The sequence below is a fragment of the Mytilus californianus genome, unplaced genomic scaffold, assembly GCF_021869535.1.
Source record: "Mytilus californianus isolate M0D057914Y unplaced genomic scaffold, xbMytCali1.0.p SCAF_10, whole genome shotgun sequence".
NCBI lineage: Eukaryota > Metazoa > Mollusca > Bivalvia > Mytilida > Mytilidae > Mytilus > Mytilus californianus.
Window position 1 is genome coordinate 38,493,713 of NW_026262582.1, and position 144,179 is coordinate 38,637,891.

Consider the following 144,179-nt stretch of genomic DNA (forward strand, 5'->3'; position numbering starts at 1 on the left):
CATCTCTTCTGGTGTTCAGCGAAAATGAATTGTTTGATTCATTTTACTATTTTTCTAACAGACATAGATTATTGATGTCTTTTGAAATTTAATATGGATTTGTTATTCTTTTGACTGTACTTCTACCCGCATTTTTTCCTTAACCTTATATCTAGTAGGTTACAGTTGTAGTTGTATTTATACATACATTAACAAATTTTAGAAGTCTGTCAGTATTGTTTTCTTATCTTAAAAATAATTTTGTTGATTTACCTTATATTGTATGGCAATTTGAAAAGAAGTGTTATATATTTTTATTAGGTTGGAGCTTAAAACCTTTCGATTGTGGTATATATCTTTCAGTTTTGAGGTGAAGTAGATAATTGATTTCCAAAAACTATACAGATCCCAATGAGATATTGATACACAATTGAATAAGTTAAAGTTACTACTGCTTTTTCATACAACAGTCCAAAATTATTTGTTAAGGATTAAATTTTGTCACCCTTTTCTATCTAAAATTGGTTAAATATACAACAAAGACATATAATACACATGTAGATGTGCATACGATTTTTTTTTCATACATTGTTTATAACATCTGTATGTGCAAAATTCGTTTCCTTTTTTTAACATTACGATGGTCATCAAAAAGTCCTTCATACCATTCTGTGTTGTCAAATTCATATGATTTGTCATTTATCATATGGATAACTGATTTAGTTGAAAGAGTTAAATTATATGTCGAATCCTTTAAGCCAATCCGATCAACAATCTTAGGCACCTCAAATGTAAAACCTTTTCGTCTTCTAGACGCCTAAGCTGCTTGAATTTTACAAAGTATACTATCTATTGTTTTATCCATTTTTGTAAATTCTTACGTTAATGAGTTCTCTGGCGTTTAATGGTAAATAATGTCGTTGTAGAAATTTTTTTTCCAGATAAACTGCTTCAGATGTCAGTTGAATATACGATTGTATATGCCACAATGTCACCTGAAAAGCAGGAAAAAAAATAATAATATAATATAAGTTTTGTTTAGAAATTTTAAAGTAAAAATGCCGTCAAACGTCAAAACAATCTCGTACTAAACGATAAAGGGCGTAAAATATTCGGAGTTCATACCATTCCTACAGACATATTGTTTACTCTATGCATTCGCAGTGGTATTTAAATTTAAAAAAAAATCAATTGTATAATAAGACCTCTTTCATGTGATTATATAAATGAAAAGATACTCTGATAAACAAATACATATTTTTTTATTCAATAATAGTTAAAAACATACATGTATATGATGTAATCACAGTATATTTAATATTAAACCTGGTTCTTTTTTTTTATTAATATTTCACGTACAACTTACATTCTGAATAGCTGATAAAAATAATATTAACCCTGCTTGTTCCCGTTTCAAACCTTCAGAATGAGACCAATCAAGTAAACCAATTCTATGTGCGTCTCCTTTTATTTTCTCGCTCTAAAAAAAAACCAAACATATATTTGATTTCATTCACACAAACTTGCATCCAATATTCTTTATTTAAAAAAATGTAGAAAAGAAGAATTCGAAAATTCTTTTTAAAGTAATATTACAGAAAAATTCTATATTTATAAAAAAAAATGCTATATAAACGTTTGTTTATACTACAGTGCCATTGAAAAACAAAAAGTAATACTGGACTATATATTAGAATGTGCAGATGTATCTTGTCACTAATTACCAAAATGAGCTTGAAACAGCAGCTTTTATCCAAATTATTTTATAAGTTGTCTTTCATGCTCGAAATGACGTTGAACGGTTCATTCATCTTTAATGGCGGGACACTTTTTTGTAATTTGTAGTAAGTTGAAACATTGATTTAAAACAATCTGTTGCTCCTATTTGTTGAGAAAGTTGTGACAAAAAATCATTTCGCATTCATGAATGTTAATGAAAATAAAAATGCGTACAATTGAATAGTATTTTGCTCTTAACATTTGCTTATTTCATTATTAAACCAACAGTGTTCTGATATTTTACTATCCAAGATAGCGGACGACTCCATAACTACCTTTTTGGATAAAATTAATATATTCATTTTCGTACTTACATAGTTTAGTCGTGTTTGATTTGTCAGTTTAAGAAGCTGAACAGCCTGAAATTTAATATCTCATCTGATACGAGTTGATTTCGACTATCACATGGACAATCAGCCACAGGAAAGACACAGATAACATGGATCTATAAAAACTGCAAAAAAATGTAAAATATTTTTTTAATAAAGTATAGAAAGGTACAGACCGTATAAAATAATTTTGTACTAAAACGTAAGAAGAGAAATGTCAATGAAAATAATTTAACAGTTTGAAATTTATGATATTGTACAGAATGATGAGGCGAACAGTCGTTGCCCACGAATAGCTATTCTGTTAACCCCATATAAATCCTCTTCCAAATCTTCATTGATACCTACTTACTGATTATATGTTATTTGCATTATAAGAAGTTGATGTACATACCTAAGGAAGCAATATATTGGGTTGCTACTTGTTTCATTTTGGCTTATACTTTGATTTTGCTCTTTGTCCAGTATCAACGGTATCTAAAGTGAATTGACAAACACTATTCATTGTGCATAATCTTTTATACATGTCATGAGGAATTCCAATTCCAGGCCGAGATTCTGATAATATGTAAATCGGGAATGAAAGTTGTCAGCGGCTAAGAAATTTGTAAAAATATAAAATCAAATTTATCCAATAATCAAGACACAGGGTAATCTGCGAACACAGGAAGGTTCAGGTCGTCTAAATTGGAAAAAAGACAAACTATTTTAAGGAACTAAGCTGTTCGGGTTGCGGAAGTGAAGAATACTAAGGTCGTTACGGGATAGTGAATATTTGATGAATGGATTTAAACTTGTCTTCAATGTATGTAGTAAAGATACCGTTGAAAGAAAAAAGATAAATATGTTTTGATTTATCTACTTTATATTTGATTCATAAAACATTTTCTCTTTTAATAATGAGGCATGTGAAAAACTATAAATCTTTTAAAAATGTTAATGAATGAGTTCATGAAAGTTAATTTTTCGAAAGCGAACACTTTCTAGGTTATTAACTCCCGAAAACACCTACGTACATACAGAGTATATGAACAACCGTGCAAGACCTTCATGGGTAGTCAAGGTTGTTAAAAACCACCCTCGTCGTCGTATATGAACAATTAAAGACATTTTAATGGTTAAGCAAAATAAAAAATCCTTTTCCTGATAAATACAGTTATATGAATGCTATTTTTTGCACATTGGACGTATCATATCCGGCAGTATATCCAAAGTTAAAGAAGGACGTCAAAATGGCTGTGAAGTATGTAATTTAAACATCATGCAGCCAGTAGTCCGGACAGAATGTGATGTTAAATCCTACATTGTTAAGCCTCGTTTATACATGTATATGGAGAGTGGCAAACTTTCTGTACGTTATGAAACCTTTGTAATAACTATTTTATGGGCCTATATGTAGCCTGTCGCCAGGGAAAAATGAGCTAAACCATACCGTATAGTAATATATGAAAAACAACGACAATTCAAATGAGAAAAAAAGCCTTATTTATGATAAGACAGCATACGAATAATCTATGAAAATCAGCTGGAAAAGGCCTGGCGCATCCAATCGGCACTTAGCACATATACCGATTTTAGAGTATTCGCTGTTATAGAAAGCTAGTTCAAAGCCAATTCTAAATAATAAATTAATAATGTTTTCCCAGTAAAGTCGGACATTTCAACAGTTTATAGTCAGGCAAAATTGGCTCTGCATTTTAAGAAAATACAAAAAAAAAACAAAAACATAAATAAATACATATTTCAGATAATAACCGAAATATATAAAATCTCTACTGGCAAAACCCCTCTTCCTGTTAAATACAGATACATGCATGATTTATGAACTTTAAAGAGACAGTAACCCAACCACTTATATTTAAGCGAAAGTGTCAGATTACCATTTCAAAATCAATAAATAATAAACTTATGATTTCAATTTTCAAGGCTCACTTAATCTCTTACCTCAAATTCATCTCCATGAAAAATGTGTTTATCCTGAATCATACATGTACCAACTTTCTATATTCCAATTTCCCCCAATTTGTTATAAGTCTTTTATTGAAACCTGATTTTTTTTAAAGTTATCTACTACTAAAACAGCCTGTTGGGTTATTGAACTTCGTTATCAGCATACTATTGAGTACATCTATCCTAAAAATGTGTTACTAACTCGTGCACAAGTACATTTGAACTCAAAATGACCAAACGATATTTCTCAGTCAGAAAACAGTTGCATTCATGTAAAACTCATTTGCAAGTGTATGTTACAACATCAAAAGTACTATTTCTTCTAAGAGTAGGGCTACTCTTACATATGTTCTAAATATTAGTGGGTTAATTTGTGGTTTGACACCTGTAATGCTTCATCTCTGATAAAAGGCTGGTTTCCGTTTTCGTACTATAATCATTTATACTTGTGTATAACTTATTGCTATTTTTCTAATTACTTTATGCATATCACACATTGTACAACTATTTGATCTGATGCCCTAATGAATGTAAAAATTCTGAAAAATACTGTCATTTTAAACAAGGTATTTTTTAACAAGTGAAAAGAAAACAACGGTTTAAAAACCCTTGCAACAACTATCTAAGGGTTCCGTAAGTGGCCTGCTGAACATTGAAGTTCCCAACATTCTTTTTTCATTTGGTAGTCATAATTTGCAAACTTTCATTCCGCTCACCTAACCTTGTACAACCTAATATATTGATTGTAAAATTTGACCTAGATTTGAATATGTAAGCATCAATCAATCAATCATTCTTAAAACAACTGTTCTCAAACAAAAGTATGTTGAATGAGTAAACTCTAATTAATGGCTTAAGTACAAAACTGAAAAGTACAACACTTTCCCACCAATATATATAGTTAATTATAATGTCATGCTTTGACACCACTGTCGCTAATATAGAGGCAGAGTTTAGCGTCCACAAACATCTTAAAACCCGAACAGATTTCTAAAACAAAGCTCTTGGAATTCGTATTGAATGTAAAATATATTTAACCTACCGATCATAATCAGGTATTTGTAGATATGCAAATCATATAAGAATAATTGTATCATGCTTTTTTTCCAGGTGCCATTTGTCCTTATAAATATTTTGAAAAGTGAAACTAGGCATTCTGAAATAATGAACAGGAAATGAAATGAATTTGGATTGGACACAAAGGGGGAAGCGAATGCCACGGAAGAAAAATAAAGTTAAGTCAGGTTTGAAAATGTAGCCTCAACATCGGACTCTTAAATGAATCTTAGATTGACAAGTAAATTAAAAAAGAAGCATTTCTCCAACTATGAAAATATACTTGATGTAGACTGTTTCCTGGGTTTTTGTCTGTTTAGCACTAACAGAACAAGGGTGATTCTGTTTAACGTAAGTTGCAAGGGAGAGAATAAGACGTATCATACATAACTATGAAAAAAAACCTACCTCATCTTAAAAACTAACTTAACTGATTACCACAGTGCGAAAACGACGTCAAGATCTCACCATGGACTATATGTTTCTCCATACAAATGTGTGAACCGTAATTCAGATGTTTAGGATGAGGATAGATATGGACGTACGTTCACAATTATGGGTACATTAACAAACTGACTTTGACAAATCTAAAAAGCAAAATTTCCATTGCCGTTAAGTTATTTTCCTTCATTGCAGGTTTGTTTGAATAGAACATGAATAGTTTCATGTCCTCTAGAAATTACGTTCTGTATCCAAAACACGTGGACCCATAGAATTATCGTCACACAATGATTTTTCGCTGAATTAACATTCCTTATATTGGAAACCATAACATTTTCAACAATGTCTTTAGTGACTAACGACATTTGTCACAGAATGCATTTTTCTGAAAATAAATAAGAATTAAAAAAGTAGACGGGTCAAATATAAGAAAAGAAAAATATTGCAGCGTTGATCTGAGCAATTGAGTATACCTGTGTTTTTATCTAAATTATGATTAAATCATGATAATATATTTTGGAGGGGAGAATTTCCTTTTTTATCCAGCATTTGACAAGGTTGTTCGTTTCTAGTTCATACAGGCCGTCAAAATCTTTTCCAAAATCCCTTTACCCCGCTTTTCCTACTCCAGGAAAAGAAAATAGATGGCCCCTTAGTAACCCTCAATATTGTCTATTTTCAATTTACATTCATGTATTTTCAAATACCATAGCTGTACACTTTATTGTATAAAAACATAATATTTCTCGCAGAACGTAACAAAAAGTTAGCGAGTAATGTTCTATGAAACAGCGTCAAATTATCGACGTCATCAATGACAAAAATATCTTTGGAATAGTTTAAGCTTTGTAATATAATTAATGGGTGACTGCATGACTATTTGTTAATGATATCCTTCTTAGAAGATGATTGGGCAAGACACGGTGCTATATTTAAATTAACTTGGGATTAAATTTACCAATATGCATGCAATTATCCTAAATTATCGCGCTAGGTCGATATATAAAAATTAAACCATAAACTATTATCACCAACACCAAACAATGAATGAATCATATAAAAATACACAAATACGTGCGTAGTGTAGAAAAAGTTTAAAATATCAATAAGTTGATATGATTTTAATGGACGAACTGGTGAAACATTTAGAAATTACACCGTTGTAGTTTCTTTGACAATGTCTACTATTCCAATTTAATGACATGTAAATCTTATTATATTAGATAAGTTTTAGAAAAGCGCAGTTTGGAAACCAATTTGCAACGTTGAATCATAAAGTTTAAAATATATAATGATTGTAGACCTGACTTTCATATAATTTACTAAGCTTTACATTATATATATTTTTATGGAATATATGAAACGACTGCAGAGCCTTCACGCTTTTTTTACAGCATTTTATGCATAACATTATGCATTGGTTACGATCACACTGACATCCATCGATATAACCCTTTTTTTTTAGCGGACGCCAATCAATCACCTTGTCATCTTTTGAGTGACTTTTTTTTTGTTAATAAAAGATTTTTGCTCACTGTGTAATAAAGTTTAAAAGATTAAAAAACTTAAACGATTTCATTCGACGAACAGGTGAAACATTTAAAGATTACACCGTTGCGGTTTCGGTTGACAATTTCTGTTATACCAATTCAATGACATGTATATTTTATTATATTAGATAATTCTTAGAAAAGCGCAGTTTGGAAACATCGTTTGAAACGTTGAATCACAAAGTTTAAGGCTGATTTATTAATGATCGTAGACCTCAATTTCACATAATTTACTTTGCGCTTCATCTTAATTTTATGAAATATATGAAACGTTTTTTACTGCATTGTATACAGTGTTTACATTCACGTTGTCATTCATCGATATAGACCTTGTTTGTACTGACGCCAATCAATCAATCACGTTGTCATCTTTTGAACAAATGGAAAGCTTTGATAATAAATGATTATCAGCAATTTTTTGCTATGATATGTTTTTATGATTACTGATGAGAATCCATTATCAAGTATAAAGCTCGTAAGCAGATCTCACATTTTTTTACAATGTATATCAGTCCATTTTTTGCTATCAATGGAAACTATAAAAAAATGCCTACGATAAACGAAATGAGTCTCAAACTGTGCCTTGATAAATATTTAAGATTCTCTCAAGGTTTTTATGAACTTCTAGTCTCTCGTTTAGGAGAAAATCCGGGCTACAAGACTTCATTCTCTTTCTTTGTCGAAAACAATTCTTTGCTATAGGAAACACCAAATATCATTAATTATGTAAATTAAAATAGGAGATGCACAAAGCAATAAGATACCTACAATTCTATAGCTGTCATAAAAATCTAGCCTCTTGTTTTGAAATTATATTTTTGGAGGGAGGGGCGGAGTTGCGAATACGAAGACCTGACAAACAAAAGAAATAAAAGACTCTGAAACTCTGTTACCCTGGGAACAAGTGGAGAAAATATACCAACACGGGTTTGAGGCGCCGTTTTACTATCTATTTCCTATTTTTACATTAAAAAAATAATTTTCTGATATAAAAGATATACAATGATGTATATATGGACAAGAAAAGAAACTATAAAAGGCTGATGCCTTTTGTACTAACAAATCGAACTCTCATCAAATTCGGGAGACATTTGGGAAAAAAACAGCAAACACCACTTAATTCTTTAGGGTGAAAATAGGGAATAAATACTAACCCTTTCTTTTCTGTTTTGAATTGTTTCACATTTTTCATATTTCATGAGTAATGTTTTCATTCCATGAGGGTCTTGATGGGGGTCTTCATTTTTGTATTCTTTAATTTTCTAGCAGTTCCATTTTTCTTTGATTCTTTTTTTTTTGCCCCTTGTTCTCTATTCTTTATATTTTAGCACCCCATTACTCTCTATTCTTTCTTTTTTTAATACATTTTTCTTTATTCTTTATTTATTTTACACTTTATTCTAAACGGTTTGCCCACGAATCGCTATTCTGTTAACCCCATATAAATCCTCTTCCAAATCTTCATTGATACCTACTTACTGATTATATGTTATTTGCTTTATAAGAAGTCGATGTACATACCTAAGGAAGCAATACATTGGGTTGCTACTTGTTTCATTTTGGCTTATACTTTGATTTTGCTCTTTGTCCAATATCAACGGTATCCAAAGTGAATTGACGAACACTATTCATTGTGCATAATCTTTTATACATGTCATGAGGAATTCCAATTCCAGGCCGAGATTTTGATAATATATAAATCGGGAATGAAAGTTGTCAGCGGCTAAGAAACTTGTAAAAATAAAATATCAAATTTATCCAATAATCAAGACACAGGGTAATCTGCGAACACAGGAAGGTTCAGGTCGTCTAAATTGGAAAAAAGACAAACTATTTTTAGAAACTAAGCTGTTCGGTATGCGGAAGTGAAGAATACTAAGGTCGTTACGGGATAGTGAATATTTGATGAATGGATTTAAACTTGTCTTCAATGTATGTAGTAAAGATACCGTTGAAAGAAAAAAGATAAATATGTTTCGATTTATCTACTTTATATTTGATTCATAAAACATTTTCTCTTTTAATAATGAGGCATGTGAAAAACTATAAATCTTTTAAAAATGTTAATGAATGAGTTCATGAAAGTTAATTTTTCGAAAGCGAACACTTTCTAGGTTATTAACTCCCGAAAACACCTACGTACATACAGAGTATATGAACAACCGTGCAAGACCTTCATGAGTAGTCAAGGTTGTTAAAAACCACCCTCGTCGTCGTATATGAACAATTAAAGACATTTTAATGGTTAAGCAAAATAAAAAATCCTTTTCCTGATAAATACAGTTATATGAATGCTATTTTTTGCACATTGGACGTATCATATCCGGCAGTATATCCAAAGTTAAAGAAGGACGTCAAAATGGCTGTGAAGTATGTAATTTAAACATCATGCAGCCAGTAGTCCGGACAGAATGTGATGTTAAATCCTACATTGTTAAGCCTCGTTTATACATGTATATGGAGAGTGGCAAACTTTCTGTACGTTATGAAACCTTTGTAATAACTATTTTATGGGCCTATATGTAGCCTGTCGCCAGGGAAAAATGAGCTAAACCATACCGTATAGTAATATATGAAAAACAACGACAATTCAAATGAGAAAAAATGCCTTATTTATGATAAGACATCATACGAATAATCTATGAAAATCAGCTGGAAAAGGCCTGGCGCATCCAATCGGCACTTAGCACATATACCGATTTTAGAGTATTCGCTGTTATAGAAAGCTAGTTCAAAGCCAATTCTAAATAATAAATTAATAATGTTTTCCCAGTAAAGTCGGACATTTCACCAGTTTATAGTCAGGCAAAATTGGCTCTGCAGTTTAACAAAATAAAAAAAACAAACAAAAAAATAAATAAATACATATTTCAGATAATAACCGAAATATATAAAATCTCTACTGGCAAAACCCCTCTTCCTGTTAAATACAGATACATGCATGATTTATGAACTTTAAAGAGACAGTAACCCAACCACTTATATTTAAGCGAAAGTGATAGATTACCATTTCAAAATCAAGAAATAATAAACTTATGATTTCAATTTTCAAGGCTCACTTAATCTCTTACCTCAAATTCATCTCCATGAAAAATGCGTTTATCCTGAATCATACATGTACCAACTTTCTATATTCCAATTTCCCCCAATTTTTTATAAGTCTTTTATTGAAACCTGATTTTTTTAAAGTTATCTACTACTAAAACAGCCTGTTGGGTTATTGAACTTCGTTATCAGCATACTATTGAGTACATCTATCCTAAAAATGTGTTACAAACTCGTGCACAAGTACATTTGAACTCAAAATGACCAAACGATATTTCTCAGTCAGAAAACAGTTGCATTCATGTAAACTCATTTGCAAGTGTATGTTACAACATCAAAAGTACTATTTCTTGTAAGAGTAGGGCTACTCTTACATATGTTCTAAATATTAGTGGGTTAATTTGTGGTTTGACACCTGTAATGCTTCATCTCTGATAAAAGGCTGGTTTCAGTTTTCGTACTATAATCATTTATACTTGTGTATAACTTTATTGCTATTTTTCTAATTACTTTATGCATATCATACAACTATTTGATCTGATGCCCTAATGAATGTAAAAATTCTGAAAAATACTGTCATTTTAAACAAGTTATTTTTTAACAAGTGAAAAGAAAACAACGGTTTAAAAACCCTTGCAACAACTATCTAAGGGTTCCGTAAGTGGCCTGCTGCGATGCAAACATTGAAGTTCCCAACATTCATTTTTTCATGTGGTAGTCATAATTTGCAAACTTTCATTCCGCTCACCTAACCTTGTACAACCTAATATATTGATTGTAAAATTTGACCTAGATTTGAATATGTAAGCAACAATCAATCAATCATTCTAAAAACAACTGTTCTCAAACAAAAGTATGTTGTATGAGTAAACTCTAATTAACGGCTTTAGTGCAACACTGAAAAAGTACAACACTTTCCCAACGATATATATAGTTAATTATAATGTCATGCTTTGACACCACTGTCGCTAATATAGAGGCAGAGTTTAGCGTCCACAAACATCTTAAAACCCGAACAGATTTCTAAAACAAAGCTCTTGGAATTCTTATTGAATGTAAAATATATTTAACCTACCGATCATATTCAGGTATTTGTAGATATGCAAATCATATAAGAATAATTGTATCATGCTTTTTTTCCAGGTGCCATTTGTCCTTATAAATATTTTGAAAAGTGAAACTAGGCATTCTGAAATAATGAACAGGAAATGAAATGAATTTGGATTGGACACAAAGGGGGAAGCGAATGCCACGGTAGAAAAATAAAGTTAAGTTAGGTTTGAAAATGTAGCCTCAACATCGGACTCTTAAATGAATCTTAGATTGACAAGTAAATTAAGAAAGAAGCATTTCTCCAACTAAGAAAATATACTTGATGTAGACTGTTTCCTGGTTTGTTGTCTGTTTAGCACTAACAGAACAAGGGTGATTCTGTTTCACGTAAGTTGCAAGGGAGAGAATAAGACGTATCATACATAACTATGACAAAAAACCTACCTCATCTTAAAAACTATCTTAACTGATTACCACAGTGCGAAAACGACGTCAAGATCTCACCATGGACTACATGTTTCTCCATACAAATGTGTGTACCGTAATTCAGATGTTTAGGATGAGGATAGATATAGACGTACGTTCACAATTATGGGTACATTAACAAACTCACTTTGACAAATCTAAAAAGCAAAATTTCTATTGCCGATTAGTTATTTTCCTTTATTGCAGGTTTGTTTGAATAGAACATGAATAGTTTCATGTCCTCTAGAAATTACGTTCTGTATCCAAAACACGTGGACCCATAGAATTATCGTCACACAATGATTTTTCGCTGAATTAACATTCCTTATTTTGGAAACCATAACATTTTCAACAATGTCTTTAGTGACTAACGACATTTGTCACAGAATGCATTTTTCTGAAAATAAATAAGAATTAAAAAAAAAGACGGGTCAAATATAAGAAAAGAAAAATATTGCAGCGTTGATCTGAGCAATTGAGTATACCTGTGTTTTTATCTAACTTATGATTAAATCATGATAATATATTTTGGAGGGGAGAATTTCCTTTTTTATCCAGCATTTGACAAGGTTGTTCGTTTCTAGTTCATACAGGCCGTCAAAATCTTTTCCAAAATCCCTTTACCCCGCTTTTCCTACTCCAGGAACAGAAAATAGATGGCCCCTTAATAACCCTCAATATTGTCTATTTTCAATTTACATTCATGTATTTTCAAATACCATAGCTGTACACTTTATTGTATAAAAACATAATATTTCTCGCAGAACGTAACAAAAAGTTAGCGAGTAATGTTCTATGAAACAGCGTCAAATTATCGACGTCATCAGTGACAAAAATATCTTTTGAATAGTTTAAGCTTTGTAATATAATTAATGGGTGACTGCATGACTATTTGTTAATGATATCCTTCTTAGGAGATGATTGGGCAAGACACGGTGCTATATTTAAATTAACTTGGGATTAAATTTACCAATATGCATGCAATTATCCTAAATTATCGCGCTAGGTCGATATATAAAAAATAAACCATAAACTATTATCACCCACACCAAACAATGAATGAATCATATAAAAATACACAAATACGTGCGTAGTGTAGAAAAAGTTTAAAATATCAATAAGTTGATATGATTTTAATCGACGAACTGGTGAAACATTTAGAAATTACACCGTTGCAGTTTCTTTGACAATGTCTACTATTCCAATTTAATGACATGTAAATCTCATTATATTAGATAAGTTTTAGAAAAGCGCAGTTTGGAAACCAATTTGCAACGTTGAATCATAAAGTTTAAAATATATAATGATTGTAGACCTGACATTCATATAATTTACTTAGCTTTACATTATATATATTTTTATGGAATATATGAAACGACTGCAGAGCCTTCACGCTTTTTTTTACAGCATTGTATGCATAACATTATGCATTGGTTACGATCACACGATTTTTTTTTTAGCTGACGCCAATCAATCACCTTGTCATCTTTTGAGTGACCTTTTTTTGTTAATAAAAGATTTTTCCTATAATATGTTTTTGTGGTTACTGATGAGGACTCATTATAAACTATAAAGCTCGTAAGCCGATTTCACATTTTTTACAATGTGTATAAGTCCATTTTTTTTTTATATCAATGGAAACTAGTCTCTTGTTTAGATGGAGATCCGGGACACAAGCATTCATCCCTTTTTTTAATGTCAAAAATATACTTTGCTATCATTCTGATGTTTATGCTCTCTATGGGCTCTGTAATTTGGAAAATAAAATATTATATTCGGTAGTAACGATACCATTGAAATATGTTTATAGATTTTATATGTGTCTCATAAATTCTTTGCTCTTTTATTTGACGAATGCCTGCAATATTCTTTCTGTCTATGAAGAACATATGATATTGCGCTAGTGCAAATACATCTTCAAATTATGGACGTCATCAGTGACAAAAATATGTTTGCAACAGTTTGTCAAGCTTTGCAATATAATTGATAGGTTATTGCATGAATATTTGTGAATAGTATCCCTCGAGGAACATATATTCCTCTCGCAAGTTGGTGCTATATTTAAAATTACTTATTCACCAATATTCATGACATTACCCTTTATATCGCATATATTTATGTTCGAAATCTGATGCATACAGATAGCACTACTATTCACTGGCATGGGCTGCATCAGTTTTTATAATGCTCATATTGGGGACCAAAGAACAATGGGTTTATGCAGTCCACTAATAATAATACCAACACCGGGTCAAAAAGTTGTACTGCCACAAGAAGGTGACAAGGTCTATTTAGCTATGATACAAGATTGGAATCATGATGACGATGAAAATGCATTGTACCAAAACAATGCTATTGGGTGACTTCGACAGCTCAGGTACAATATTGCCGTTTTAAATGTCATTCTGGTCTGATTAATGGTAGAGGACGGTTTTACAGTTCGTCCACGGTCCACAACAATGTTCCATTGGAACGATTCGAAGTAGAGAAAAACGAAGACTATCGATTCAGGGTGATTAGTGCAGCTACTATGTATCCTTTTCGAGTTTTTGTAAAAGGTCAGAGACAAATTTATATACTTGCGTCTGACGGATTTGAAATAGATAAAAAGGGGGTAGAATCATTTACAATTCATCCTGGCGATATAATAGATTTTTTGTTGAACGCTGACCCGAAGATAGGTTCATACTTATAAGTTGCTGAAACATTAGAAGTATTTCCTCGAAACGAATACCGCGCAGCAGAAGCTATTATTCATTATAAAAATACTGCTATCATTCCAAATCCCCCAAAGGTCACCCCACGTACATGCGAAAGCTCTGACATCACTTGCAGAGTATTCAACTGTCTATATTTCTAGAATATCCAAATTAATAAACAAAATCGAATGTGCATAACTTTTAATGATGTAATATCAATTGATCCAAATTCAAACATCGATGAAGTAAATTCAGATGAGGTTGTCGAAATGTTTTTCAATTTTGCATTTCCTGTTGAGAATGATAATACCACTGGATCAGTAAACGGACACCAGTTTTTACCACCTATAGTTGCTGCATAAGCTCAGCCAGACATGGTTGACTACAACTGTGACGCATGTAACGCTTATACGATTTGTGAGTGCACATATGCCGTAACAATAGACAACGACAATAAAGACAAAGTTTATCAGTTTGTTATATCAAGCATAGGAGGAGGTGCCAATTGGTCACATCCAGTTCATGTGCATGGACATTCGTTCTACGTAATGAAAATGGTGTTCGCGACTGATGACAGTGATGGTCAACTAGTTCAAAATGATGGACAGGACACAATAGACATTAGTTGTACAGATAGTAACAATTTTTGTTCTGATGCAAAATGGAAAAATATAAGTTGGGCAAATGGAAAACATCCCGATTTAAACTGGCACAATCCACCCAAGAAAAACACGATTATTATACCCACTGGTGGATATGTTGTTATTCGATTCAAAGCAGATAACCCTGGTGTCTGGTTTTTTCACTGTCACATTGACTTGCATAACACCAATGGTATGGTAATGATAATCAATGAGTCACCAAATAGGCAACCGAAGGTGCCAAACAATTTTCCAAAATGTAATAGTTTTTCAAAAATGACGGTAAGTAGATATTGACACAAAAATAAAGGCAACAGTAGTATACTGGTGTTCATAAATCGATTGAAAGAAAACAAATCCGAGTTATAAACCAAAACCGAGGAAAACACATCAACTCAAAGAGCAAAACAAATAGTGCGGTGAGTGGAGGCAGATTTTTTTTAATTCAATCTTGCCACCGAACACACACCTATATAATATTTCATTCGAAAGAGGAAACCTTGTACTTAAACAATATGCCTGTCGTAAGGACCTTATATGGTCACTTTTTTTTCTAAATTGAGGTCAAATATCATCTTTACAAATCAGTGAAAATTTTGAAGGGTTTTAATTTTGACATTTATTCTATTTTTAATCTCTACCTCAATACAAACGATACTATTTTGCTGTCTGGCAGTTGTTATCTAATAGTTCGTATCTGTGATTGTTGCATTGTTGTTTGTATTTTGTTGCATTTTTGTTTGTATTTTGTTGCATTTCTGTGTTCTGCTATTTTCGTTGTTTTCCTCTTACTGTTGATATGTTTCCCACGGTTTTAGTTTGTAACCCAGATTTGTTTTCTCTCAATCGATTCATGACTTTTGAACAGCGGTATACTACTGTTGCCTTTATTGCCTTTCGTAATGTTTGTTTTTATACATGACCCTTAATCAATAATATTTTTTTTATCAAAAAATTCCCAAAACCACGTTTTATAAAAAAAACTTCCAAAATCGAGTTTTCAACGTATAAAATGTTTAGAACCTTATGATTAGTATCAGTTTCAGGTAAAAATCAAGTGTCATGAAGAACGATACTTCTCTATTTCAAATTTTGCTGCTTCCATATAAATTATCTGTTGTTGTGTATTCTACTCTGGTTAATGTCTATTACATGATCGTTTTTTACATTTAACCCCCTTTTTTACCTTTCAACGTACCATAAGCTTCAAAGGCATTCAATATAAAACATAAGAAGATGTGGTATGATTGCCATTGAGATAACTCTCTACAAGAGACCAACTAACACAGTATATACCAGCTATAGGTCACCATATGGCCTTCAGCAATGAGTAAACCCATACCGCAGAGTCAACTCTACAATTCCCAAAATGACAAATGTAAAAAATTCAAACGAAAGATAGAACGGCCTGATTTATGTACAGAATAATGCCCAAAAACATAATATATAGAAACAAACGACACCCACTGCATTACAGGCTCATGACTTGAGACAGACCCATACAGAATGCGGCTGGGTTAAACTAGTTTGATGGCGAGCCAACCCTCCTCTTACCTGGGACAGTGTGTACAAGTACAAAAAGCTATCAAATCAGGCCTTATCTCCATCATCTTCATTACCATCAACCATCACAAGACGTGTATTAATATTTCTACACTTTTCACTTGCCTGGCATGGACACAGGTCTGTACATAAAAGGTTCTGGTGAAAGTAAACACATTCTTTTGAGCACACATATTTTTCTTCACAAGTACAGACAAGTTATCGTAGGAAGACAACTAACAAGTCACGAAGACCTTCATCACCCCATGATTTAGCAATTGCTAAATAAAGCACGATAAAGTGTGAAATCCGCCCATTCGTAAGAAATGAAAGTCAAAAGTTGTTGGCGAAGCTCACTTCACTTGCTGAGGATGTGCATACAGCTGTTGGTCAAATGTATGAAAAGCATAATCTTGTCCAAGCATTTTCATAGTAGTAAACACTGTTGACATATCACTTGGCTTTAAATCAATTATGGATGGTACGAAACAACTAAATGTTCTGGGCCGACATATGGAAGAGTGCTATTATACTCACTCCAGACATGAAGTTAAGGAGTGTCAGATGATAAAGAAAAGGGTGATTCAAGAAAACCTTTAGAAAAAGATCTCAATTATTATCCAAAACATATCATGTGAATTTTTCTATCTGTAGCACAAAGTGATATTTTTCCATATGCATTAGGAACTCGGGCTGGTTCAGATCAAATTTTTGGTTCATGGAAAAGAACATAATTCATCAAGGACATGCCATCCTCGGTCAGTGTCAACGATCTCTCATTTGTTTTCTTGATTTCTTGATTTCCCAATTTCTCGATTTCCCGATTTCTCCATTTCCTGATATCCAGATTTCTCAATGACTCGATTTCGTATTCTCGATTTCCCAATTTCCCGATTTCTCAATTTCTCGATTTCGTTTTCTCGATTTCTCGATTTCCCGATTTCGCGTTTGCAAAGTGAAAGGAGAAAACGAGAAAACGCGAAAAGGCCGCATCCAGCCACCATATCTTACAATTCCTGAAAAAATAGTTTTGATCAAAGTATATACTAATCTTGATAAAAGAAAACATTGGCTTCTTTTTTCTAGAATGAAACCTCACAATGATTTTTGTTAAGGATTTTTACGCTTTTGTTGTTACGGTCTTTAAGATATACATTCCGAAAGCACATAAATGTACACCATAGGTGTTTTTTTTTATCTGTTTTATATATATTGTTAATCTTTGTATATTGGTAGATTGGTTAGGTCTTATTTATGTAGTTATTATTGTATGTAGAGAGCCTTAGTCTCATAAATATTTTTCGTCGCATTTTTCTCAGGAACTACAATACAAGGATTTTGGAAATTTTGTTTAAGGGTTTAAACCAGTCAGGTATACCGTGTGATGCGTTTTCAGATTCACCACTCAACAAAAGAGGGACGAAAGATATCAGAGGGACAGTCAAACTCATAGATCGAAAACAAACTGACAAAGCCATGGCCAAAAATAAAAAGACAAACAGACAAATAATAGTACAGATGACACAACATAGAAAACTAAAGACTAAGCAACACGAACCCCACCAAAAACTGGGGGTGATCTCAGGTGCTCCGGAAGGGTAAGCAGATCCTGCTCCACATGTGGCACCCGTCGTGTTGCTTATGTTATTACAAATCCGGTAAATAGTCCAATTCGGTAAGTCACATTCGTGAAAAGGTAAGGGTATTGTAGTTACGACATAAGGAACATATCCGATATCATCTGTGAAACGGTTATTCCATAACGGTCAACCAACTCGTGATGGCGTCCGTAAAATTTACGAAGGGATGATTTCAACTTCACCATTTGGAACTCTTGGCTTAATAGCTTCCTTGTGAGCAGCAATCCTCTATCAAGGAAATCATGATAGGAAACACAATCACGGGAATATGGTATAAATTGGGAGATATATACTCCGTATGCAGGCGCTGCTGGAATGTTGCTACATAGAAATGGAAAGTTCACAATTGGGAAGCTGAAATCATCTCTTTTGTCGTAAAGTTTTGTTTTCAACCGACCCTCATTGTCAATTTCTAGATGTAAGTCAAGATATGAGGCAGACTTAACTGTATCTGTAGTATCCTTTATCTGTAGTTCCGTGGGATTGATTCGTTCAACATAATCACCAAATTTTGTATTATTGAGTGAGAGAACATCATCTATATAGCGGAACGTAGAGTTAAAGGATATTGATAACTTCTATATTTCTTCCTAAGAAGTTCCTGTATGAAGTCAGCCTCATAATAATAAAGAAACAAGTCGGCAAGAAGAGGGACACAATTGGTTCCCATTGGAATTCCAACAGTCTGTTGAAAAACACGTCCTCCAAACGTAACAAATATGTTGTCAATCAGGAAAGAAAGCATCTTGATAATGTCAGTTTCAGAGAATGTTTTGTTTGAATCAGAGTGATTCTTTACAAAGTAGGATTTATCCCTCCCCAAGACAAGATACTTGTATCAACGTTCGCCGTTCTTTTTAATGAAACAAAGTAATACCAACACTTTCAATTTGTCTTTTAGTTTGGAATGGGGAATACTTGTGTAAAGTGTAGAAAAGTCAAATGTTTTAATACTACTGCAAGATGAGAGAGTCTTAGATTGTATGTACTCTAAAAGATCTTTGGAGTTTTTTAGTATCCACATCTGATTCACGCCACCTCTAGAATAGGCAGTTTCACAATAACTTTGGAGCCCGGCTTTGATTGCTGAAAAAATAGATGTTAATAATTTAGAAAGAAGTTTCGTGGAGCACTTGGAAGAACCAGCAATATACCGTTGTTTGTAAGGACACTTATGTAGTTTAGGTATCCAATACAGTGATGGAAGACCCAGTTCTTCATCTTTGGTTGAAATTCCAAAGGAACATAGAACAGACCTATGATTATCCAGGATTTCCTCTTTGGTAAAGGTCGTGAGGGTATATGTTGAATTTCCAAGTGAATTGTCAATACTTAATTCATTTATCAAGCAGTGTATGTAATGATATTTACAACTTCCTTCCTGTTTACCAAACACTTTAATCATTTTACACATGATAGCCAAGTTGAAAATTTTTCGTAACATTTTTCTCAGGAACTACAATACAAGGATTTCTGAAATTTGGTTTCAGGGTTTATATAAGTCAGCTTTACCGTGTGATGCGTTTTCAGATTCATCACTCAACAACTTCCTGTTTACTGAACACATTAACCATTTTACACATGATAGGCAAGTTGAAAATTTTCGTCACATTTTTCTCGGGTACTAAATCATAAGGATTTCTAAATTTTGTTGCAGGGTTCATATAAGTCAGCTATACCGTGTGATGCGTTTTCAGATTCATCGCTCAACATCTTCCCGTTTACCGAACACTATAATCATTTTACGCATGATAGCCAAGTTGAAAATATTCCAATGTATATTTAGGCAGGGGTATCATCAGTGAGCAGTAGCTCGCAGAATCACTTGTTATTATTTATAAAAATCGCAAATTGTCTTTTTTTTAAACTTAATTCGTGTTTGAACATAGATTAGATGCTTGAATATCATGAGTATTCATGTTATGAACAAAATATATTGCAGCTAGACTATTTAACATTTCATTTCTTATTTCAGCATGGGGAGTACATAGTTCGTGGTTGAAACTCATCTTACAGCTTCTGTTTACAACTTTGTTCTATTTCCCACAACTGCTGTAGATAACACGCTTTAGGGAATCTACAAACTATGACGGTTTATAGATTTTAACATTTTTTGTTTATACCATACGCTTTTTGCAAGCAAATTGTTTTACTCAGACAAACACAAATAGCATGATCATGATAATGAATTACGTATTTAATTATTTGAGACGGGACATTGTGTCTAGAGTTTTCAGTATAATTACAGACTTATAAATGATAAATTTACGATAGCATTTGGCTCACCTCGAACGATTTCAAAATCTTAAAAAAAGGGAGGAGGCCGACAGTTTTCGAATGAAATCCCATTTTTTGAACATGCTGAAATCAGGTAATGAAAACGTAACATTTATCAAACACATGTTTGCCTTTCGAAATTAAAATCATGTTACTGTGATGTAGCTTTTTTCTCTCACTTATTTAGACATGTTAGTTAATAAAAAGTAGAAAGTAAAAGCACAGATTCAATTGTCATATAATATCACAATGAGCATTACAAATTTAATATTTCTAAAAATGTAGGAATCGAGTGCTTTGCATGATCATATATTCATAAAATCTAGATGTAGAAACCAACAAAAGATTGCGTGAATGTCGTATGAAACAAATAGTGTCACACAGTTGTGAACAAATACAATTTGAGCATACATTTATCCATACCACTTTAACATTCATTTAAAGATCCACCAAAATAAAATACACAAATTTATAAATCCGACACAAATTATGTATGGGATTATTTATAATCTGACCACATATAAAAAACGATAATTCATCCATATTTGTTTTAAACAGTAACGTGTTTTACCAGAACAAAGTTGTAATCTTACACAGCTGCTAAGCTTAAGAAAAATTGCAGCTATGAATACAAAAGTTATATTCAAACAATAACGTAATTGATATACAACAATTGGACAACAACCATATGTCACAAACAGGCATCCACATATAAACCCACGCATATCGATCGGACGGTCTATCTCTCACGTGTCCACACCCACCAACCTGAAGACACCCATCTAACGACCCCCTTTCAAGCAGTACCGAAGAACTGGGTACCACACACATACATGCATAAATACAAAAACACTGAACAATAACTTTGAATTATACAGTGGTAAAAAAGCCGAAGCAACTAGACCGGACATTCAAATACAAGGAAATTTGTAAAGACTCAGAAGGACAATCATGTCATGGTCAACACATAAGAGATGTATTAAAAAGACCAGTGTCTGACAACTGGGTACTGGTTCGCTTTTATCTCAAGATGCAGCAAAACAACATCTGACAACAGTACTGGATACTGGTTTGCTGTTATCATTGGTTTCTTACCAGCAGCACAACTGGGAGGGGGGGGGGGGGGCTGATTTCAACCAAATTTAATTTCCCCATTCAAATGCATTGATCGTCCAACAAAGGGGGATTCCTACTCCCGGAACCACCCTCCGGACCCGCCAATGCATTACGGAAAATCTTGGTACTGGTTCGCTGTTATCATTTGTATCTAACCAACAACACAACGACTCAGTTAAATTACAACTGAGTGCGAACGGAAATAAAACCGTCCCTACTTTTATTGATTTCCGAGCATAGAATTGAGGTGTTTGTTTTTCATAGCTTTTGTGTTGCATTTTTTTATGTGATTCCTTGTTTTTTGAAGGTACTTTTGTTTTCTATTTTGTTGTATATTAAATATAAGGGTTAATATATTGACGTTTACTCCACATCTTTATGCGCATAAACATGTACCATATACACTGATTATTGATTGGTAATATTCAAATTCAGACTTGATGTTCGAGATTTGCATGGTCGTTATACTCAATATTAGCTCAGGAAGCAGCCTGAGCGCTTTTCCAAATATCCTTAGAATGATTATACATAGTTATCAAAGGTACCAGGCTTTTAATTTGTTACGCCAGACGCGTGTTTAGTCTGCATAAGATTCATCAGTGACGCTCAGATCGAAATAGTTATAAAGCCAAACAAGTAGTTCCAAATAACTTGGAGCCAGTTTGCTGCTATCATTGGGTTCTCATCAGCAGCGTAACGACTTCAGACAAGCCATTTTCAAAAGGGAAGTTCCCAACCCAGGATTAAAGGGGGGGGGGGGGGGATTTCAACCACATTTCATTTCCCTATTCAAATGCATTGATCGTCCAACAAAGGGGGATTCCTACACCCTCCGGACCCGCCAATGCATTACGGAAAATCTTGGTAATGGTTCGCTGTTATCATTTGTATCTAACCAACAACACAACGACTCAGTAAAATTACAACTGAGTGCGAACAGAAACAAAACCGTCTCTACTTTTATTGATTTCCGAGCATATAATTGGGGTGTTTGTTTTTCATAGCTTTTGTGTTGCATGTTTTTATGTGGTTCATTGTTTTTGGGTGGTACTTTTGTTTTCTATTTTGTTGTATACTAAATATAAGGGTTAATATATTGACGTTTACTCCACATCTTTATGCGCATAAACATGTACCATATACACTGATTATTGATTGGTAATATTCAAAGTCAGACTTGATGTTCGAGATTTGCATGGTCGTAATACTCAATATTAGCTCAGGAAGCAGCCTGACCGCCTTTCCAAATATCCTTAGAATGATTATACATAGTTATCAAAGGTACCAGGCTTAAAATTTGTTACGCCAGACGCGCGTTTAGTCTGCATAAGATTCATCAGTGACGCTCAGATCGAAATAGTTATTAAGCCAAACAAGTATAAAGTCGAAGAGCATTGACGACCCAACATTCTAAAAAGTTATGCCAAATACGACTAAGGAAATCTATGCCTGAGATAAAAAAATTCTTAGTATTTCGTATAATTCTAATACTTTTGCAAACAGTAAATTCCTAAAAATTTCCATATATGATACTAGATCTCAAATGATGTCTGCATCTAGTGAAAGTTATTAACTACGTGACATTCTAATCATTTACCAGGTCGTTTTGCCTTCATATTGCCTATATAAAATTAAGACGATCTACTGTGTAAGGTCGTTGATATAAGCAACTGTAAACAAAACCCTTACCGTTCAGTCGGATATAAATAGCCACGAAATGAATAAAAATGTAGAACTATTTAAACAAAAACAAAACAAAAACGAATAGATATATTACAAACCAATAAAGAAACACAAATATAAATGACAGAAATAAACGACAATCACTGAATTCCGACACGTGACTTAGAGAGTTCTCGCGATACCTGCAAGCCGCATGAAAGCATGAACTTGTGTAGTCGTTATGATTAGGGCTCACTTGCCGTTGGATGAGTGACTTCGATCGTTAATTTTAAACGATTTAGGATCACACTATTTCAGATGCCTTTTCGATCAATAAACAAATATTGAATTTGGAGTCAAGCTGCCTGTACTATAGATCAACTGCAGGGTTTAAGCGTTTGTCTATGGTCTGTGAATGGTCGAGTAATTGGAATTGTAAAGAGTACCCTACTGGCTAAGTCCGAAATCAGAACCAAATAAAAAACAAAATTGGTAGCTGATTGAACCGAAGATAAAAAAAAAAAACAGCCTAAAGCCACCAATAGGTCTTCAACACAGCGAGATTATCCCAGTGTCGGAACATGTTAAAATATAAGTCGCATATTGATGTTGATTTCAACCACATTTCATTTCCCTATTCAAATGCATTGATCGTCCAACAAAGGGGGATTCCTACACCCTCCGGACCCGCCAATGCATTACGGAAAATCTTGTTAATGGTTCGCTGTTATCATTTGTATCTAACTAACAACACAACGACTCAGTAAAATTACAACTGAGTGCGAACAGAAACAAAACCGTCTCTACTTTTATTGATTTCCGAGCATATAATTGGGGTGTTTGTTTTTCATAGCTTTTGTGTTGCATTTTTTTATGTGGTTCATTGTTTTTGGGTGGTACTTTTTTTTTCTATTTTGTGGTATACTAAATATAAGGGTTAATATATTGACGTTTACTCCACATCTTTATGCGCATAAACATGTACCATATACACTGATTATTGATTGGTAATATTCAAAGTCAGACTTGATGTTCGAGATTTGCATGGTCGTAATACTCAATATTAGCTCAGGAAGCAGCCTAACCGCTTTTCCAAATATCCTTAGAATGATTATACATAGTTATCAAAGGTACCAGGCTTATAATTTGTTACGCCAGACGCGCGTTTAGTCTGCATAAGATTCATCAGTGACGCTCAGATCGAAATAGTTATTAAGCCAAACAAGTATAAAGTCGAAGAGCATTGACGACCCAACATTCTAAAAAGTTATGCCAAATACGACTAAGGAAATCTATGCCTGAGATAAAAAAATTCGTAGTATTTCGTATAATTCTAATACTTTTGCAAACAGTAAATTCCAAAAAATTCCATATATGATACTAGATCTCAAATGATGTCTGCATCTAGTGAAAGTTATTAACTACGTGACATTCTAATTATTTACCAGGTCGTTTTGCCTTCATATTGCCTATATAAAATTAAGACGATCTACTGTGTAAGGTCGTTGATATGAGCAACTGTAAACAAAACCCTTACCGTTCAGTCGGATATAAATAGCCACGAAATGAAAAAAAAATGTAGAACTATTTAAACAAAAACAAAACAAAAACGAATAGATATATTACAAACCAATAAAGAAACACAAATATAAATGACAGAAATAAACGACAATCACTGAATTCCGACACGTGACTTAGAGAGTTCTCGCGATACCTGCAAGCCGCATGAAAGCATGAACTTGTGTAGTCGTTATGATTAGGGCTCACTTGCCGTTGGATGAGTGACTTCGATCGTTAATTTTAAACGATTTAGGATCACACTATTTCAGATGCCTTTTCGTTCAATAAACAAATATTGAATTTGGAGTCAGGCTGCCTGTACTATAGATCAACTGCAGGGTTTAAGCGTTGGTCTATGGTCTGTGAATGATCGAGTAATTGGAATTGTAAAGAGTACCCTACTGGCTAAGTCCGATATCAGAACCAAATAAAAAACAAAATTGGTAGCTGATTGAACCGAAGATGAAAAAAACAGCCTAAAGCCACCAATAGGTCTTCAACACAGCGAGATCATCCCAGTGTCGGAACATGTTAAAATACTTTTAGAACCTTGAGACGTCTTAAAGAACATAAGAGGCTGTAACATTGTTGATTAACGTAAAGGTTTAAGGAGTTTTTGAAAATGGTAATGCTATGAATTAGATTCATTAGCTCTACCTCTTTAAAACTACCACTAAAAATGTGGTGACATTTGATAGGGATAAAATTAAAAACAAGCCATCCATAGACTTTTAAAAGGCTTCACAAACGTGAAAAGCTCATGGCAAATAACCCTACACAGATATCGGATATAACATCCCTTTACTGTACACACTCCAAAAAAAAAAAAAAAAAGAAAAAAAAAAAACCCAAATAAACACTGGATAACTAATGGTACTGATAGCCTAACTTTTTACGGGCACAACAATTGGCAGTTTAACCCCTTTAAGAAGATAGGGGATGGTTTTTACTTCATAAACAGGCAGAAAACGACAGCAGATAGAGCATTTGTGAGTCGAAAGCGTCATGTCAAAAACAATATTTTAAAAAAGGTTTTGATATTAAATTCACACTCACACAGCTCAAAGTATGTTACGCCTCGGATAGACTAAATCCGCAATTTTTAAAGAGTTTGAATTATTTGAGTACTTAATCCTAGACATGTATAAAAAAGGCATTTTAAACCAAATATGTTGGAATTATTTTTTAGCGTTATAATTGTTTTCTTTCAGATACAAAATAATTCATTTCGGTTAAAGACTTTCTACGAAGCCAAAGTTTACAAAACATGTTGAATACACAATTTTCAATATGAAGCCTTCAAACCACAACATAGAAAAAACATAGAAATATTGTAATCATTAAAAATTATTAAAATATTATGATCTTGTATATGTAGTTTAATCATCTATTTCACATTTTTATTACAAGTAATTAAAAATATTAAAAGGTATGTTTGTTTACAATTTTTATCATATTCACACTCGAAAAACCCGATCAAATTACTCGTTTAAACACGATCCCAAACGGACACTTTACTTACTGTGATGTGAGTCGTCATCATTGTTTAGTAAAAATTTTCCAGTTAAAACATATGTATACAAGGGCCCAGTGTAGTACTCCGTTGTCTTTTCATTGTTACATTTATTTATACAGTATTTGTACTTGTACGTTAAGCAAACAGCATTCATTCAATCAATCGAACTGGTAAATAAAATAATATATAAAAAGGTTTCAATTATTTGTTTTTGTTGCGTTTTCATGTAACTGCATTTCGGGCGCACATTTGCTTTGCTATGATTCGTTTAAAAGTAAATACATTTAATCAATTCTTACATTTCAAATCATAAACAATCTTTAAAAAAGGCATTGTGTTTACATCGTGGGGCATACCTTGCCAATTTTGAGACTTTGGAAGAGGCCATGTTGATCATGTTGATGAAATATGAACTTCAACAAATGCATAAAGGTATACTAATCATTAAAGTGTTCATGCTTTTGTTTTATTATTTGTCTGGGTCCCAGTACACTTTCAAAACTTTTTTCATGTGGCTAAACATACAATTTAAAGTATTTTATATCTGGTAACAGATAGGACCATTCAATTGTACTTTCTTTGCATAAACGAGTTAGGCATAATATCTGTTATGCACAATTTCAAGTTAAACTTATGTAAATCAATTAAATCTTCGAATCAAACTCAATTTCCTACTTAGAAAGCATTTCCTTTCTATGCCAAACTACATCAATCGCTCTTTGGTCGCTTTGATCTCTGTACCCTGTAATAATTTCCAATCTCCAACCTTAAAAATAAGCAAAACTTTGAGACTTATCTATTATTCTTTCCATTCCTTTGTCATGTATTTCAATGTGCATTTTTATTTGTTTTCCGTTTGTCTAGACCTTCCCCTCCTCCGGCCAAAAAGGGGGGGGGGGGGGGGGGGGGGGGGGGGGGGTGTCAGGAAATTTAATAAAAGAACGAAATATGTGTGTTCTTTTCTTTTTATCAGTAGCACACTACAATTATGGTTTAACTTAGAAATTTTTTTAAGATGGATAAAAGGGTGATATGAATTGTAAAGAAACAGATAATAAATATGTGCACTCTAAATTTAATTTGGTCGAATTAATTGTAGTATTTCAATCGTAATTTGGTACGAAGCTATTCGTTTCATTCGATATTCTCGCCATTTTGATTATAACTGCTTAATAGATATCGGATCTCATTGGTTGCCTTATCAAGTGGCTAAGATTTTATTGGCTACAACGAGATATAGAATTGATAACATGTCCTAAACAGATGAAAATACTAATCGTGGAAGATAACGAACAAAGTAACAGTGTCGGTAAGCATAATCCAATCAACAATGGTGATGTAATTTATGATCCTGCAATGTACCGCTTTTTAAAAAGATTAATACTTTACATGTGCATCGCAGATTAAGGAGCGAATCACATACAGGAGTGAAACGACTATATCTGTCGTTTTACGTGTATTCGTCACACTTTAAATATCAAGGTGAAGAACGAATTCCAGTATTTTAGCATTCCCTACATTATCATTAGTTCAAACCTCCAAGTCACTGGTGGTTTTCGTTTTTTTTTTTAAATTTCTGTTACTTTTCTAATTCATTGTTTTGCTTGGTCAAAACATCGAAACTACAGAGCAATCTATAGCACACATTGAGTATAGAACACATTGAGTATTAAGTGTCGATTTTAAATGCTGTTCAATGTCGTTTGTTACCAGTAGACCAGAGGTAATACTAGATTGCTATAACACAAGATTTCCCGACCCCCTGTGACAAGATATGAAATGATGTAATGGAAATTCCATTTTTAAAATCGACACCATGAATACATCATAATTTTGTTCATTCTGTTTATCAACAGATAATTAACTTCAGTTGAATTCTAAAACTTTTTTGTAATTATAATTTTAAAGATTCTAAATAGCATAACTGATAATTTAAAAATAAATCTAAATATGCATGTTTATATTTATGTTATTCTACTACAAAGCACAGTAAGAATTTTAAAGTTAGAATTTATATGTTGATTTTGCCTTAAAGAGATAAGCTTCTATATCGGAGGGCGGAACATAAACTGTTACGTCCCTGGCGGAGTTTGGAGATGGATACAAAACGGTAAAATGATCAAGATGAAGTACAAAGCTTTTGCTTCTGGTCAACCGACGTTATTCTAGTGAGCAAGACTGTATGTTGTTTTACGCAGGAGTAGGACACGGCATTATCGACGAAACTTGTAATCATTACCTTCATGGCTACATTTGTGAGAAATGATAGTAATAAACAGATTTTTAAGTATAATCTTGTCTTTTTTTGTTACAGTTATATTTAGTTTGTTCCTTTTCAAACGGTAACATTGTTGTATTAATGGTTTGTTATTACTGTTCAAGATTTTCATTTGTTGTAAAGTGAAAGGTAAAAAAAAATGACTCGTTTGGTTTTGATTCTCCAGTAAAAACAATTTGACACAAATTATCTCCTTTGAAACGCTCAAACTTGGACACAATCATACTTGTGCTGACTAGTTTTCATGATGTGTCCGCCAAAAATCTCTCCTATCAAACTAAAATACTATGGGTTGATTGGTGATTGCTTTTTGCGATATCAGCACACAAGGCTATATCGAAGCGACATATGGTAGCAATAAACAGTTAGGAAAAAATATTAAAATTTACCCTCATAAATTTGACCATCCCATTTTCCTTCCTTTCTTGCAAATTCAGCTTACTGTTTGTGTCATATATGTGCATATGTATGTAATCAGAATCTTCAATAGATTTTATATCCAGTATTTAAAATGGTAAAATATAATTCCTTTTTGGTGTATCCATGGCAACAATCTGCATGTATTTGTTATAAAAAGTAAAATCACAAAAATACTGAACTCCGAGGAAAATTCAAAAAGGAAAGTCCCCAATCAAATGGCAAAATCAAAAGTTCAAACACATCAAACGAATGGATAACAGCTATCATATTCCTGACTTGGTACTGACTTATAAGATATTGCAAAAAGGGGGGAAAAGATGTCACATATTTCTCAAAAATTTTGGACAGAAGTAGAATTTCAATCGCTTGAAGTAATACGTTTTCTGAAACTGTTTACATATATCTATCAAGAAATCCAATAGAAATCATATTTCATCTCATTTTTTTGTAAAATTGCGTCAAAAACTTCGTGTTGAAAAAAAGTGTTTGTAAACATTACATTAATTTCTGGACCTATGACCGGTCTAGCTATGAAAATACGGAGAGTCAAACAGAAAATAGCCCATAAAACATGTAAAAAATAATCTTGATGTTCTTATAAACCATCTTTGAAGGCTAATTTGAAAAACCCACAGGGGCCAAAATGCGTAACCAAATTCCTAACTGCGTATTGCTACCTATGGCCACCACGGCTAAAATAATATTATAGTAAAGTGCAAGTAATTCCTGTTAACTTGCAAACTGTTATACTTATAGAAATTCTGATGCTGCATAAATCTTTGGAATGACTTTTAGCTTTCTATTTTACCAAAATTGCATTACGACCCCGTTTAGGAGTTATAACCCTTAAATGACTATATTTACATTTCTTTTGAGACTTTGGAAATCATATTCAAAGCTATAATAGATAGAAAGAAAGTGTCAATATCAAAATGACCACCAGTTAAACAAGTTATTTATATGGTCAAAATCGACTGTTTACTACTTATATGAATGTACGCCTTTAAAGGACAATGAGTGCCAATATTCGTGTGTTTTTTTAATACTTACAATGTAGGTAGATATAGAGAAAATATAAAAAAGCCAATATGACAGCAGAACACAACCTACTAAATGTAATAAGTCATCGTAGTCGAAATCGTCTGCTGACTCTTCATTGGTGTTATTTTTCTTGAATGATTATTTTTTACCTATATTTGCGAGGTTTTTTTTAGCATAAACTATAGCTTAAATGTAAAATTACACAAGTTACCAAACTCCAAGTAACATTCAAATAGGAAAGTCCCTTATCAAATGGAAAAATCAAAAGCTCAAACACATAAAACGAATCGAAAAAAACTGTCATATTCCTAACTTGGTAAAATCATTAAGAAAATAGTGAGAAAATGTACTAAAAGATATTTTAAAGGACACGATCTACAAATAAATCAGGCATGGCCAAACTCATTAGTCGTCTCGATATATATATTTATTTCCCTTGAACATGTTGAAGGATGATTGTTTTTTAAACAATATACGTGTCAAAATAATGGTTGGAAAGGAGTTAAACAAAGATAACATAGTCACATGCTATATGTAACGAAACTATTGAACAAACAACATTTTTGTTTAGATATGTGTTTGTTACAAACAGTTTTTTCCAAAACAATATAATGAAAATTTGCAATTAAGTCAAAAAAAATTCTTAATATTGTTTTAAAACAAACTTACTTTTACCAACATTTTGCTAAGCATAAAAATCCTTCAAGTATTCGTATAAAACTCAAAACCACGAACAAGATTAAAGACGTGATGCGCATTAAGTTCCAACTGACATGTTTTAAACGGATGTAAAATTCTTCCCGAAGAAATTGTCGAGTTAATTTATGAAGTTGGCCCCCTGAAGTTAAACATTTCTACATTTATCTGAATGTCCAGCATATTCAACCATGTTGCCACATAATCTAATGCAATTTTACTATTAATCGGGATTTCATGCGCGAATTTAGTGTTTTCTAGCTGGTTTGGTCATTAGACATATTCTATTTGATATTTCAATTTGTTTGATTTATGCCAAAATACATATAATGAAATGCATAAAACGGTTTTGAGTATCATGCTCCCTGCAACGATGCTAATTTACTAATATTTACTTCAACAAAGTGTGTACTATATACCGTAGGTACTATCAACGACAAAAACTCTTTAGTTGACTTCATTGTCAAATTTAATATCTACCACAAATTTTATGTTGGCGTCTTTGTTAGATTTATGTGCATGTACGTTTGATTTTCTTTTAATCAGTTGGGTTGCATGTCTTTTATGTGTGTTTCCACAGTTTTGGCCGCTGGATCCCAATTATTAGCACATTAACATTGTATGTCTGTTTGGGTTGCCCACCCAACGTTGTTAATACAACGGAGCTATAAACAACTGTAACAGAAGTAGGGGTTACGTAAGCTATTAAACTAGAATTAATCCACCATTTTCTTCGGAAAATGTCTGTACCAAGTCAGGAATATGGCAGTTATTTTCCACTTGTTTCGATGATCGATAGCGTTTAATTTGTAAATTTTCTTGGGTTTCTTGGGTTTCTTTTTTTCCTAATTTGACTTGGTATTTTTTTTATAAATTTTTTAGCAGTTCTTTAGAAAAATGCAACGGAAATTACAAAGGACGAACGGACAGACAGGAATGAAATAGTATCTCCCTCCTCCAAAATTATTCGGTTAAGAAAATATGCTCTTCGTGACGTGTTCTGAAACGTAAGATTGATAGAAGTTTTATTGTTTGTCATGAAATCATGCTTGTTGCAGCAACTGATAGTTATTAGCGTACAATATAACCAAAATACATTAAAATGGCATAATAAACTGCCCTGTCAGCTAAGTCAATTGTATTTTTAGATGCAACGAAAGAGTAAAAAATATAACACAAGCAAAATTGAACTCAAATTAGGAGTAAATGGGGATTATAATACAGTTAAACCTGTATATAAGGCTCACACAAGAGACAAAAAACTTTCGACTTGAGGTATAAAATTCATATTTATTTTACTACATCGAAACAAGCAAGGAATGACCTGTCAAGACATGTTTTCGCTAAATAGAAATTCCCTTAATAGCTTGTTTTACTGTAACTTACATCGCATATGATACAATGCAATGTAAAATTAGAACCTTATTCTTTAACACCGAAAGTGAAAGACAAAAGGTGTAAAAAGTCATTCTCAATGTAAGCAAATAGTTAACCTTACACTTATATTATGGGCTTTGCTCATTGTTGAAGGCCATACGGTGACCTATAGTTGTTAATTTTTGTTTCATTAGATTTCTTTGTGAAGAGTTGTCTCATTTGCGATCATAATACATCTTCTTATTGTTATATGAACTTTGAACTAGTTAAATATGACAAAAACGGAAATAATCAGTAAATTGCAATTTACACGAAGCCACTTTCTGGGTTATATGATTGTAAAAGCACCACGTATTACATAAATACATGGGTAATCTGTACTTTCTAGCTAGCTATAAAACTAGGTGTAAACCAACAATTCGTCGTAAAATGTATGTACCAAGTCAGAAATTTATCAGTTGTTTTTCCCTTGTTTTGTTGATTTCTAGCGTTTAACTTTGTCAGTTTTTAAAGACTTCCCCTTACTTGTGTTATACTTTTTTCAATTGAATCAAGGGAGATAGTTACCTCTGGTAAATTTAATACCATTTCAAGTTTCATATAACGTTATTCTATCTTGAAAAATATGACTTCAAGTTAGTATTTTGTGACAATTAGCTTCTTTCGATTTATTGTACATGTTGTAGGTCACTTCCTATATCATTCAATAGTTCACTTTACATTACGAAAATATGAAGTAACTTAGCACTTTCTTGAATCAAGTGCAATACAAAATTACTTTCGTTGTATTTAGGTCACTTTCATATGACCTTCCACACCTCCCAACGTTACACAAAAGAACCCAGGGCTTTGTCATGCCTCTTTATAGGGCTATAATCAAAACATCTTTGGATAAAACACTACACGTTAGATAAACCTCAGAAGATTTCGTAGCATCGCTTTGGAAAAAACGTACCAAATTTTATTATCAATTTACAAACCATTTTGCAACAGTCTTTTACATCTATTATTAATGCATTCAACATGTGCAAAAAAACAAGCAAATGTCAAAATTATGATTAAATATTGATGAATAACTTGGAAAATTAACAGATATCTCCAACGACATTTACCAAAGGTGAAATCCTGAAAAATCATAGGTCTGTTTCATGTTCTTTTCAAACAAAGATGAAGACCTGGATCTTTCTTCACTATATTGAATACCTAAATCACATAAGCATCCGTACAAGTTAAGTTATATTGCTGGGTCTTGCAAGTGCTCCACGGAACCTTTTTTCTAAACTATCAATTTTATCAGCTATCAAAGCCGGACCAGATTTATTGTGTAACGACCTGCTCTAGGGGCGGTGTGAGTAATATTAGGATATTTGAAGATTTCAAATTTCTGTTAGAGTACGTACAATTTTTCCTATTGCAATAGTATAAAAACAGTTGACTCATCTACCTCTTACACAAAGTATACTCCTTTCCAAACTTAAGGACAAATCAACAGAATTAGTCTGTTTTTGGCATAGAAAATGGCCAGCGTGGATATACTAATATCTTGTTTTAGTGAGGTACAACGCATTCTTTGTAAACAAAATACTCTTAATCTAGGAAAAAAAAATGCTACAAATATGCTCGATTTCTTGATTGACAGCATAGTTATGTTTGGAGGACGTCCTTTCAACAACCAATCGGCTTAAACATGGGACTAAATGTGCTCCTCTTCTTGCCGATTTGTTCCTTTATTTATATGAGGCAGATTTCATACAGAAGCTTCCAAGGAATGATAAAAAGAATTATTCTTTAACTTTACGTTTCGCAAATTGTCCTCTCATTAAAAATTTCAAAGTTTGGTGCTTATGTTGAACGCATTTATCCCTTTGAATCTTTAATAAAGGAAACAACAGATACAGTCTGCCTTATATCTTGACTTAAATCTAGAAATTAACAATAAGAGGTCGGTTAAGAACAAAACTTTACGACAAAAGAGATTATTTCAGCTTCCCTATTGTGAACTTTCATTTCTATGCAGCAAGATTCTAGTAGCGTCTTCATATGGATTATTATATCACCCAATGATACAATATTTTAGAGCTTGATTTCTTCGATAAAGAGTTGCTGCTTGCAACAAGTACAAGATGGCAATTAAGCCAAGAGTTCCAAGTGGTAAAGTTGAAGTTATCTTTTCGAAAATTTTACGGACATCATTACGAGTTGGTTGACACTTTTGAAATATCTGTTTCACAAATGACGACGGTTATGTTTCAATTGTGGTAACCACAATCTCGTCCTCTTTTTCCTGAATGTCACATAACCGAATTAAACTTATCATTTAGTGTCTACACACATGGGCAACATGACAAATACCACTTGTGGAGCAGGATCTGCTTATCCATCCGGCGCACCTGTGATCCCCCCTGTTGTTGGTGGGCTTCGTGTTGCTCAGTGTTTTGTGGTCTATTTGGTATTTTGAATACTTTTGTATCTTTTGGTCGTTTTTCGTGTTTTTGCCATGGTGTTGTCAGTTTGTCATCGACTTATTAAGTTGGTTTGATATTTGGAATCTTCCGAATCTCCTGAATCAGGAGTTACTAAAATTACGGAGTGCCCAAACAAACCAACAACCTTCGTCTAGAAAACTTGCAATCCTACGCGATTGAGATCTTAGTCGAACGAACCTGCTACGTGGGTTTTCGGTGGTTAAACTTCAGTGTTTACAAGCTGATGCTTCTGTAGATGAAGTACGTAGACCTCTTTGCCAGCGATGCTATTTTTTAAATTAAATGACAAACATGCATTCAACAACAACAGTGTATAGTTTGTAGATATTTTCTTAAGAAAAATGTCTGTTCCAAGTTAGGAATATAACAGTTGTTTTCTATTCATTCCCTTGGTTAATATAGTCGAACGTTTGATTTTGTCAGGTTTTAAATTAATTTTAGGTGTTCGTTGTTATTCTGTGGTTTACATGTTGAAATGTACTATTATATTATTTATTTATGTATTTCTCTGTCCTGAGTGTTCTTGCATTTATTGGTACTGTATTCCTGTCTCGTAATGTTGTCTTTTTAGCGGTATTTTTAACATTGCCATATAAGCGGGAGGTTTGGCTAGGCATAAAACCAAGTTCAACCCACCATTTTTTCTTTAAATGTCCTGTACCAAGTCAGGAATATCGCAGTTGTTATCAAATAGTCCGTTTCTATATATGATGGCGTTTGTTTTTGTAACAGTTCTGTGTTTCTGTTGTTCCGTTTTTCCCCTCTGATCGTTGATGTGTTTCCCTCAGTTTTGGTTTGTGATCCGGATTTGTTTCAGTTAAATTAATTTATGACTATTGAACAGCGGTATACTACTATTGCCTTTATGTATGGACTTCCCTCTTTTTGTATTTACCATGGATTTTGGTATGTTTTGTTGCTACTGTTTTTCTTTTTAAAGTATACCAGAGCTAGTGTGTAACATGTTAAAACAATGCACTAAGTAGGACAAGTAAAGTCCTGTGATCCTGCTGTAAGAAAATTCTTATTTCAAAATAAAAAAGAACTACATTTCTTTCACCAATTCACAAAACATGAGAAAAAAGTACCTCAATCTGTCAATTAAAATCAAGTACCCAAAACCAAAAAATTGTAATATCGAAATGAAGCTTCGTTTATTTATTTAAACAATAGTGTTCAGTTTTGTTGAAAACTATTCCAGTTCACGTAAGTATGTGAACATTGTTCAAAAGTCACGAGAAAGTCCCATAACTCTTGATTGACAAAAGTGACAATCTTACAATTAGAAAGGAGCTTTCTTTGGATAATTCTAGGTTTCTGATAAAATTGCAGGAAAAATGAATCACAGCAAAGAATTATTGTACAACATTTGGGAAATAACCAAATTGTCATTGATGAAGCCCTATAACTCTGGTATTACTAAACTTGAAATCAACATCGAAAGGGACCTTGATGAAGCTATTCAAAATGTTGTGTTACAATTTCATGAGAATTTGAAAAACATTGTAAACTGAAGCTATAATTTTGCTGATCGTGATCAAATTGTTTATTCAACTTTTCTATGTGTATCGACTGAGCGATTGTGGAGAAAAAACGCCAAAATTTCTGTATTACAGAGTACCTTTCTATGCTATATACTAATTCACTAAGAAAAACCGGCACACTAATTTATGAAAATTCCATATCAAATAAAGCTAATAACACTTTATAGAATTATAATTTCGTGCGTCCGAAGGATTTGTGTTGAGCTTCTCTGATAAAGCTCATCATACCGTGACACAATTTTGTAAAAAAATGAACAAAACATGATTTTATACAATTGTTGTGTTATCAGATTAACTGAATGCTATATAGATTTAGCATGAGTTCTCAGAATATATAAAACGAAAAAAAACATATATTGTCAAATTAAGGAACTAAGAGCGGTAAAATATATTGCCCAATTCAGGAACTTGGAGTGGTAAAACAAAGGACTTACTCAATACAAAATGCAGCTATATCAACGATTTCTATTCTTTATCAAAATGATTGTTAAACCATGATATCATGTAAATTTAATTATATCCACATCTGCAGTTATAGTTTGTCAAGGCATAAAAACAAGCAAGGAATGACCTGTTAAGACATGTTTTCGCTAAATAGAAATTCCCTAAATAGCTTGTTTTACTGTAACTTACATCGCATATGATACAATGCAATGTAAAATTAGAACCTTATTCTTTAAAACCGAAAGTGAAAGACAAAAGGTGTAAAAAGTCTTTCTCAATGTAAGCAAATAGTTAACCTTACACTTATATTATGGGCTTTGCTCATTGTTGAAGGCCATACGGTGACCTATAGTTGTTAATTTTTGTTTCATTTGGTTTCTTTGTGGAGAGTTGTCTCATTTGCGATCATAATACATCTTCTTATTTTTATATGAACTTTGAACTAGTTAAATATGACAAAAACGGAAATAATCAGTAAATTGCAATTTACACGAAGCCACTTTCTGGGTTATATGATTGTAAAATCACCACGTATTACATAAATACATGGGTTATCTGTACTTTCTAGCTAGCTATAAAACTAGGTGTAAACCAACAATTCGTCGTAAAATGTCTGTACCAAGTCAGAAATTTATCAGTTGTTTTTCCCTTGTTTTGTTGATTTCTAGCATTTAACTTTGTCAGTTTTTAAAGACTTCCACTTACTTGTGTTATACTTTTTTCAATTGAATCAAGGGAGATAGGTACCTACTCTGGTAAATTTAATACCATTTCAAGTTTCATATAACGTTATTCTATCTTGAAAAATATGACTTCAAGTTAGTATTTTGTGACAATTAGCTTCTTTCGATTTATTGTACATGTTGTAGGTCACTTCCTATATCATTCAATAGTTCACTTTACATTACGAAAATATGAAGTAACTGGGCACTTTCTTGAATCAAGTGCAATACAAAATTACTTTCGTTGTATTTAGGTCACTTTCATATGACCTTCCACACCTCCCAACGTTACACAAAAGAACCCAGGGCTTTGTCATGCCTCTTTGTAGGGCTATAATCAAAACATCTTTGGATAAAACACTACACGTTAGATAAACCTCAGAAGATTTCGTAGCATGGCTTTGGAAAAAACGTACCAAATGTTATTCTCAATTTACAAACCATTTTGCAACAGTCTTTTACACCTGTTGTTAATGCATTCAGCAGAATTGCAAAAAAACAAGCAAATGTCAAAATTATGATTAAATATTGATGAATAACTTGGAAAATTAACAGATATCTCCAACGACATTTACCAAAGGTGAAATCCTGAAAAATCATAGGTCTGTTTCATGTTCTTTTCAAACAAAGATGAAGACCTGGATCTTTCTTCACTATATTGAATACCTAAATCACATAAGCATCCGTACAAGTTAAGTTATATTGCTGGGTCTTGCAAGTGCTCCACGAAACCTTTTTTCTAAACTATCAATTTTATCAGCTATCAAAGCCGGACCAGATTTATTGTGTAACGACCTACTCTAGGGGCGGTGTGAGTAATATTAGGATATTTGAAGATTTCAAATTTCTGTTAGAGTACGTACAATTTTTCCTATTGCAATAGTATAAAAACAGTTGACTCATCTACCTCTTACACAAAGTATACTCCTTTCCAAACTTAAGGACAAATCAACAGAATTAGTCTGTTTTTGGCATAAAAAATGGCCAGCGTGGATATACTAATATCTTGTTTTAGTGAGGTACAACGCATTCTTTGTAAACAAAATACTCTTAATCTAGGAAAAAAAATGCTATAAATATGCTCGATTTCTTGATTGACAGCATAGTTATGTTTGGAGGACGTCCTTTCAACAACCAATCGGCTTAAACATGGGACTTAATGTGCTCCTCTTCTTGCTGATTTGTTCCTTTATTTATATGAGGCAGATTTCATACAGAAGCTTCCAAGGAATGATAAAAAGAATTATTCTTTAACTTTACGTTTCGCAAATTGTCCTCTTATTAAAAATTTCAAAGTTTGGTGCCTATGTTGAACGCATTTATCCCATTGAACCTTTAATAAAGGAAACAACAGATACAGTCTGCCTTATATCTTGACTTAAATCTAGAAATTAACAATAAGAGGTCGGTTAAGAACAAAACTTTACGACAAAAGAGATTATTTCAGCTTCCCTATTGTGAACTTTCATTTCTATGCAGCAAGATTCTAGTAGCGTCTTCATATGGATTATTATATCACCCAATGATACAATATTTTAGAGCTTGATTTCTTCGATAAAGAGTTGCTGCTTGCAACAAGTACAAGATAGCAATTAAGCCAAGAGTTCCAAGTGGTAAAGTTGAAGTTATCTTTTCGAAAATTTTACGGACATCATTACGAGTTGGTTGACACTTTTGAAATATCTGTTTCACAAATGACGACGGTTATGTTTCAATTGTGGTAACCACAATCTCGTCCTCTTTTTCCTGAATGTCACATAACCGAATTAAACTTATCATTTAGTGTCTACACACATGGGCAACATGACAAATACCACTTGTGGAGCAGGATCTGCTTATCCACCCGGCGCACCTGTGATCCCCCCTGTTGTTGGCGGGCTTCGTGTTGCTCAGTGTTTTGTGGTCTTTTTGGTATTTTGAATACTTTTGTATCTTTTGGTCGTTTTTCGTGTTTTTACCATGGTGTTGTCAGTTTGTCATCGACTTATTAAGTTGGTTTGATATTTGGAATCTTCCGAATCTCCTGAATCAGGAGTTACTAAAATTACGGAGTGCCCAAACAAACCAACAACCTTCGTCTAGAAAACTTGCAATCCTACGCGATTGAGATCTTAGTCGAACGAACCTGCTACGTGGGTTTTCGGTGGTTAAACTTCAGTGTTTACAAGCTGATGCTTCTGTAGATGAAGTACGTAGACCACTTTGCCAGCGATGCTATTTTTTAAATTAAATGACAAACATGCATTCAACAACAACAGTGTATAGTTTGTAGATATTTTCTTAAGAAAAATGTCTGTTCCAAGTTAGGAATATAACAGTTGTTTTCTATTCATTCCCTTGGTTAATATAGTCGAACGTTTGATTTTGTCAGGTTTTAAATTAATTTTAGGTGTTCGTTGTTATTCTGTGGTTTACATGTTGAAATGTACTATTATATTATTTATTTATGTATTTCTCTGTCCTGAGTGTTCTTGCATTTATTGGTACTGTATTCCTGTCTCGTAATGTTGTCTTTTTAGCGGTATTTTTAACATTGCCATATAAGCGGGAGGTTTGGCTAGGCATAAAACCAAGTTCAACCCACCATTTTTTCTTTAAATGTCCTGTACCAAGTCAGGAATATCGCAGTTGTTATCAAATAGTCCGTTTCTATATATGATGGCGTTTGTTTTTGTAACAGTTCTGTGTTTATGTTGTTCCGTTTTTCCCCTCTGATCGTTGATGTGTTTCCCTCAGTTTTGGTTTGTGATCCGGATTTGTTTCAGTTAAATGGATTTATGACTATTGAACAGCGGTATACTACTATTGCCTTTATGTATGGACTTCCCTCTTTTTGTATTTACCATGGATTTTGGTATGTTTTGTTGCTACTGTTTTTCTTTTTAAAGTATACCAGAGCTAGTGTGTAACATGTTAAAACAATGCACTAAGTAGGACAAGTAAAGTCCTGTGATCCTGCTGTAAGAAAATTTTTATTTCAAAATAAAAAAGAACTACATTTCTTTCACCAATTCACAAAACATGAGAAAAAAGTACCTCAATCTGTCAATTAAAATCAAGTACCCAAAACCAAAAAATTGTAATATCGAAATGAAGCTTCGTTTATTTATTTAAACAATAGTGTTCAGTTTTGTTGAAAACTATTCCAGTTCACGTAAGTATGTGAACATTGTTCAAAAGTCACGAGAAAGTCCCATAACTCTTGATTGACAAAAGTGACAATCTTACAATTAGAAAGGAGCTTTCTTTGGATAATTCTAGGTTTCTGATAAAATTGCAGGAAAAATGAATCACAGCAAAGAATTATTGTACAACATTTGGGAAATAACCAAATTGTCATTGATGAAGCCCTATAACTCTGGTATTACTAAACTTGAAATCAACATCGAAAGGGACCTTGATGAAGCTATCCAAATGTTGTGTTACAATTTCATGAGAATTTGAACAACATTGTAAACTGAAGCTATAATTTTGCTGATCGTGATCAAATTGTTTATTCAACTTTTCTATGTGTATCGACTGAGCGATTGTGGAGAAAATGCGCCAAAATTTCTGTATTACAGAGTACCTTTCTATGCTATATACTAATTCACTAAGAAAAACCGGCACACTAAAGCTTTATGAAAATTCCATATCAAATAAAGCTAATAACACTTTATAGAATTATAATTTCGTGCGTCCGAAGGATTTGTGTTGAGCTTCTCTGATAAAGCTCATCATACCGTGACACAATTTTGTAACAAAATGAACAAAACATGATTTTATACAATTGTTGTGTTATCAGATTAACTGAATGCTATATAGATTTAGCATGAGTTCTCAGAATATATAAAACGAAAAAAAACATATATTGTCAAATTAAGGAACTGAGAGCGGTAAAATATATTGCCCAATTCAGGAACTTGGAGTGGTAAAACAAAGGACTTACTCAATACAAAATGCAGCTATATCAACGATTTCTATTCTTTATCAAAATGATTGTTAAACCATGATATCATGTAAATTTGATTATATCCACATCTGCAGTTATAGTTTGTCAAGGCTTCTTCTCCAAAAACCTTTATTAGAAGTACTGCAACATTTGTCATCTCTTTACTATTTAATGCCATTATCACTTATAATGTTTTTATTCAAAATTGTGTTTAGGGTTTCGCTTGCAAATCAAAGAAACTGCAGTTGGGAGCAATATGCGATATTTTATTTTGTTTGTCATATCTATAGTTTTATTCTTGTTAGCATTATCTATAGTTTTGTTCTTGTTAGTATTATCTATAGTTTTATTCTATTATTGGTGGTCTCGTGGTAGAGTGTTCGCCTCGATTGCGGGAGGTTGTGGGTTCGAAACACGGCCGGGTCAAACGAAAGACTTTAAAATTATTATTTGCTGCTAAGCACGCGGTATAAAGGAGCAAGAGCAAAGACTGGTCGGCTCGGAATCAGAATAATGTGTCCGGGTAAGGTGACATGTCTTCCTGCGGACTGTTGCCTTGTGAACTAGCGCGGTAAAAATCCGGCTCAGCGTTTCGGTCTATACAAAGCAGGTTTAATATTCATGTTACACTTACGTGTTCTCGTTCTGAATATGCATATTTATGTGACACTGGATATACAACTTAAGCAGACATTCATCATCTATTCTAATATTGAATGCATTCATGTATTTGTATCTCATGTAGATGTGATGTCAAGGTATGGACCATTGTCTACATAACGTCTATTGATAGCATTCACACTCAAAATGCTATGCGGATAGAATCTCTAAACAATGTGCCATTTAATGCGATATCAAAGCTAACAATACCTATTACAGAGGTAATTTGTTCAGACACCCTACCGAATACAATATGTAGATTAATGACAACGACTGATAACAAGTACTGCCTTTAAGTCTGATAAATGACCTTCTGCCGTTAAATAAACTGCATTTTGACCCTGTTAGCATTGATATAAATCTTTTAACTACACATTATGAAATCAAATACTTCAAAATTAATTACAAAAATTTATAATTGCAGAACAGAAAACAATAAATGAATCAGTGATACCATCTTTTTGATATTCTTTTGTGAACATATAGATATATCTTTCACAAGTAGTCTTTGTTTAAACGTATAAAATATTTAAAAAAAAGACTTAAAATCGTCGTGTGAAACCAATAATGATGTTTTTCCATTTTGGTAATAGTGATAAAAATCTAAATGCAAGTTAAAAGCTCAATATCTTAAATATAAAGACATAACAAGTTGTGTAGGAATCGAATTAAAGTACATGAAGAGAACTTTTTGTTTAATTGTCGTTTGATAGACTAGCAACTTGGATACAAAAAGCATCCCTTTTTCTGGTGTAAAACATTTCACTACAAGCAATGTAGTTTTAGAAATATATCCCTATCTTTCCATTACCTTCCAATATCCCTAATTTTGATTTGCTGGATTTGCCAAGATTGAGTTCAAACCATGCAACCATTTGATCATAGTACCATAAAGATCATTTTAATAACAATTGTTTAACAGCAAAAATATATGATAAATAGTAGAGAAACAACACTATAAAATATTTTTCTCTGGACTTACTAGACGAATAAGGTATTATAATCCAATTGGAGTGTTGCGATAGAACAGTGTAATTCTGACAAAAAATTGGTAGAGTGTAGAAATCTCGTAGTATAGTTGTATAGGGAGATAGACAATTGCACTTGGATATCAAATATATAGCTATCTCCATTTTTATCAAAAGTCGACACATAACATGTATAAATACAGCACAAACAACATTTTTTAAAAGACCAAAAAAGTGAAAAAATATATTTTTACAAAACGCATTTGACTAACAGGTCGAACAACAAATGTTCTTAAACCCTGCTGACTGCCATTGGCTATTGCCAAATTAGAGGATCACAAGGTGTAATAAATGGATCTTAATTATAAATTTAATACCAAACAGAAAACAATATTCTTGCGGCTAAGATGGTATACCGCAAACAAAGGTGCAAAGATTTTTGTACACCATATCCGGATTTCGACAATTAATGTCTCTTCAGTGATGTTAGGAATCGAAACGGTATTTGGAAGGCCATATAATTTACCTCAATTTAGGATAGACTCTTGAATTTTGAGGAGTCAAAATAGGATGAGTGGATCATATAAACCCGAAGGCAAATATAATACAAGCCCAAACGAGAAAATATAAACAAGTCATATATATATATATATATGTTGTGCTATCTGGTATAAAGTAAGTCTCCATTAATGTCATAACGACTCGGTAAGGTTTTAGACTGGTTCAATGTCCTTTATCTGTTTGGCTCTGGCAGATATAAATAAGACAACAAGGATATCTGAGATACCCGTATGTTGCCAGGGAGAGGACCAGCCTAGGTTAGGTTTATAACAGAAATAATTCCCAACATATTCCTTTATTATCAATTGATAAGGTAACTCATACCAATGAACATGGTATCTCTTTCCGAGCAGTTAATGAATATCAATCAGCAAACACAACTGCAACGAAAAAGTATATATCGGATGCTACGAAATGATGGTTTCTCTACTTTTGTTGTTGGACATAAACGAATGACATTGTAAAGCTCGTTAGTAACACTGATAACATATGTCCTGATGTACTGATAAATCATAAAATACTTGAAGTATGTCATTGAACCAGATAATTGATTTATTGACATCAAATATTTCTCACTTTCTGTTAGATATAAATGACATAATATTTGCGATTTTTTTTTCGATATCACCAAGATAAGAGTGTTATAATCGTATTATATTATCATAACAAATAAGTAGGTGGGATTGCTGATATAGTCATGCTCAGTATAACATCAAAATGATCAGATTTCACATTAATTGTCATCAAGTTTTGATTTTCTTTTTTTTTACTGTACTTAGAATATGACAACCACTTTGTAGAGCTTCCTCATAGCACCGATAGGCAAAGTCTTTAGCACCGGATATCTCATAGCATACTCCAAGTATTGTTATTGAAGCAGATACACATTTTGAAGAAATTGAATATCTATGTGTCACTGTGAGATATAAATCACGTAAAGACTTTTGTCTGTTGCAAATATCACCAAGATGATGATAGCATAGAAAACTAAGACAGTGGGATATTACAACAGGTGGTATGGTTAAAACGTGTGTTTCAACCTCTAGCTGTAGTTCTTCTGGAATTAATGATGAGTTCGGAATGTATTCGACATCAGCTATAGTAGCCATTTTTATCCTGTCACTCAATCTCATTTTAGAATGTATATTTTGTCTGTAACAATTTCTGTGAACTTTACAGTTGTCATCACCTTCCACCATCATATCAGGTAAACATCTTGATAGAACATAATCCGTTAGTGTTAGTGAAACTTTAAACTGTCCTATTACATAATAAAACGATGCGTATAACAACCAACCTGATGCAGCATCAGTCTTTGTGCCGTTTTGTAAATGTCTATGATAGCATTTGCGTATGTTGTACGTGTTGCCGATTGTGCTTGGTGATGGTAGTAGTTGTGCAACATATTTACTGATTTCGGCATAATGATGTGAGCATACATCATAAATAAATGTAGACTATTCAGAATTTAGTAAAGATTTAGTACATTCAATCCTTGTTTTCAAACATGAAACTGAATACGATGTCGTAATCCTGTAAAATAGGAAGTCTAACTTAATGGATGGAGATTCACTATTTGCACTTGTTAAACTTGAATTTTCATTGTCAGACGGAAATAAACTAGTTATCAACCCATCAATCCCTCCAAATTTGATACTCTCAAGTACACCTAGTAGTATATTCTTGTTACTCTGATTGATCTTTCCTCTGAACATGTTGTGTTCAGGTATAAAATAATTCGGACAGTAACATGTGTTTACCCATGACATTAATTTATCAAGACAAAGAGAAAAACAACTATACAATTTAGATAGTTGAAATGTGTCAATATCCGACTCTTCTGAGACCCAAAATAAAGCCGTCTTCAGGAAGTAGGAACACAATATTTCTTTGACATCATTATTTGTGTTAACGATGCACTTTAATGTTTATTTAAGTAGACCGTAACATAAGAATTGAGTAGAATTAAACGAATGTGCAAGTATTTTTTCTGCCACAGAGAAAGATATTCTCCATTAGAATTCATTATCTGATAATGTCTTAGGTCCTATAGGTACTAACAAGCATCCGTATTTCATGATCCTGTCAATATCAAAGTTCGTAGGCCATTGCCATCGATGACGAGATGCCCATGGAATTGCGTTGTAAGGCAGATATTTACTCCGTATACAGAATGCAATATCTATCGTTTGGTATCGGTCTGATATACATGGACCATGTACATATGGATTTATGGAAGAATACTCTTGCTTAGCTAAATCTAGAAAGTGTTTTACTAGAAGATAAAATTGTGTACCGGTACATGTACCTAGTGGACAACGGCCACATTGTTCACGGGGGGATACCTCATTATGTGCTGCTACGTGTCTGAGTCTGGCAAACCCAGGATGATCAATATCTATTTCCATAACAAACATATTACGATGTATTTGGTTTTTGATGTTCTTTACATTCCGTGTTACTTCTATATCATTGAGTACGTACATAACATCCATGTCACTGCCTGGTAAATCAAGTCCTTTTGCCAAACTCCCACTTGATATTTGTGTACGATTATCGAAACATGATGAATTGAAGATCCTATCTTCTATGATAAATAGTCGTTGTCGCTTTCGTATATCTATTTCAGTACCAACTGTTTGTACTAGGTGTTCGTACAAGCATTTCTCCCTCGGATTATTTTCGAAACAAAGCAAGTGACCTACGAAAAATATATATATTTACATATTCATCAAAAAACGTACAATGCCGTCCGTACATGGAGAGTTATTTCCCCGACATTTATACTAAGCAAACGTTAAAATTAGAGTGTCAATATTAAGAGGTATGTAGACACATCCGACCTCTAGCGTACATTCTAAGCAAGGTACGACATTTCACAAACAATGTAACAATACTAATCATGTTGGCTATTGCGTTCTTAGGATATCACCGGCTTAGAACTCAACACTAATGCCTATATATGTATATAATGAAATTATTTGTCCTGTCATTTGTAGCTAAATGAATGTCAATAAAGATGTAAAATGTTGATATGAAGTATCTTTGATAAGTTTATTTCTGCAAATTAACTATTTATAAGCAGTTGAATCATTCAAAACACAAAGGTTTTGTCTTTCCGTGTGCACATATAGACTTATCTGTACTTTTGCGTTATTTCTTGTGTTTAAGCGCTTCTGGTTAAGGTAGATTTAGAAAAGCGGTTTAGACCAACTTAATTTATAAAGCGTTTTTTTTCCATATGTATTGTATTATCAACCAAAGTTATACCTTTGCATATAATGTACCTTAATATTTAGCCTGTTTGTATTGAAATTTACATAAATCTTCCTCGTTCAAATTTCACAATACAAATATTGATTATATCATAAATTTAGTTCATCCTAGCCTCAAGTATTCGATTGCAAATAAGTGAATACGACTGATTACCAATTTGTCATGGTGTTGTCTGTTTGTGTTTAGCTGTTTAGCTTATAGTTACAATTAAAATCTTGGTAGACCGTGTCTATATTTTGATTACATGGAAACCCAGTATACAACTGTCATTGCCTACAGTTTTAGAAATCGACATGAGAAAGTTATTACCTTTATTGCTGTCTGTACAGTTCTGTAAGTATTCTAAATATTCATTGGAAGATTTGTCAGGATATCTAAGGTTCAGTATACACTGTTCCTTTGTTTTCCTTCTTTCTAAACAAGCTTTATACATTCGTTCAAACTGACTGATTGTTAGTCCAAAAACGTCATTTGATATCCTCATTCCTCCATCGAAAGATTGGTAAAGTAATTGTGTAAACTTACGCTCTCCACTGTACGGAAAACGTTTTACACCGTATAATTCATAGTACGTAGTTTTTGTTATGCCAAATAGATTTTCATCCTCAGAATTGTCTAGGTTTCTGGAGTTTCATGATGTCAACAAGAAAGATACGATTTCATAGATTCAATAATGGATTTAATATTTGTATTCAATTAATACAAAGATTTCAATGTATGTTAAAATTGTGAATGGAAATGGGGAATGTGTCAAAGAGACAACAACCCGACCAAAGAGCAGAAAACAGCCGAAGGCCACCATTGGGTCATCAACACAGCGAGAAAAATCCCGTACCCGGAGACGTGCTTCAGCTGGACCCTAAACAAATGTGTACTAGTTCAGTGATAATAGACGTCAACATATAAATGAACTAAAATTAAACATCATACAAGATTAACAAAGGCCACAGGCTCCTGACTTGGGACAGGGTTAAACATGTTTTGTGAGAACACAACCCTCCCCTATACCTCTAGCCAATGTAGAAAAAAACAACACACAGCAAAACTCAGTTTAAAAGAAGTCCGATGTCAGAATAGGTAACACAAGAAACTAAGCAAAATGACAATGATACATGAATTAACAAAGGATTACTAGCAGTTACTGACATGCCAGCTCTTGTAAGTATTTCGAACGGCGATCATCCAAAACCTTATATTTTGACATAGCGTTTTTATCAATAAAATTTCTGTACAACTTAAAAAAAAAGCAAAGAATAAAGGGTATCCATCCATGACACAAAATCAGTACATGCACAGTAGAACACACACAAAAAAGCAAAGAAACAGCGCTTTTATTGATGTTCTTCATCTCAAAGTTACAGTGAGACTGGTGATCATCCAAAACCATATTTAAAATTATATACCGATTATCAGGTAACATATAGGCAGTCTAGGTGTAAAATTTGGTTTCTACATTTTAATTACATGTTACTATAATTGCGTTTCTAATATGTAGTAACGTTTCATGGCTTTAGTTTACAACGTTGTGTCCATTTGTCCTGTTCCTCATATGTATGCACGTGTCTTAATTTGAGGTACTATTGAACGAGTATAAGAAAAGCTAACCATTTCAGTTACTTTGTTATGGTTATACAAGGGATTTTCTTTTTCGTTTATAATAAAGGAGATGAATTATAATAAAAAATGAGACAACCATCCAACAAAATCCAAATAACATGGGTTAAAGCAATTAAATGTCATCGACGGCTTCCAACAATGAACAAAACCTAAAGAGTATAAATATCTGCAAAGGACCCCTACATTTCAAAATGTGAAACAATTCAAACGAAAAAGCAATCGCGTATCGTTGATAATTTTTTACAATCCCTAGGTCGATGTCACTGCTATTGGACATTTCGTTTCCGAGACTTCACCAGCCAAGTAGTCAGCATTATTGTGCTGACATAGATCTATATCATTGATGTATTCATTTTCTGTAAATTTACTGTTATAAAGTGTTGAATCAATCGAATCTCAATCTTAATTATGCTATATCTTGGTAAAACAATAGTCTTTTGTTGTTATATTCTTTAAACCCTGTAACAACTTAGTCAGGTGGTGCTGAAAGGTTGATGTAAAATCCTGACTATTGAAAAAAAAAAAAAAAAAAAAAAAAAAAGGACATAAAAACATTTCAAAAAATATATTACAGGACAATAAATCACACTTACTGCCTTACCTCGGCTCCTCTTGAAAAGGACAAACAATAGAGAGCACATGACATTCTTAATGCTAATAAAAAAGCACAAACAATAGAGAGCACATGTCATTCTTAATGCTAATAAAAAAGGACAAACAACAAAGAGCACATGACATTCTTAATGCTAATAAAAAAGGACAAACAATAGAAAGCACATGGAATTCTTAATGCTAATAAAAAAGGACAAACAATAGAAAGCACATGGAATTCTTAATGCTAATAAAAAAGGACAAACAATAGAGAGCACATGGCATTCTTAATGCTAATAAAAAAGGACAAACAATAGAGAGCACATGACATTCTTAATGCTAATAAAAAAAGGACAAACAAAAGAGAGCACATGGCATTCTTATTGCTAATAAAAAAAGGACTAACATTAGAGAGCACATGCAATACTTAATGCTAATAAAAAAGGACAAACATTAGAGAGCACATGGCATTCTAAATGCTTATAAAAAAGGACAAACACTAGATAGTCTATTGTATACTTCATAAAAAAGGACTGGAGAATTTTTTGTTGACAGTAAAATGAACGACTCTTACCACCACATACATCCTCCTCTTCTGTGATAAGAACAAACAATAATAGCGCATTGTATACTTCATGATAATTAAAAATGACGGAAAGAGTTACATTTGACAGAACCTAAAACTGAACCATAGCCGATACTTGGTATTCTGCTTAAAAAGGGACAATGCGAATTATCAAAAATACTTGACATCACAATTGACGACACTAACTAAACACATGGCTCCAGAGTCTTGACCAGGTAAATAACAAAATTTTGTGGGATATAATCAACTTTACGTAGATATAAACTTCTCGTTTTTCCTTTCATACAAAATGTCATAAAAGTTAAGTGGATATTACGTTTTACAGAGCCTATAAATATTTACAACTACCATTCAAAAAGGATACAACTGTGGAGATACACTGACGTTATATACATCGCAATGATGACATCTGATTCATGATTGACACCTTAACCTAGACTATAGTATCCATATGTTATCAATGTGAAGGCAGTTTACGCATGTCTTGACCTTGACCTTATGAAACATTATGTAAAGCTGTAACTGGAATACATATTTGATTTCTGATAACTTTTACTGCAATGAGATCAAGTTTACGTTACCTTCAATGGAGATACATTTACAGCTAAACCTGTGCTCACACACCAACACGATGATTATACACTGCAGTTTTAGGAAGATGAAAACTATTGAAAAAAGACTTCCTCCACGAAATCTATAATACTTGTTGTGGAGAAATTTTCATTGGCTCATAATTTATCAAAGAGATGGACAGATGTTTATCATAAGTGATGTGCACTTGTTTAAATGTACAGTAAGGAAATCAAATTAAATAAAGTAAGAGTTGCAACTAATTTGCATTTTTATTTTTGTATTTTTCGATCTACTCATAGCTAAAGGATGAATTGATTTTTCTTTTTTTGCATTTTGTCATATTATTTATCACACATCATATTTCCGATAAAACGTTTTATTACAGATACGTTTAACAGCAAAACACTTGTCATCAATCAAATAAATCAACCTTGGGAAAACGCATGTGGATACAAATAATATTTGATAAAACACGATTTTTTCACATTTATTAGAAACATAAACTGATTTGGTATGATTGCCAACGAGAAAAAAATAAAAAACAACACATGACGTTAAATTTTCATTTATAGGCCTTCGTACGACCTTTAACAATGCACACCCATACTGCATAGTAAGCTATAAAAGGACCAGAAAAGAAAAATGTAAAGCAATATTAGTTCAAACGAAAATAAGTTGACGGTCTGATTTATGTACAAAACAATAAACGAAAAACACATTTGATACACAGCAACAAACTAAATCATATGCTCCTGATTGGGCACAGGAACATACACAATGTAGCGGAGTTAAACATGTTTGCTGGAGCCAAACCGCTCTTTTAACCTTGGACAATAGTGTCTTTGTGCCCCAAGAGAGAATGGGGAATGTAAAAATGGTAACGTTAGTATTCTTCCTACCGGCAAAAAAGTTTTGTTAAAGTGGGACGTCATTTTGGCTGTCAGAAATGAATAAGTAATAGAATTTGGTCGTTAAATCCTATGCCTCGTGTATAGATATTGGCATGCTCTCTGAATATGTAGAACCCTTAGAACAACTCTTTAAGTCGTCCAGAGGTGGCCTCTTGGAAAACAAAACATCTGTCCCTATCCAATATACTCTTATTTTCCACTGGTAATCCAAATTTCCCCGACCTTCATCCCGAACGGCGTTTATTACTCGTCCTGAACATGCATAAAATATTTGGCACTGGACGTAAATCAAATATCTATCAATTTGGTTGTGGTAGTCGTTTCGATAATTGGAATGTATCTGTTGTCATCCGTTTAATTTTCTTGGTGAGAGTTGCAGTTTAAGTTATAATTTTGATGATTATACTTAACTTTTAATACTACGGTATATTCTTTTCAGCTTTTGTAAGTACCGATACAATGGTTAGTAGGCGACGCTATTTTATGGGTCTAATTTTTAAACTATACAATTTATATTAACAAGCGTGTTGCTGAAAAAAAACATCACCTTTTAGTGCACTCAAGACTTTTCACATCAATAAATTTGTGAAGTACTGGACTTACCACACCATACACCGTCTATGTAGCGAAAATCAGGTGTCCGTTGCCAACTGATACTTGTCTACGCCGTATACTACACAGCTAATTTTTCCAAAAAAAGGTTTGTTACGCAATTATTTGAAGAATTTAGGCTACGGGGTGTTATTGTCTCATTAGCAAATTTGACCAAAAATGGCAAAACATAGATGTCACTTTTCTGGGTAGGCTGATGGTTAACCTCAATATATAATACCGACGATCAGATAGAACGACTAGCTATAGAATTGGTCAGGTGGTATATCATCTGACTAAATTACCTCATTTTCGCGCTCCTTGTGGTCGTCTTTAGCTTGCATTGAATTGCGGATTTTTCCCTCCATGTTGAAAACTTCACTGTTGACAATAAGAACAGTAATACAAGCGTCTTATTTTGCATTTGGTTTTTAATGTCATTGTGCATGCATGTAGTGGTTTAATGTCTAGTACGGTCAACTATCTTTTATGGATGATGTTTCCTAAGTTGCAGCTTTATATTGATTCTTAATCCATCAAGATGCAATCTTCAATGCGATAAAAATCGGCAAACCTCGGCAATTTTTAACCCGAATAATCCAATCGTTATATTCTGATTACTACGATCACTCAATTAACGTCTGAATGCACTTACAGTCAAAACACGTCAACCATAAATTAATGAAACGAGCTGCATCATGTGATCAATATATCCTGATTTATGGCGCGAAATGAAGGAGGAGTTTAAAATTGTTTATAAAAATGTGCAACGGAGCACGAATCATGTTTTCATTGTACACACGTGTTTGATCAGAACAATTTAGCGAAGGAATATTCAGAAGATTCACGTTCAAATCGATATAATAGAAATTTTGAAGTCAGTTTATGGGGGTGTTGAACTACGTGATTATGTCAGTGTTTTTGAACAGAAATGTTTTGTTTGCAGCAAGTGCTATAATGTTATACAGGGTATATACAGGTGTCAGATGAAACTGTCTGCTTTGACAGACTCTTTGAGAAGAGAAGTATCTACAACATTTTCTTTATTGACTCCAGACAACACAACTAGAGTAACGCCATGTATTAAATCATGTTTACTTGCACAGGAAAAACAATCTCCAACCAAGAAAAGATCGAGGGAATGTTTGACTCTAGTGATATACAGTTGGGTGCAGACCAAGCATTACATGTAGACGGGCGGAAAAAGTTAAGGCGGCGTTTACTCGCGTGCACTTCATATAAACGCCGCGTTAACTCTGCGTTAACTCCAAAATTTTAGTAGACATCAAAAGTAAACGGGCGTTTACTTGTACGTTTACCTCCGCGTTAACGCGAAAAAAGGCGCGTTTTCTAATTTTTTTGTAAAATATTCACGAATGTTTACTACTGCATGAATGTAGTAAACGCACATTAACCCATATTGGCATCGTATTTTGGATACAATGACCTATCTTTTCACATTATAATTCTAATTCTAACTGCACATGTTCGACAAATATATAGATTAACAAGTACAATGCATTATGTGAAACGTATTCAATTAATTGGAAATTGAAAACTGTACATAAGTAACAAAAATATGTTTTTTCCGGAAGCGTAAAACCTTTTTTATTTATATTTTTGCCAGTGGACATGGATTTAAAAACGATTACATGGTCCAAAAACTAACTTTTCAAATTCATGATATTTTTTTGTTAAAGCTTGACCAAGGTACATTAGGAGTTACTGTAATGACAAGACGATTGACAGGATATTTACTGTAAATTTATAAATTGCAAAATTTGTTGTCGCATCCAATAATGTTGCCAATATTTTCCATTTTGTTAAAATATTGTACAACGGCATTAAAATTCTGTACTTTTTGTCCCTAAGAATGATTTGTTATACACAAATGAGAGCTCTATAAAGTTAAGGTTATTGATATATACGTCGATAACAATAAAAAGTGACAATATTTCTTTTTTGCGTGAATCCCCTGAGGGGTTCACGCTTATATATTGGCGAGTTTTGGAAGTGTCTATGGGCCATTCGATATCCTCGTAATCAAGATTCTCGTAACATCTCGAACATTTTCGATCATTTATACAGGTAGTTATTTATGTCTTTGATACGGTCCCTCTATTGAAAGGCTACCACGTGACATTGTATATTTCAACAATCAAAGTTCATTTGTAGATTGGAAAGTAAAACAATAAAGACTAGGTTGCAGTCAAAAAATCCTTTATATGCTAGAACTTATTTGCCTTTTGACAAAACATATGTGTTTTTAATAATGTGAATGTTTATTAAATATCAAGTATGATGATAACGCAATTATATAATTCATGCTTTGAGACGGTCCCTGTACGCGTTGTGTGTGTAGTATTTAATACAGACTACTGTTGCGCATTGTGACAATAAACCTTGAATAGTTTATATATATATATAATGTCCCAGAATAAACTGATTATTCCTAAACGTTTATTATTTGATATTTTGTATTTCAATCATAGTATGGGAAAATGTTGGAAAGCATGAAGAAAATTAAGAAAACGATATTTCTGTTAAAACTATTTATATCTTTGGTCGGAAACACAGTGGTCGGAAAGCAGAAAGATAATCAATTAAACAAAAGGATTCTTCAGTCATAAATATCTAATTTTTATTAATAGTTACTACCAGACTAAGAGAATATTTATTATAAGTTTAAACTGAGACTGAATTTATTCTTAATAGAATATAATTAAAATTGTCATATGTATGTGCATTATGTCTCACAGGTCTGAACAGTAATTACATTTATGAAAATTATATGCAACGTATGAGCACCAATGAGCAGGGATGCGTACCCAAAGTTAGCTAAATATCTAAATTTTAAACGGTCGTGAATGAAAAAAATACTTGCATGGTTTCAATTCACAAGGATTTTAAATTCTTGCATCTCACAAAAAACGTAATTAATATTTTACAATATCATAACAAAATTTAATTACTATCATAATGTTAAATACTTTATACTGTTTTAGTATGGATTTATAAGTCTCTGCTTATATTTTGTATAGCAATATATTCATATAGTGGAATGTAAGACTTTAAAAAGAGATTGATTTGATAAATAAATAAATAAAATGTCTATCCGTAAATACTTGACGTTTGTGTTTATTGATAATATATATTCTAAATTTTCGGAAAAAATTCACTAATAGGAATGTATGTTTTTCCATAAAATTTCAATTCTTTTTTTTTTTTTTTTTTTTTTTTTATAGTTCAACCTTAATATTTGTACTATGGTACGATTTTGAAAATTTCATTCATTGTGTAGACCAGCTATCCTACACGTCTTGAATCGTTCACATTATATATCAACCTGTACACACGCACACTATCGCCCCCCGGTTTGCGTTCACAAAAATTCCGGATAAAATGTCAATGAATCCGGAGTCATAACACTTGAGGTAGGTAGTTTGACATCCGAATTCAACTATTAGATTAATATATGGGATGACGCAAATGCGTATTCTTATCCAGAGTATCAGTGCGTATGCTTTCTATTTACTATTTCTTGCGCAAAAATACCACGTGCATGCATAAATATTAATTTTACTCGTGAATGCGAATTTTCGCTTTTCTTATCTAAATTTAGGACACGACAGTAAAAGCTTGATATTTGACTTTCAAGCATAGTCATCATTACTTACGGTATTCTGACCTCTAGCTGTTTCTCTTTTGTTTTCTTTTTTGAGTCACTATCCTATTACAAACTTCGACATTTTCGAAATGCTAAGGATTTTCTACCCAAGGAATAGATTACTTAACTTCGTAATTTATATGGCTTTTTTAACTTTTTTAATTCGAGCGTCACTGACGATTCTTTGTAGACTTAACTCGCGTCTTGCGAACAACATTTAAATCCTGGTTTCTTTTTATATATACATATCTTTTTATATAAATTTGTTCTTTTGATAGTATGTTCAGGTATTCATAAAACTTCTGAAAATAAGATATTCTTCAAAACCATGTTTTCCTGTAGAATAGTTGGATTGATTTAAGTAAAATCAGGAAATCCTTAAAATTTGAGATGTTTTATGCGACCAAAATAAGTCTCTATATTAGAGGTCCCAAAACCTACTTATAAGTTGCACGCTACAGGGTTTCACTTCACGTTGAAATAGGACATTAAATTTATCTATACAACATCTACAATGGGTACAGACAGCTTCAATAACGAGTTTAGAATAATTGAAGGCATCCATGCATAAAAAAAATATGAAGATATGATAGATAAAATAAATGCATCCAGATTATAAAGTAAACTGAATGCTTAAATTTATATTGCGATTGGTTTGTGCAATTTGCATTAGACATCTGGTTTGTAGAAACTGGGATTTGCAAAAGGGTTATCAAAAAAAGATGTTCATTCCCAAGTAATAAATAAAATAGTCGAGCTTTAAAATGTATATTCAAATAGTATCTGTATATATACATTTTTCTATTCACAACTATCCAACATTGCTTTCAACTGACTTGTGCAAGAATCTACACACAATTACATATTTTTAGTAAAGGTGTTTTAACATCATCATTATCTTATTCTATTCACAGTCAATTATTTCAATTCAAAAGCAACCAAAAATTCAGCATAATTTTTTTGGTGACCAGTCAGCGGTCTTTGGATCACGTATTGCTTTTCTTTTTTTAAAGAAGCAACTTGTTTATACGTATTCTTGTACTGGCCTGATAATTGAGTACTTTGTATACCTCAGAATGGATTGTTGGAAATTAAAGTTAAAAAATGGAAATTAAAGTTTAAAATTGCAAAATTTGTTGTCGCATATAAAGAAAGGTGCCAATATTTCCATTTTGTTAGAATATTATTCAACTACATTAGACTTCTGTTCTTTTTGTCCCTAAGGATGAATAGTTTTACACAAATTGAGAGCTCTATAAATCTACGGTTACTAATATTTATGTCGATAAAAATAAAAAGTGACAATTTTCTTTTTTTTTTATCAATATTCTTGTACTGGCCTGATAATTGAGTACTTTGTATACCTCAGAATGGATTGTTGGAAATTAAAGTTAAAAAATGGAAATTAAAGTTTAAAATAGCAAAATTTGTTGTCGCATATAAAGAAAGGTGCCAATATTTCCATTTTGTTGGAATATTATTCAACTACATTAGACTTCTGTTCTTTTTGTCCCTAAGGATGAATAGTTTTACACAAATTGAGAGCTCTATAAATCTACGGTTACTAATATTTATGTCGATAACAATAAAAAGTGACAATTTTCTTTTTTTTTATCAATATTCTTGTACTGGTCTGATAATTGAGTCCTTTTTATACCTCAGGATGGATTGTTAGATAAACAAGTGAAGAAATTTAAGTTTTAAATTACATAATTTGTTGTCGCATAAAAAGAATGCCAATATTTTCCATTTTGTTAGAATATTAAACAACGGTATTAAAATTCTGTTCTTTTGGTCCATAAGGATGAAAAGTTTTACACAAATTGAGAGCCTTATAAGTCTACATTAATTAATATTTATGTCCATAACAATACAAATTGACAATATTTCTTTTTTTTTTAATTAATATTCTTGTACTGGACTGATTATTGAGTACTGCTTATACCTCAGGATGGATTGTTAGACATAAAAGTGTAGAAATTTAAGTTTAAAATTGCATCAATATATGCAGCCAATAGTTTCCTTGTTTCTTGATTATAATGTATCGACATTAAAATTTGATTCGTTTGGTACCGCAGTATGAATAGTTTTACACAAATTGAGAGCTTTTTCAGTTTACGGCTACTCACAAATGTATATGTATGTCGATAACAATAAAAAAGGGCCAATAGCTCTTCTTTTTTATGTTATTTATGCGAGCCTGATAATTGAGTACATTTTACCCCAGGATGGATTTTCTGACATGAAAGGGAAGAAGTTTAAGTTTAAAATTGCAAAATTGTTGTCGACATCAATATAAGGTGTCAGTATTTTTGCTTTTGTTACACTATTTTGTTACAGCTACGGTTATTTATATGTATAACGATGAAAATAAAAATTGCCAATATTTCTTTTTATATAGTTAAAGCTTGTACCATTGTACTGGCGGGATGAATTCTTTCTTTATACTTTAGGATGGATTGTTTGACATAAAAGGGAAGGAATTATTTCGACGATGTTTTTATAAAAAATAATTCCTTATGTCTGCAGCGATGAACAGGTTTGATAAAATTGACATTATACATCGTATATATAAATGTCGATCAACTAAATAATTTTTAAATTCAGTTAACCATGAACTTCGGCAAATATTTTGAAATTAGTGTATTGTCTAAAATCGAAATTTCATAGATCATTTTATGTTGTCTGTTTTATTTCATGTCTTAGAATTGCCTAGTTAAATTTACCATAATGAATATTGTTGTTAAGATATAAAACTTTCTTCTTTTTAATGTTTTGCAGTATTTTATTATCCAATAATTTCTGGAAATATTGTTTAGTGATACTTAATTCATTCATCATTTGCAATATATGAATAAGCCAGAAAAAAGTATATTTATAATTTCCACAAAAAGTTAACGGGAATAGTAAACGCGGGTTTTCTAAGTGCACGTACAGGTAAAGATGTAAAATCTGTAGTAAACGCCCGTTTACTACCGACTAAACAGACACAGAGTAAACGCGTGTTCACGCGAATAGACATTAGAAAATTCTCATTTGAACCGCGTTAACGCAATTGTAGTGAAATTGTTAAACGCAAAAATTGGAGTTAACAAATGAAATTTGTGCACGCTGCGTTTACGTGCGTCTACTTTATGATATGCTTGGTCTGCACCCAACTGTTGGAATACAGCCTCATGGAGAGAAACCAACATCATGTCAATCTCCAAAAGCAAAGAGAGAGAGATTAAATTTCAACAAAACTCCACGAAAGACACCTAAATCAACAAGAAAACACCCTGCTAGTCCTGGTCCCAAAGTGAAGGTTAGTCATTATATATTAAGATTGAAAATTATTCTACATTGTATTAAAGTAAATGTTTTATCAAACAGTAAAATTGTGTACTTGTTTAATGAATTGCAGTGCTTAACATCTGTACACACATGCAATGTACATATAGCAACTGCAACCAGTTAACAACATCAACCTCTAATGTCAAGCCTTAAGCTTATAATGTCATGATTGAATAATATGACTTTTAAAATTGGAAGTGTACCTTGAAATAAACTCGACAAAGGAGCATTCACTGATACAATGTATGTACATTATAAACATTAATTCACATGCTCACGAACAGCTGTACATACATTTCATAATCTGTATTCATACAAATTACTCCCTTCATTTGTTTACGTGTTGGTATTGTTTGTGTATCACAGGTACATCTTGGATGTCAAGGCAGTTCAAGACAAACTACATTGAAAGGTTCAAGTAAACTGGCTTGCAGAGCAATTGTGCTTAAGCAGTACAAAACAACAATTTATCATTTACTCCAGATTGAGGATTTCAAGAAGAACATATTTCAAATAACAAAAAAAAAAGATGAACCAGGAGCTCCATCAAATATGTCAAGCACAAGACAGTTTGTTAAGAACAAAGAATCAAGAAAAAAATTCCCGGAAGGGAGCTTACAATAAACTCAAACAAACATGTATATTGGTAACATTTGATGCTGTTAATTGCTGGAAACAAGAATAAAAAGATACCAAAAATTTTATCCAGCATAGCCATTTTGCTTTTCAACAGAAATTCACAGATGGGTGCAATACAAGCCACCTACAGTATTTTGGTGTTCAAAGGTCTCATTCGCACCAAGGTAAATATATCTTAACATGATAATATATGCATGTACAATCTAGAAAGAGTGGAACAAGAAAAGGTTTGTCACACAAAAAGAGTATTCCAATGTACATATAAAATACAAAGATGTGTTTTAATTGTCAATGAGACAGTTCTTCACCAGAGCCCAAATGACATAGACGTTAACAAATATAGATTACTGTATGGCCTTCAACAATGAGCAATACCATACCTCAAAGCCAGCTATAAAAGGCACCTGACCTGATGTAACACACAAAACAATTAAGGATGTTCGCTACTCAGTTTCAAAATAACAAGCTTTTCATAACACTAGAATATATTGATAGGGGATTAATAAAGGAACCAAAAGAGCGAAAAAAAAATATAGGTCCGTGTGCTTGTTTTTGAGATATAAGCCATTGAAATTTTGGTGGGAAAATGTTCTCTCTTGATTTTTCATAGCTTTATCATTGACAAGTTTAAGTTCTTAAAAACTATTAAAAAATAACAAAGATTTTACAAGACTTTTACAGATGCCTTATATTCATACATGTAAAAGATTTATAAAAAGAAAAATGGGGTTTTGTGGGCAAAATTTTTTAAGGCATTCAAATGGATAAAACCAGAGGATTCCGAAAATCTGACAAAAATTCCAAAGCATGACAAGCAAACATCCTTAACTAAAAAACAATTAATAAAAAATGCACTTAAAGTCCTTTTATTCACTACGTTTTTCTGCAACCGGTTTCACATCTTTGTGATAATCATGGATGATAATGTAACATATGAAGTCAATGGTAACGTTACGTCACGATTATGAGTCCGTAACAATGCACACAAGGGACGTAACCAATACATAAGCTGCGTCTTATCTATTTAAGGCTCGTTTGTACTTTTTAATGAACATATTTTCTTTATTTATTCGCATTTCTTCATTTATTTATTGTTAGCGCATAAATCCAAACCAAAAGTGAAGGAAAATATGCTATGTAGAAAGTCTTCAATATTGATGTGTTGTACATATGATATATACATATTAATACAGGTATGACAGAAACATATTATTATCAGTGAATCACAAAAATGAGGTCAAATCGGATGAACACTATTAAACTGAAATGTACATATAACAATCATTCTATACACCAAATGTATTTGACCCTCTACTATTAGTATCTAAGAAACCTACCAAATCAAGAAATCTTTATGTTGACCCCAATGAACCGTAAAATAAGGTCATGGTAAGATAAACCCTGTCCGACAGACATGAGTATTCACCTTACAATCAGTTATATATTCACAAAGTATAGTAATATAGAATCACACTATCAAAATTTAATTAATATGTATTTATCCATACATTTACATATATATTTTTTTCTTATTCTGTTTTTTTTTTACATTGTATGGTAAACATTTGTTTAATTCATTTACCACTAAAATTATATGCATTAAACAGTCGACCATGAGAGGATACATAAATGGAAAATGATCCTGTGCAGGATGTGGTCAAGTCCATTCACAAGGCTTATGTCCAGAAAACTGTCACCAAGACTCAGAAGGTGGATGATTTCAACAAAGGTGTGGTGAGGAGGATCATTTATGATCTGCACAAGAAATCACAGTCGGTGACCATGCCAAAGCTGCAGGAGGCTCTGAAAAGAAAGACATTGACATTTCCATATCTTCAGTGTCGAGAACAGTGCATTTACTGGGGTTTCGGTAATTTATTTAACAATATTTGGACTTAACCCAATGTTTAAGCAAACAATTTCATGTCCTTTATTTTCAGTTATAATCTTTTTTTTTTAATTTGTAATGGTACAGATATAAAACATGCTTAAACTGTATATATTGGGCATTGTTGTCTTTCTTGTTAAAAGCATGGTGTACATGTATAATTTTTGGATTTCAATGCATATAATCGATGTGTTACTTGTGAATTTGATCTATTATTAATTTGAGCCAACAGTAATGAGACTTGGTGCATTGAGAATGTGTGCATCTCCTGTGATTCCACTATTGAGATTAAGTTATGAAGTTTGGTAGTACATTGTTCTTGTAGAATTTTGTTACAATTTATTTTATGTGAATTTTTTGTGATGTTGGTTTTAGAGCTCTATGAAAACAAAGAATACACTTGAAAATATTTAAACTTAACAATGTGGCATATGCAAAGAGTTTAAGGATATAAATTTAGGTTCTCCATTGCTAATACTTACATGATTTAGACCAATGAATGCATAAAATACACATTATTGTATTAAAATACACCAACTACCAGGATACATCTGAAAATCACTTTACACATATACAAAGTATTGCTTAGCTGGCTATATCTATCTGGATGATACTAACAGCCTGAAAATTAAAAAAAATACATTCATTACATAAAAAAAAAATATCACCAAATGCATTATCTATTCTTATAATGTATTGTCTATTTTTTTTTTTCAGGTTCTACAGGAATGCGTCAAGCAGAAGATTTGTGTCGGAGAGGGAGGACATTGTTCTCATGAGAATAACATATCTTCGTAAGATACATAAGTTTAGGCAGCAAGGGAGTCATATTGTATATCTGGATGAGACTTGGTTGAACACCAATCATGTGATAAAGGGTGACTGGCTGGATGTTTCCAGCACGTCCATGTCTGTCTTTGAGCAACACTGTAAAGGTACCCATCGCAAAGTCCCTTCCGGTAAGGGTACTAGATTAATAATCCTTGATGTTGGCTCATCTCAACAAGGCTTAATCACCGGATGTGGGCTATGTAGCTTGGAATAATTCTAGTTGCAAGAGAAAGATATCACCCAGCTTTTTTTGGAGGCCAAGTCCCATATCGATGCGTAGCGCTGGGCTAAATTTGAGACTCGCGTGGTAAGGGAGTTTGAGGAAAAGCTCAAGAAACTTGTTGGTATCAGAGATGAAGACGTCAATCCAGTGGTGATTGAGAAGACGGACGTTGACAGTGATGACAGTCAGAAGACAATTCCTTACATGTTTTCGGAGGGGGAGGAGGAGGGGAATAATGAAAATGACATTGACTTTGAGGACAGTGTCCCTGATACCATCAATGATGCTGATGAGATTTTGTGCAATACCTGTGGTAGCACTGAACCTCCCAAATCCATTCAAAAGGAAAAGTATATATCCTGGTTTCAGTGTGATACTTGTGGTCAGTGGGTACACAACAGATGTTGCACAAAACCTGCTCTTGCGAGGAATGTCTGTCTTCGGTGCTTCTCCATTCTTAATCACCGCAACCTCAGTGAACCACTGATTTCGCCAATTGAAGATATTGAACAGTGATGTCTTTCTTTAATGCCATTAAAATAGTTACATGTACATACCCTAAAGTCAGTTAATTAAACATATGTTCCTCCTAGATGCAATAAAACATTCGAAAGTTTTTTTTACAAACATTTATAATCTCAAATTTTGGGTGGTCAAAACATGACTATACAATTGTTATTTGGATTGCTAATATTTTTTTAGGAGAGTTCACCCTATAATTTCCAAAAACTGTGCAAGGCCTATAAAATTGCTCGCTGGAGGCTGGTAAAGGAGCAGTATTTTGATTTATTCATTGATGATTGCTTAACAGTACCAGTATTTTAATTAGATAATAAGAGAAATGAGATTTTCACTGTTCATGAAATTATACTTTATGGATAGACTTTTTAACACTCAAATAAAGCATTATATTATTATATTATATATCTGACTGTCTAAGGGATATAACTCTATCTCCAAAATAATTTAACTGTACAAGTAAATAAAAAAAATCCACTTAAACTTGTATGTAGTCCCTAACTGATTGGTAATGACATTTATTTTTTATTCCAAGATGAGAGAAATGATTAAAAGAAAAATTAGCATCTTTAATTTTCAATGTGATGTCCTTTTTCTTCATATATTTTTTCTGTAATGCTAAAAAAAACTTTGGTTTGGGGATTTCTTTATGTCACTTTTGCCAGAGCTTCTCAAATATTTATACACCCAAGTTGTAGTTTGGGGTGTTCTTGCGGATTTAATTAGGATTCAATTCTTTTTAATGTGTGAAACATTATTTTCAATCATTAACAAAAGTAAAGAGTGTGGTTAATACTCTTGGCAAATATTTCTTAATGATTTTTTTAAGTACATGTACATGTATCTGCTTGACTGGCAGTTTCAGAACTGATACAGCTTATATGGATACCGTCTCCGTTTCTTTACAGCTCAGGAGGACTTTCTCAACATACCTTTATTTAATCTTCAGTTACTGATTTATTGATGACAATTTCTGGACAGTAAGTTGAGTGATTGCTTACCCATCCTGCATACATCAACATTACATGATTAAAATATAATAAATCAACACCTGATAAACTGTGAAACATTTCCACCATCTGTTGTGATACATGTATATACTTCAAACATCTGTGATATAAACATTCTTACTAAGCTGCCATCTGCGATATGAACATTCTAACATAACTGCTATTTGTGATATAAACATTCAGACTTAACTGCTATTTGTGATATTAACATTCTAACTTAACTGGTATCTGTGATATGAACATTCTAACATATCTGCTGCATCTATCTGTGATATAAACAGTTTAACTTAAATGAAGTTTAAGTCAAATATCTGTGATAAAATTATATTTATTCTGATTGTACGTAATTGACTTCAGTTGAAGATATTTATTTCTAATTATGGTTATTGATATTTTGTTGATATAAAAAAGTAATTGAATGTTAATGGTTATTGTTGTCGTGTTGGTTAAGCTTTAAATCATAAATTGTTGTTACCATGAATATGCATGTATATTTAGTTATTAAATAATAAATGTTGTTTAAATACACATTATTATCATTTTATCAAACATGCTTTGAAAAAGAGCCATTGAAACAAATAGATGAACAAAAACACATAAATCTTGCAAGGTGAAAAAATTAAAATTGAAATGAAGAACAGCAACAAACCTGTTGTTCCTTCGATTTTGATCGGTGCATTAAAAGACTTAATTTTCATTGAATAAAACATATGTCATTTACATTAAAAGTGAATAAAATGCAGGGTGCAGCTTGATACAACCGCAGAGGTCGAACTCTCAACAGTTGGCATGTAGGGACACCATTTTCAAGCTTGATACAGCTCTGAATTTGGATTGTGATTAAAGATTTGATATAGCATAGGTTTCTGACACAGAATGGATGAGGTCTAAGAACTTCTACATTTTAATATTTAATATAAAAAAAAGAAGATGTGCTATGATTGCCAACGAGACAACTCTCCACAAGAGACAAAATGACACAGAATGTAACAACAATAGGTCACCGTACGGTCTTCAACAGTGAGTTAAACCCATACCGCATAGTCAGCTATAAAAGGCCCTGAAATAACAAATGTAAAAAAAATCAAACGAGAAAACAAACGGCCTGATTTATGGTCCAATATTCAAAATCTAAATACATGGTTAGATTCAGCATATCAAATAACCGCAAGATTTCAAAGTTTGCTTTTGGACCTTTTGGACCTCAGTGTAGATCGATTTGATTACTGGGCCAAAAATTCCTAAATCTTAGTACATTTTGTACATGATTAGATTCAGCATATCAAAGAACCCCAAGTTTTCAATTTTTGTTGAAATCATACAAAATTTTGTTTTATAATTTGGACCCAAATTCGAACCAACTTAAAAACTGGACTCAAAATCATAAAATTTTAATACATGTTTAGATTCTGCATATGAAAGAACCCCAAGAATTCTATTTTTGTTTAAATCAAACTAATTTTAATTTTGGACCCTTTGGACCTCAATGTGGATCAATTAGAAAACGGGGGCCCAACATTAAAAATCTAAATACACGATTAGATTTGGCATATCAAAGAACCCCAATACATCAGTTTTTGATGAAATCAAACAAAGTTTAATATTGGACCCTTTGAACATCAATTTAAAAATTGGTCCCAAAATCAAAAAACACAGTTAGATACAGTTTATTAAAGAATCCCAAGAATTGCTGACTTTGAATAACACCACATTAAAATTGATCAAGAAATAAGAAATTTATACATAGTATTAGAAAAGTATTGTTTGGGCCCCTTTTTCCTAATGGTAAGGGCCATAACCTCCAAAATCCCAACCTTCATTTTGAGGTATGGCACCTTGTGGTACAATTTAATAGAGATCCATACACTTACATGTATACACAATTATTTTCCTGAAACAGAAAATGCTTCTTTTTGGCCCCTTTTTCCTAACCAGTTATGACAATAATCCCCAACATCAATACCAGCCTTCCTTTTGTGGTACAATTTCATCATGTTCATGGAGATCCAAACACTTATACTCAAGTTATTGTATGAAAACCAAATGTCTTTGGACGACCACGACAACATCATACCATTATACGGCTGCAAATATTTTGCGGTTGTATAAGAATAACTCAAAAAGGTGTCAGATGTTCAAACCTTTCATTAAAGAGTCTCCCCCTAGGAAAAATTTTCATGATGGAAAACCTTTTTTCAATATTGTATTTAGCATCTTAATTTGTAATGTTTAAATAAGAATAATGTAATGTGAAATAGCTATCAATGACACATCAACTCAACATGACTAGTAGTTTTAATACATTTTTATTAAATTAAAAAAAAAAAAAAAGCCAAAAATACAAGTACAGAATGATACAAGCATAGCATTCTATGTGTATGTGTTGTGAATATCCAAAGTCGGGAGCCTGTAATTTTGTAGAACTTTGTTGATGTTGCTGTATATCATATGTTTTTGTTTTGTCATGTACATAAACTAGGAGGTTTATTTTTCACGTTTCAACTGTTTAACATTTTGTTATGTCTGGGTAGTATTGCTATTATGACCATGTGTTATTTAATTTTGTTTATCTAGTGTTTTTTTTTGGGGTAGTCAGAAATCAGTGCATAAAATAAGTAGATTTTATGAATAATTATTTAAGTAAGTAAGTTAGTAAATTATTTAAAGTCGGCATATATGTACATAACAACAGAGAAAACATGAGCTCTGATGAGCTGTTTATCTGACTTTCATATAATAATCATACAAATGAGACAATTATCCTCCAGAAATGACATAGATGTTATAAAATTATAGGTACACCAAACAGCCTTCAACAATCCAAGGTCAGATGAACCTAGTCCGACAGACATGTATTCCTTATCAAGTTTAATTTTGTTCCTCCTTGGGTTTTAATCATCTCTTTAACATTTGTATTAGGTTTTGGATTTTTTTATATTATGACCTAGAGCATCACTGAACTGACTGAAGAAACAGTCTGGCTCTCTGTCATAAACCTTTACTCAGTACTCAAAGAGTACAAAATGTGTGCTTGAAATCACCAAATACAGTATTTCTGAGTCTGAGTACTATAATCGTGTTTGAAATTTTTATGAAAGCAACGCCTGGTCTACATACAAAAAAGTTAATAGTGAAATGAATATGAATGTTATGTTTAATAAAGTTTTTCCTGCCTGTTAACCCATTAATAAAATTTTTGTGTATTAGGTGAAACCAAAATTCAATTTCAATGGCCTCATCATTGTTGTACAAATTCCTGTTAACCCTCTACTTTCCATGTTAATCAAAACAGATCACTACTCTTATTATTATAAGATGGAGCTTCTAATGCATCTCTCCCAACATTAGTTTGGCACCTTCTGTTGTGAACTTTCCATTTCTATGTGGCAACATTCCAGCAGCGCCTGCATACGGAGTATATATCTCCCAATTGATACGATATTCCCGGGCTTGTATTTCCTATCATGATTTCCTTGATAGAGGATTGCTGCTCACAAGGAAGCTATTAAGCCAAGAGTTCCTAATGGTGAAGTTGAAATCATCCCTTCGTAAATTTTACGGACGCCATCACGAGTTGGTTGACCGTTATGGAACTACCGTTTCACAGATGATATCTGATATGTTCCCTATGTCGTAACTACAATACCCTTCCCTTTTCACGAATGTGACCTACCGAATTAGACTTTTTACCGGATTTGTAATAACATAAGCAACACGACGGGTGCCACATGTGGAGCAGGATCTGCTTACCCTTCCAGAGCACCTGAGATCACCCCCAGTTTTTGGTGGGGTTCGTGTTGCTTAGTCTTTAGTTTTCTATGTTGTGTAATCTGTACTATTATTTGTCTGTTTGTCTTTTTATTTTTGGCTATGGCGTTGTCAGTTTGTTTTCGATCTATGAGTTTGATTGTCCCTCTGGTATCTTTCGTCCCTCTTTTCTGCATGAACGGAAAAATATGCATAGCAAATTTCACTAAATTTTTACTGGCCCCAATCAATTTTAATTTGACTCTGGCATAGGGCTTGTGGCAAAATACCAAGACTTGCCAAAAGATTATAATCATTATAATAATGATCCTTCAAAGCATAAGTTTTAACATTCCCAAAAAGCTTGTGATAACACATCGAGAACGGTTTCAAGAAACTTCATTGTTATTTTACCATCGTTTGCATGATGATTGTTTATCATTCTATGTACGTTTCAAATATAATTGACTAAACATGTTTTAATTAATGAATATTTGAGAAAATTACAAATAGCCATATTAAAGGGTGGTAACTGCAATTGTTATTTTTTTTTAAATTGCTACCATATGTCGGTACGTGTTTCGTAGAAACAGTTTTTAACCCAGATCCTTGGCTTTTCACAGAAAGCTAGCACACATATAAGTGGTGGCCTTTGAATTAGTTTTTGTTTATTCCGTCAGACTTGGAAACATAGTAATATATCAGCAAAATATCGACAAAAAAGTATCAACTTTGTGTAATCAATTTCAGTTATCATCCAAAATCCACGAAATACAATCATACTGAAGTTTCCCAATTGCAATAATTATGCAATTTGTTTCGGAATCCTCTCCGTTTCCAAGATTCGGCAACAGTCAGTTTTCAGCTTTAGTTTTAAAAGACGGTATTAATTTTGTTTTGTCAACTTCTCCTACAGTTTAAACCCAATTCCTTGAAACTTCAGTTGGCGGTATGCACCACTGTTTGTAGTTATTTTTTCATCATTTGAAATTTCCGTATATTTAAATATTCATTATAAACATCTCTTCTTTGTTTAAGAAAACTTTTGTGCAACCCGGTCGTTTGGGTCTATGATCAATTGTTTGTAACATTAATTACTAGGACGTAAGACTATAAAATTGACAGAAAATGAATTTATCTATTTTTGATATAGAATGAATAAAACTGTCAACCTTTTAAAACCTAAAAAAAAAGGGGGGGGGGGGGGGGGGGGGGGGGGCTGTTCCTATATAAAGGTTTTACCCAGACATGGCGCTGGTATAGGTCACTTTCTTTAAAATTTCAAATATTTCACGAGGTTTCAATTCCACAGAGTTATAACAACTAGTTTTACTGACATCTAAGAAAAAATCGACATCGGATTAGCTTCGAATACTTATGATTCAATCAGCAACCTAGTCATGTATTTCATCTCACTTTCTCGATCTAATCATATATTATGAAGCCTGGGATAGTGACCGAACTATTCAAGCGGCTCATCCCTACCTCTCATAACATGTTAAGTGGCCCCGCACTTTTATCATAGTTTTGCTATTCTCAACGTTTTGATTTTATGGGACTTAAATGGCGTATACATGAGTCACATGGAACACATACTAGTGTATTTACTAGAATCATCTTACACATTTTATTTGAGACACATTGAGAACGGTTTCACACGTATACTGGTATTCTATTCCATTGATGGTTTGCTTTCATATAGATATGTACCCTACATCCGTTTATATTATCATTCATAGGTATTATTTAAACCTAAATATTTGTAAAACAATCAATTATTGGTTTGATTATTGCCCACTTACTCGCTCATTCACTCACTCTGTTTCATTCATTAATTCATTTGCTCCATCGCTCACTCTCTTTCATGCACTCTCCCACTTATTTACTCTCTCACTTTCGCGCATTCATTCTCTCGCTCTTTTATTCACTCTTCCAGAAATCCACCCTCCCACTTTCGGGCATTCCCTCTCTCGCTCTTTCATTCACTCTCATGTATTCACGCAATCCTTCTTGGCCGAAGGCAATGTTATGTTCTACTCCGCTATGACTAAACACAGTATATCCAGGAGAATACCACTGTCTACCAGTATTTGAGAAAGATCAACACCCTCACTTCAGTTAAACATTATTAGGGGAGGAGCAAAACTATTCATTTGATGTGAAACATTTGATTTCAATAGAATTTTTGTATTCTGTGGTATTTTTACAATTGATTTCTTTCAGTTGAATCTTCCTGAAGGAACTTCATGTTATTTCGGTATCATGTGCATCATTATTGTTTATCATTCTATTTACTTTTTAAATGTAATTGACTTATTAGATATAAGAAGATGTGGTATGAGTGCAAATGAGACAACTCTCCATCCAAGTCAAAATTTATAAAAGTAAACCATTATAGGTCAAAGTACGGTCTTCAACACGGAGCTTTGGCTCACGCCGAACAGCAAGCTATAAAGGGCCCCAAAAATTACTAGTGTAAAACCATTCAAACGGGAAAACCAACGGTCTATCTATATAAAAAACGAGAAACGAGAAACACTTATGAACCACATCAACAAACGACAACTACTGAACATCAGATTCCTGACTTAGGACAGGTGCAAACAATTGCAGCGGGTTTAAACATTTTAATGGTACCAAACCTTCACCTTTATCTGAAACAATAGTGTAACATCACAACATAGAAAGACACACTATAAAATATCAATTAAAATGGCTTAACTCAATCAAAAGACATATTAACACCAGTGAACATACACTGAACACATAAATTTGTTCTATGATACAATGTAAATACAAAACAAATAAACTAAGGGAAGAATAGTTAAAGTAACATGTTATACCGCTGTGAAATGTTAAACAATTTAAGATTAACAATATGCTAGAACAAAAATATCAGCCATTTGCAATTACTTTAAACACAGGTAAATGAAGATAATTTTGTTGTTAGATATACATGTACGTGTACAGTTCAAATGGAGAAAGGAAATATATTTACAAAATAAATGATTTTGATGTTTATAGTACGAAGAACTGAAAATTTATAGTAATACCAAACACTTATCATAGCTGGTATATAGACCAGATATGACCCTGAAAAGTAAACATTAAATAACAAAAAAGAATTACAATTAGTATCAACAGGTCAAATAAACAAGAAAGTACGATTTGAGAGTACTCGCAGTTACTGACAGCTAGTTAAAAGCCAAAAACAATTAATAATAAAAAATCATGCATCAGAGACTAAAATCAACCAAAACACATCCCAGGGATTTAGTATTTTAACGTCATGCTTTAAACATGTTTTAGTTGATGAATAATTGAGAAAATCAAAAATAGCCATATTAAACGGTGGTAAATGCAATTGATTTTTTTTTAATTGCTACCATATGTCGGGACATGTCTCGAGAACAACACCTCCTACAGTGTTCAACGCACATCCTTGGCTTTTCACAGAAAGCTAGCACACATATAAGTTGTGGCCTCTTGATCAGTTTTTATTTATTCCGTCAGAATAGGGAACTTAGAAATCTTTCAGCAAAATTCGAAAAAAATGTACAAATTTTATGTAATAAAATTCAGTTTCCAAACCAAATCCACGAAACTTCACATAAAGATTTAAAACAATTATACTAAAGTTGTCTATTTACAATTATGGAATTTGCTCCGAAAATTCCAGCCATTTTACAGATTCCGCAAGAGTCATTTTGCAGCAAAATTTTCAAGACGGTATCAATTTTGTGTTATCAACTTCTACTACAGTTTTAACTCAGATTATTGAAACTACAGTTGAAGTTGTGCACCACCTTATGTAGTTATTTATATATGTTTTCATCATTTTATATTTCTATATATTTCCGTATATTTAATTTTTCTAAATGCCTCTCTTCTTTTTTTAAAAACATTTTGTGTTACATGAGTCTATGGCCAATTGCTTGAAACATTATTTGCTAGGAGCAAAATAAATAAATAAAAAAAAAAAATTGACAGAAAAATTTATTTATTTCTTTTTCATATAGAATGAAAAAAAAAAAACTATCTACTTTTTAAACCTAAAAAAATGGGATCGAAACCTCCCTTTTTGGTATTGTTTTAGGAAGATTTGTAGAAGAACCTATTTCACGTTGGTTTATACTTACACTGATAATGCTTTAAATATTGATCAATTTTTATTAATGAAATAATTAACTAAAAGACATTAGGTAGCTTGATATAAAGACTACATGCTCTAAATAGCATGATTCGCTCACCTGGATCTATGTGCATCTTCAACAATGGTCACTCTCCAACAATGTAGTCTGGATTATAGTCAGATCTATATTTGAACGCATATGTCGAAAACAAAAGCCATGGCAAAAAACAAAACACAACACAGAAAAAAAAAAGACTGAGCAACACGAACCCAATAAAAAAATCAAGGGTGAACTCAGGTTCTCCGGAAGGGTAAGCCAATCCTGTTCAACATGTGGCACCCGTCTTGTTGCTCGTGCAAGTATAAAACCCGGTGACAAGTCTAACTCGGTAGGTCACTTTCGCGGAAAAAAGGACGGGATTGTTGGTACGACAATTGGAACATATCCGTCGTCATCTGTAAAACAGATGTTCCATAACGGTCAAAATGGCCTTTATCGCTGCCGGTTCTTTACAGTCTATATAATACACTTAATCACATCATACAAGTAACTGACCTAACTGACATCATTATCTGTTCATATTCAAAAACTTTAAACGAGGAAAAACCGACAATACCATAACAAAAAAAGTCTCTAAATCCACTTAAATGAAGACTGAACGTTCACGTTATTCATATAGGAATAGGCGAACAATATTATACCAAAAACACTGGGTTTTTTTTAATTCGTGAAAATATAACATTTTTCAAAGAAGCTCAAGGAAGTAGTATCTTTTTATTTTTCCACCAAAACCAAAACCAAATAAAAAGAGGAATCTGAATGGCAATTCCCGGGTGGTAAGACACATTCATTAACTCATCAACTAAATTGATTTTAATAGTAGATGGTTGAAACTAAGTATCCGCTAAAATTCAATATTTCCTCAATCCACATTAATTGATACACATGAAATAAATGAATTCACAATATCCTTAATACAAAGCGCTACAAATTTTATGTATTAATATTTCCACCCATTTGTTTTCGCATATGTCGAAAACAAAAGCCATGGCAAAAAACGAAACACGACAAACAACAGTTCACAAAACACAACACGCAAATAAAAGACTATGCAACACTAACCCTATCAAAAATCAGGGGTGATCTCAGGTTCTTCGGAAGGGTTAGCAAATCATGTTTAACATGTGGCACCCGTCTTGTTGCTCGTGCAAGTACGAAACCCGGTGACAAGTCTAACTCGGTAGGTAACTTTCGCGTAAAATAAGACGGAATTGTTGATACGACAATTGGAACACATCCGTCGTCAGCTGTGAAACAGATATTCCATAACGGTCAAGTTTGTGAATGAATGCCTGATCTATGGAATAGTTTTCGTTCTTTATTGTAAAATAATGACCTAACATGAATAGTAGCTAGTTTCAGAGCTTTGATGAACTGTGGGCAAAATGGCCTTTATCACTACCGGTTCTTTACAGTCTATATAATACACTTGATCACATCATACAAGTGACTGACCTAAATGAAATCATTATCTGTTCACATTCAAAAACTTTAAACGAGGAAAAACCGACAATACCATAACAAAAAAAGTCTCTAAATCCACTTTAATGAAGACTGAACGTTCACGTTATTCATATAGGAATAGGTAAACAATATTATACCAAAAACACTGTTTTTTTTTTAATTCGTGAAAATATAACATCTTTCAAAGAAGCTCAAGGAAGTAGTATCTTTTTATGTTTCCACCAAAACCAAAACCAAAGAAAAAGAGGAATCTGAATGGCAATACCCGGGTCGTAAGACACATTCATTAACTCATCAACTAGATCGATTTTAATAGTAGATGGTTGAAATTAAGTATCCGCTAAAATTCAATATTTCCTCAATCCACATTAATTGATACACATGAAATAAATGAATTCACAGTACCCTTAAAACAAAGCGCTATAACATACCTAATACAACAAGATTGGTGAAACTGCTTATTTCATGATTTTGAGTAGACTGACTTGTAGACTTGTATTTTCTGTGGGCCACTTTCTATCCGTTTATGGTAGGGGTGAGCAGCTGATACATCCAGTACCCCACCCTTTCATAAATTTTGACATACTGACGCTATTTCATAGAGAGATCATTAAATTGATAAACATCCGATGTATGTTTGACTAATTTTAATGACATCTGTGAAAAAAATCACGAAGCCTGGAATAGTGACAGACCTATTCCAGTGGCTCACCTCTACCACTCATCACATGCTAATTGGTCCTGTGGTTGTATCATAGTTCTTCCATCTCTAAAGTTTTGCGTAGATGTGAGTCACATGGAACACATATATTTACCATAATCATCTTACACATTTTATATGAGACACATTAAGAACGGTTTCACACGTATACTGATATTCTATTCGGTTTTTGGTTTGCTTTCATATGGACATGTACCACTCACTCTGTCACTTATCTACTCATTTACTAATTTTCTCGCTTTTTCATCCCTTCACCCTCTCTCGTCATCAACAAACTCACTCTTTCTTTCCCGCTCATTCCGTCTAGCTCATCTTCTCTCGCCCATCCTCCCACTCTCTCTCTCTCTCTAAATCATCCACTTAATATTTCTCTCTTTTGCTTGCTCATCCACTTACTCTCTCTCCCGCTCGCTCGCTCATCTACTTAGTCTCTCGCTCATTTACTTAGTCTCTTTCGCTCATCACTTATTCAGCTACTCTCTCTCGCTGATCCACTCACCCTCGCAAATCCACTCACTTTCTCTCGCCCACTCACTCTCACTGATCCATTCACTAACGCACGCTCGCTCGCTCATCACTCTTTCTCTCGCTCATTCACTCATTATCTCGCTCATTCAGCTACTCTCTCTCGCTCATCCACTCTCTCTCTCGCTTATCTACTCGCTCCTTCACTCACCCTCGCACATTCAATCACTTTCTCTCGCCCTCTTACAATCACTGATCCATTCACTCACAGACGCTCGCTCGCTCATCTTCTGATTCTCTCGCTCATCCGCTCACTCAAATAGTACCTTTCCGTAGACATCCTCCTGGGCAATTTAAAAGCCCAACAAGTTTACACCAGTTGTGGTGTCTGGATATGGCAATGTTATGTTCTACTCCGTCAGGGCTATGAATAAACACAGTCCATCCAGGAGAACATCACAGCCTACCAGTATCTGTGAAAGGTCGGCACCCTCAACTTCAGTTACACTTCATTAGGTGAGGAGCAAGACCGGTCTTATGACGTGAAACATTTTATTTCAATAGAATTTTTGTATGCTGTGGTATTTTTACAATTGATTTCTTGCAGTTTAATCCTCATGAAGGAATTTCATGGCATTTTGCTATCATTTGCATGATGATTGCTTATCATTCTATTTACTTTTCAAATGTAATTGACTTAACATGTTTTAATTGTTGAATTATTGAGAAAATTACAAATAGCCATATTCAAGAGTAGTAACTGCAATTGTTTTTTTGTTTGTTTGTAAATTGCAAATGAATAAAGTTAGCATATGTCGCTACGTGTTTCGTGTAATCAACATCTCCTACAGTTTTCAACCCAGACCCTTCGCTTTTGACAGAAAGCTAGCACACATAAAAGTTGTGGCCTTTCGATCAGTTTTTATTTATTCCGTCAGAATAGGGAACTTAGTAATCTTTCAGCAAAAGTTCGAAAAAACTGTACACATTTTATGTAATAGAATTCATTTTCCAAACCAAATCCACGAAACTTTTTAATCACTTACAGATTTAAAACAATTATATTAAAGTTGTCCTTTTACAATAATTATGGAATTTGCTCCTAAATTTCCACCCATTTGATTTTGCATATGTCAAAAACAAAAGCCATGGCAAAAAACGAAACACGACAAACAACAGTCCACAAAACACAACACAGAACACTAAAGATTGAGGAACACGAACCCCATCAAAAAGCAGGGGTCATTTCAGGTTCTCCGGAAGAGTAAGCAAATCCTGTTCAACATGTTACACCCGTCTTGTTGCTCGTGCACAACCCAGTGACAAGTCTAACTTGGTAGGTAACTTTCGCGGAAAAAAGGACGGTATTGCTGGTACGACAATTGGAACACATCCGTCGTCAGCTCTGAAACAGATGTTCCATAACGGTCAAGTTTGTGAATGAATGCCTGATCTATGGAATAGTTTTCGTTGATGAACTGTGGCCGAAATGGCCTTTATCACTGCCGGTTCTTTACAGTCTATATAATACACTTGATCACATCATACAAGTAACTGACCTAACTGGAATCAGTATCTGTTCAAGTTCAAAAATTGTAACGAGGAAAAACCGACAATACCATAACAAAAAATGTCTATCAATCCACTTGAACGAAGACTGAACGTTCACGTTATTCATATAGGAATAGGCGAACAATATTATACCAAAAACACTGGTTTTTTTTTTAATTCGTGAAAATATAACATCTTTCAAAGATGCTCAAGGAAGTAGTATCTTTTTATGTTTCCACCAAAACCAAAACCAAAGAAAAAGAGGAATCTGAATGGCAATACCCGGGTCGTAAGACACATTCATTAACTCATCAACTAGATCGATTTTATCTGTAGATGGTTGATATTAAGTATCCGCTAAAATTCAATATTTCCTCAATCCACTTTAATTGATACACATGAAATAAATGAATTCACAGTACCCTTAAAACAAAGCGCTGCAAATTTTAAGTAATAATATTAAGCTTCCAACCAAAATCCACGAAACTTCTCATACAGATTTAAAACAATTATACTAAAGTTGTCCATTTACAATTATGGAATTTGCTCCTAAATTTCCACCCATTTGTGTTCGCATATGTCGAAAACAAAAGCCATGGCAAAAAACGAAACACGACAAACAACAGTTCACAAAACACAACAAGCAAATTAAAAACTATGCAACACGAACCCTATCAAAAACCAGGGGTGATCTCAGGTTCTTCGGAAGGGTAAGCAAATCATGTTTAACATGTGGCACCCGTCTTGTTGCTCGTGCAAGTACGAAACCCGGTGACAAGTCTAACTCGGAAGGTCACTTTCGCGTACAAAAAGACGGAATTGTTGGTACGACAATTGGAACACATCCGTCGTCAGCTGTGAAACAGATGTTCCATAACGGTCAAGTTTGTGAATAAATGCCTGATCTATGGAATAGTTTTCGTTCTTTATTGTAAAATAATGACCTAACATGAATAGTAGCTAGTTTCAGAGCTTTGATGAACTGTGGCCAAAATGGCCTTTATCACTGCCGGTTCTTTACAGTCTATATAATACACTTGATCACATCATACAAGTAACAGAGCTAACTGAAATCATTATCTGTTCACATTCAAAAACTTTAAACGAGGACAAACCGACAATACCATAACAAAAAATGTCTATCAATCCACTTTAATGAAGACTGAACGTTCACGTTATTCATATAGGAATAGGCGAACAATATTATACCAAAAACACTGGGTTTTTTTAATTCGTAAAAATATAACATCTTTCAAAGAAGCTCAAGGAAGTAGTATCTTTCTATGTTTCCACAAAAACCAAAACCAAAGAAAAAGAGGAATCTGAATGGCAATACCCGGGTCGTAAGACACATTCATTAACTCATCAACTAGATCGATTTTAATGGTAGATGGGTGAAATTAAGTATCCGCTAAAATTCAATATTTCCTCAATCCACATTAATTGATACACATGAAATAAATGAATTCACAGTACCCTTAAAACAAAGCGCTATAACATACCTAATACAACAAGATTGGTGAAACTGCTTATTTCATGATTTTGAGTAGACTGACTTGTAGACTTGTATTTTCTGTGGGCCACTTTCTATCCGTTTATGGTAGGGGTGAGCAGCTGATACATCCAGTACCCCACCCTTTCATAAATTTTGACATACTGACGCTATTTCATAGAGAGATCATTAAATTGATAAACATCCGATGTATTTTTGACTAGTTTTAATGACATCTGTGAAAAAAATCACGAAGCCTAGAATAGTGACCGACCTATTCCAGTGGCTCACCTCTACCACTCATCACATGCTAATTGGTCCTGTGGCTGTATCATAGTTCTTCCATCTCTAAAGTTTTGCGTAGATGTGAGTCACATTGAACACATATATTTACCATAATCATCTTACACATTTTATATGAGACACATTAAGAACGGTTTCACACGTATACTGCTATTCTATTCGGTTTTTGGTTTGCTTTCATATGGACATGTACCACTCACTCTGTCACTTATCTAATCATTTACTAATTTTCTCGCTTTTTCATCCACTCATCCTCTCTCGTCATCAACTAACTCACTCTTTCTTTCCCGCTCATTCCCTCTAGCTCATCTTCTTTTGCTTATCCTCCAACTCTCTCTCTCTTTCTAAATCATCTACTTAATCTTTCTCTCTTTTGCTTGCTCATCCACTCACTCTCTCTCCCGCTCGCTCGCTGATCTACTTAGTCTCTCGCTCATTTACTTTGTCTCTCCCCTCATCACTTATTCAGCTACTCTCTCTCGTACATCCACTCACTTTGTCTCGCCCACTCACACTCACTGATCCATTCACTATCGCTCGCGCATCCACTATCTCGCTCTCTCGCTCATCACTCTTTCTCTCGCTCATTCACTCATTCTATCGCTCATTCAGCTACTCTCTCTCGCTCATCCAATCGCTCCTTCACTCACCCTCGCACATCAAATCACTTTCTCTCGCCCACTCACACTCACTGATCCATTCACTCACGGACGCTCGCTCGCTCTTCTCCTGATTCTCTCGCTCATCCGCTCACTCAAATATTACCTTTCCGTAGACATCCTCCTGGGCAATTTAAAAGCCCAACAAGATTACACCAGTTGTGGTGTCTTGCTATTGCAATGTTATGTTCTACTCCGTCAGGGCTATGAATAAACACAGTCCATCCAGGAGAACATCGCAGCCTACCAGTATCTGGGAAAGGTCGGCACCCTCAACTTCAGTTAAACTTCATTAGGTGAGGAGCAAAACTGGTCTTATGACGTGAAACATTTTATTTCAATAGAATTTTTGTATGCTGTGGTATTTTTACAATTGATTTCTTGCAGTTTAATCTTCATGAAGGAATTTCATGTTATTTTGCTATCATTTGCATGATGATTGCTTATCATTCTATTTACTTTTCAAATGTAATTGACTTAACATGTTTTAATTGTTGAATTATTGAGAAAATTACAAATAGCCATATTCAAGAGTGGTAACTGGAATTGTTTTTTTGTTTGTTTGTAAATTGCAAATGAATAAAGTCAGCATATGTCGCTACGTGTTTCGTGTAATCAACATCTCCTACAGTTTTCAACCCAGATCCTTCGCTTTTCACAGAAATCCAGCACACGTAAAAGTTGTGGCCTTTTGATCAGTTTTTATTTATTCCGTCAGAATAGGGAACTTAGTTATCTTTCAGCAAAAGTTCGAAAAAAATGTACAAATTTTATGTAATAAAATTCATTTTCCAACCCAAATCCACGAAATTTTTTAATCACTTACAGATTTAAAACAATTATACTAAAGTTGTCCTTTTACAATAATTATGGAATTTACTCCTAAATTTCCACCCATTTGATTTTGCATATGTCAAAAACAAAAGCCATGGCAAAAAACGAAACACGACAAACAACAGTCCACAAAACACAACACAGAACACTAAAGATTGAGGAACACGAACCCCATCAAAAAGCAGGGGTCATCTCAGGTTCTCCGGAAGAGTAAGCAAATCCTGTTCAACATGTGGCACCCGTCTTGTTGCTCGTGCAAGTACAAAACCCAGTGACAAGTCTAACTTGGTAGGTAACTTTCGCGGAAAAAAGGACGGGATTGCTGGTACGACAATTGGAACTCATCCGTCGTCAGCTTTGAAACAGATGTTCCATAACGGTCACGTTTGTGAATAAATGCCTGATCTATGGAATAGTTTTCATTCTTTATTGTAAAATAATGACCTAACATGAATAGTAGCTAGTTTCAGAGCTTTGATGAACTGTGGCCAAAATGGCCTTGATCACTGCCGGTTCTTTACAGTCTATATAATACACTTGATCACATCATACAAGTAACTGACCTAACTGGAATCATTATCTGTTCAGATTCAAAAACTTTATCGAGGAAAAACTGACAATACCATAACAAAAATAGTCTATAAATCCACTTTAATGAAGACTGAACGTTCACGTTATTCATATAGGAATAAGCGAACAATATTATACCAAAAACACTGTTTTTTTTTAATTCGTGAAAATATAACATCTTTCAAAGATGCTCAAGGAAGTAGTATCTTTTTATGTTTTCACCAAAACCAAAACCAAAGAAAAAGAGGAATCTGAATGGCAATACCCGGGTAGTAAGACACATTCATTAACTCATCAACTAGATCGATTTTAATAGTAGATGGTTGAAATTAAGTATCCGTTAAAATTCAATATTTCCTTAATCCACATTAATTGATACACATGAAATAAATGAATTCACAGTACCCTTAAAACAAAGCGCTATAACATACCTAATACAACAAAATTGGTGAAATTGCTTATTTCATGATATTGAGTAGACTGACTTGTAGACTTGTATTTTCTGTGGGCCACTTTCTATCCGTTTATGGTAGGGGTGAGCAGCTGATACATCCAGTACCCCACCCTTTCATAAATTTTGACATACTGACGCTATTTCATAGAGATATCATTAAATTGATAAACATCCGATGTATTTTTGACTAGTTTTAATGACATCTGTGAAAAAAATCACGAAGCGTGGAATAGTGACCGACCTTTTCCAGTGGCTCACCTCTACCACTCATCACATGCTAATTGGTCCTGTGGTTGTATCATTGTTCTTCCATCTCTAAAGTTTTGCGTAGATGTGAATCACATGGAACACATATATTTACCATAATCATCTTACATATTTTATATGAGACACATTAAGAACGGTTTCACATGTATACTGCTACTGTGGATTCATTAATATTCGTTGGATACTAATTTTCGTGGATTTCGTGGGTACAGGGGAACCACGAATTTAAATGTGCAACGAATTACAAATTGTCCAAAGGAATATATCCAGACTTTGCCAAAACCACGAAATTTAATATCCACGAATATGCAAGTTTTCCTCAATCCACGAAAATTGGTACCCACGAAAATAAATGAATCCACAGTATTCTATTCGGTTTTTGGTTTGCTTTCATATGGACATGTACCACTCACTCTGTCACTTATCTACTCATTCACTTATTTTCTCGCTTTTTCATCCACTTACCCTCTCTCGTCATCAACTAACTCACTCTTTCTTTCCCGCTCATTCCCTCTAGCTCATCTTCTCTCGCCCATCTTCCCACTCTCTCTCTCTCTCTCTCTCTAAATCATCCACTTAATCTTTCTCTCTTTTGCTCGCTCATCCACTCACTCTCTCTCCCGCTTGCTCGCTCATCTACTTAGTCTCTCTCGCTCATAACTTATTCAGCTACTCTCTCTCGCTCATCCACTCACCCTCGCACATCAACTCACTTTCTCTCGCCCACTCACACTCACTGATCCATTCACTAACGAACGCTCGTTCGCTCATCACTCTTTCTCTCGCTCATTCACTCATTCTCTCGCTCATTCAGCTACTCTCTCTCGCTCATCCCCTCTCTCTCTCGCTTATCCACTCGCTCCTTCACTCACCCTCGCACATCCAATCACTTTCTCTCGCCCACTCACACTCACTGATCCATTCACTCACGGACGCTTGCTCGCTCATCTTCTGATTCTCTCGCTCATCCGCTCACTCAAATATTACCTTTCCGTAGACATCCTCCTGGGCAATTTAAAAGCCCAACAAGTTTACACCAGTTGTGGTGTCTGGCTATGGCAATGTTATGTTCTACTCCGTCAGGGCTATGAATAAACACAGTCCATTCAGGAGAACATCACAGCCTACCAGTATCTGGGAAAGGTCGGCACCCTCAACTTCAGTTAAACTTCATTAGGTGAGGAGCAAAACCGGCCTTATGACGTGAAACATTTTATTTCAATAGAATTTTTGTATGCTGTGGTATTTTTACAATTGATTTCTTGCAGTTTAATCTTCATGAAGGAATTTCATGTTATTTTGCTATCATTTGCATGATGATTGCTTATCATTCTATTTACTTTTCAAATGTAATTGACTTAACATGTTTTAATTGTTGAATTATTGAGAAAATTACAAATAGCCATATTCAAGAGTAGTAACTGCAATTGTTTTTTTGTTAGTTTGTAAATTGCATATAAATAAAGTTAGCATATGTCGCTACGTGTTTCGTGTCATCAACATCTCCTACAGTTTTCAACCCAGATCCTTCGCTTTTCACAGAAAGCTAGCACACATAAAAGTTGTGGCCTTTTGATCAGTTTTTATTTATTCCGTCAGAATAGGGAACTTAGTAATCTTTCAGCAAAAGTTCGAAAAAACTGTACAAATTTTATGTAATAGAATTCATTTTCCAAACCAAATCCACGAAACTTTTTAATCACTTACAGATTTAAAACAATTATACTAAAGTTGTCCTTTTACAATAATTATGGAATTTGCTCCTAAATTTCCACCCATTTGATTTTGCATATGTCAAAAACAAAAGCCATGGCAAAAAACGAAACACGACAAACAACAGTCCACAAAACACAACACAGAACACTAAAGATTGAGGAACACGAACCCCATCAAAAAGCAGGGGTCATTTCAGGTTCTCCGGAAGAGTAAGCAAATCCTGTTCAACATGTTACACCCGTCTTGTTGCTCGTGCACAACCCAGTGACAAGTCTAACTTGGTAGGTTACTTTCGCGGAGAAAAGGACGGGATTGCTGGTACGACAATTGGAACACATCCGTCGTCAGCTCTGAAACAGATGTTCCATAACGGTCAAGTTTGTGAATGAATGCCTGATCTATGGAATAGTTTTCGTTGATGAACTGTGGCCGAAATGGCCTTTATCACTGCCGGTTCTTTACAGTCTATATAATACACTTGATCACATCATACAAGTAACTGACCTAACTGACATCATTATCTGTTCACATTCAAAAACTTTAAACGAGGAAAAACCGACAATTCAATAACAAAAAAGTCTATAAATCCACTTTAATGAAGACTGAACGTTCACGTTATTCATATAGGAATAGGCGAACAATATTATACCAAAAACACTGGGTTTTTTTTAATTCGTGAAAATATAACATCTTTCAAAGATGCTCAAGGAGTAGTATCTTTTTATTTTTCCACCAAAACCAAAACCAAAGAAAAAGAGGAATCTGAATGGCAATACCCAGGTCGTAAGACACATTCATTAACTCATCAACTAGATCGATTTTAATAGTAGATGGTTGAAATTAAGTATCTGCTAAAATTCAATATTTCCTCAATCCACATTAATTGATACATATGAAATAAATGAATCCACAGTGCCCTTAAAACAAAGCGCTATAACATACCTAATACAACAAGATTGGTGAAATTGCTTATTTCATGATTTTGAGTAGACTGACTTGTAGACTTGTATTTTCTGTGGGCCCCTTTCTATCCGTTTATGGTAGGGGTGAGCAGCTGATACATCCAGTACCCCACCCTTTCATAAATTTTGACATACTGACGCTATTTCATAGAGAGATCATTAAATTGATAAATATCCGATGTATTTTTGACTAGTTTTAATGACATCTGTGAAAAAAATCACGAAGCCTAGAATAGTGACTGACCTATTCCAGTGGCTCACCTCTACCACTCATCACATGCTAATTGGTCCTGTGGTTGTATCATAGTTCTTCCATCTCTAAAGTTTTGCGTAGATGTGAGTGACATGGAACACATATATTTACCGTAATCATCTTACACATTTTATATGAGACACATTAAGAACGGTTTCACACGTATACTGATATTCTATTCGGTTTTTGGTTTGCTTTCATATGGACATGTACCACTCACTCTGTCACTTATCTAATCATTTACTAATTTTCTCGCTTTTTCATCCACTTACCCTCTCTCGTCATCAACTAACTCACTCTTTCTTTCCCGCTCCTTCCGTCTAGCTCATCTTCTCTCGCCCATCCTCCCACTCTCTCTCTCTCTCTCTCTCTCTCTCTCTCTAAATCATCCACTTAATTTTTCTCTCTTTTGCTCGCTCATCCACTTAGTCTCTCCCGCTCATCACTTATTCAGCTACTCTCTCTCGCTCATCCACTCACCCTCGCACATCCACTCACTTTCTCTCGCCCACTCACACATACTGATCCATTAAATCACGCACGCTAGCTCGCTCATCCACTTGGTCTCTCGCTCATTTACTTAGTCTCTCCCGCTCATCACTTATTCAGCTACTCTCTCTCGCTAATCCACTCACCCTCGTACATCCACTCACTTTCTCTCGCCCACTCACACTCACTGATCCATTCACTCACGCACGCTCGCTCGCTCATCCACTCACTCTCTCGCTCATAACTCTTTCTTTCGCTCATTCACTCATTCTCTCGCTGATTCAGCTACTCTCTCTCGCTCATCCACTCTCTCTCTCGCTCATCCACTCGCTCCTTCACTCACCCTCGCACATCCAATCACTTTCTCTCGCCCACTCACACTCACTGATCCATTCACTCACGGACGCTCGCTCGCTCATCTTCTGATTCTCTCGCTCATCCGCTGACTCAAATATTACCTTTTAGTAGACATCCTCCTGGGCAATTTCAAAGCCCAACAAAATTACACCTGTTGTGGTGTCTGGCTATGGCAATGTTATGTTCTACTCCGTCAGGGCTATAAATAAACACAGTCCATCCAGGAGAACACCACAGCCTACCAGTATCTGGGAAAGGTCGGCACCCTCAACTTCAGTTAAACTTCATTACGGGAGGAGCAAAACTGTTCTGATGACGTGAAGCATTCTACGTCAATAAATGTTTTGTATGCTGTGGTATTTTTACAATTGATTTCTTGCAGTTTAATCTTCATGAAGGAATTTCATGTTATTTTTCTATCATTTGCATGATGATTGATTATCATTTTATTTACTTTTCGAATGTAATTCACTTAACATGTTTTAATTGTTGAATTATTTAGAAAATAACAAATAACCGTATTCAAGAGTGGTAACTGCAGTTGTTTTTTGGTTTATTTTTGTAAGTTGCAAATGAATAAAGATACCATATGTCGCTACGTGTTTCGTGTAATCAACATCTCCTACAGTTTTCAACCCAGATCCCTGGCTTTTCACAGAAAACTAGCACACATAAAAGTTGTGGTCTTTTGATCAGTTTTTATTTATTCCGTCAGAATAGGGAACTTAGTTAAAGCAAAAGTTCAAAAAAAATGTACAAATTTTGTGTAATAAAATTCATTTTCCAACACAAATCCACGAAACTTTTTAATCACTTACAGATTTAAAACAATTATACTAAAGTTGTCTTTTTACAATAATTATGGAATTTGCTCCTAAATTTCCACCCATTTGATTTTGCATATGTCGAAAACAAAAGCCATGGCAAAAAACGAAACACGACAAACAACAGTCCACAAAACACAACACAGAACACTAAAGATTGAGGAACACGAACCCTATCAAAAACCAGGGGTCATCTCAGGTTCTCCGGAAGAGTAAGCAAATCCTGTTCAACATGTGGCACCCGTCTTGATGCTCGTGCAAGTACAAAACCCAGTGACAAGTCTAACTTTGTAGGTAACTTTCGCAGAAAAAAGGACGGGATTGTTGGTACAACAATTGGAACACATCCATCGTCGTCTGTGAAACAGATGTTCCATAACGGTCAAGTTTGTGAATAAATGCCTGATCTATGGAATAGTTTTCGTTCTTTATTGTAAAATAATAACCTCAAATGAGTAGTAACTAGTTTCAGATCTTTGATGAACTGTGGCCAAAATTGCCTTTATCAATGCCGGTTCTTTACAGTCTATACAATACACTTGATCACATCATACAAGTAACTGACCTAACTGGAAACATTATCTGTTAACATTCAAAACATTTAAACGAGGAAAAACCGACAATACCATAACATAAAAAGTCTATAAATCCACTTTAATGAAGACTGAACGTTCACGTTTTTCATATAGAAATAGGCAAACAATATTATACTAAAAACACTGGGTTTTTTATTAATTCGTGAAAAAATAACATCTTTCAAAGAAGCTCAAGGAAGTAGTATCTTTTTATGTTTCCATCAAAACCAAAACCAAACAAAAAAAGGAATCTGAATGACAATACCCGGGTCGTAAGACACATTCATTAACTCATCAACTAGATTGATTTTAATAGTAGACCACTCGGCCACCTAGACTGAAAAAAATTCAGCTCTCTGTGGCCTAATGTTAACTTTCCTCATCAGTAGAATCTAGAGTTGTAACACAGTACATGATAAATAAGGCATGAAGATGGAATTGATTGCAGATTAGCTAGATTATCTGTCGTAAAGGATAGTAAGATGCAGTCACGGGAATAATTATTTGATTAGTACGTCTAAACAAGTGACATCTCTACGACAGATCCATCCATTGGATCATCAGGAAAGGTGATATACACATGTACGGCTGAAAACACATACATGTATTATATTCATAATTACTCTAAATATCAGCACAACAATGTTAAATCTGCAAATTTGCGGAAGCAAATTTTTGTTCTATCCTCGCCGGGATTCGAACTCATGCTATTGAGATATCGTGACAACATCGCCTATATATTGTAAAAATTAATTTTGGGCATATCAATATACCTTCCCATTTTTGCTTTAAGTGGACCTTCTCGTTCATATTTCGAAAATTGCACTTTTCTGCTATCATTGCGCAAATAATGTCTTAATTTTGAGTTTGATTTCGAACAATTGTATTATGTTCCATAAATTTTATATGATTTAAAAAAAAATATAATACATGCAAAAAAACATAAAGCGGCATTTTGATCAATTCTAGCAAACTATAAAAGAGAGACATACGATACCAAATAGGATATTCAAACTCATAAGTCGATAACAAACTGACAATGCCATGGCAAAGAACGAAATACAGCTAGACGACAAACAACAGTATACAAAACAGATCATAGAAAACTGAGACTGAACAACACGATCCCAAGCAAAAACCAATAAAATGTTGATTTGTACCCTTTGACCATGATTTAATTAAAATTTCAGTACATGTTTTCTTTCAGACCGTGCAAAACATAAAGTACAGATAATCAGCCCTTGAATGATACAAGTATAAGACATTGTAGATTGTTACTTGGGTTATTTTAAGTAGTTGTGTAAGAATTTTTTTATTTTAATGTTACTCTCACAAATGAAGACGTACTTGAAAAATAACCACAGTAGACGCGTTTGATCTTTCTGTTTAATTGTTGACAGAGATAATGTTAAGGAGAGAGTTCCATTATAAACATTTTAATTTTTTTCAGTATTGTTAAACAATATTTAATCAAATCAATGAACTGTAAATACTTATAACATTTCTTCTTCTGTTTGATGTTTTCTACACATTCTGATTCTACAAATGTTTTTTGTCAAGTATAGCTATCTCAATTTCTCTGTGTTTTGCATCCTTGGTGGTTTTACGTAGTGAGGTTTTTGGAAAAGTATAAGTCATTTTGGAACGAATCAATGCAACGTTTTCTAGTTTAAATTGTGTGTTAGTAAGATACAGGGAAACCTGTATAAAACGAACCTATTAGGAACTTTAGGTTTTGTTCGGTTTTGCCAGATGTTTGGTTTAATAAGGTTTGATATGACTGGACGTAAGAACAAGTTTGGTTTAGACAGGTTTTCGGTTTTTGCAAGATTAAGAAAATGCCTGTACCAAGTCAGGAATATGACAGTTGTTATCCATTCGTTTGATGTGTTTTAGCTTTTGATTATGCCGTTTGCTTAGGGACTTTCTGTTTAGAATTTTCGATATGAACTTCAAAACCAATAACATTCAAATGATAAGGAAATACAGATACAAATTAAAGTTGAACAAGTAAATGTCAACCCAATATAGATGGCTAATCTTGTTATCAATGTGAATTATCAAGATTCTAAACAAACCGGAGGAATCCACAATCAAAAGGTATTTTAGTATGAAACAAGTATGTTTACGTATATTGACAACACAAAATTTATAATTATAAAGTTGAGACAACCGCATTTTGTTTTTCGCCTTTCCTAATCTTTCGTTTTTTTTCCTTGGTGTTTTGCGGATTGTTGATTTTCGTCTGTTCTTCTAAAGTTGTTTTTTTACCCCTGATTTTCCCGGCTTTGTTTATACTTAATCATTTATTATATCTTAATCAAGTTATAAGTAATTCCTATTCTCACCTTTTTTGGCATTTTTTCCTGCTGGTATTTTGAGAAAAAATAAAGGAATCACAAGAAACACTATCGCTCCTGTAACAAAGGGGGAAAATTTAAAATAGTAACATCTTCTTCACAGATTGCATCTAACTATGTTATTGTAAAGTTTTACAAGCGCTTATTGCAACATTTCAGTCATATGAACAAAGAATCACTAAATACAAGCTTATTGTTAAATTTTTAGTTCTCGGTCTGTTATTTGTAAGTCACAGTGTGTATAATTTTATTTTGTCAATGTGTACATTTTAATTCACAGATTACACATTTTTTTGCAATATTCTGGTCATATAAATTCATATAAAGGGAATACTCAAAAACAATACGTCGCGATGGAAAGACAAACAATGATGGACAATTCACAAAAAAAAAAACAAAACAAAAACTACAGACTGATCAACACGACTCCGACTTGAAAATCGGGTACCCCGGATAGGTAAGCTGTCACTTCTCTACTAGTGGCTACCGTCGTGTTTTGCTTATAGCATTATAACAAATATAGGGATTTATAGGCGACTATACGGTATGGGGTTTTCTCATTGTTGAAGGCTGTACGGTTGCCTATAATTGCTTACATGTACATCCACTTTATTTAAACTTTGGTGGATATTTGTCTCATTGGCAGTCATACCACATCTCCTTCTTTTTATATCAGTCACGTTCCTTGATGCTTCTGTCGAGGAAGAGGATTGGACTGTAACTACAATAAGTGGAACAAATCAATGGTTATTTGACACAGACATTCCATAATGGTAAAAACCAAATGTTGATGCTGTATGTTAAACTTTCAATGTGATGACTTTAACTTTACCATAAAGAACCCTTGGCCAATGACATTATGGTAGGAATCATAAACCAATGTTGATGCTGTATGTTAAACTTTCAATGGGATGACTTCAACTTTACCATAAACAACACATGGTTCAGTAGCTTCCTTGCTAACAGTAACCCTTGTTCAAGACCTTTATGATAGGAACCATAAACCATTGAGTATCGTGTTAACTAGGACAAATGTACTCCATATGTAGCTACATGTAGATGTTGCTTAAATGTTGCTACCTCGATATGGAAAGTAAAAATGGCAAAATTGAAGTAATTTCTTTCTCGTAAAATTTAATTCTTAAACGTTCTTCATTGTTTGATTTTTAGATGTGAGTTAAGAAATGAATCTATATCGACAGTAGTTGTGGTAACCTTTATTTAGAGTTCACTGACAGAATTTTAATAACGTCCCAATTTTGCATTGATTAACACCTTATTTGGAGCATAACTAAGATCTTCTGAGCACAGTTAGAACATAAGGGAATCAAAGCATACTTAAAATCACAACTAAAGTATTGTATTTTTAAAAACCTAAACCATTGCCTTGTCCCTAAAGTAAATCGTTATTTGAAAGGCCCCGACCAGGAACACTAAATGTCTCTCTTATAAGTCGGTAAAGTCAAAGATTGAGCATTTAGAGTGTACTAATTCAAGCTTTTCTTTTATTGGAATTTGGAGAATTAAATAGCAAAATGGTATACAATGAGTTGCTCAGAAAAAAAGCAAAATTAGTATAAAAGTACTTTTTATTACACCTATTTCAGCCAAACACAATGATTTTGATATTAAAAACTGTCCTTAATAGTTAACAAATCCGGTTAAACACAGTATATATTGTCCAGGATAAAACGTATATCAAGTTGCAATATGATTGGAAGATGATATAGAGTGTTAGATATTTCATTTTGAAATAGCATCAATTTTCCAACCACTGAATGATGTGCGCAGAGACGTATCACTAACAATTCTGCCCTTTATTGCATAATTCGGATTTGTACGTATATAGATCTCATCTCCTTGGTTAACTTCCGCTACAACAATACCTGTGACTGTATGAAAATCACGAATTTCTTGACTATTGGTCAAAATGCTTCCAAAAGGTGTTGAATTGATCACTATTTCAGAATAGACGTAACCATACTCGTCTGCAACTACAGTCCAGGTGAAAACGTATATTCCATGATCTGGTGAAGTAAACAGGCCACTGTTTCGACTGTACGCGGATCCAAGGTTGATCTTCACTTCGTCAAAAATCAAAGTCTGATGACGTCCTGGATTTGTTTCATGAGTTTTCATGTAAGCATTGAAAGCTACCAAATTGGTCGGGTTAGTATCTACAAAACATTATTGTATAATAATTTTGTCAGGTTTATACATTGTCGAATGACATTCCATATCCATAATTGGGGACTCCTTAATGGACAGTTTTCTTATGTTTTAAACATTTTCATTGGATGGATCTTTCATTTATTAATTCCCGTAAGTTTTATGACCAATTGTATTTTCGTTTAAAGTAAAGGATTTTGTTAAAATGGGCCAATCAGAATTTAGGGTTGCCTCTGGAGACCATATTTTTTTTATATGTGATTTAGATTGGCTAATTTTCAAAAACAATTTCCTTTGAAACTATAGCAATATTTTACGGTCCTCATTTAATGAACCAAATAAGGACATTTTATACATCAATCTGATATGTTAGCTTAAAATTTGCCGAGTAGACTCAGAGCGGATTAAAATGTAGGTTTCAAACTTTGACGCCAGCATTGTCGCCGTTTGAGTCATCCGATACATTAAATTAGGACCGTAAAATATTGCTATCATTAGTCCTCTAATGTTTCAAAACGTTTTGCTTGCAGTTTCAGGGGAAATTGTTTTTGAAAATTTGCCAATCTCACTCACAGATATCCCCTGATGGACATGTTTTATCCCATCGTAACGAAATGATATTCATGTTCTTGAGTTGAATTCTACTTTAGAATATATTTTACTGGTAGTTTTATTTGAGATAATGTAAAAGGCGAAGGCAGAGTCATGACGAAAGTTCAAATAGCCGTATTGACCAGGTGATATAACAATCTAATATATATCTTCTCAAATGAGTTTGTAATTTTAAATGAAAATTACGGAACTTGAGTATGCAAACTTAAGTTGATTACAACCGTGAGAATGTTGAAACAAGAATAAAAAACAACTTTTGAAGTCTAGGCGAGGGCAATCTATAACAATTTTGATAACTTTTTCTTTATAAAAAACAAGGATATAGTGTATGATAAAAAGTAAAATAACAAAACTCTATGGAAATGTAAAACGGAAAGTCTTTTATCAAAAGGCAAAATCAAAAACTCAAACACTTTAAACGAATGGAAAACAACTGTCATATTTCTGCCTTGGTACAGACATTTCGTAATGTAGAAAATGGTGGATCAAACCTGGTTTTATAGCTAGGTAAACCTCTCACTTGCACGATAAACAATCACTTAATACCAAACAAAAAAGGACAAAGATTAGGATGTGACAAGATATAGGTGAACATGAGCCAAAATTAAATTGAATAGTAAGATATATTTTATATAGTTTGATGTTTATTGTTTCTCGTTGGTTTATTTGGTCACGTTATTCCCAATATATATTTTTTTATTTGTTTACCATTTTTATAAAATGACTCGACGTTACTATTTTTAAAAATGATATTGACTCCATGGTACTAAAAATAGTAAAATTGAGTCAATATCATTTTCTTTTTTTCATTTTCAAACTTACATATGTAGTTATATAATAGTTATTAAAGAACTAGTCATTATCGTGATATATGGACTGCCCACAGGACAGTGGTATTGACTAAGACAGCGATAATGACTGAGCCGTAGTTATTGTACGATTTCTGTAGTCATAGTGATAACTATAAGTCACTGCCATTCATTTAAGTGTAATTTTTCAGTATATGAATACAAATTAAATAAAGTTTTCTAAAATTTTATAATTCTTGTTGCTGAGTAGTTTGTCTCTATCAGCATCGGAAAGTACGGCAAAACGATCATTTGAGTTGTCTGTAGCAGACGTGCCTTCCAGTTCAGCCATGCGATTTCGTTTTATTAAAGGGTCATCAATCTAAACAGAGAAACCACGCCCACTTGGTCATTAACATGTAAAAGTCCTTTAACGACCGGTTGTCTGGTCCGTTTTTTTTTCTGTTGAAAACCGACCGATTTTTTTACTAAAGAATAAAGAATGTCATGTGGCCCCTTGTTATCCAATAAGAGAAGCTAATTATTAACCGATATGAAATAACATTGTGTAATGTATAAATTACATGAATTAAGGACTTTCACTCAGTCAATACGTTATATGGACCTGATAGATTATATTGAACCTCGGACTTCGTCCTCGGTCATTATAATCTGAACAGGTCCATATATAACGTATTGACCTCGTCAAAAGATCATAACTGATAAATAAATATTTCCGGAGTGACCAAATTTGAAACAACTCACAAGATGAAAATGAAGGTCAAGAGAAAACCAACAGCCAAATTTATATCATATAGATCAACGAAAAAATAAAACAGACATCAACAAACCATAATCAGAGGATTACAGACTGTTTAACTATTATATAAATACATTAATAAATACTTAGAAGAAGTCTTTTTCTGTCTGACATTCTTTCACTGTTCTCATTCTTCCCATATTTCCTAATATGTACATGATTCAACTCATTGGGATCTGCTTCCTTGGCTGTTATATCTGGCGTTTCTGAAACAGTATCATTCATGTTGGAAAGATCCAATGCATGGTTTACTTGCAGATTTTTGTTATCTTTCTTACTATAAGTGCATTCTCTGTTTAGGTCCTCAATTTGTTTACTTTGAATCTGGATAGTATGTTCTAATTTGCGGATCCGGTTATCTTGGTTCAATTTATGAATTCGAATATCCTGTTCCAATTCACGAATTCGAGTATCTTGTTCCAATTTACGAATTCGATTTTCATGTTTCGCTTGGTAATCCATTATTCTTTCAAACTGACTCTGCATTGTATTATGCATAATACTCAGTATCCTTTGGTCTTCGTTTTCATCGCCATATGCTAATGGGAAGATGTACAATAAAATTTAACTCACAAAGAGATTCATCCCCTTGCTGTTTTCTCAATTTTCTAATAGTCTCTCAAAACAACCTGTGACACATTCAAATGACAAGAATTAATAGATAACAACAAAAGTTGAACAAGTTTATCATTTCAGACTTTTATGAACAGCAATGATTAAAAGTTTGTATCGTTGTGAAATAACCTGCTGTACAAGATTTGTTTTTGAAGGAGAGCAGACGATTTTCTTTAGCCAAATGAAATCATCTAGACCGATAAAAAAATCGTATAAAATAATTTTTTTCTGGTAGGTTTCTTTTTTGCTTATTCTAAAGGTTTCTGTGAAGTATTTTGGGAGCCTTTTTTGGGGAAGGAGGGGGGGGGGGGGGTCTTTTTCATGTTTTACTCTTAATACAACTATTTTTTTTTATATGGACAGACTTCAAAATTAAAGACATATAAACCGACCGATGGGAGATGTATAAAACGCCATAACTTTAATAATTTACAACCGCCTTTTTTAAGTGTAATGTACTTTTATAAGGACCACGTCAAATAACTATAAATTTCTTTCATCATAACAACAATATATACCAACTCTAGTCGAGTATGGAGAATGTATTTCTCATCTTATACGATATTCATGAGCGTGCACCTACTACTTAGACTTTCTAAAATTTCATTTAAAAAAGGTTCATAGAAAGGTACCAAGGTCTAATAGATAAATGTGCAGTGACAACGTGCTTTATATATTCTTAGTACTGAAGGTATGTACCACATAATGTTCTGTGTACAATCATGTACTTTTACCTTTATCTCTTTGGTTAGTATATTTCTCTTTTTGGTCTAATGACTCTCATCATGTCTCGGTATTTATGCTTCCTTTTGTTCTTTTTTTTTTTTTTTTTTTTCTTTAGGAGTAACTGATCTGGGTGGATTCAGAGGTGCGAACGCATGAACATTTTACACAGTGCGATATGCAATTTGTATACTTTTATATTTATATTTTACTCAATGTGTACTTCATCGGGAAAGTGTGAATACGTCATTGTGTTTACTTAATAAACTATCAACTTCAATATACTAGTAGTTTGATAGATTTATATGTATGTTTGTTTGGATTTGTTAAGTCAGTTGTGTTCTATATCTCAGACCTATGTTTACTCAATTTTTGCTGCTGGATCCCAATTATTGTCCCTTGACCAATTATATCTGTTTGGGTTGCTTTCACAATGTTGTCAATATAACGGAACAAACAAATAGCTCTCAAACAAGTATGAGGTTTAACTTACTCTAAGCCCAGGTTTAACTGCCATTTTCTGCGGGTTTTAAATTAAGCAAGTGAGAATATGACAATTGCCTTCAGGACGTTCTGTTGATTGATATAGTCTAGCATTTAGTTTTTTTTTAATGTTTGTCTCTGTTTGAATTTATATTGGAGTTTGGTGTTTTGTTTTCGAACTTTTGCTGAAAGATTACTAAGTTCCCTATTCTGACGGAATACATAAAAACTGATCAAAAAGCCACAATTTTTATGTGTGCTAGCTTTCTGTGAAAAGCCAAAAATCTGGGTTGAAAACTGTAGGATATGTTGATTACACGAAACACGTAGCGACATATGCTATCTTTATTCATTTGCAATTTACAAAAAAAACCAATTGCAGTTACCACTCTTGAATATGGCAATTTGTAATTTTCTCAATAATTCAACAATTAAAACATGTTAAGTCAATAACATTTGAAAAGTAAATAGAATGATAAGCAATCATCATGCAAATGATAGCAAAATAACATGAAATTCCTTCATGAAGATGAAACTGCAAAAAATCAATTGTAAAAATACCACAGCATACAAAAATTCTATTGAAATAAAATGCTTCACGTCATAAGACCAGTTTTGCTCCTCCCCTAATGAAGTTTAACTGAAGTTGAGGGTGCCGACCTTTCCCAGATACTGGTAGGCTGCGATGTTCTCCTGGATGGACTGTGTTTATTCATAGCCCTGACGGAGTAGAACATAACATAACATGGCCATAGCCAGACACCACAACTGGTGTAATCTTGTTGGGCTTTCAAATTGCCCAGGAGGATGTCTACGGAAAGGTAATATTTGAGTGAGAGGATGAGCTAGAGAATCAGAAGATGAGCGAGCGAGCGTCCGTAAGTGAATGGATCAGTGAGTGTGAGTGGGCGAGAGAAAGTTATTGGATGTGCGAGGGTGAGTGAAGGAGCGAGTGGATGAGCGAGAGAGAGAGAGAGAGAGAGAGAGTAGCTGAATGAGCGAGAAAAGGAATGATGAGCGAAAGAGTCGGTGGATGAACGAGCGAGAGAGTGAGTGAGTGAGTGAGCGAGCGTGCGTGAGTGAATGGATCAGTGAGTGTGCGAGAGAAAGTGAGTGGATGAGCGAGAGAGAGTAGCTGAATAAGTGATGAGCGGGAGAGACTAAGTAAATGAGCGAGAGACAAAGTAGATGAGCGAGCGAGCGGGAGAGAGAGTGAGTGGATGAGTAAGACAGAGTGAGTGGTTGAGCGAGCAAAAGAGAGAAAGAGTAAGTGGATGATTTAGAGAGAGAGAGAGAGAGTGGGAGGATGAGCGAGAGAAGATGAGCTAGAAGGAATGAGCGGGAAAGAAAGAGTGAGTTAGTTGATGACGAGAAAATTAGTAAATGAGTAGATAAGTGACAGAGTGAGTGGTACATGTCCATATTAAAGCAAACCAAAAACCGAATAGAATAGCAGTATACGTGTGAAACCGTTCTTAATGTCATATAAAATGTGTAAGATGATTATGGTAAATATATGTGTTCCATGTGACTCACATCTACGCAAAACTTTAGAGATGGAAGAACTATGATACAACCACAGGACCAATTATCATGTGATGAGTGGTAGAGGTGAGCCACTGGAATAGGTCGGTCACTATTCCAGGCTTCTTGATTTTTTTCACAGATGTCATAAAAACTAGTAAAAAATACATCGGATGTTTATCAATTAAATGATCTCTCTATGAAATAGCGTCAGTATGTCAAAATTTATGAAAGGGTGGGGTACTGGATGTATCAGCTGCTCACCCCTACCATAAACGGATAGAAAGTGGCCCACAGAAAATACAAGTCTACAAGTCAGTCTACTCAAAATCTTGAAATAAGCAATTTCACCAATCTTGTTGTATTACATGTATTAGGTATGTTATAGCGCTTTGTTTTAAGGATACTGTGAATTCATTTATTTCATGTGTATCAATTAATGTGGATTGAGGAAATATTGAATTTTAGCGGATACTTAATTTCAAGTAACTACTATTAAAATCGATCTAGTTGATGAGTTAATGAATGTGTCTTATGACCCGGGTATTGCCATTCAGATTCCTCTTTTTCTTTGGTTTTGGTTTTGGTGGAAACATAAAAAGATACTACTTCCTTGAGCATCTTTGAAAGATGTTATATTTTCACGAATTAAAAAAAAACCCAGTGTTTTTGGTATAATATTGTTCGCCTATTCCTGAATGAATAACGTGAACGTTCAGTCTTCATTAAAGTGGATTTATAGTCTTTTTTTGTTATGGTATTGTCAGTTTCTCCTCGTTTAAAGTTTTTGAATGTGAACAGATAATGATTCCAGTTAGGTCAGTTACATGTACTTGTATGATGTGATCAAGTGTATTATATAGGCTGTAAAGAACAGGCAGTGATAAAGGCAATTTTGGCCACAGTTCATCAAAGCTCTGAAACTAGCTACTTTTCATGTTAGGTCATTATTTTACAATAAAGAACGAAAACTATTCCATAGATCAGGCATTCATTCACAAACTTGACCGTTATGGAACATCTGTTTCACAGCTGACGAAGGATGTGTTCCAATTGTCGTACCAGCAATCCCGTCCTTTTTTCCGCAAGAGTTACCCACAAAGTTAGACTTGTCACTGGGTTTTGTACTTGCACGAGCAACAAGACGGGTGCCACATGTTGAACAGGATTTGCTTACTCTTCCGGAGAACCTGGGATGACCCCTGATTTTTGATGGGGTTCGTGTTCCTCAATCTTTAGTGTTTTGTGGACTGTTGTTTGTCGTGTTTCGTTTTTTGCCATGGCTTTTGTTTTTGACATATGCAAAATCAAATGGGTGGAAATTTAGGAGCAAATTCCACAATTATTGTAAAAGGACAACTTTAGTATAATTGTTTTAAATCTGTAAGTGAATAAAAAGTTTCGTGGATTTGGGTTGGAAAATGAATTTTATTACATAAACTTTTGCTGAAAGATTACTTAGTTCCCTATTCTAACGGAATAAATACAAACTGATCAAAAGGCCACAACTTTTATGTGTGCTAGCTTTCTGTGAAAAGCGAAGGATCTGGGTTGAAAACTGTAGGATATGTTGATTACACGAAACACGTAGCGACATATGCTAACTTTATTCATTTGCAATTTACAAAAAAAAAAAAAAAAACAATTGCAGTTACCACTCTTGAATATATTAAAAATGCTTTCATATGGACATGTACCACTCACTCTGTCACTTATCTACTCATTTACTAATTTTCTCGCTTGTTCATCCACTCACCCTCTCTCGTCATTAGCAAACTCACTCTTTCTTTCCCGCTCATCCTCTCTCTCTCTTTCTCTCTCGCTAGCTCGCTCATTTACTTAGTCACTCCCGCTCATCACTCATTCAGCTACTCTCTCTCGCTTATTCACTCACTTTCTCTCGCCCACTCACACTCACTGATCCATTCACTTACGCACGCTCGCTCGCTTATCCACTCACTCTCTCGCTCGTTCATCCACCGACTCTCTCGCTCATCACTCTTTCTCTCGCTCATCCACTCATCCACTCATTCTCTCGCTCATCCACTCACTCATTCACTTACAATCGCACATCTACACATGACAGGTCACATTACTGTCAAGTTTCATAAAGATTGGACCAAATCTAGATTTTTCGCATTTTTGCTTGTTTTTTGCCCCCTAATTCCTAAAATTTTTAAGGCAATTACCCCCAAAATCAATCCCAGCATTCCCTTTGTGATATGGAACCTTGTGGTACAATGTCAGAGATATCCATACACTAACACACAAGTTATGTCTGGAAGTTACAAAAATGCTTATTTTTTGCCCCTAATTCCTTAACTGTTGGTACCATAACCCCCAAAATCAATCCCAACCTTCCTTTTGTGGTATTGAACCTTATGGTAAAATTTCATGGAGATCTATTCACTTAAACTAGAGTTAGAGTGCGAAAACCAATGTGTCTTCGGACGACGACGACGACGACGGACGACGACGACGACGACAACGACGACGCCAACGTCATAACAATATACGACCAAACAAATTTTAATTTTTGCGGTCGTATAAAAAGTACATAGGAATAATTCAACACTATCACATGACTAATCACATGACTATTGTTCTAGAATGTTCCATGAAAATTGACCCCCTAAAATAATGCCAAGATGACCCCGGGCTGAAATAAAAAATGTGGAATGGACATCTGGACATCGGTCTTTTGTATTACACAAAACTTAAAGGTTCTACCAGTAGCGAATCCATATTCGATAAATGACCCCACCCATGTTCCGGCCCCCAAATAGTGCCAAGTTGACCCCCCTTTGAAATAAAAAATAGTGAATGCACCCCTAGGGATACTACCCCAACATCATACCAAATATAAAGTCTCCATCATTTAGGGCTTGCAAGAAAATGGTCGGACAAATTAGGGTTAAGAATAATAATAATAATAATAATAATATTAATAATAATAAGAAACGGGACAAAAACATAAAGTCCCCAAAACTCCGTTTTGGCGACTTAACAAGTAATCCTGTGTTAGGATGCTAACACAAAAGTCGCCAAAACGGCCCCCAACCATTGTTCTGCTGTTTCCATGGTAACGGCAACCATTTTGAAATTTCAAAGTCCGATATCACATCTACACGTGACAGATCACATTACTTACAAGTTTCATAAAAATTGGACCAATTTTCAAATTTAGGCATTCGTGTTTCCATGGTTACGGTGGCCATTTTAGGAAATTCCAATGTCAAATGCCACATTTACATAAGACAGTCAACATTTGTGTAAAGTTTCATTAAGTTTGAAGCATTTTGAATTTTTTGACATTTTTGCAGTTTCCATGGTAAAGGCAGCCATTTTGAAAATTCCAAAGTCGGATGGCACATCTACACATGACAGGTCACATTATTGTCAAGTTTGATAAAGATTGGACCAAATCTAGATTTTTCACATTTTTGTTGTTTCCATGGCAACGGCGGCCATTTTGGAAATTCGAAAGTCAAATTCCAAATCTACATACACTCGTTAACACCTCTTTAAAATTATATTAAATTTGAAGCGTTTTAAAAAAAATTCACATTTTTGCAGTTTCCATGGTAACGGCGGCCATTTGAAAAATTCCAAAGTCGAATTACAGCTACATATGGTGCTACCTGTAATAATCTATCATTATATAACATAAAAAGTACATAGGAATAATTCAACACTATCACATGACTAATCACATGACTATTGTTCTAGAATGTTCCATGAAAATTGACCCCCTAAAATAATGCCAAGATGACCCCGGGCTGAAATAAAAAATGTGGAATGGACACCTGGACATCGGTCTCTTGTATTACACAAAACTTAAAGGTTCTATCAGTAGCGAATCAATAGTCGAAAAATGACCCCACCCATGTTCCGGCCCCCAAATAGTGCCAAGTTGACCCCCCGTTTAAAATAAAAAATAGTGAATGCACCCCTAGGGATACTACCCCAACATCATATCAAATATAAAGTTTCCATCATTTAAGGCTTGCAAGAAAATGGTCGGACAAATTAGGGTTAAGAATAATAATAATAATAATAATAATAATAATAATAATAATAATAATAATAATAAGAAACGGGACAAAAACATAAAGTCCTCAAAACTCCGTTTTGGCGACTTAATAAGAAACGGGACAAAAACATAAAGTCACAAAACTCCGTTTTGGCGACTTAATAAAAAGAAACAGAGGAAAAGCAATATGTCACCCGAAATTGTCGATCGGGTGACATAACTAGTAATCCTGTGTTAGGGTGCTAACACAAAAGTCGCCAAAACGGACCCCTAATCATTTTTCTGCGGTATCCATGGTAACGGCAGCCATTTTGGAAATTCGAAAGTTAAATAGCACGTCATCATATGCCAGTTAACATTTGTGTAAAGTTTCATTCAGTTTGAAGCATTTAAAGAAAAATGACATTTTTGCAGTTTCCATGGTTACGGCGGCCATTTTGGAAATTCTAAAGTCAAATGCCACATCTATATATGCTAATCAACATTTGTGTTAAGTGTCATAAAGTTTAAAGCATTTTGAAATTTTCACATTTTTCCAGTTTCCATGGTAACGGCGGACATTTTAAAAATTCCAAAGTCAAACTGCTGTTGTATATGGTGCTACCCATAATAATATACCATCATATAACATTTTATGTCTCTAGAATTCATTCAACACTGATGTTCTAGAATGTTCCATGAAAATTCACCCTCCTCAAATTATGCCAAGGAGACCCCCAACTGGAATAAAAAATGTTCCATGTTGAAGTGGACATGTGTTTTTGACCCCACCCATCTTTGAGGCCCCCTAATTATGCCAAGTGGACACCCTGGTATCATGAATTTTGGGTTCTGCAATCGCCATGATACAGACCCATACCCATAATAAATATAAAGTTTCCATCCTGTATAGCTTCCAAGAAAATGGTAGGACAGTTTAAGGGGTCAGAAAGAGAAGAATAAGAATAATAACTAGATTTGCCATTGCAAGCAATAGCGGATGTCACCCTTCCCCCATTGCCACTAGATTGCAGCCAGTTTTAAAATTTTAAACAGTGAATGCACATATATACTGATGGCTATATATCTTTCTGTAATTTTTTAGAACATTTAGCGGATTTACAAATGTTAACGCATAATTTTTCCTTTTTTGCCTTGTTTCCATGGTAACGGCAGCCATTTTGGAAATTCAAACGCCAATTGCCGCTTCCACACATGACAGTCAACATTATTGTGAAGTTTCATTAAGTTTAAAGCATTCTGAGATTTTTTAAATTTTTGCTCCTGTATCCATGGTAACATAGTAGTTCCAATGATTGTCAAAATCATTTAAAACCTGTATATAATGAACAACTATATTGTATAAAAATTTGATGATTTTAAGTTCAAGCATACCAAAATTATTCACCAAACCCTGAAGTTTTTGGAGCATTTTGACCTTTTTGCATTGTTTCCATGGTAACAGCAGCCATTTTGGAAATTCTTACTCCAAATGCCACATCTTCCAATGTTGCTTATCGTTACTGTGAAGTTTCATTAAATTTGGAGCATTTTGATATTTTTGAAATTTTTGGTTTAGTTTCCATGACAACATAGTAGTTCCAATGATTGCCAAAATCATCCAACACCAGTATATAGTGGGCACCTACATTGTATTAGAATATAATGATTAAAAGTTTAAGCATATCAAAATAGTTCACCAAAACCAAAAACTGGATTATTTCACATTTCCGTTTCCATGGTAATGGCAGCCATTTTTTATGTTCTTAAGACCTACTGCAACCCGAAATTTTGTGTTCCTCATTATAGTGAACTATCATTAAGATTGGTTCCATTGGCTCCAAAAAAACTGCCGGACAAAAATCATTGGAAGAATAATAATAATAACAAAGAAATAGAGGAAAAGCAATATGTCACCCGACATTGTCGATCGGGTGACATAACTAGATTTGCCATTGCAACGGGTACCATTTCCAAAATTCCAAAGACAGGTGCCACTATGGGACATGCCATGTTACATATCCATTAAGTTGTAGAAGGTTTGATCTAATATTTTTGCAGGAAATGCGGCTTCAATGTGTGTTCCCATAGGGCCAATGTTAAACTTTCGCCCTGTTTCCATGACAATGGCGCTTATTTTGGAATTTCCTAATATTGTCACAACATCTAGGCATACCAAGGAACATTACCATAAAGTTTCATTCAGCTAGGTCTTATAATGAAAGATTTAGAATTTGAAATTTTGTTCACATTTTATCAGTTTCCATGGCAACAGCAGCCATCTTGATGATGCCATACCCCGATTGCACAATTTCGTATAGTGGTCCTCATTATGGTATAGTTCCAACAATATTGTTCGAGTCAATTCTGAGAAATAGCATTGACAAAAAAGTGTGGAAGAATAAATACAATAATAAGAAAAAAAGAAACGAACAATAACAATATGTCACCCCAACTCCGTTGAGGGTGCCATAATAAGAAACGGGACAAACACATAAAGTCTCCAAAACTCCGTTTTGGCGACTTAATAAGAAAAAAAAAGAAATAGAATAACAACATGTAACCCCAACTCCGTTAAGGGTGCCATAATAATAATACAGAAAAAGAAACAGAGGAAAAGCAATATGTCACCCGACATTGTCGATCGGGTGACATAATTCATGATGAAAAGGTATAAAGATTAATATTTTTCCGTCAATGTGTGAAAAATTGTGTTGTATGTTATGCAGTTATAAACCATCGGAAACACATAATAGTCCATCATGCATTGCAACTCATTCAGTAGATTGGCCGGTCAATCGCCCAGAAAATATGCTTTATTTGTAAACAAGCCACACTGATACATATATTGGCGGGAGTATTAGTATGCTAAATATTGCATATCCGTATCAGGAAATCAGATGCGAATCCATTTTAAAGAGGGGAAACAAAACAACGTTAGGAATGGGACAAGTAATAAGTCTATTAACTATAAAGGAAGCTACGCTTGTGGGGCGTCCCCCTCATCACTTTAATTCCCGACCTCTTTAATGCAGCAGTTGGATCACAACAATCCAATTTGAAATTGTACTTACTTTTTTTTCAATCTATCAACGAATAAAGAAATGTGTTCACCATTTCTTTGTATTAGAATAATTAAATGAAAGACTCATACTGAACAGATTAATTGTAACACATAGGTTATAACATTGATACAGGGATTTTTTGACATTTTAACCTAAAAATTATCAGGTGTTACAGTTCATCACCTTTCCGTTTATTATTGTAATCTGAGCATACAAATTAAGCTCTAAACGTACACACAAAAAAAGAAAAAGTGAGTTGTTGGTCACGGAAAAAAACACGTATTCTCGGTAAAGAACGTAGTAGTCCATCATGCATTGCAACTCATTCAATGGATTGGCCAATTCTCTAATGCAACACTTATTGCTCATTCTGCAAACAAACAAGTATATTGGCGGGAACGACAGTATGCCAATGCATGTGTATCTATAAATGGTAGTGTACCCGACCTGATTAAATGTATGTATGTTTTGGGGTAATACATAATTTCTTTAGCGGTCCTCAATCATCAGGATGAAAAGTGAAAAAAAAAACTAATTAAGAACTTAGAAATACGACACTGAGATTAAAACAAAGAACCAATGACCCTCCACTCTCCGAAAAAAATAAAAAAAGAAAAAAAAGAAAAATAAATAAATACACTCAGAACAAAGGAGTGGTCGGTGCACAATCATGAATTTAAGAATACGGTTCTTCAACCAGGCATGTGTTTTTTATCAAATAAAATAGTTAGTAGAAAAGTTCCAGTTTTTCCTTTACATCAAACTATACATCAAACTATAATGCGCTATTCTAGATATTTTTAAAGACCTAGTCCGATTGCTGAATCACTCAGTAGAACGTCGGACCAACTAATTTGAATTCTAGCTTTCCAGTAAATAAATTTATTCTACAAATAATTATATTTAGATACTGAATTTAAATATTCCTATTTAATAAAGTAAACGCAAATTGTACTAAGCTAGGTCCAAATACATGTAGTTTTTGACTGTCCTATATCTTGAAAGAAAGAAAAGACCATACGAAAGTATATATATATACATATTTTCAATTGCATCACGATTCAAAGTTTATCATGCATTCGTTTTAAAAATGAATTCTTTTAGACAAGATATAAGTAGAAAAATACAAAGAGCAAATACAAATTTTAGAAAACAACAATTGAAAAATCGCTTTTTAGTCCGAAAAAGGTAATTGCTAACACATTCATTACTACTTTTAAAGCTAGTTAAATTTCATTTTAATATTTAAAGATCACGCAATATGATGAATAATTTGATTTTTAAATTAGAATATCAATTATCAGTGAAGAACGTCAAAACATTCAATGTTAATCAATACGCCTGTAGTACTTTTTTCTCGGGTTGATTGTTTTTAAGGCGTTAGGAAACCTTTGGCGAATCCATACGTTTAACTGTCCATGGTAACACAACATATTAAGTGGGCGTAACAAACAAACCGTTACCTGATCTGACCCAGTCAATTGATGAACTGTGCGTGCCAACGAAAGGTCTCGTCAACACTGTTATAAATTTGATAATATTACACTTAGACATCACTTTGCAATTGTCAGACACACACAAACACATTTTGTATAATCATAATAAAGTTGAGAAATATTTTAACACTGTACTGGAATAAATCAATATCATATATGCAATGGGAAATATATACAAGAATTTCATATACAAAAATCATAAACATATATTCAAAAGCTTTGCACCCCAAACTGAAAAAAAAAAGATTTCGAACGGTACCAATAGTTAGATCTCCCGATCTGTTTCAAATCAAGTTCACTGTAAATATCATATATCATGTTCACTTGGCTTTATAGGTACTTCCACCGGTTCATATGTTCGCTTCGGTGAACCTGTAGGAAGTTAGACTCTCAACAGATTCTGTTTTGTTTCCTTTATTTGTTTTACATCCTTCAGAGTTTCCTCTTGATTTTTCTGTAGTATATCTACCTCAGACGTCAATAAGTTAAATTGCTCTTGCTAGCTTAGATCTGAATCTTCATAACTCGCTTCAAACCTAAAACAATATTTATAACGAATTGTAAACATCTCAAAGGCTACATGTTCTCCAAAATTGCAATTTAAATCATGAAAAAATATATATTTATTAAATAATTATTCACTATTGGCCCTATGATAATGATAGCAAAACAACTATTTGTAACGTTTGAAGGACGTGTTTTTCAAAAAAACATTCGGCATTCCTATTAATACAAACTGTGCTACTCTTATTGCTGACCTGTTCCTGTATTCATGTAAGGCTGACTTCATACGGAAACTTCTTAGGAAGAAAGAAAAGAAGTTAGAAATTTTCTTTGACTTCCCTTTCCGCTTATTAATGATGTTCTCTCACTAAATAATTCAAAATTTGGTGACTATGTTGAACTCATCTATCCCATCGAACTTGAGATAAAAGGATACAACAGATACAGTTAAGTCTGCCTCATATCTTGACTTAAATCTAGAAATTGATAATAAGGTTCGGTTGAAAACAAATCTTTACGACAAAAAAGATGATTTCGGCTTCCCAATTGTGAACTTTCCATTTCTATGTAGCAACATTCCAGTAGTGCCGTTATACGGAGTATATATATCTCTCAGTTGATACGATATTCCAGGGCTTATATCTCCTATCAAGATTTACTTGATGGAGGGTTGTGGTTAACAAGAAAGCTATTAAAACAAGAGATTCAGGTGTTGTAGTTTAAATCATCCTCCCGTAAATTTTACGGATGTCATCACTAGTTGGTTGACCGTTATGGAATATCCGTTTAACATAAGACAACGGATATGTTCCAATTGTCGTGCCGATAATGCTGTCCCCTTTCCCGAAATGTGATCTACCGAATAAGACTTATCACCGGGTTTGAACTAACATGAACAACACAACGGGTGCCACATGTGGATCCCCATCTGTTTACCCTTCCGGAGCACCTGGGGAAACCACCACCCGTGTACTGTTGTCTGTCTGTTTGTCGTTTTCTTTTTTAGCCATGGCGTTGGCAGTTTATTTTCCACTTATGAGTTTAAATGTCCCTTCAGTATCTTTCGCTACTCTTATGCATTTCGGATTCACTTAACCTGTATCTAGACCGCAAAGAACCAGTAGTCTGGATAGTGGATGGGTTTAGCTATACTTTAGGTCCTTTTGGTTTAATCACTCTTCAACGTTTGTATTATAATTTGGATTTTCAAATATGTTGGCCTTGAGCATCACTGAAGAGACATTAACTGTCCAAATGCGCACCTGGTGCAGTAAAATCAGTACCGTTTGTGTTATTGTAATCAGTGAGTTTTCATCAAGGTAACTAGGTTTATAATTTGATACACCAGACTCGCTACGTAAGAATTGCCAAGAAATTAAAAACAAATTTTTTAAAGAATTAAAATAAAACCAATACCCGTCTTTTTCAGCCTCCATGTTTTTTGCGTGAATTCTTCTTAGCCGATCTGAAGAATTAAAATGACTATATACTGCAGCTCTTTCTAGAATAGCTAATTCTTTACTTGCTGTTTTATGACTCATTTCTGAAATGACATATGCTCAATTATATTTTGATTAATATGCATGATATGACTTTGAGTTTTATCTTTTCTTTTTTATTCTTTATATTGTTTACCTAACGTTTAAAACATAAACTACTGATAGTTACTCAATTATAAATTACAGTTATACAAAAAGTTGACCTGCTTTTCCCTTATACAAAAGATGGGCAAGTTTTGCTATTGAATACATTAATGAATTATAATGTTTCCTTTAAAGTGTGTACGTTTAGTCTGTTCAATTCCTATATAAAACGAAGTTTATGTTTTCGTTTGGTATATAGAAGTACACCGTTCCCTTGTTCAATTAAGTTGATATTCATTATCATCATGATTATCATTCACTCTTTATATTGTTAGTTTAGTGTTACTAATACTATATTGACTTTATAGTTTTTGTGCATTTTTAGGTTGGTGTAAAATTTCATATTTTGTTCTCCTTTTTTAATAATGGAAAAGAATTGGTATGATGCTGCCTGACATTTAAAATAATAATCATTAAAAAAACCACAGTCTTTTTATTGGTTTGTCCATCTGAATGTCGCAGCAAGTCCTTCAGTATGGATCGGAGCCGTAACGCTCCCTCACTTCAAGCTAAAAATGTTCCCTAGCACCCATAAATACAGAATGCATTGCTGTTTATCAATTCAGAGATACCAGCATGCAGAAAGGAGATCCTTCGGACGAAAGTCATAAGATATCTTCGATGTGCATTCTTAGACATGTTGTAAGACAATACTTAGATCATTCCAGTATATGTCCAATGATGTCTTAATACAGGTTCGATAACGCGGCCCCTTAAATTATTTATATAGAATATTTTCGTTGTATATTACAAACAGAATCGACCAAGTGCATGTATGCCAAAAGAGAAAATAAAAATACTATAAAGCAACAAAAAATAAAAATAAAACTCAAAGAAAGTAAAAGAAAAAGCAACACGAACCCCAATAAGAGCCGAGTCTAATAATGTGTCAGGTTCACTCTGTCAGGTTCACCAGCTCATGTTTCACAAGTGACTGCAGTAGTGTTACCACGAAATACTTTGTTATATCAATTGTGTTTGTATCATATAACAAATATACCGAACTCCAAGTGAAATTCAAAAAGGGGAATTCCATAAAAACTTTATCAATGAACAGAGCAATTGAAAAAAAACTGCCATATTCCTGACTTGGTACGTGCTTATATACCTATATGGAGTTATTTTCTATCAGAACGATAGGTTATTCTTTCGAAGAATCAACCCGGACGATACCATGTTCCAATGAAATATGCTCCAAGGCATAAAATAATGACCTGTGTAAGGTCATTATTTTCCTTGATAAAAATGCAAACTATAATTTCCTTCAAAATTATTTTCGTCTGATAATTTCTGTTCCCGATTTGGGAATTTATTTTTTTAAGTTCAATCTATGATAGGTGTAGAAAAAATCGTCTAATGTGAAGTTTTGTTAATGTATCGCTACAATACAGAGACATTATCATATATGCAAGATGAATTTTAATGTAAAACTTTCATGACACTTTACAATAAAGCCAGACACCTCGGGGTGTCAGGATTGCCCAAAGACAGACCTCCCTACGGTCGGTCTTTCATTTGATTAATCCTGACACCCCTCGGTGTGTTCTACGACAAGAAAAACCTTAAAATATGCATTATCTATAACATATCTGACAAAAATGGTAGGTTTTATAGCAAGCTTAACCTTCCCCTTTGATGACAGTTATCTACAGTCCCACTATTTTAAAAAAAAATGGTAAGCAACCCAAATTGTCATAATAGGTTAATGCGAAAATAACTGTGATCCAACAGTCCAAACTATGTTAACATACATCACAGACATACAACACAACTGACTCAAACAAACAAACAAACAAACATGGTTGTTATCACAAAGAAAAGAAAAGACTGTCACCGATAGAATAAAACGCAAACATAATACTCAATACAACCGAAAACTAAAGCAAAAAGAACAGAACACGAACCCCGTTAATACAAAACTTGAACTGAAAACTTAGCATTTCTATTAAAGACTCGCCAACCGACAACCTGGCATTTATTGTATTGAAAAAAATGTACATAAATAAGCATAAAAGGTAAACCAACAAAGACCACCTTCTTAGTCTGAGAGAGGTGCGACTTTTTTTTAAAAGTTTATTTATTAGAGCAATACATTTTCAATTCAATACAATGAAATCTATAAACATGATAAACTGAATCCGATTGTCAAAGTGGCTGAATAGTTTGCCAATACCTAAGTATAGACGACTGGGTAGAAAAAATAATTAGTGACCGGCATAGATCGAAGCAGTAGCCATAATAGAATTTACGAAATTAACAAAAAGTAAACTTGTTTGTTTTTTTATTTTTCATTTCTTTCATCAATTTAGAGTGGCGTTCCTATGAATTGTTTAATTGTTTGTTCTTTCGTATACCACTTGCATGTCACAAATATACACTTAAATATGTTTAAGTTCTCAATAAACAAGTGAAACCCAGCAATTAATACAATACTGTACCTTTCTCAAGTGTGTAAGTTAGTGAAACGTTGTATAAAACATATTTAACTGTAACTGTTAACTGGATAACCTTGTGTTTGAATGTAGATTTGTAATATATTCTGTTAAATTCATTCCCAACATTATCTACTTATTAAACATCGGAACTAGTTTGAAATATTTTGCAATGACACCTATTTTTTTTTTTTTTTTTTTTTGTGAAAACGGATGATGTGATGACCTTAGAAGTAAATGACTTTTAGTCTGAAACAGTCATTTTGATCTTAACATCATCTGCAAATTGTTCAGTCATGTTGAACCTTTAAGTCAATGTTCGAACTTATCTACTGCGGTTAATTCAGTACTGTTCCGATAAATTCCTAGCAGTCAATTCAGTACTGTTCAGACAAATCGATAACAGCCAATTCCGTACTGTTCAGTAGTATTCAAGACAAATATGTATGATGTTGGAATGTACAGGTAAGTAACAATTACAGAATTGTCTGTACATAGACTAAACAGATCTTAATTCACTGCAAGCGAATTGTCTGTAAAGTACGGAACTTACCGCGGTGGATACGTCTGAAAATTAACAGAATGACTGTAAATGACTTAATGATTTATTGTTCAGTCTTTTAAGAGCTTACATTAAAATTACCGTTTCAGATCAAAATTGGTACTCGTGTGCCTGTATGTATTCTGTGGTTATTTTTGTCGTTGATCATCGACCTGTTATCCCAAATTCTATTCCTTAATATTGTATGAAAATACTTACTGAACTTGTTCTTTTTTCTTTCTACACAGTTAGGAACGACAGACACAAAAGCCCTTTTGATGTGACTGATGATAAACGGTGGTACCAATGACGATCTATCATAGTACTCCCGGATAAGGGAAAATCTGTGGAATTTTCAAACCAACTCGTTGTTGTCTTGAACTTTTGTAAATGTATGCCTAGTGTTAGATAAAGCCATAGTGTTATATTATCATTCTATTAGCCGCAAGACTTTTTATGATTTATTTGTAATATCGTCATTCTGTAAAACTTAACGACAAGATATATTATTTCAGATTTCCATTTGTATGTTGGAACATTGAAGAAATATCTGCATATGGAGTTTATGGAGTTTAATCTCCAAGTTGATACATTATTCCTGAGCTCGCGTTTCCTATCATGAAATTTTTGTTCAAAGGTTGCCCTTAATTGAGGGAGCTATAAAACAAAGGGTTCCTGGTGGCAAAATTGACTACATCCCTTTGACAGATTTACTATGTGTTCTACGAACGTCATTAACATTTGGTTGACCGTATCATATACAACAACAGATATGTTCAAATTATCGTTTTCAAACTTCCATCTTCTTTCAAGCAATTGTGAAATTACAGAACGCAACTCTGCGGGTGTCAAAAGCTAAGTAGGATAAGCTATCCCCACCAGAGCACATAGATAGCCCGCGGTTTATGTTGCACAGTCTTTATTTGTTCTAGGTAGTGTTTTGTAGATAAAATTGGGAATGGAAACAAAGAATGCGTTAAAGAGACAACAACCCGACAAAAGAGCAGAAAACAGCCCTAGGCCACCAATGGGATTTCAACACAGCGAGAAAATACCGCAGTCGGAGGCGGGCATCAGCTGGCCCCTAAACAATAATGTTTACTTGTTCAACGAAAATGGACGTCGCACTAAACTCAGAAAATATAAATGAACCAAGATTAAAAAAAAACAACATACAAGACTAATAAAGGCCTCAGGTTCCTGACTTGGGACAGGCGCAAAAAATCGGCGGGGTTAAACATGTTTTATGAGATCTCAACCCTTTTCTTTTCGTCGTTTTTCGTTTTTTGTCATGGTTTTGTAGGTGTCATTTTGTCTTTAGATTGTTGATTCCAGTGTTATTTTCCGTCTCTTTATTCCGACATATCCCAAATGAAATAATTAAAACATTTTCAAGGCCAAAAAGCATTAAAAAAGTTACCGACCCTTTATAGTTGAACAAAGAATTAGATAAAAATAATGTCAGAGATATAAACCTGACAAATGTTTGAATGCACAAATTTCCTACGGATTACAAAATATATTATTGTAAATTTTCTTTTCGCACACAATGATAACATCAATATGACAATAATAGATTAGTAGAATATGTCAATTACTCTTAGTGATGATTATGTATTATTGTCAAGACATACACATAAGAAAACCGTAGTCTTTTTTTTATTTGTTCGTATTTCAAGTAAGGATCCAGGAATGAAAAGAAATATGCGAAAAAAGGCACCTTAAACTGAGAAGTGTTGTGACAATTTGCTGGTGGTCAAATACACAGCAATTCAGTCCCTCCGCAAGCAATTCAATCAAGTATTTATAGATGCATGTACTTTGTATGAAAGTTTTTAAACATACAATGATCTATCTATGAATAAACTAAAAAGTTGTTAAATTGCTACAAAAAAAAATGTACGAAAATTCAGAGGTCGAAATCATAGCGCATGCAACTACAAAATTGTAGAAGGAAACATGTGGATGGATATTGAATACATTTGATTATAATTTGGTCTCACAAAACAAATCAAACTGTGCATACATGACTACAGTTTAATGTATAGATGTATTGTAATCGGTCAAATGTCTCCTCGGGGAATATTCGAATTGGTAAACACAAACTCAATTGCCATCTGAAAATGTGGAATAAGTTCAATGAAGCCTCTGTAAGTAGATCAATAAGCTGTGGAATACAATTTGGTAGTTAATATCCGGAATTAGCTGGGGGACATTACCAAATTATTCTGCTGATAAAAAACATAAGAAAACAAATGTGGTATGTTTGCCAATGAATTGAATTTTCACAAAAAGACCAATGGACAAAGATGTAAGCAGCAACACTACACCATGTTTAACAGGAACCACACATTGACATCCAAGCATCCCGTCTATACTTGAACCACCTGCAATATGATTCAAACCAAATCTAGAATTAAAGTCAAAACCAGGAAAACTGACAAACCGATAACAGTGTCATATATATATTGTAATCAAATTAATTGAATTGGTGATACTGTATTGATCGACTCATAAACAAGATCCCATGCAGACTGTCTTAATTTAAGATAATAATGTCTTGGTTGTGAGAATTCAATTACAAACGCTTCGTTTTATTTACTAGCAAAGACACGCTTCATGATTAAATATATATATATATATACTTACGTAAACATCGCAATGAGAAGATTGACAAGAATAATGTGTGTTACCACCATGTAAACAGCCAATACCACAGTATTTATCTGAATTACTTCTGGACATCGAGTAATAGTTTCATCACGTTGTAATGTTACATTATTCGTACACGTAGATGGATCTTTTTCTAAATAAATAAAAGATGTAGTAATACGAATTCTATTGTTTTGATTAGTATCTTTATTGATAGTTATCATTTAAAACTCATATATATATTAAAAAGCAATATAGGAAACATACAAGCGAATCCGCTGATTCTAAAATCGTCCTAAATATGCATGAAATGTTTGCAACTGGACGTTAAGCAACACAGAATCCATCAATCTGATTCGAACATGCATAAAACTAATTTAAAAAACCCTTTTTGACCGTTGAGAAATCTTATAAATATCTTTTATTTTAGAAAACCTAAATTGTTTTTTCTCAGAATGTTATTTCAGATGTCGAAAATTGAACAAAGATATTATACATCCAGCTCCACAAACCTTAATGTGTAAAGCTGAAATATCAAAGAAGATACCCAAATACGATTTAATTGTGAAAAAAAGACAGCTAAAGATAATAACATCAACGATATCAATTTTTATGCATCAGATGCGCATTTGGATAATCAATGTCTCAATGAACATGATCGAACTAGGTTACATCTGAAAACATGACACGAAAAACTCCAATTCATTACTAAAAATACGATTAACTTAGGTTTTTTAAGGGAAACCAATTGTATTGCCCAACATTACAGCCGGGTTTGAGTTAAATGTGGTATAGGTTGAAAACCGGAAAAATGTCCGTTATCTTAGACAAAAATCATAATTGTAAAAAGAGGTTGTAAATTTGACACTTTTTTCACGTTTACTTTGAGAAGCGAATTTAAAGTGGTTTTAACATTGAATACGGGTAAATTAGTATTTAGAAAGATGTCATTGGACACTAACATATCATATTAAACAGGAAAATGGTAAATGCTTGCCAATTAGGCAACTAGTCCAAATGACGTGGATTTAAGTCATTATAGGTCATCGTACGGCCTTTAACAATACACAAATACCATACCGTATACGTATAGTCAATTATAAAAGACCTATCCATGTCAAATAGAGGCGACAGAAACCAAAAGGGTGATCACTCTGATACGTCGAAATCAAAGTAACAATGCCATGATAAAAACAAAAGGGACCTGATGACAAATTACATAGAAAACTTAAGACTAAACAAAACAAGCCTAATCAAAAGCTGGGAGTAATCCAAGGTGTGACTCCTGATTGGTAAGAAGATGCTGCTCTACATGTTGCATCGGTATAGTTGCTTATATAAGTACAAATTAGTGATAAGTCTAATTCGGTAGATGTACGTGACATTCGATGAAAAGAGGAAATAATTGCCTTTAAAGGCAAATTTGCACAATGCCATTTTCATCTATGAAACAGATATTCTGTATCGGTCAATCACTTTGTGATGGTGTCGTTAAAATGTTCGAAGAAATGACTTAATGAGAAACAATGTAGATAAATAACCAGTCTGGTTGATGACAACCAACAAAAAGACAGACAACAAACAAACACAAACCTTGAATTACAGGCTCCCAAATTGGGACAGGCACCTTTTTATCATATTGTGGCAGTTTTATGCAAGCTTTTAGTTTTACATTTGTCATTTCGGGGCCTTTCAAAGCTGACTATAAGGTATGTGCTTTGCTCATTGTTGAAGGCCTAAAGGTCACCTATAGTTGTTAATTTATATGTCAGTTGGTCTCTTGTGGAGAGTTGTCTCATTGGCAATCATACCACATCTTCTTATGTTTATATCATGAATGTTCAACTCTACCATAATATAACCTGGGACAGTGGTGTTACAGCTAAACGTAAAATAAACTTGAAAACATCAGCTTATCATTGCTTGAATTATCCGATTGATATGAAGCACAAAAAAAAACTAGCATAAAGACAAAAAACACAAAGCACCGATCTAAGAGTTTGTTAATAACTACGTCAAGTTAATACTGAATAAATAAATCATGTTCTTCCAGACTTAAGTATCAATCCGTAGAATCTGCCGGTATTAGTGTCAAGACGTCATAAACCGTTTGTTTGTCATGTATTTCTGTATTTCTTTTGACTAATTTGTAATTCAATATTTAAAAACTAGAAACATACAGATGTTCTATAGCTAGGTATTGGTATAACCAAAATTCAGATTTTTTGGTCTTCGGTCTTTTGAATATATTAGTTAACAAATTTTGGTCTGAAACGGTTTATGATCCGAACAGCACTTACAAGACTGAACAATAAATTGTAACACAATCTTTAGTTTTTCAGTTAATTTTTGGACTTATCCACTGTGGTAAATTCAGTACTGTTCAGACTATGTTCAGACAGTTCAGTAGCTGCTATTTACCTGTCCACCACAACATCATACTGATTTGTCTGAAATGCTACAGAAAAGTACTGAATTGACTGCAAGCAAAATGTCTGGTCATCACTAAATTTACCGCAGTAGATAAGTCTAAAAAAAAGACTAAAAAGTTGAACATGAATATATAATTTTTGTTCCGGCTTTTCAGATCCTGTTTAGATCAAAATAACTGTTTCAGAATAATATTCATTTATTAGTGATAGGTCATTATGTCTCGAATAGTAGTGTTGATTTACGTGTAACGTATCACATTACGGCAGTGAGGTATTAAGAATTGTGTAAAGAAATGATGTGAACGACTGATATAAAATAGGAAGAATTCGTATGATTGCCAAAGACAAAGTCCAAATAATGAGAATTTAAGCAACTAAAGGTCTCCGTAAGACCTTCAACACTGAGCAAAATCCATACCGATAAGCCAGGTTCAAACAAATCAGATCGGTACGGAACACTAAAACAGCAAGCATAGAAACAAAAGACACACAGTATCGATATAATTGAACCTACAGTTATTGCAATATAGTTCAAAGTAAAAAAGCTTATTAATAGATCCTTTTCTCCTACAATAAAATTACTTCACTAAATGATGTCATTGTTTAATAGTTACGACTCTAAATCCAAATTACCTTCCAAATTCTCTAAGAACAATTCGCCATACAATTGCCAATATGGCATGTATATGATTTCCTTAAAAAGGTGATATCCTAGAATGGAATTGGGGTACATTGTTGCTTGGTAAATTATACCAAATCCAAACACAAACACAGCAAAGATCAAGATAAAGAAAAAGATTTCAAACATCTGAAACGAAAGAAAAAAAAATGTACAAGTATATTTATAAAATATGTTAAATAAATGAGATGTAGGGTATATACAATTATGAGAAACTAATCCATCAACGCAATTAAACCATCACGGACTTCTGCAATCTGATCAAACTACAGATTATGTGATCACGATTATCTTACAATGTTTAATGTTTAAAAAACTTACACTCAATATTTCAGGTTTGCGGACACTAGACCTTGATTTTTTTTGTTGTCAACTTGAAGTTGTGATTTAGAGTCAGTGATACTCTGATATACCACGTACGAAGAACAAGAATAGTCGAGTATCAGAGGATTAGAGCCGTAGAAAATGTTTAGCTGCTGGTTTGAGCTAACACCAGCTTGATTTACGATTCATAATTTTTAAACAAGAATGTTTTTTTTTTGTTATTTGAGTTTACCGTTTTTTAATCTGAAAAGTTTTAGTCAATGTCTAATCCTAAGTATTTATGTGTCATTTTGCTTAGTTTCTTCTTTTACTTATTCTTACATCGGACTCTGACTTCTTCTGATCTGAGTTTTAATGTGTGTTTTGCTGTGTGTTTATTTATTCTACATTGACTAGAGGTATAGAGGGGGGTTGAGATCTCACAAAACATGTTTAACACCACCGCAGTTTTGCGCATGTCCCAAGTCATGTATCTCTAGCATTTTCTAATCTAGCGTGTTTTTTTAGTTATGGTTCATTTGTTTGTTTCTGAGTTAAGTGTGGCGTCCCTTTTGCTGAACTAATATACATTATTGTTTATGAGCCAGCTGTAGTCAGCCTCCGGGTGCGGGATTTTCCCGCTCCGTGTGAGACACATTGATAGCCTATGTCGGCTTGTTGTCTCTGCCAAATCCCTGCTTCCATTCTCTATATTTGTTTTGCATGACCAAATGCTTTAGCCATTAACATCACACTGATATAATTTATTTTTAGGTTGCACTTTTGAAAATATAGACAATGCAATTTCTCATAAAAACTCCTGTTGCGGCTAAAACTGTATCACTTTTACAATGAAGTTTCGTTAAAAAATATATTCTAGAATGGGAATTTGATATGCACTACTATATCATTCAAAGGTCTAAACATAGGACTGTGCAGCATATTTTCAACATTTATATGCCCCTAACTTCTTAGAGTTTAAACTTATACTAAAATTCTGTACTCCCCCTCCCTTCACTTTGGGTTTTCCTCAGAATTCAATATCGCCGCTATCAATGTGTATTTATACTGACAATATTACCAAGTCAAGTTATGTCTCTATGAGATGAAACATAGAGATCATATCTGGGAACCAGTACGTAAACAAAACAAAATATCTATGAATATTATATACCCTCCTAAAAGAAGCGTGGTTTGTGAAACAGCTGTATTTACAAAGTGCAACCTATAAGGACATTACAAGATATTACAGGAAAGAAGAATTTGATATGAGCTAGAACAAAATTTTATAAGAAACTAGGACAACCTAGGGTCATTCCTTGGAACTGCAGATCAAAAAGGCCAGTGTTTCGTATTAAGTTGCAGTATAAACATTTGCAACAAAATCACCAAGTTGGTGAGTTATTGAAGATAAATTTGTATAACCTGGTTAAAAGAACAGTGATGTTAAATTATGATTAATTAGTACAAAACGACTGTACAAATATTAATTTTAAAACAATACCAGTTGTACATAACCATTTAACATGTTTAAAAGGACTAATTAAATAGATATTTTCAATTAAAGAACATTTATTACTTGTCTTTATGATTAAATATGAAGCAAAACATGGCCATGCTGTAGCTGCAAGTTTTGTTGGGTTTAAAATGAATAGAGAAGAACTTGTTATAGTTTCATACAAGACATGACATTTTCAATGATCCCACAGTGAAACAAAATGCCTTTTTGATACTGACGGAGACATAATTATATATTAACTCACCATTCTTCTAATCATGATGACTTTTGTTCCAATATGTTTAGAAACAAGAAAAAATTGCATGCTGTTGATAATAAATATTCCTAATGTTAGTGAATACATCATTCGAGCATGATAGAAATCCTCGGCTTTCAAGGTCAATCGCATAAATACAGATGTAATGAATAGACAGTACATCAAAATGTCAAAGAGTGTCCAAAATGTAAACCATGTCATTGTATTCAATGACAATTGCTTGATAACAACAGCCTGAAAATATAGGTATAATATTAAAATTTTGGTGAATTATAGATGCACAATATATGTTGAACTCTACGCATTCTTAATTCTTGTTGACGTAACGTCATCGACAATGTCCCAACAACACCCATTGCTATTTGACGTCAAATTAGAAAAACTATCCTATTTATTCCACATGTGAAAGTATCGGGTTTTATTCTAGTATGCAATCACGGTAATACATTGTATTTAAAGCTATAGACACAGTCGAAACTTTATTCATGTTTGAATTTTATTTTCATCACTGATTTTATCAGGTCATTCTTGATTGTTTTTTTTTCGTCCTTACGTGTATCAGACATTCAGTGCAAGATGTTTTATCGATATTGTCAATATCACGATGTCTACTGTATTGTGTTATTGTTGAGTTCATATTGTATTGTATCTCTCTACCTTGTGTTTACATTGTTAACATAGTAGAACTTGCAATTTTGACAAAAGCGACTGAACATCATGTTAATATTGTATATCAAGTCTATACCATTGTGTTTACATCGTTCACATAGTAGATATCGCGATGTTGACACTAGCGTGTAAACATCGTTTATATTGTATACCAAGTCTATACCTTAATGTTTACATCATTCAAATCGAAGACATCGCGATGTTGACAATATCGTGTAAGCATCGTTTATATTGTATACCGATTCAATACCTTTATGTTTACATCGTTCACATCGTCAACATCGCGAAGTTGAGAATATCGTGTCAACATCGTGATTATATTGTATACCGAGACTTTGTGATTAAATTGTTCATCGTGTCAATATCCGTGTTTATAATGTAAACTGGGTCTTTAGTTTTGTTTTCACATAGTTTTCATCGTCAGCATCGCAATAAGAGATATCGTGTCGACATCGTGTTAATTTTGTATACCGAGTCTTTATATGTGTTTACATCGTTTACATTGTAAACATTGCTATGTTGACCAATTTCGTTTCGACATCTTATCTATATTGTTTACCAAGACTATATCTGTGTGTTTACATCTTTCATCGAAATGTTGACAATATCGTGTTGAAATCGTGTTCATAATGTATACTGATTCTTTAGCTTTGTGTTTAAATCGTTTATCTCTTCAAAATCGCGATGTTAACAATATCGTTTAAACATCGTGTTTACATTGTGTACCAAGACTATATCTTATCATATGACAACTGAATTTTGTCATTTGTAAGGATTATTGCTGTTTTGGTCTCTTTTATATTTCTTTACAACTCGTAGCGTTTTAGAGACTAACATTCAATATCAAACTTTATTCTTTAAGTCTATTTGTTTTTTATTTTTTATTCAAATTTATATTTGATTTGACTAAAAACGTTGCGATTATTGTTTTTGTATAGTTTTGTTTTTATAAAGTCATATCCAGTGTAAATTTTGCACACTTCAATGTAAATGATGTAAACACGATACTGATAATACATTGTATACATCACGATGTTAACGATGTCAACGATGTAAGTAGTGTATAGGAGTTCTTACAATGTAAACGACGTTAACACGATATCGTGTTAATATTGTTAATATTGCGATGTCGACAATTTTGTCTTTACATGGACATGCACTGGACATGGATAAGACATCGCGTTTGAACTGACATTTATGTTTTTTCTTCATAAGACTTATCTTTGGAATACATTTTCTGAGTCGACCCAGTAATTTCAAAGTGCCTGTTGTGCCGTACAGAATTCACCTCTCTTAGGCAGTTAAAATTTTAAAACATGTTTGATGTGCCGTGCAATAATATGCATCTTCTAAGCTTACAGTTAATTTACGACAATTTGTTTCCTTGCACTATCACCATGAAGTATGACGAAGCATTGATTGAAGTTGTTACCTTGGCACTACATAACCTAGTGTGTGTGTCCATGACATCACAACTACGATATGGAACCAGAAATGGCATCAATAAACCTTTCGTCGAACTATCAGTAAGCGGTTAGTTGATCAACAGCATAGATACGAAACACGAAGACGATTCCCAGGTATGAGAGGAGAAACTGAAAACATAGAGGACCATCAAGTCAACACGTATAACTTATATAAGACCTGGCGAATTTGTGAACGAACCAAAAGAAGCCCACACTGAAAACATAATAATTTCTTTCGCAAGCAAGATACATCGATACATAATAAATAGCCCAGTTACTTGAAGTAGAGACGCATCCTAACGACCTCCATTTCTGCTTACGGTTCGGAAAAAGTAGTTCTATACAAGTTATCGTATCTTACACATGAGTATTTACAATTTCGAAAAAAGAACATGGCCATGTACACAGGGTGTCGAACCAAGCACCACGATTATTGTCTTACCCTAATACAGGCCGAGTTTAATATGTCCAGCCTGGCAAGGAGGAAGCATACCAAAGCGAAAGCTGCCAAATAGAAAAAAAAGAGCCTTTATTAAAAAAGGCCCTTATCCTCAAACAGGCCATAAATAAATAGATCGAAATAAAAGCCAAAATGTAGCAAGAATCCAATCGAGTAAAAAGAGAGACTAAACTGTCCAGAAAAGAGTTTAACCAAACATTGCTTAGAAAATTCTCGAAATTTAGGAGGATGTTTTAGATAGATAGCCTAGCCTTGTAAAAAGAGAAAAAAAAATCTTGCCAAAGACATCATATAGATGAATATTCTGCCACATCAAAATGCAGAAAAGAATTGTGTACAAAAATGAAATATATAAGCTGACCTCGCAAGTGGTGAACACTAGAAGTACTCTGAGCAATGCTCACAAAATGATATCCCGCCCTTTTGCAAAAACGATTTTGAGAAGGTTTCAATAGATTGTTATAAAAAGGTCTAGGAGTACAGGATACAAAATGGATACCTCCCCCATCAGCAATGGCAAATTACAGGCTTTGGTAAAAAAAAAACGAATGAACAAACGGACAATAGAACGAATGAACAAACGGACAAAAGAACGAATGGACAGCCGAGCTGGAGGCCAAATGGTCGGCCAATCGGAACTATGAGAAAACAAGGGTAAAGTTAATATTCCTAAAGAGAAAACATCCTAAGGGCACCACCAAAATAATCAACAGGTTGCCCTAAACAAACATACAAAGAGCGGACGATACAACTAAATTCCCTGTCGCACGCAAGTCAACACCAGCGATTCAAACTTTCATATCTGTTTTTACAGCTAACTACGGGTTATGTATATTGTAAAAGGTCTAACAGTGCCCTATATTGACAATGAAACAACCTCTGGTATTTTTCATATTATTAGAAATACTGTCCAGTATAAATGGTTCAAAAAGTTTCAGATAAGAAGATGGAAATATGTAAGTTTACGGACGATGGGTGCAAAAGAATGCATAGACCAGGAGAAGAGCTTACACTAGATTGCAAGTCCAAGAGAAAGCAAAGAATAAGGAGCCCATAAATATACCAAATATCCCCCTTATTTCAGTCGAAAATATATCAAAACCTTGTAGTTTTGAAATCAGTGTTAAGAAAGGTATCATTTGATATCAAAGTGATTTTGGGGAAACCGGAAGTCGTTATTTATATTAATTAACGGAAAAGTACTACTCACCAAATTATTGTTTGAATAAATGTTAGAAAAACTATCTTTTGACATCCTGAGTGCCTTTATAGATTAAAAATAACTATTATTTACCAATATTTTCTAACTAATTAATGAACATTCAATGATGGCAAGACCTTACTCATTCTCTGAACAATTGATGTTTTAATTAGATGAAAATGAGACAAGTGTTTCCTGTAAAAGAGGACGATGTAGCTATCTAAGTATTAATTTCTTGCGAAATTAAGATAGATTAACTGTATATCACCATTTTGAATTGTAAAATATCAGTAAACAATTGGTGTTGTTATAACTTAACTTTGCAAATTATGAGACAGAATGGCAATTACAGACCCCCATTACAGTAATGTGTAGGAATTAATTTAGACAATGAAAAATGTAATTTATTGGGGTTTTTTTTTTACAATTACCCAACATTTGTTTTTGTTCGCGTCAATTTTTTAACTAAGCCATATAGGCACGATAAGCGGAGATAACTCTTATTCTAAAAGAATTTATATACTCGAAAAACATTTTACTTGTAACAAGAACATGTTCGCGGACATCATTTATATTTTTTCATTTTCTAAAAGCATATTACAAAACCTATCTTAGGCGGAGGGCAACAAATTTATTGTCCAGACCCAAAGTATCTCTGCTTATAACGATGATGATACCAAGCCGGCCTATTATCAATCTTCGTGTATCATTGACATGAAATTGACGATACAAAAAAAGAAAAAAAAAACCGGCCTAATTAATGAGGTGATAAGCTCTTGTGTTCAATAACCAATTGACTCATGTTATACTTTCACCAACAGAATGCTTCAACATATTCATCCTTATATTATAGTCATTTTTCTTTTCAGTAGTCAGATATACAAATTTGGGTGAATTTATAAGATTTTTTTATATTGAATTATCATTTCATTGATTTTGTAACTGGCTACTTAGGACGCCGTCTTCATATCACCTGTCTTATTTCCTCTGTCAATGTCGATGCTGCCCACACATAAACAATCCACTCCTTAACAGACGGGTATTTCTCAGACATTGGATATAAATCTATCAATACGAATATGCTGAATATCACTAGCATTGCCATATATGAAACCTATTTATAAAAAAGACATGAATAATTTTGAATGATATAAAAGCATTATTTAATTGTTGATCTATCAATGAGTGATGATTTATAAAAACGTATTTCTGTAAATCTATTTTTGCGGATACTTTAATTCGCGATTAGCCGTTTCTTTTTGACTTCGCGTCGATTTATTTTCGTGATGTTTAAATTTTATTGATGTATTAATATAGGAGTTCGATTCTTGCATCAAGTGCACGTAAGTTTCATTATAAAAGATATGGTGTGATTGCCAATGAGACAACTGTTCATCAGAGACTAAAATAACATAGACCTCAACATTCAAGTCACAGTTCATGAAACCTTCATGAAATAACACCATATTAATTTTTATACAACTTTTCTGCGTTAGAAGAATCCTGTAGCATTTATTAGTAGGTGTATACATATCATTTTTGACCCGCTTTTCGAGAGCATATGTGATTTATTATAGTTTCTTCCCCATGAAATCTCAATCACAATTATGACCACATAAGTCAAATGCAGACCAAGTATAAAATAAAGTTGTTTTGTCTACAGTTTACAAAGTGTAAGGGTGCAATGTCTGTTTAAAGAATTAAACAGTTTAATCAGGTGAATGATATTTTTACAATACATATGTATTTTGTTTCTTTTAGAATAAAGTTATTACAATAATACCATACATACATTCACATAATCGCTTAATCTATTAACAGCAATATGACCTTTATCGGTCATGGGATTGCAAAATCGTGTAACCAGGCTACTATGATAAACAGAGTTTAAGAACAATTACTGCAGAGAGTTGAACAAAATTAAAAATCACGCCGTTTTCAGATTAATGTGGAAGTTAACGTGACAATTAACGGGTTTAACCTTTTGTTTCTACTTACAAAATGGGGTTTGGGCAGAGCGACTTTTTACATGTTAAGCTTGATATATATCAAATTGTACATTGCTATATGTTTTAATTTATCAAAACGGATGTCAATTCAGCACAAGGACTTTTTACATGAATACGATTGATTTTTTTGGTGTTTTATGCACTTTAACTTCGTAATTGATTTGACATGAGAGCGCCACTGGGGGATGATTCTTGTTCAAACAAAACGCCAATCTGGCGTACTAAAATTTTAAGCCTGGTATCTTCGATAAGAATTTTTGTTTTCCTCAATTTTACATACATATCTCGAGGTGATTAAGAGCTACACACATTGTATAGGTTTATGGACTTCGAGATGCATTTTGATTTTGTCTTGTTGGGGAAACTTTCCCATTGTACTATACCTCTAACTTATATTTCCTTTTTTTAAATGTTAATATGATCATGCTGATTGTCTACATTTGTTGTGTAAGTATATCACTAAAGGCAATTACTTTTTATTAAACTTACAACGGAGAAAACAAATGTCACCAAAGGGGAGTTGTAAAAGTAATATAGTTTTCTCATCAATTTCCCCCATTCAATTGGAGTTTGTGGAGAAGTCCCATTAGAATTGTTTTCCTGTCCTGGTGTTTTCGACAAGGACTTTTTACTCCATTTTCCTTGCTTTGGGGTCCACCCTTTTTCTGCCTAGCCATGTTGACCAGTAAAAAAATAAATGAAAAAAATAAAATTTATGCAACTGTCATTATTTTTTAAAGAAACCTTAAGGAGAAAAATGGCTCACGATAAAATTAATTAAGGCACCGACCATTAATTCTGTATGTGTTTCTTTTTTTTTTACTTAATAATAGTTTTATTTTGTATTTCTTTAAATCGTAAAAAACATATTTCTGAAGGTAAGTGAATTTTAGGTATTTGTATATTCCAAACCTTCAAATGATTGTTTTTGAGAGTTCCTGATGAATTTAAATTAAAAAATCTTTTAGAATGCACATTCTACTTTTATTTTCATTATCATTCAATATGTTAAAGATATAATAAGAAATACTGCCGATTTCATATTTTTTCAGAGGGCGTCAAAACTGTATGTAGTTCACAAATAAAATAATCAAAATATGTGTTTCAACCTTTTTATCAAACATATGATTATTTCAAAACCTCCTCTCCGTTATAGTCATTTATGAATACCATTAATCGCAAAAAGATAGGCACATACAAAAAGTGTCCAACAATGATGCTGAAAAGCAATACGACTCAAATAATGCACTTGTCAAGAACAGGTATAAGCAACTATGAATAAAGCATTTATGAATAACAAGGTTATATAATCATATTATTAGTTACTGGTGCGTCCGTCTATCTAAATGTTTTAATCAAATATGCATCCGTAACATCAAACATTTTCAAGTAATCAACCCTGATGTTAATCTTCGGACACACACATGCGTTGTAATTTACAATTGCAATCTTTTTTCTTTATTTTTTTCTTAAAATGTACAAGTAAGTTTTAATATGTATGCGTATTGTTTCAAAACATTGGAAGAAAACGAGAAATATTGAAAAAAATATTTTTGTATCTAATTTATTCAAAATAGCCCGTTGATAGTTCAAAAAAACGGAAAATACACCTTAGCACATGAGATCACCCCCATTTTTTGTGGGGTTCGTGATGCTCAGTCGTTGGTTTCACTGCATGAAATGATGCATTTAATATGAAATTAAATGCATATTTTTATGCATAATAAATTTCAAATTGAAAAAAATTATATGCATTTATTCCACTGGAAAATTTCTAATTTAACATAAGTTTTAACTAAATTTAATAATGCAAATAAATTCCCAAATTTCAACCTAGTTTAAAGATATTTTAAATCTGGATAAATTTCAAATTTAAAGAATTTTTAATATAAATTAAATTTAAATAAATTTCAAATTTTAAGATTTTTTTATGTAAATCAAATATGAATACATTTCAAATTTAAAGAATTTTTAATATAAATTAAATTTGAATAAATTTCAAATTTAAAGAATTTCTAAATAATAGAGATTATAAAAATTTTATATTCTCAATAATCTGGTTTAATTCAATCAAATATTTGTGTGGGTGTGTGGGTGTTGCAGCCTTTAGCTCATTGACATATTTGGCATGGCCATCGATGACGCTCTCAGGTTGAATCTGAATTTTGGAATTCCCGTATCGGGCACTTGTTAATTTGCTGTCGACAACAAAGCAGGTGCTGCAGAAATTAGTTTAATTATTTAAACGAAAAGATGCCAAACAAAAGAAATGCCAGGGGATCGCCATCAAGGTCCATTGGAAAGAAGAGGAGGACGACCAGCAGGAAAGAAGGACAGGGAGTGCGGAACGAAGAAATCACTCAAAAGAAGGACGGAGTTGGACGGAAAAGAATAGTCAGGAAAACGCAGGAGGTGAAACACGTGGAGACACAAGGACCAGTAGAAAATGCTGAAATATAATCAGGTAATGAGTCGGAGGAGGATGCACAGGTATTCCCCTCTTTTGGGAACGACCCGTCACACAAAAATTTGAAATGGCAAATAATTCCATTGATTTCACTCCGACACAAGAGACTAGCATTCATGACACAGTAGGGGAACACGTGCCTTTTAAAATTAAGGAAAAGATTTGTGAGGGAAAGTTTTATAGAGCTTCATTATCTTTTGAGAACGCAAAAAGAAATGGAGGAGGTTGACGAGGGCGATTTGAAATTAAAAAGGGGGAAAATTTGCATTGAAAAAAGATCGTCGGGTGTTTATTTGTCCATAAATGAATGGACGTCAGCATTCATGGTTTTTATGAATGTCTACATTGAGAAATAAAGGACACGGACACATGAATTGTTAAAATATATGCGCGATATAAGATTAGCGGCAACGAGGTCAGAAAACTGGGCCACTTTTGACGAGCAATTTAGCTAAACTTAGAATAGAATTTAAATTTATCTTGGGGAAACATACACGGTGAATATTGGCTATTACACATCACATCTCCCACAGTACAAAACAGTGTGTCAGTGCAATCACAGGGTTATAGAACAAAAACACAAACTCGTGGTCATTATAACTCAAATGCAACAACACTTTCAAACACTAACACGAAAACACATCAATAATCACAGGTAACTAGTCTACACTTTCAAACACTAACACGAGAACACATCAACAATCACAGGTAACTAGTGGAAGTGTAAATATGTCACGTAAATACTATAGGTTTAAACATGTGTGTGAAATATGCAGCGGCAAACACAGAAAGGCCCAATGTAATAACCGGGCCCAAGGAAGAAGTAACAAAAAGTATTAATTTTTATTCATTAGGAAATACTCCTGTTAAAGTATCGGTCTTGGAAAATTATTTAGAATTTTACCCACATAACAATGTAGCACATGAAATTATATCTGGTTTCAAATATGGTTTTTCATTAAAATATTTTGGCTCTAGGAAACCAAGGGAGAGTTCCAATTTAAAAAGTGCATTACAGCTGCCCAACATTTTTAAAGAAAAATTAATGAGGAACTTAAACTTGGTCGCATTGCTGGTCCTTTCAGATACCCGCCTTTTCCCACACTTCAGGTATCACCAATGGGGCTAGTGCCAAAAAAGGATTGGAATTTTAGACTTATTCAACATTTATCCTATCCTGAGGATAATTCAGTAAATGATTTTTTTGGTAAAGATCATTGTTCAGTGCAGTACAGTTCAGTGGACGAAGCAGCATGTTTGATAAATAGACACAAAACATTTGCCCGTTTAAGTCAGTGTAATGTAAAAGCGGCTTTTCGCTTGTTACCAATTGCCCCGCAGCATTTTGACTTGTTAGGGATAAAATTTCAGGGTGAATATTATCTTAATAAAATAATGCCAATTGGGGCCTCAATAAGTTGTGCCCTGTGGGAGAAATTTGCAAAAGCTTTGCATTGGATAATACAGCAAAAAAGCGGAAATGATAAGATCCTCCATTATTTAGATGCTTTTCTTTTTGTCGAGTCGAGCCAAACATCAAAAGTTGGCAATAATTGAAGATATTCCAAGAGGTATGCGACAAAATAGGTATTCCTCTTGCTATATATAGTGACAAGACTACTTTGTCTACTACATTACTCATATTTTTGGGTATAAAATTTGATACACAGAATTTAATCATGCGGCTTCCAAATGAAAACCTTGTCGAACTCTCTTGGAATATCTTCAAAGTATTGCCAACTTTTGATGTTTGGCTCGACTCGACGAAAAGAAAATCATCTAAATAATGGAGGATATTAACATTTTCGCTTTTTTTGCTGTATTATCCAATGCAAAGCCTTTGAAATTTCTCCCACAGGGCACAACTTATTGAGGCCCCCATTGGCATAATTTTATTAAGATAATATTCACCCCCGATTATTGCAGTTAAATAAAATTTGAATAAATATATAATTTAATTTGAATTAAATTTTAAGATTATTAATGAAATATTTTTAAAATTTAATTATATGTAAATTCAAATAAATTTCTTGTTTACGACTTATAATTAGAACTTCCATCAAATTTAATACAATTTAAAGTCAATATAAATCCTGTATATCTGATGTACCAAGGATTTGTATAGTATACTATACAAATCCTTGGATGTACCTACAAAACAATCATGGAAATAAAAAATAAAGAAAAGGCAGAATTTTTCTCTCTGATTGTTTTTTTTTATTGGAGCAGGGATGTGGGGGATTTATTTGTACTTTAACTCAGATATCTTGTTTGGAAATATTTAATTAAATTAAAAACCAAAATAAAGAAAAAAAAGGAAAATTCAATGATTATAACTTTGAAGCTATTGAAACAAATCATGGATCCTCCAACCTTTTTTATCTATATAGATATTTACAAAGTATAAGAATTGAAAGTCACGGATTGCTCCTCTGTTTATTAACAGAAGAATAATATTTGTGGTTTCCAATTGCAATGTGCAAATGTATAATTTGTCAGTAACATTGAAGAATGTAAAGATGAAACTATAACTATAATCCAAAGAACATAAGTCATTCATTTGCAAAGCTCAATACCATTTTGTAAGTATGCCTTTACCTATATGTAAAAAATGGCAATGCCTCTGAATTTATATAAGACCTTGAAGGGTTAGAATTTAAGACATACAAAACACACACACACTAGATATAAACTACAGGACAAGGCTATCTCTATGTGTGATTTGGATTTTGACAATTGCGACAATATATAATACAGGAGATAACAAAAACTTTTGGTCAAAGCATAAACATACACAACAATTTCCTGCATTTTCTTATTGTCATCCTGTCTTGGGCATATTTATTTTTATCACTTCTTATCAGGTCAGAATAATAAAAAACTATTTTGAATTATCTCCCTTTGTATATTCTTCAACAAAAGAAACAAAGTCTTTATCAAATTAATTTTATTCAGATACTGACAAAATAGAGTTGTTTTGATTATCAATATAAAAAAAACCTCTGTCAAAATGTTTGTTATACAATTTTACTATGCAACAAAAATAAAAATACACATTTTTAAAAAAAAAAAGTTCAGTTCTACATCAAATTCAAACTAACCAATAAAATAATGGTACGTGGCAAAGCAACATGCTTACTAGTATAGTTTGTTTGTTTAAGAATCATAACAATAGGGTTATAACAAATAGCAAACATAAGCACCTTTTTATTTTAAGTTTGGCATCATAAGAATATTAACGAATAATCTCCCTTGCTAGCATTATTTGTCAATTTAGAAAAAAAAAACCAAATACATCAAAAAGCAAAATACAAAAACAACAAACATAACATAATTGCTTATTTCAAAACCAATCGGGCTGCTCAGACATTAATTAAAATTTTATAGGATCTCATTCCAAATGCTGTATGCAAGTCAAAAATAATTAGACGTAGAGTAAAAAATAAAATAGCACATAAATAAACTTTTATCGACAAAATTATGTAATTTCAAGCACAAAATTATCAAACATTGAATGTACTCATGTACTAAGACAATTGAAGAAAATAATAAGTTTATTAAGATGAAAAGGTTCATAAGTTCTTATGTAAACTGTTAAAAATAAAATGTTATCTCCCATTGACCAAGAGATATAAATATTGTGGTGAAATCGTACATGAAAAATCTTGACAGTAAATACCAGAAACACTGAAATGAGCCCCACCCAAATTATCATTCAGCATTTAATTAATTAAGTCAACAGAAAGTTAAAGTAAAAAAACATATGTAGGTTAACCAAACACAATAACATAATCTGATGACACATTTATGCTGCACCTGTAAATAGTTTTGATAGTAAAATGCAAATGTTGAAATTAAATAGCAATTATTTATCTTAAATACTTTAAAAAGTAATCAAAGTCAAATTCAATAAACCAAAATATTCCATTTGACTTATTTTCCCCTTAAACTGATCTATGGGTAATCTTTATATAAAACATGTAAACTTTATTTTAAAAGTAAATCATGCAGGTATTTTTTTTTTTCATTGCAAATTCCAAAAGTGAACTTTTGAATTGGCCCTATTCAAAGTTTAAAGAAATTCTCATTGACAACTCTCAATTTTTTGTCATATGCCCTTAAACAAAAACCCATGCAAGGTCTGGAGATTTTTGGGACAAGGCCTATCTCACGGCCTACCATCAACTCTCTTAGACCTCAGCTTTTTGCCCTGTGCATTCAGCTGTCTCTGGTATTTACTGTCTTGTTTATCCATGTAAGACTAAAATCTTTTGACAGACAAGTCAGAGGTCTTGTGATCAGGCGAGTTTCATCTTCGGAATCGCTGTCCTCATTTTACATGAAATCGATGTTCATGGCCTTCATTAGTTTGTCCTCTCCTGACACTGGCAGTTTCTTAGCTTGAAGGGCCTTATCTCTATTTTGTAGCTTCTGTAATAAAAAAGAACTGTTTAATTTGATTTAAATTGACTAGTGATATCTTTGAGACAAAAGCAATAATTTTCTGCATGCAGTTATTATAACTTTATGCAGTTGTTATTAAAATCATATGTTAAAAAATATTCTAATGAGTGTTCCAAAAATATCTTGTGGAATAATTAATATTAAAAGAATAGCTAGAAGTTGTGATATCCCTGTGACTATACATGAAATTGAGCTGCATTAGAAAACAAGAAATGTGCCCATAGTACATTAATACTCTGCTCCCATTATGATTTTTTTTTCAGTGGACCAGTTCAAAACTCTTAATTTGTCATTAAATTTAGAAAGATCATATTATAGGGCACATGTGTATTGAGTTTTAAGTTGATTGGACTTTAACTTCATAAAAACTGTCTTGATCAAAAACTTGAACCAAAACTTGAACCTGAAGCGGAACAGATGAAAGGATGAACAAACGAATGCATAGATCATTAAACATAAAGCCCCTCTACTATCGTAGACCGGGCATAAAAATTTATTTGATTAGATTACATTTAAATCTCATTTTGTAACTAACACATTTTGTGACCTATTCATCAACACCAAAATATTTTTTTTTTGTATCAGTTTAATTTTTCATTTATATTAACTAACTCCTACTATCATTGTTTGGTCTTACTGTGTAGAATATATACAAATTTTATCATTTGTACTTAACCATTAAAGAGGGTCGTAAAGGGGGTGATGTGCATGAAAGAACACAAAATAAAATGACCATTTCACAGGGGGAAAAAACAATAAAAATTGCTGTTTCTACCCATTTCACAAACCACGGTGAATAAGCTAAGGAACTTCATGAATGGAAACGCTTGAAATAAAAATGGCAAAACATGCTGCATAACATAAAACATAACCCTTTAACAACCTCTATGGCAAGCCGTTCTCGTCAAAACTATGTTTAAACCATTTTTCGAAAAATTTACACACTGAGAAATTAAAAAAAAAAACACACTGAGATTAAAAACCCTAAAAACACACACTGATAATTAAAAATTACGCACTGAGATTTCATCAAAACGCATTGAGATGACAAAAAAATGAAAAACACACGTTGAGAATTGAAAATTACACAATGATATTTCAAAAAGACACACTGAGATAAAATAAACTGAAAAACACACACTGAGAATTTATAATTACACACTGAGATTTGTGCGCACTTTTTATGCGCACGTATCTAATTAGCATACTTAATCTGAATATATTACAGGCTTGAAACAACTAGGGGACAGAACTCGTTAGTCCTTCAATTTGGCGCTAAAATTTTATGAAAAACATTAAAAATACAACGTATAGAAAAACTACGTTATTAAAGACCAATAGAACAAGAAAAATACCCACTTACTCTCATCACAAAATATAAACAAATAGCGAAAAACTTTATTAAAATTATAAGAAAACATTGGAACAATCTGCAAAATTTACAAACAATGCAGGGAATTTTTTTCCCAAGTGCCTATTATAGCATATATACGTAACAAATATATAAAAGATTACCTTGCGAATTCAGTAACAGTTGGAAGACTTTTGAAAATGTACCATGTCTAAACAGTTTTAAGCAAAAAATCCCGATATATTGTTAGTAATATTATCTGAATTATAGGCAACAAACTTATGAATATGAGTTTGCAAAAAAAGTTGTTAAGTCTTGAAATTTATTACGAATGTTGGTTGTAGGAACCGAATTTCATTATGATGACAAGAGTTCGGGAGACCAAGATATTAATTTGTTGAATTATTCATCTCATGAATATTCATGAGTAATTTGCATATTAATCTCAGTGTGAATTTTGGAAATCTCATTGTGTAATCAACAATTCTCAGTGTGTGTTTTTCAATTTATTCCATCTCAGTGTGTCTTTTTAAAATCTCAGTGTGTAATATATAAATTCTCAGTGTGTGTTTTTCATTTTTTTAAATCTCAGTGTGTAATTTCGATTTCTCAGTGTGTCATTTAAGGTTCTTAATTCTCAGTGTGTAATTTTTTCGAAAAAAATGGTTTAAACATAGTTTTGACGAGAACTTGCCATAAACCTCAATATAATTCAAAAAATGCGGCAGCATTTCATTTTAAAACAAATGTAACTTTAACATGTTGACTATAAAAAAATGTCAAATCTAAAAAAGAAAGTGAAGACATAATTTTTTTTTAGAAATAAGATGGTTTGAATAAAATGCATTGTAAAGTCAACACACTAGAACAGTATAGATAAGCTTGTTTATCATTCTACAGTTTTTTCCTCAAGTGTGACAATAATGTTCACTTACCCTATTCTTTCTCCTATACAAAACCATTTTTCTGTTGTGTGATGCCTTTTTTCCATCCTCCTCCATTTGTCTCCTCTGTTTTATGGTATTGAAATATGTCTCAATTCCAGCTGAAAAGTGAATAAAATGTACAAGTCAGTTAGGGCTATTCCATTTAAATTTCCCACCAGAGGGTGGAACGCTAACATTTTTTTTTTCTGTTTGGGGTTGAGTAAAATTTTAATGTGAAATTAAAGGTTGTGGGGGTAGTGACAGCTCATTTTCTGTTTGATGCCGGTGTAAATTAGATTAAATGACAGTCATGACTATGGTATTACTACAGAACCTTTTCTCTAGGTGGGGGTCTTGGAAGAAAAGACATTTTCTTGTTTGGGCATATATTTTTAAATTTTTCCTATAGGAGGGGTCTAGAATTAAGTAGCATCCCCCCTTTTCCCCCAAGGAGGATTGTTATTGGAATCGCTCATTCTTTTTCAATTTAAATATAAATCACAATATTAGGTACTCAGATTTTGTTTTCTTTTGACATATAAGAAGTATTTGTAAATAGAACAATCAGCTGCATACAATACAACCCCAAAACAATACATCAGAAACTGAATTACTGCCCTTTTAATTTAACTTACATTATCTATTTATTAATTAATAAATGGTAACCTATTGATGGTAAAATTCACTTCATTAGGACTCTATTCATGCTATGTCTTAGTTGTCTCATTGGCAATCACACTTCATCTCCTTAATTTATATTCGCAGGCCTCAACTTACAGTATTTTCCATAAAATTTTTAAAACAATAAAAAGCTAGTACAATGACTATCATTATCCCAAGACTCAGTCTAGTCATGTCAAATTCATGTAATTACTTTAACTTACTTCAAAATTGAACCAGCTGCTGTTTTACAGGTCCAGACTAAATTGTTTTCTGTTGTGTTATGCCTATAAGCATCACGAACAGCTTTCTGCAAAATAAAACACAAAAAGTTCCTAAATTTTTTTGATTGATTAAATGTGTATTGACAGGAGATCATACGTGAAATTTATACATTTTCAAACAAGTCTAAGTATATCATGAACATTGCATATTATATTTGTTAAACTGGGTCTAAGCAAAGGGAAGGGTGGACAGGAGGATCCAGGATTCCCAATACTTGATATATATATATATATATATTTTACAATGTTTGGCTATTTGAAACATTATGATTACATGTATATGTATATATTCTGCCAGACATTTGAACATACATATAATGTATATTTACAGATTTTAACCAGGTTAAGCAAGTATATAAGCTGATAACATTAAAAAGGCATACATGTAACTCTATCTTTTATCAATGGCACGTCTCTTTGTGAATTACATGACTTACATGTATATCTTTGGATAAATTTAAATAATTATAAATTGAGGTAATGTAGACAATATATTTATACATAATATATACATGTACGAAAAATGTATATATACCTTTTATGTGAAGGAACATGGATGGCTGTTTCATTCCCTTTTTTCTTTGAGCTCCTGTTCCTGCTTGCAAATCGATTCTCTGTAACAGTTGATGCAATTCTTCTATTTTTTCACCTTGATCAGTCATGGTCTACATCAAGATTTCTGTTTGGGAATCCATCATCTTCTTTATTAGCTAAGTAAAATGGAAACTTTTTGAGAGAATGTAAAAATTCATACAAATATGATATTAAGTTTAAATTCTGTTATATCAATGCCTTTTTAACTTCGAGTCACTGTAGTAACATGTATATATATATATATATATTGTTTGCGGTATATCATCTTTTCCGCAAGTTTATTGTTTTCTGTTTAGTATTAAATTTATAATTAAGATCCATTTATTACATCAGTGATCCGTTTATTTGGCAATCGCCAATGGCAGTCAGCAGGGTTTAAGAACATTTGTTGTTCGACCTGTTAGTCAAATGCGTTTTGTTAAAATATACTTTTTCACTTTTTTTTTGGTCTTTTGGAAAATGTTGTTTGTGCGGTATTTAGACCCCTCTAACAAGAATTTTTTTTTGCATGAACACGTATAAAAATTGCGGTTTTTATCCAACGCAATCATAGATTTGAACGTTGTTTTCAATTTAGACTTGTATATATATATATAGCATGTACAGGTTTGAACTGTTTCCAAAAAATTACTCTATAATCATGATAATGAAGGAAGTATGGTGACCTACATGTATGGCTAGTAATTGCATTGACATCAGTTGGTCTTTGGTGGATAGCTTTGCTTTTTTTGTAAACATACAACATTGTTTACTTTATTCTTCTTAATCTTCAAATAAATATCACTAAGAACTTGAATTTATACCAATATCAAGGGTACAAGTCATATTGTCACCTGGTCAATTAGGTACCTATAGAAAAAGTCAATTATCCAATAATCTTTAAAAATTCAACACAGTTTGTAATTAAAAGTAAGAATTCACAATAAAACAATCATCGGTTGGCTTTCTGATTGAAGTTTTCTCAATACTCTAGATCTATTAAAAATGTTTTGATTGGTTATCACTTTAAAAACTGATGAACTTATATAATTATAGGCAACCCAACAGCCTTCAACAAGAAAAAAAACCATGCTGTATGGTCCACTTTACATGCTATAAGAGAACCAAATTTGAAAAATATGAAACAATTCAATTGAGAACATTAACAGCCTAATCAAAAGCAAAACAATTTTTAAAATCAAATATGACAGTCATGAACCAGCTATATATGTACAACCACTGAACTACATGTATCTAACTTGGGACACATTCATAAAGAATGTGGCGGGTTTAAACATATTTGTGAGCATTAATTTTGGGTGCAAAATTGGACCAGGTACCAGTGACTAGAATTCCAATATCAGAATCTATATTATATATCATTTCTTAAAGAGTTAATGCAATGTATTGTAGCTGATTGTTTCTATAGTTTCTTACTCCAACACTCCAACATGTATTTGCTCCAGACCCGGTTCCCACAGAAACGAGTGGGTTTGCATGACACCTAACCCCCCCCCCCCCCCCCCCTTTTCCATGTTTGTGAGCATTAATTTTGGGTGCAAAATTGGACCAGGTACCAGTGACTAGAATTCCAAGTTTAGTGCATCGTATCCACAGCGGTCACTGATATATTACTATAGAGAGTGACCGCTGTGGATAGTAGACTTGGAATTGATACTAAATAGCAAAAACAAGTTATTTGTAGTATATTAATATTCTAATGACACAGAAAAACGCGAAAATAATTGAAAATAATAGAAAACGAAAAAATAACGAATTTTGGAAAAAAGGCGGAGGGCTAAAAAAAATAAAATGTCCTGTCCCCAAGTACCTATGATGGTAAGAACCTTCTTACTATACAAATCCTTGATTCATGACAGTGATTTATGCATTATGAACTGTATACAGAAATCAGAATTATCCAAGATATTGACAACTAAATCAACTTAATGTTACCTCAGTTACTGAGTCCATGTTGACATTATTGTGTATAGTGATGGTGTTAAATGAGATAGGTGTTGAAGTTCTTCGTCGAATAACTGAAATTGGTGTGTCGATATCTGCTGGTACACCACATGCCCCGGGTACAAACTGTACTGAAGGGGTCGACAAATCCAGAGGCGCTAGCATACCATTCCTTTGCTTCTGACGGAGAAGACTTTCAAAAGGACCGTTTTCCTGTATAGATGAATCTTCAACTGTTTTAGGACCTTCATCAGACCCTGAGTCTGAGTTCTCCATTTGGAGATGGAAACAGGTAGTACTGGTATTAATGATTTTACTATGAGGAATATCATCATCATCTTCAGAATTTGAGAGACAAGCAAATCCTCCAGACGACATATCCAGACAGTGATGCAAATTATATTCTGGTAGACATGTAGCCAGACTGGTGGACACATACGCAAACTGGTGGACGTGTAGGACATGTAGGCAGACTGATGGAAACGTTAACTGACTGGTAAACATGTAGATAGACTAGTGAACAAGGAGACAGACTGACGGACACATAGACAGACCGGTGGACATGTAGAAAGACTTGTGGACACTTAGGCAGACTGTTGAGAATCATGTAGACAGACTATATATAGGGGACTATTAGAAAGACTGGTGAAAATAAAGACAGACTAGTGGACAAACTGGTGAACATGTAGACAGACTTGTGTAAATGTAAATTGACAAAAAATGTTTGTCAGCATAACAATCTAGATCTAACTCTGTTGGGTTTAATTTTCAGACTTATATAAATATGAAATGTATTCTTTGGGGGAAAAGTGACAATATGTATACTTATTACCAAATTTCCGCGGGGGAAGAATGGCAACGATCCAACTTTGGTGTACAGTTTTCTCATTGGCAATCATACCACATCTCCTTATTTGTATATATGAATGTATTATGTTTAAGGGTAAACTAGGGTTACAGTTATCTAATATAAAAAGGAAGATGTGGTATGATTGCCAATGAGACAACTCTCCACAGGAGCCCAAATGACACAGAAATTAACAACTATAGGTCATCGTACGGCCTTCAACAATGAGCAAAGCCCATACCGCATAGTCAGCTATAAAAGGCACCGAAATAGCAAATGTAAAACAATTCAAACGAGAAAACTAACGGCCTAATTTATGTACAAAAAATCAACGAAAAACAAATTTTAACACATCAACAAACGACAACCACTGAATTACAGGCTCCTGACTTGAAACAGGCACATACATACAGAATGTGGCGAGATTAAACATGTTAGCGGGATCCCGACCCTCCCCTAACCTGGGACAGTGGTGTAACAGTACAACATAAGAACAAACTATAAAAATCAGTTGAAAAAGGCTTAACTGACCGGATGGATACTGAACAGATATATCATGTTAAGGAGGGGTATTTGCGAAAAATTCCAGTCGAAAGAATGTTAAATTTCGCGAACCGTAAGGCGAGGGAAATTCATTCTCAAGACTGGTATTTTTCGCAAATACCCCTCAAGAACATGCTATATCTGTTTAATTACACCGAATGTTAACGTTCAAAAACGCATTGATGATCGTGACGTTACAATCGTCCAGTCGGATAGACTATTTTTTTGCAAATACCATGGCAGAGAGGGTAAAAAAGGCATATCCTTTTTGCATATACCCCGGCTGCGTTAAAAATTGAACGAATTTCATTTGATAACAGTAAATTGGTGAAAAATACACTGGCTATCAACCTATCAAAACCCAGGATTCTTACATAAGGTGTAATTAAAACAGAAATACTACACAGAGTGGACGTGGCCGGGTACTTGTATATCCCAACAACAAAAAGACACCAAGTACAGATCTGAGAGTACTCGCAGTTACTGACAGCTAGTTCAAAGCCACTCACAACAAAAAAAAAAATCATGCATCTTAGACTAAAATATCAATCCATACACATCCAACATCCAATGGATTTAGTGTAAAGACGTCATAGCAAAACCTTTTTCAAAATACTTGGCCAGAAGAAGGGTTTAATAGATGACGATTCTTTATTTTTGCACAACAAAAACAACACATACCCCTCCAAAACGATTTTTTTACTTATTTTCATTTTGTCGGAATGTGAATGTTCTATGATTTTATGAACTTTCTTGTCATATAACTTGTTACATATATAAATAAAATAGACTAAGTATAAACAATAAAAATTTAGACTGATTTCAGTACATATATTTTATATATATACTCAAGCAAAAAAAACTCAATGTCCTCTGTCCTCAGCTTCAAAGATCGTATTATAAATTAAAGGAAACTTTTTTTTTACTTGGTTACGATATGCTGGATTTAGTAATACCTATTTTTTTCAGAATCAGAAAAAAATGAAAATAATGGATTATTTAAGGTATTCCATTAAAATATTGTAAACGTAGATGAAATGTAATATTTCCAAAATCAATTCAACATCATTTCAGCTCACCGGGTCAATTTAATCAGCCGGATATCTTTGCCTTTACCGATTATCCCACACATTTTACATTAATTTAACAAATAATATTCATACTAATTCAGAAGCGTTGCCAATGTGCACAGCATGCGGTTTCTTTAGTATAAAAGTCATAGGTCACTGGGTCACTATCAAACAAGCCTACAAGAAATTAAACAATGTATTTGTCTTTGGTAGACAAGTCTTTATACAAGCTATACTGAGTAAAATAAGTTCAGCAGCGCATATTGTAATCATATATTTCAACAAATAAACAACACCTATTGTGTGTGTGACAAGTATTATAATGATCTAATTATTGCAGCAAAGAAAGTGAACCATTATGCGTGAATTTTTTACCTGAAAAGGAAAAACTTGACAGAAATTAAGATAAATTTGACTTAAATATATTTGTTGCTTAAGTCTTTTAAGCAGTATATTTCGAATTTATTAATAGTATAATGGGACGTAGGTATAGTTTTTTTTCTTTTAAAAATATCATCATTTCATATTTTGATGAAAACACATATTGTGGTCAAGCAGATATCTACATTGATAGCGTTGAAAAACTAAACAAATGTTTGCGCTTTGCGCGAAAAATATTTCTGACACTGACAAAAAATCATAACCCCCCTTTTTGAAGTGAAATGGTCAGTCCCTAACCACATTTGCAAATGTAATAACTATATATTTGTCAAATTAATTTATCTTTCTATCAAATATACCCACCGAGCTATACACTAGCTGTTGGTGCTTTTAATATTGGCGTTATTTAACATTTGAAGCTATTGTAAATAAATTGTAAACTTGAAACAATATTACTTTTCTTAAAAAAAGAATTACGCATAGTCAGCATCGTTTTTAGGGTGAATGGCAATATATTGCATTTTTTGTTAACAAATATATATATATTTGGTGTGCAAAATGAATGAAAAGGGAAGGGTTTGTGAAGTCTCAGCGACTCAACCAAACATAAAAAAAAAGAATTGAAGTGTATAAAATTGTTGATTGACGATTCAGGTATTTCGAATTATAAAGAAGAGTAATTTATAGTTTTGTCAATAAGCGAGTTAAAAATTTAGCATATCGAATTAGAAAAGTCACAATTGTCGAGCGTCGGGTAAAAAGACGAAAATAAGATATAAAAACGAAAGTGACTCATTTCCCAGTTCTGCTGTAATCTAGAATTTATAACTTAAATAAAATTGAGAATGGAAATGGAGAATATGTATAAGAGACAACAACCCGACCAAAGAGCAGACAACAGCCGAAGGCCACCAATAGGTCTTCAACGCAGCGAGAAAATCCCGCACCCGGAGGTGGTCCTCAGCTGGCCCCTAAATAAAATTGTCTACTTTAGTTCAGTGAAAATGGACGTCACACTTAACTCCAACTTGTATGTTTTTCGATGTTTTTAAACACCGTACCAATCATCTGTGTATTACAAACATTTTTGTATTTATATTTAAGAAACTGTTTTTTTAAAGTAAAACAGATGAATTGAAGTTACATGTACACAGTTTTTTTTATTGGACACCCGCTTTTATTTAAGTTATCACTTTCATTGCTGCTACAGTATAGTTGGTTCTTTCTTGTACAATCAGCATATTATAAAAATGAGTGTGATTTCCAAAGCGACAACCATATAAATATCCACCAAATACCCAATCGTAAAAGTTAACATATATATGTCACCATACGACCTTCAACGATAAGCAAAAAATCCATACCGCACAGCAAGATATTAAGGCCACAAAATGACAAATGTGAAACAATTTAAAGGAGAAAACTATAGGTAACGGCCTGATGTATGTACAAAACAAAGAATGAGTACAAATACATATTCAAATATGATCATGATCTGAGAGTACTACACCACCGTTACTGAAAGCAGGTTCAAGGCATATTACGAAAGTTATCTCAACACAAGCTGGCCAGTCTCGTGAATTTACAAATCACTCAATAAGGGCAACAATTATTACAGTCCTAGATGTAGAAAAATTTTCTGATCGTGGCATTATAATTGTGTCAAGACACAGATCGGAATCTTCTATAAAAATAAACATGAAAGGTTACAACAATTAAATGAATTTGAAATGAGCCGCGAGCGATGTTCATCTAGCTGTTATAAATAATGACCAAGATCAGATTGTTTAGGTAACCCTCTTACAAAAACAAATCCAACTTGATGGTGAAATAAATATGTCCCAAGAACATGGAACCGCTGGTATAAAATTAAGAGCAAACTATACCTTTAGCGTCTCATATAACGGATAGGAAGCTTTCGGTGTGCTAACTCTGCCAAAAATATTGATAGACAATGTGCTTTAGCTATTCGAGAACACACCGTTTCCAATTGCAATCTAACATTCAATGTATAAATTTATATTTCAAAGTGGAAAATTATAATCGTGGACAGTTTATTGATTTTGTAAGACATTTTAATTTCCAACCAATCCAATGAATCTAATAAATAACAGTCACCGCGATATACTGAGTAACCAACAATCAATCAATCTCCAATAAAAACTGATTGCATACTTGTGTACATTAAGTAACTCTGACTTTTGTTACAAAATTGTAAAAGACAATTCGAAAAATAAAATTAAAATCCATGTAGCAATATTATCTAACCCTGGCCTCCGGTATGTAAAAAGGCATGTCAGGTCTCAGGAAAGTTGGATATTTATTATAATGAGCAATACAAATACCACGAGATTATGCTGGTGCTACACAGGAATAAACTGTCCTTTCATCTATTATACATGTATCATTTGTCGTAATTTGTTGGTTTCTGCTATAAAAGTATTACTAGTATTGTAACGTGTAACGGGCGATCAATGGATCCGTATCTGAATAAATCAGGATTTCAAGTGTTAAACACAAATTTGCACCACAGCCAGTTGTCCTACTCAAAACAATTAACACATCCTTAAATGGATTCACAACGCAAAATTTACATAAATCAAAATGCAAGGTGAAGTACCTCATTCACAATGCATAAACACAATGTTTCATAACTGAATATATATACACAATGTCACTATGCAATCACTATGCAACATGTATAAGACCGATTTATTCACAATGTCACTAACAGATCACTATGCAACATGCAACAGGCCCTTTATTACACAATGTCACCAACAGATTACTTTGCAACATGCATCAAGTAAGTATCACACAAAACGTATGAACAAAAAATCACATATATATACAACTTCTATTTACAACGTTCACCCATATGTAGTATCACCTTGTTAGTCTGCAACTAACCACAATAACACAATGACACAATTACACATGCACAAATCCTTCAATGCACAAGGAATATATATATAAACACAGCTGAACTCACGCACTAACTATCCCTTTGAGTTCCCACACAATGAATATTATCCAAACTGGTAAGGTTTAACACAGTGCACTTTCACTAATACACTTCCACAATATTAAAACACCAGCAAGTATACACCTTGTATACTCACTAATACAAATCTATGAAGTATCCACACTTCCACATAGTACAACTTGCAACACCAGCAAGTATACAAATAACTTATTATATAAGTTTCACTTTATATCACAATCACTATTGCAATATCCACATATAAATCCGAACATTATTCATATATATCCTTTGGAATCACTTAATTCACTCTACTTACCAGTTGGAAAATAATCCCTGATGTTATCACTTCAACGGTCCACATAAAACTGACAGAGTTTCTCTGTCTTGGGCTGGTTTATATACTACCATCTGGATCAGTCCATTATACTTAAAGGGGTGAAAATCAAGACTATACCAACTTTAGAGGTGTTTTAAGTAACAGATGCTGCTCCAACTATGGAGAAACTTATATACATATAGAAACACAATAAATAGCAAAAGACAACTGGTATTTCACATCAAAATAAATGAACTATGACCTATTTCCGTTACACTACCCACGCCTCAAAAATCATGCGTCCCGCATGACTCCTTGAATACATCTGACATGCTGAGAAATCGTCTATCAAAGTGGTCATTTTTCATACCCAAACGCTACCATAGTGCAGGCACTATTTCCATTGGACATATATACATCAAGACAAAGCCTTTTCCCGCTTTGCCACTTCACAATACCAAACAACTTTGGTTAGATTCTGACCATATATATCTTCAGTTATATATATAAATATCTTCTGACCACAACGTCAGGCACCATTACATCCGACAATATGTCAGGCTACCCTTTTGTCCATCAGGTCTTAACTGATGACATCACAAGGCACAACCCGTAGATACAAAGTCTACCTATATGTCCAAATTCCAGTCAGCCATATCAAACATATTGAACTTTCTTCTTATGCACAAACACTATTCACAGGATTTCTCTTTTTGTCCGAATAAAACTTTTTAAAACTTCCTACTTCAAAATATCCCTGTTTCTAAAATTAACCTCTTTCCTATTAACGTCTGTAATTATGAGCGTCAGTGCCAAAGAATAAATTTAAAAGGTCCCTAACAAATTTTGCCTCTGCAGCGGCCCCAAGGAGCCTACTCTTAACGAATTCTGCAGGAGGGGTCTTTTACATGCACAGGGCGTGACATGTTCCTGTACATGGGGCCTCGGATTTAACGTCCCCATCCGACGGACTCATACATACACACTTTAAACTCTATGTACACTATATACACTACAAAACCGTCTATATACACATATGATACATCTTATCATCTACTCTTCACAGTGATCATTTCCTCCAAAACGCTTCCTCTTTTCAGGCTCATGACTACTTTCTTCCAAACACTACAGTATCTCTAATTAGTTCAACACCATCTGTAATTCCTGAATCTTTTTCATTTTGGAAAGAATTAGAGGCTGAAGGCATAAAACTGTGTCTTAAGCTGTATTCCAATTTTTCAATTTCCCTTGTTAAAACTGCAATATCCGAATCAAACAGATTTTCTGCCATTTCAATATCAACTGACTTAATGTTCCTTCTTACTTAAAAAGAAATGATCTATGACAACTAAGACAAAAACTTAAAACATTGAATATTACAACTGGTATAATCATACATGAATTTACAGTAACGAACTAAACACATGAAATCCCACCGCTTGCCACCAAATTTGTAACGTGTAACGGGCGATCAATGGATCCGTATCTGAATAAATCAGGATTTCAAGTGTTAAACACAAATTTGCACCACAGCCAGTTGTCCTACTCAAAACAATTAACACATCCTTAAATGGATTCACAACGCAAAATTTACATAAATCAAAATGCAAGGTGAAGTACGTCATTCACAATGCATAAACACAATGTTTCATAACTGAATATATATACACAATGTCACTATGCAATCACTATGCAACATGTATAAGACCGATTTATTCACAATGTCACTAACAGATCACTATGCAACATGCAACAGGCCCTTTATTACACAATGTCACCAACAGATTACTTTGCAACATGCATCAAGTAAGTATCACACAAAACGTATGAACAAAAAATCACATATATATACAACTTCTATTTACAACGTTCACCCATATGTAGTATCACCTTGTTAGTCTGCAACTAACCACAATAATACAATGACACAATTACACATGCACAAATCCTTCAATGCACAAGGAATATATATATAAACACAGCTGTACTCACGCACTAACTATCCCTTTGAGTTCCCACACAATGAATATTATCCAAACTGGTAAGGTTTAACACAGTGCACTTTCACTAATACACTTCCACAATATTAAAACACCAGCAAGTATACACCTTGTATACTCACTAATACAAATCTATGAAGTATCCACACTTCCACATAGTACAACTTGCAACACCAGCAAGTATACAAATAACTTATTATATAAGTTTCACTTTATATCACAGTCACTATTGCAATATCCACATATAAATCCAAACACTATTCATATATATCCTTTGGAATCACTTAATTCACTCTACTTACCAGTTGGAAAATAATCCCTGATGTTATCACTT

The 144,179-nt window shown here is 33.4% G+C and overlaps 1 pseudogene; it reads left to right on the forward strand.

Moving 5' to 3' along the window:
* The first annotated feature begins 13,763 nt into the window (after positions 1-13,763).
* Positions 13,764-61,879, forward strand: LOC127718731 (uncharacterized; annotated as a pseudogene).
* Positions 61,880-144,179: the final 82,300 nt, after the last annotated feature.